At 41.4% G+C, this 144,179-nt stretch overlaps 3 protein-coding genes across 3 annotated transcripts; all 3 read right to left on the bottom strand.

The window, feature by feature from the left end:
* Nucleotides 1–30,612: 30,612 nt before the first annotated feature.
* Nucleotides 30,613–87,764, bottom strand: LOC133964810 (eukaryotic translation initiation factor 3 subunit H). Its single transcript, XM_062399052.1, has 8 exons — nt 87,609–87,764; nt 77,385–77,541; nt 56,714–56,881; nt 51,027–51,126; nt 44,064–44,213; nt 36,759–36,879; nt 31,352–31,484; nt 30,613–30,951 (listed from the first exon to the last, which is right to left on the bottom strand). The coding sequence occupies exons 1-8, from the start codon at nt 87,708–87,710 to the stop codon at nt 30,857–30,859; spliced, it is 1,026 nt and encodes a 341-aa protein (XP_062255036.1). The 5' UTR covers nt 87,711–87,764; the 3' UTR covers nt 30,613–30,856.
* A 1,067-nt stretch (nt 87,765–88,831) lies between these two features.
* LOC133964859 (double-strand-break repair protein rad21 homolog A-like) lies at nt 88,832–96,419 on the bottom strand. Its single transcript, XM_062399146.1, has 14 exons — nt 96,276–96,419; nt 94,873–95,059; nt 94,397–94,526; nt 94,086–94,185; nt 93,781–93,887; nt 93,457–93,654; nt 93,203–93,328; nt 92,834–92,959; nt 91,704–91,927; nt 91,086–91,239; nt 90,849–90,994; nt 90,343–90,516; nt 90,077–90,160; nt 88,832–89,794 (listed from the first exon to the last, which is right to left on the bottom strand). The coding sequence occupies exons 2-14, from the start codon at nt 95,014–95,016 to the stop codon at nt 89,603–89,605; spliced, it is 1,905 nt and encodes a 634-aa protein (XP_062255130.1). The 5' UTR covers nt 95,017–95,059; nt 96,276–96,419; the 3' UTR covers nt 88,832–89,602.
* A 3,007-nt stretch (nt 96,420–99,426) lies between these two features.
* LOC133964616 (exostosin-1b-like) lies at nt 99,427–140,204 on the bottom strand. The gene is made up of 11 exons (XM_062398794.1): nt 138,309–140,204; nt 113,442–113,535; nt 110,667–110,774; nt 109,639–109,758; nt 107,684–107,816; nt 107,236–107,354; nt 106,552–106,647; nt 104,948–105,037; nt 103,927–104,087; nt 103,646–103,817; nt 99,427–102,275 (listed from the first exon to the last, which is right to left on the bottom strand). Exons 1-11 carry the CDS (start codon nt 139,244–139,246, stop codon nt 102,090–102,092), a joined length of 2,217 nt encoding a protein of 738 aa, XP_062254778.1. The 5' UTR covers nt 139,247–140,204; the 3' UTR covers nt 99,427–102,089.
* Between the last annotated feature and the right edge of the window lie 3,975 nt (nt 140,205–144,179).

Here is a 144,179-nt window from a genome sequence, read left to right as displayed (position 1 = left end):
ACACTTTTGCTACAGCGGGTTCATATTTGTTGCTATATTGTGGAAAAATGCAAATTAATGCAAAACAGAACTAGAACCATGTGCAAAGTTTTTAATGGAAAAAAACTAAGGTTTCCAGTTTGACATTATACTGACAAGTATTCAAGTGCTGTGGTATAAAAAAATAAAAGGAGTGAAACTATGCTGCCTGTGAAACTTCCCTTAGGACAGAAGTGCATTGCTGGAAAAGAATCAGCAAAACATATATTTAATGAATGTGTTGACTCACAGATGCAGTTAGAAAATCACTGAGCTTCTTGTTAATGTCCGCAGTAGGAATCTTCTACATTCTACTGACTTCCACTCTATCATTTTACGTTTAATTCACTATGTATTTCCTTCACTCTCGGCTTTGTGATGTGTAAGAGTCTTGAGATCCATTGAGAAGACTGAGGGAGTCTTCTGCACTTCTCTTCCTGTGAAATAGAATTGAAGGCTTGTGAGAGAAATTGCATCACTTCCATTCAATGTAAGACAATTTAGCTATCAAGACTCCTACCAGCTGGGAAAAAGGAGGCAAGAATATTTAAACAGGTGGAATAAATCTCAAAGAATGTTCAAAACAGGCCTTTTGTCACACTTAATGATTCTCAGGTCCAACAGATTCAATGAATAATTGAAGGAAGCTCAAGAGAATTCGCGTCTCACAGTGGCTGAAAAGTTTTTTTTTACATGAAAACCATTCGACGGCATGATTCATCAGCGTGTCAAAACCTCTCGTAATGTGTCTGTGGGCTGAACGGAACCTGCCCACAGAATGTGCAACAGACTTGACCCAGCTAGACTGTATACATTTTATTTCTGTCTACTGTATTTAGTTGCACAGATATATAAAGACAGTAACCTGAACCTGAACCAGTAATCTTGTCTGAGTTTCCACCATATTTCCAACATACTTTTATTATTGATTCTTATAGACTGTAAGTCTAAAATGATCAAGAAGTAAATTAAGTTTCAAGGATTTTTCAAGATTAAAAAGCTTGATGTCATCACAGATTTGAATAAAGGTCTTTCATGACTGGAGAAAGAAATATTTGTTAACAAATTAGGTCGCAAAAAAGGTTTAGGTAATACATATACAAGTTACACTGCCTGGGATACACTTGTGTTTTGTATGTCTGGCATTTATCGAGCTGGACTGTGGGAATAAAAAATGCAGCAGAGCAGCAAAGTTGGTGATGAGTGGCTGTGTTTTCTGTCAGAGGACAGTAAGAGTGGATGGAAAAAATACGACTATTATGCCAGTGTTTTTGAGCAGACAAATGGAAACATAGGCCTGCTCAAAATCAACCCTGGCACAATTTTCATGTTTTGAAAAAAAAAACATGTTTCCATCCCTCTACTTTATTTGGACTTCATGTTTTTGCTCTAAAATGGCCTAAATGAAACAACTGAAAAGTATCATATGAGATTGGTTCCCATATGAAAGTCCTTCTGGATCAAGGAGCATTTGACCTTGTGTAACTGTTTATTTTGTATCATAACAGAGAAAGACTTTCTGATTTATGAGCTGAAATTACTAAAACAAGTAATTAGTATCACAGGCTTGTTCTGAAGAGCACATAGAATGTATAATTTACATCTAAGAGTTGCTTGTGTTTAAATGTACGGGTTGTGCAGTAGAATGACTTGCCCTCTCTTGAAATCCCTTTGACTGACTCTCCAGACTCTGGGGAAAAAAAGAAAAGATTGACGGCGTCTCAGCTAAGCTGTGAACAGCCAACAAGACAACAAATATGCCTCACTCTCTTAAAAGCTTGTTTACGACATGGAATGAAAAGGACCTTTAAATACTTCAGATTCAGAAAATACTTCCACTGATTCGCAAACTGTCAGTGTGATGAAAGCAGAGCACTATAAGATACACGTTAACAATTTTCATGACAAGGGTGTTTGCCCAGAGGCGGGTGTTACCGGGTGTGACAGCGGCATGTGTGTGTGTGTGTGTGTGTGTGTGTGTGTGTGTGTGCGTGCACACGTGTGTATGTGTGTGTGTGAGAGAGAAAAAGAGAGAGAGAGCGAGAGATAGATAGAGAGCTTGTGTGTGTGTGTGATTGTGTGTGTGTGTGATTGTGTGTGTGTGTGTGTGTGTGTGTGTGTGTGTGCGCGCCCGTCCACACGTGTGTGTGTGTGTGTGTGCCTGCTTGTGTGTGCATCTTTTTCCCATGTAGAAAGGAAAATCCCCAGGTTTAGGTTAAGGTTAGGCGAGTAGTGGTTCACAACATCAATCATCACATTTTAAGGGTAAGACATGTTTTAAGGTTAAATTGGGGTTTGGGATAAGATTAAAGTCAAGGTTAAGGGTAAGTATTTCTATGCTTAAGGTAACAGAGTAAGTCTCCAGGAGATCAATGTAAGTGAACGTTATGTCCTCTCTCTCTTTCTCTCGCTCTGTGTGTGTGTGTGTTTGTGTTTGAGTGTGTGTTACTTGTCACTTGTCTGAGCTATTGAGTCAGTCTTTATGGTCTGCTGTGATGCCACACTGACCTTCACTGAGCTTGCTGGGAAACTGTGCAAACAGCTCGAGGCAACAGTCATTAGGATACACACAGATTACAATGTCTTCGATGCCATTAGACTGTTTGTCTTCTGGCCCCAGAAGGACGGGGACTCAACCTGAGGAACATTAAACTAAAAGGCTCCACAAAAATATATTTGAAATGTTGTGGTTAAATTCTTTGTCAATTTTAGGCCCTGTTAGCTTCTCGTAATAAATAATGGCATTATTAGTTCATTAATATTTCATCTTTCTGTATTTGTGAGTTTGCTTGTGCTCTCACCGGTTTGAAGTGGATGAGTCTGAATTGGAAAAGCTAATACCCCAAATTTGTTATTACAGATGTGTACAGTTGTGTGGCTGTTTGTTTATGTTACCATGTTTTGGACTTGAACTTTGACTGTTACATGCTAACTCAAATATGTATATTTCATTTTAAGGTGCATGGACTTTGAGAAAATTGAAAATATATTCTCAAATTATGATGGGTCTACTTAGTTGAAATTATTCAAGTGGGCAATCAAATTAATTTGATCTTTTTTTCATTTGGTAAATCCTTAAACAGCTGTGTTCTGTCCCCGGTTGAGTTCACATAGTACGTATATGAGATGCATAAATCTGCTTTTGGTCCAGAGTGAGAGCTCTGTTTTCTTTGTTAGGATCTGCAAACTAACTGAAAGGGGTTGTGATTGACGGGTTGACCTCCAGTGATGTGGCTGCTGCAGATTGACTGATCTAGAGGCCGGTCTATTTAACCAATGGGTTTTCAGGTGAGTGGGATGAGGTTGTCTCTCTCATTTGCAGTTGGCTGTGATACTGAGGCTTGTTGCTCCTCAGCCTCCGACCTTTGTGAAACGTATGTTTAAGGACATATGAGATCCTATAGCCTTTGCTAGTGTGACACTGTGCTCTCCTTGTTTGTTCAGCCTACAAAGTTAGGGTCAGCAAAGCCGTTTTCAGACATGAACTCCAGAGAATTTTGGACACAATTGGGTCTGTGCTTTCTGCAGAGTTTGTTTTTCACACATGAGCAAAGCAGCAGGAGCTCCTGTGCTCAAACACGTTCACAGAGATCTGCAGAGATCACCTGTTTTGGTTTACAGCACATCGACACAGCGTCTTCTCTTATAGCCAAAGACTTTGTCTGCATCTTCTTCATTTACGGCACCGCTTTTTCATCCTGATATATTTATATATTTTTTTTTATTTCTGTCACGTATTAGAGACGTCACCGGCAAACCCACTCGGCCGCTGTGAATCCTGCTGAAGATCTCCAGCTGTGTTTTTGAATTAGTTCATTTCGAGCATCATCCGAAGAATGTCCGGGGATTATCTGGAGTTCAGTCTTAGACAGAATTATTCTTGAGAAGATCTGGTTTCATGTTTTCGGCTTTGACCTTTGAAGTTACGGCCTCACTGACGCTCACTGTGTAGAGTAATAAATCAAATGTTCAGCTTTCATCTTTGCCCTCCACTTCTTGTCCTTATGTTGTGCCCTAATACCCCTCAACCACGATGTAACAGCTGGTGCTGGATAACTCCTGTCTCTCTGCAGGACAGTGTGCTAATTATATATCGAAAGATTGGGAGGACACTCAGGCTTGATGAACTGACACACTGAGAGGGGATGAAAAGAGCCACCTGAGGACAGTTGAATCGGAGGCTGCGAGAGAGAATGAGAGAGGGGCAGAAAGAGAAAGAGGCGGCAGGTGGAAGAAGCAGCGAAAAAACTAAAAAACAGCCACAGTGAAGATTATTGTAAGAAAGGAAAATGGAAGAACAAAAACAGAATGACATAACAAACAGAGAAATGGCAGTAATGACCGATCCACAGGAAGAAAAAGATGGAAGGTGTTACAATGAGATTCTACACATTGATGATGTGGTCACTTGTGGCTTCAGACGAGTATTCCCAGGGCACGTTGAAATATACAACACTCAATTGTCGGGGGGGGGGGGGGGGGGGTGTGAAGGTATAGTTGTGGAAAATAGCCATTCAAAACCTAAGGGGGAATGTTCGCTGTTACCTTGGAAACCAGTTTTGGTCTGTGGCGTCAGTTTGCTCTGTGTTGCCAACCTGAAATATCCCCCTGTGAGAGGAGGGGGATATTACGAGCTGATGGTGGAGAGGATCAGAGAAAAACTTTTTCCATCAATTCTGGATTTTCTTACCTTTTTCGAATGTCGATTCAACTCAGAAAAAGTCTGCATGGGATACATGTATTTTTCCAGGTCCTTGGATAAACTACAGCAGGGGTTGTCAACCTTTTTTACTTCAAGGCCCACCTTTTCATACATGTAGTGTTCCAGGGTCCATTAACACATATAGCCCTAATAATTTTTGGATAATTGATTCTTGTCTTTGTTATATCTTTATTGTATTAAATATAAACAACAAAGCCACTCCCTGCTTTACAGACAAAATACAATGAATACATAAAAAACTAACAGGTTCTTTATAAACAATATGGATGTTACGGATGCCAAGAAAAAACTATTTCTCTGCCCAGAGGGTTTTATTTATACAAATTGTATAAAAATAAATGTTACAGACAACGTCCTATATTCATATGAACTATAAGTATATGATGAAGTCAAAACCCACAGGTTAACAGTTCATGGAACAAGGTTCAACATGCTGAAGGAGTAAATCTATAAGAATGGAGTCTTGCCTATTAACACAACAAGAACTAATAATTCGATATTAGGCACTTGAACTTTCTTCTCAGACACCAGAAGGTCCACTCCGGGTGGGAGGGGGGAAAGGCCCACTCTGAGGGTTGCTCTGTCTGTTTCGGGTCTTGGTCCTGGTTGTACGCACAATGGAGAATCCTGATTCACACAGGGATGTAGTTGTGAATGGGAGAAGGAATATCGCAGCTCTTAATGCTAGTCATTGGTACTCCTTTGAAACCATGATCCAGAAAGAGCCCAGGTCCAGTTTGTCCCACTCCAACTTTAAGATGCTGACTGCTGCAACTTCCAGGAACTGGGATTCCAATTTTGTGGGCAAGGGAATGTAATTGCAGCAGGGTCCATAGAAAATGAATCAAAAATCCACATATTTCCTTCTCTGGGCTCCTCAGAGAAGAATTCCTCAAATTTCTCTGTCAGCTCTGAGAGGTGTTGAGGGACTGAATCGATTATGTTGACATGTGGGGAGTTACCCAATATTTCACTCACAAGGAGAAACATGTCCCACCTCTCCTCCTGGGCCCTCTTTGTCCAAAGCGCAACTGTTCTCCTGACAGCGTTGGACTTTGTCAGCAACCAAAAATATGTTGCTATTTTTCCTTGGAGTGAGAGGTTCAGCTGGTTCAGTTGTGAAAAGATGTCACAGAGGTATGGCAAGTTTAGCCTGGAACATCAGATCTGTGAAATAATGTGCGAGTGGGGGTGTTTCCTCTGTGACCAGTCCTCTTGAAAGCCATCTCACCTCACTGTGATACAGCAGCTGGACATGATCTACATCCATGCGCTCACACAGCCAAGAAAAACATCTGGAGTTCACAGTATTATTTTTCATGAAGTTGATGGTTTTCACAACCACATCCATCGCTTCATGGAACTCTGGTGATGTATTTAATGCAATGCTTTCACAATGAAAACAGTGAGTCCATTTAGCCCCAAGGTCCCCGTTCAATTATTTGCCTGATTACCAGTGATGATGCTACACCATCACTAAGTATCCCAACACAGTTCATCCATTCCAGACCATTCTCAACAAAGTTCTCATCCAGTCAGCGGAAATGTCCCCGAGCCCTAGTTCGTGTTGGTAGCTCTCAACAGAAAAGCATGTCTTCACCAGCAGTAATGCAACAAGACTGATATCGCTGGACTCCTCTAGGTGTAAAGAAGGTTCACTGTGTGGGACTATGTGCAGCTTCTTCACGGCTGCCTCCCCTATCATCTCGTGGCACATATCCACAGCGGCAGGCAAAACCAATTCGTCTGCTATCGTGAAGGCTTTCTTACTCTGAGCCACACGTCTCCGAACAAGTAGCTGGCCTTCAACGCACATTTTGAGTTTAAAGTTGAAGAGAGAAGATATCTGTTCTATGTTTGTAGCCCATTTTCTTTTCTTTTGAAGTAGTAGACTGGCTTCCAAGCAAGGGTTGGGTGTCTTGTCTCAAGATGCCACTTTAGTTTGGAAGGCTTCAAAGTCTCATTTCAAAGTGTCAAGCCACACTCCACAAACTGGGCTCTGGGCTTTCCATCGTCACCTCCTTTGACAAAGCAACATTTAATGCGGTGGATTAGTAGCGTTGCCCTCGTTCCTTTTCCACTTTAGGAATTTTTCCATTACTCCACAGTACAGTCCAGCGTTTAGCATTAGCTCACCTGTCAACAGGGCGTCTCAAACTGATGACGTATGCGGCCCCGCAGCCCTCTAGTATCAAATTGAAAACATTTCAATTTCCACTAGAGGGTGCTCAAAAACGTTGGGCCTGATGATTACAGGTTTGTTAACTGCCCTCTAAAGTAGCAGACATTCAATATATGAAAAAATAACACAATTCAAGTAAATCCTTAAAACTCGTGCAGATATCACTCTTCATCATGTGAAGAGTGATAAAGAAAATTCTGTTTGACTTTAATGTCTTTACTGCAGATAAACAAGGTAGGATGAACACAAAGTTTTCTACCTTTTCTCTGAACCATAGAACTCTGCACACAACATCCAGCGTGCAAACACAAATCACTGACAGTATATTGTAGAACTGTTTGATGAGGACTCACAAAGGACAAGGACAAATTCTCAAGTAGCTCTGGAGCTTTAACACAGAACAAGAGAACAGAACATTCCAAACAGCAAGGTTTAGAACAGGCTGTATTAATACATTAATAATAATAATAATAATAATAATAATACATTTTATTTATAAGGCGCCTTTCAAGATACTCAAGGTCGCCGTACAACAGTTCAACAATACAGTTAATTAAAATTTTTAAAATGCACAAAGCAGAGCAGCAGTAATACATCACATAAACTCATATCTCTCAGTATAAAGTGTATATTTCTACTTCTTTTTGAATTAGCGTTACATGCACAATTGTTCACAAAAACACACAGGAGAAGACTTGTTCAGAATGTGACAGCTGTTTCTCTGCTCCGTTTTCAGGTCCCTTCAATAGTTGTAGAGGCAACTAGTTAATTTTCTTTACCTATATTTCTGTTTACAAAATGGATCAGAAGTGGATGGTGCTGTTGTGTGCTTTTCTTCTCCTCCCTGCTGAGGCCCTGGCGGAAGATTACCACTCTCTTTACAGCCGGCACAGTTCAGGTAGTGTAGGTTCTGTGCTTCATCTCACAGGGAGGGTGAAACCAGAGAGATACATTTATTTTATCCTGTCTTCGGTTCTGGCATGCAAACCTGATTTTCATGCATGAGCCGCAGGGTGTTTCATAAAGGACAGCAGTCACAATAGGTCAAACCAATCCATCTGTCATAAATCAGACCCTTTATAAAAAGCTCTGATATGAAGCTTCTAATGATTACAGTCATTTGACGGCACAAAATGTCAGAGTTGATGAGTCAAACTTTGTTTTCAAACTTTGGGAACTGGCCAACGGAATCCAGCCAAATACTTTCTAAGCCAAACAGATGGAAGACGTACTTCACAAACCCAGTTTAATTAGAATGTGCACATCATTTTGATATGCTTTGATTCTGGTTTCATTTCCCTGTTGCTAATGGCTTTAGACCTTTGTGTAAATATCAGATTTTGCCATCGTGAGTCCACTGGAGACACTTTTGGCAGAGCTTTTGAACTTTTGATCTAAGAGGGGAAAGGTGCCTTTAATCTTGATGCAACTGTGCTCGGCGAGTCTCGTCCCTGGAGCTCCTGGTGAGAGCGGTGAACGACTGAGCGGCGGTAAAGCCAGTGTCATCAGTGCAGAACCGGGGCTCACTGATTCCTGGTCTTATAATACTCAGCGCTGCAAGGCCTCAGCTGTGCTAGTGTTCCCCTCTCATCTTGTCCATCTGTGTCTGGGACCGCGGCGGCACTCCAGTCCTCTACCTTGCCCTCTCTCCATCCCCCTCTTCTCCCTTCATCACTAGAGTCAAGCCTTAAATAAAGAGTCCAGATTCAGAGTGGTTTATTTGGCATGTATTTTGAGCATGTTTAGTGGAGGCATGCAAGAGTGCACAACATTATTGGGTCTGCACATTCTGTTTTGTGCGTGAACTAACTCACGTAAAAGAAAAGATTTTTTATAACGATGAGAATCAATCACAAGAATCATGGACCCAAAACCCCTTTTCGGGGTGTCACTAAAATTTCAAAGCATCATCAGTAAGCCATTGTGTTGCTCCAGAGGCCTTTAGTCGAGGCTATAGCAGGTTATCAGTGGAGATTTTGAGCTTTGGCTGAGCTAGCAAGTGAGAAAAATGTTAGTGCGAGAGGATTATGACACAGACGCACTGATATGGCTTATTGCAAAAGAGAAAAAAGAAAAGGTAAAGCTCTAAAACTCAGATAAAGGAGAATAGTTAACTTCGATACTCTCAAGACATATTTAGGGCCCGAGCACCGAAATCGGTGGGAGGCCCTATTGAATTTGTAATTACCTCTTTCAATCGCTTGTGAGCAAATTAAGCGGTGATTTACTTTTGAAATCAAAGACATTTAATACTTTGATTTGGGCGACAGTGAACGAGTGAAACTATAACAAAAACGAAGAAATCCTTCCTGCCTTTCCACCCACACATCACTCACTCCCACACGACACACTTCTACAGATCAAATATTCATACAGCTAGTTCTAATATTTGATTGGCTTGAACACCACCCTGTCTCCTATTCAAATTTCAAATCTCCTCGTCTGTAACTGGAGCATGATTCAAGAACATACATCTTTTTTATAACTGAAACCGACTCCTGCCTCATTAGTATGTGGAGACATGGCTCACATTTGAAGTGCTCACCACTGCTCGTTAAGCTTTCATTAATTACTCACCTGCAAGGCTTGTTCTGAATATGACCCATGTGGCGAGCACAGAGCAATGGAATCCTTTTCACTGTATCTCCCTTCATAGATCTCCAGCCTGCCTCTCCAAAACATTGTTTTTCATTATGTATTTTTTATTATTAGTGATCCAATATCTTATTTACGATAATAAAAGAAATAGTTTTGCATATAATACAATTATCTGCATGGAAACGAGGTGTAAACTAGCAGAGAGTTGCATTGAGGAGCATCATGGCTGGTGAAATGTCACGGAAGAAATAAATGCTATGGCCACAAAATAATAACGATATAATAAGTCATAGGAGCTGGTTATTAAGTCCTTGTAACAAGATATTGCTACACGTAATTAAGTCGTGGGAATGAGATAACTAACTGACAACCATGAATTATCATCTTGGTCCCATGTGTTATTATTTCATAGTCATGTTATATTGTTTTTTTTCCCAAATGTCACCAGACGGTCTCCATACCTTCATAAAGAGAATCTGGGCAGCTGCTACCTCCATGTCACCAGGAAAGGTCGGTGTAGTCCATGAGTAGTGATAATTACTTGTTAGCTTCGTTAATAGCGAGATAGGCCGCCTACACTTCTCTAATATCATCAATCAATCATATTTTATTTATAATGCCCATATTCAAAAATATTAAATTTCCTCAAAGTGATTAACAAAGTGTAATATCCTCCGAGAAAAAAAAAAGAAAAAAAAAGGACTTTACTTTTACAGGAGTAAAAATGAAGAACCGCAGAAGAGAAATAAATATTGTGTGTAACAGAGCACTTGAACAAAATAACAATATTGACCACATTCATGAGAAAAAGACAGCGTCTAGCATGAATGGAGGTGTATCAATGTTTCAGGTTTTTTATACAAAGGACAATGTCTGACAGAGATGAAAAGCAACGACAACAGTATTGACGGAACAATCCAGGTGTAATCATAATCCACGATAAACTGCCACCACAATCCATGATCCACAATGTGATGCTGGATCGAGTACTTCATAACTTCAAGGGAAATAATGAGTGTTTACATTTAGCTCCTCCGCCGGCATTTAATCAATGGAGGCAAACCTTCACTGGTCTGTCTGTGTCGCGGCCCGCATGGTGTCTGACCAGACAGCTGCAGTGTCATGCTCAGCAGTCGTGTGTCAGGTTCCTCGACCCTTACAGCTGAACCACAGCTACTCCCAGCTGGGGAGGGAGCTGAGCAGCATCATGTTGACTGACATGTAAATGGCAGGGTGTCTGTTGCAATATATATATTTTTTTAGGTTTATGGAAATACAATAATGATTGAATGCTTTTCAAGGATTAGATATTTCGCACTGTTTATTCTTTTGGATCATTAAATAGAAAAGTTCATTTATTTTAATTGACAAGCTTTGTGTATATTGAAGTTACATTTATTTTTAATTATTCATCAGCGTTTATAAGACTTTCCATTCTAGATTTCTACCATTAGAAATTACATTGAAAAAGAAGATGATGACCTGTAGCACAGTTCTGATAGAGCACATCTGCTATCAAATGGTGCATATATTCACGATGGCCTGTGGTGTGATGGGGCCCATGTGACATCTTTTAATGGGTCCAGAGTCCCTGGCGGCGGCCCTTGCTCACATTATTCCAGTCAGTGTGATTGCTGAATAACTTTTCCAATGTCCTAGGTAATAACATTCAATGAATCAAGCTCTGTAATGAGAAAACTGGCTTCATGTCTCTCTAACATTTGCCTTCAAGGTGATCAATATGGTGCTCGGTGTGTTTGCAGAAAGTAAACTCGGCCCAACGCAGCCAAAAGCAAATAATGTACCTGAACCAACACTTCAGCTCTTTATTAAAAATGAATGAGAAATATTTTAATAATAACTTAAATGTGCTTATTTGGATTCAGTCTGTACCATTAGGACCAGGCTAATAACCGCTTGGATGCTGAGTCCAGAACTGTGATGAACCAGATTATCATAAACACATTACTTAGTATGAGTGTGAAGTACTTCATAATTTGTTTGTAGATACGAACCAATTTAACCCTGTTGATTTATTAAATAATGTTGCACAGCTAAAGGTTGATATTATAAATTATGTGTAAATCGATTGCTGTGAAATATGTAAGAGGTGAGATCGAACAGCTCCAAAACTTTTCCTGTTTGGCGTTAATGGAGCAGGACACAGAATTCTCTTTCAACATCATGTGGAGCCACTAAAGTCGGGTCTATGGCAACGACCCAGACTCTTAACAGCAGCCTTCACAGTGCAGGAGCCGCATCCTCCAGCACCAAGGACGCCCTTTAGCTCGGAGGCATGAACAAGAGCACGCTCAGCGATTTCTTTGACATTGCACAGTTAGATGGAAGGTGACCAGGTGACTGCTTTGAAACAGATCGCAGCCAAATAAAAAAATCAGGTTTGGTTTTTGTTTGTTATTGACTTAGTCTCTCAACCCTTTGATTATCGGGCATAAATACAATAAAGAACATTTTGCTAAGTGGGTGAAAGGGAAAACGGTTTGCTTCCCCATTGCCAGGAAATAAATATACCTTTCATTTCTTCTGTTTGAAATCCTGTTTGATTTCTCAATGACTTCAAACAGGGTAAATATACTGTAGAAAGCAGCATGGAGGCCAGTGACTGTGTTATTGTGCTCACTTCTTCTATAATCCTTTACTTAAGTCTCTTCAAACTCAGCGCTGACTAAACAATGTCCAAGGTTTGCCCTAGAGGAGACAGACGGCAGGTCTCCCATTACTGATGGAGGCAACAAGCTTTCATCGCCTGATGTGCGTCGAGCATGTCCATCATGATGTCATGTTTCCCTCACCACTGATCAGAGCTGGAGCTGATAGATGACGACTGCAGGCTCCCAGTCAGACAGAGAGCCAGGAGTGATCGCAGATGGTTTCCCACAGATGAAAGAGGCCAGATGTTAATGGTTTCCATGTCCAGCGTGAAAAGGGGCTGGAGAGGAACTGAGAGCCGTGACGTAGCTGCTACAGACAACTGTTCACCAAAGAGAGGTTGATTATGTCAATTAGTTCTGCATGGGTCCTCTTTTGCAAACCCGCCCCCGCCTGCACCTACAAACGTTCTGCACCGGACCCAACCAGTTACATGCAATTATCTCAAAGTCAAATCCAGACTCGCCCGGACCCGTAACACATGACCCATCATGACTTAACAAACATGCTGCATACACAGTCACTGACCATTTAAATCAATGGAGTTATGGCCTCCTTGTTCTCCTGTTTTGCTGGATGAGCTGTATTTTCGGAGTAACAATAAAAACAAATCCTTGCAGCTGATCAGTTTTATAAAAGCTGATTCAAACAATCACTGCACAATCGTTTTAAGATTTCTCTTGAAAAAAAAAAAAAAGTTGCCTGCCTTTTTATTTTTACCCATGCTCGTTCCTGTGAAATGTTCCTTTGCATACCCGTTACACAACTTTTTTGTTGGTTACTCATGGTCACCTGTTGTTACTCGAGTCTACAAACTACGGTGTGTGATGCAAGCCATTTGGATTTTATAGATATTTATATAAAATCACCAAACACTTTCCTCAAAGGAAGGGGAAACTGAGGCTGCAGACACGTGGAACTGTTCGCGGATTCATTAACACCATTGACATCTGAGCTCTCTTCTCTTCATCTGACAATAGCTGGCTGCAGCAGTGATGTATCTGAAGAATATACTCTGCTACTAAACCATTATATATTCCTTTTCCTTCCCGGGTCATGTGGATAGACAGTGGGTGCGGGCGGGGGACGATCATTATACTCAAAGTAATGAAGGGATCCGTGTTAATGTCCTTTTGTTGAAGCGTTACATTTTACCTCTTCCTCCTCCGGGACTCTATTCAGGCCCATCAATGAGACTGGTAATTTCTTTTCCACATCCTAATTGTCTTTCTTTTTGTATGCTTTTATCAGAGGCATACAGTCTCTGTTGCTTGAGTGCATTTTTGCCAGTGGCATAAGGTCTATTACGTGTTGCTCATGGCATTTTAATGCATCATTTGTGGGAGTTATGCACAGAGTGATGCGTTCAAATGAGGTGATTTCAGTCTGTCTGCCGTTGCAAGGTAATCCCAGATGTCCCTCAGATAGCTGATAGATGTTCAGAGTAAACTATCAACACCAGGACTAAATAAAGGTTGTTTCAGACATGCTTGGTGGGATCCAGCCAGCTGAGGGATTTCCAGGGATTAGCGCTCTGTAATGGCTGCTGCTGCCTGTGTCGTCCGCTGCTCCTCTTTAGTGTGCAAGGCCTATGTTTATCATCAGTACCATCATTATTCTGAGTAATCACCTGGGTACTCCATTTTTATGTTGGCTAGTAAAAGCTCAAATGGGATAATATCTGGTTATTGAGGAGGGCGCGCGTAATAATGTCGCCTGATCATCGAGCGGTGCAAACTAAGTGCGAGCAGTGGCAATGATATCCTACAATATATTAGCCCCGCTCTAACAGCCAATTGGAGGAGAGAGCACCAAATCTAATGTGCCTTAAACAAACATTTGCTTTGTCTCATTCCTGAAGCTCCCCCGCACAGCAGCAGAGTGAGACGGACATTAGATTGATAAATGAGGCCCAGATGTTGATTTAACACTGTGGGCAAACAATTGATAATTCATACACTCTGCTTTCATACAGAATCCTGCACACGTAGTTCCTCTTGGCACATCACAGTGCCCGCAGCAACAGCATTTAAGATGTGATGGGCAAATCCCACTGCATCTTTAGTAAAAATGATATATCTCAATCGGCAAATATGTCAGGAAAATTCAACATGAGCTCTTAAATTATAATAAATAATGACTTTAGTGATCTTAAACATTATTGATGGTCTACACGTGCACGGTTTAATGGTTCTCATCCCTCGTCATAGCCTCTTTGGTTGCGTTCCGCAGCATCGTGATCAGTTTGATTTAGTGCAGGGTGTATGTATGAATCAGATATCTGAGCGGCCATGGGAGACTAAAATAATGAACTGACTTCAGCATCAATTAGCAACAACCATGAGGCAGTCAGTGATAATGCTTAGCAATGCATTCTGAAAAGTCAGCCAAACTAATGGAACTGAGCTCGGGGGTTGGAGTCAGTGTGTGTGTGTGTGTGCGTGTGCGTGTGCTTGTGAGCGTGTGCGTGTGGGTGTGCGTGTGTGTATGTGTGGGTGAAATTGAGACAATAAAAATATTAATCCTGAAAGGAGTTTCATCTGAGTGAGTCCTGAATCTCAAAGCAGAACTGCAAAGTAGCATTTCCCCCTCTCTGTAATCGGTCCTGTGACCTGATGGATTTCCCGGGCAGGTGAGTGACACTTAAAGAAAACTTCCTCGGCGAACTAACAGCGACTGCCATTGTCGCGTCAAAGCTAAGAAGCATGTAATGAAATTCATGGTGTGTCTGCGAGGTTTGTGCCGACGAGGGAATGAGCAGCAGCAGATGAAAAGCTTTCTGCCTCTGACCCTGCAGCAGCCTTCAAGGTGAGCCGCAGTGACTTGTGCACGTTCTTTGTCCAAGTGATAATTGCTCATTTTCGAAATGTTGATAGACTGTGTTGAACTTCGCCTGCTTGTTATAATTACTCAGCTCTGAATGAGGATGATGCCTGTAGGACGGATCCGGGGTTTTGTAGCTTCGCTGTCGGGGCTTTTTGTTTTTCGAGATAACACATCGGAATTTTAAAAAGGGACTCGATCATTACATTACATGTCATTTAGCTGACGCTTTTATCCAAAGCGACTTACATTTTTAGAACACTCATCATTTTATGAGGGGCCATCTAGGGGATCAGTATCTTGCCAAGGACACTTAGGCATGCAGATGGGATAGAGTGGGATTCAAACCGGCAACCTTCTTGTTGCAGAGCACCCGCTCTATCCCCTAGGCCACACTCTCCCCATCAAGTCATGACCCCTCGGTGTTTATATGTGCGCTTCACATTTGTCCTGCCCTTCTCCTTTTGGAAACATTAACTAAACAATAAATACCACAAAGTGTTTAACATTATAAAAAAAAGATACTCCGGATTCAGCTTACATTTGCACTGGAGCCTTTCCCAACCGCAAACATTAGTAACTGAGATCAGGCAACAGTGAATTTTCAAGGCAGTTAATATTCAGACTTTCAGCTACATCTTCCTGTGAGTTTCAATTTAGGCAGATTTTTGGGGGGGGAGATTTGATGTTTAAAAGATTTTTCAAACACCGGGGAAATCTGATCAGAAAGTATATCAGTGCAGTAAATCATTTCGTGAAAAGATGAAAACCCCCCGAATCCTTTTCCAATCTTGCTCCTTTTCAGAAGACCATTCCAGACACAATAAACTTACTTTCTGATGGGAGAATCACATCCATTTTATTTCCCCATGCTGCCGCTGCACCGTTACCAGCAAAAGTTATTTTCTCCTTCGGCTCTAAACTACTTCTGTTCAATATAATATCCAATTAACTAACTCTCAGCCTCCTCTGTGTGGTCTCCGATCCCTCAGCACTTAATGAAGAGACTGTGCCTACAGGCAGACTGCATTGTTGGCTCTCTGGCTCCGATGTTGACTAAGATTAATCAGTGCATTTGTTTGTGCACCAGTGCAGAGATGCTTTGCAACTACAGGAGCGGGAGCAAAAGTCCATCTGCTTCATGGAGCGGCCGGCTGTGGAGGAGCTGGGACAGTGACCAGGACCTGTTCACTCTCCCGGCTGTGGAGGAGCTGGGACAGTGACCAGGACCTGTTCACTCTCCCGGCTGTGGAGGAGCTGGGACAGTGACCAGGACCTGTTCACTGGGAGCCGGCCTCACAACAACGCAGTCAGAGCAGTACGGCCTGAGAACAAAGGTCAGGCTCTACCACAGCAATGTCCAACCCGATCACCTTCAGGGCTCCGAATGCTGGAGCCAAGTATAATGTGAAAATATGGACATGAAAGATCTCGAGACTGAAGGGCAAGGCTGCGTCCATTCTACTACATTTCCGTCTTAAAACAGCCTTTTCAAACTAAAACAATCTCTGTCCACACAAGCGTTTTAATCCCTGTTAATGCTAACACGCTTGAAAGAGCAGATCATGTGGCCGCTCATGTGCACTGGACAGACTCGTTCTGCTGGACACGGAATTGTAGCAGATTGCTCGAATCAAAGTCTGCTCCCACACATGTAAGCAGTTATATTATTGTAGAAATCTGAAATCAACTGCACACCAGCTGTTAGCAAAGACAACCTGGTCTGAAACACTTGTGTTCGATTGCGTTCTACGCTGGTAGACAAGCCTGACTAATCGTTTTGCGTCGTGACTAAACCCAATCAGTTACTGTCAGAGTGTTCGTCATCGTTTTCAAACATCTCCGTTTCTCCCTGTCCAGACAAAAATGCAGCCCCAGAATTTTTGAACTAAAACATGATCTGCAGCGTTTCTGAACTGCGTCTTGTTACGTTTTACGTCAAAAACCTAGAAGTGTAGATGAAGCCAAACTGTGGTGCTAGAGGGGGGCCCTGGCCTGTCCTCAGAATGGACCAGACCACATACCGAAAAATTGCATTAAGATGAACACCGTCTGGAAAACAACATGGCGGCAAACTGTGACAACTGAACTGAAACAGTTGGGTGTAGAACAAGGAGAGGTAGCCCCACGTAGACCAGGTTAGGTCCCAGATGGAGGCAGATCCTCGATGCCTTTATGCCCCTAAAGGGCCGAGGAGGATTAAGAAGGCCTCATAACATCCTGACTACTCAGTGGCAGGGGGGGTTAGCGGTGGGTGTGTGTGAGTGTGACCCCTTTATCAGGGAACAGCACTGCGGCAGACTGCCACAGCACCAATCACACAGCCGTCTGGCAGTAAAAGAATAGACTAAAGCCCGGGCTGGATTCACTCAGCCAGCCAAATGACAGCCCGGTGGAGAGGAAATAACTGCTTTCAGATCAGTATCACTCATATCAGTCGATAAACACTATGGGTTTTCACCTGCTCCTAGGCCATCAAATTCTCCACCGCACAATAAAGGGACCTTTGAGTTGCTCGGCTCAAGATGGGCTTTTTTTGTTGACTGTTGGCAAACAACAAAGTTAAAGAAAAACTAATCATAACCGACCACGATGCCCGGTGACCGGCGAAGTTAAATCTCTCCGTCAGATTGCACGATACTGTCAAAGCAGCACAAATAAGCAAGGTGGCTGACAAGGAGCTACATCTGCTCCTCAGATTAAATGCTACAGACCATAATAAGACGTTGGAACAGTAGATATTTACATCGTGAACACTTGATTTAACTAATATTTTAGGATGCGGCCCCATTGATTGCCACAATTATTTAATTTTCTATCTCATTGACTCCTCACTGCATAACCTTTACATGAGCGAGGACCATTTATCAGCGCGATCAAAGAAGCAGTTGAGCCATCAAATGCAATCAGAAGCCAATGGTGACCGAGATCTTTAGAGAAGCTTGGTGGTGGATATTGTCACCTTCGGACGGAGCAGGGTTTCAACTGTCAGTCTTTCTGCCATGAGAGAGTGGGAGAGATGGTAAATGTCCAACTTTCCCTCTCATGAAGTCTACTTGTTGCTGATGCATTTTGACTTCACCTTCGCCCAGGAAGTTATGACCCTGACCGTATCCTGCTGGTTCCACTGGGAGCAAGATTACTCGGAAAGCTACGACAGATTTCCAGGAAACACGGGGGATGTGTGATGTGTGGGTGAGAGAAGAACTCAATTCATTTTGGTGCATGTCTATTTCTTCAATCGTTGTGAGATGGTGGTATTTTTCAATCTTCTCCTCGATGTCTCTGAAAAGTATTTTCGGAGCTTGATGAAAAAAGGTCACGTGTGTTAAGGGGACTGATATTTAGGAATCTGTGCAATTTGCTTGATAAAAATCCAGATTTTGTGAATTTAAATGTGGTTTCATAAGTGGACTGTTGAGCCTTGAGCATTCCTGAATGGCTCTGCAGTTTGTGTGCAAGCTTTATCAATTTGTACTGAAAAGGTCACAAGAAATAAAAAAAAAAATCTTAGTAGGTTGACTATGCAGGAAAATAGCAAGGGAAGGGAACAGTGACCTCGTAGCAAACAGGCTCAAACATGTAAGTATTCTTCTGCTATTGGACATTTTCATTATGTAGGATTGCACAGAAACCGACCATCAATCTTCTCAGTTGATGTTCAGTCTAAGCTGCCATCTTTTTCCCTCTGGTTCCTGTCCGGAGTGATTTAAAGTCAGAGATCATCGGCCTTCGGGTCAGGGCCAGTGTTGGCGCAGGACTAACTGGTGAAGGACACATGTCAAAATGTGATGAGTATTGACCCACGGAGCAGCTAATTCTCACCATCACACTCAACCCGTGAAGCTCTCTGCGGGGTTTCTTTCAGAAAAGACCTTGTCCATTTCCCCTCTTCAAAGGGAGACACCAGGAGCACATCCTGCTCCTCAAAGCACAATGGTGCAATTTAGTCTGTATTATTTTGGTTCTATAATTTCCCCCAAGCTATTGAACCCTTAACATTGTCATTCCTTGCATATACCTTACACTTGAAAATCGCATGTGTCCTGCTTAATTCCATTAAAGTACAAAGGACACTCTTTTCAATGAAAAAACCTGCAGCATTTCATGTATATTAATGCAGTGACCTGTTCTCTACACTTTCCTCTCCTCTGTTTCTTTAAAGAATGTCTTTGACTGTTGGTTTTAATAACTAAAGGCTTTAAAGGATATTCTTCATCAACCGCACCAATTATCTGTCTGTGGGTTTATACAAGGTCATAATATATCATTTAAATGATCGCATGGTGGTAAATGGGATGTGAATAATGGCGCACGTGCACCGAGGCATATTTTGCTAAAATGTTACACAGGATGTGGACAAGCAGGGATTTCATACACCCTCAGTGGACAGTGGTACCTGTTCATACACCTCAACGAGGAACCCAGTTGCATTGAGCCTGAACCTTTCTGGGCACAGACCATATCAAATCAGGCCTGTGCAGCAGAACCAATTCCTTCTAAATTGGGTGAAAGATTCAGAAATGTCTTTTTAGTGAGTATATGGATCGGGTGCTGGGCCGAATGCAGTGAGAACAGCCTACAAACAGCACCTCCGCACAGGTATTAGAGGTCCTGGAGTAGGAAAAAATAAAAAAGAAGATGAAAAGAAATGACCAATCTCAGCTCTGAAATTGTCTGAGAATTTATTCTAGCCGGGCATAACGTAAGCGATGTGGAAAATGCTGACACTTTGAGAAAATTTACAACTGCTCGGCCTTGGCCCGCGCCTCTTCAGCTGAGGGTTCAGGAGAGCATCAACCTGATTTTCTCTAAATCACTTACCTGCTGGCCATCACGCCCTTACAAAAGCCTGTTACGGCGGCTATAAGCTTACCCTCTATCACACTCCCGCAATAACGGGCAGGCAGCTGCATCCAAGTGCTGCAGCATCACTCTGCAGATGGCTCGGGAGAAAACTGAATTCAAATATTGTAGAAGGGGGGTAAAATGTGCCGTCCTGGATGTTCACCACCGCTGCCACCCGCTTTGTTTACCGATGCACGCACGATCAGCTCTGTTGCTGGTCGGGGTCTGACCATGAGATTCAGTGAGGCACCCATGTGTGTGTGTGTGTGTGTGTGCGTGTGTGTGTGTCCTGTGGGTTTGATTTACACAGCACATGTCATGCACTGTGTTATGTGTGGTTCAGGTCACAGGTGGAGGAAGCGAGGCAGTGTGCCAAAATAATGTGATTGAATGTCAGTGGGTTTAGCTGCTTCCCTCAAAGGAAATAAACGGAGACCAAGTGACAGGCATCAGGTCTCAGGCATCAACATTTGCATTGCATCGACAAAATGCATAAAAATAATGCTGAAAACTGCAAAAAACTAATCTAGAAAATATTTTTTTTAATTCACTCAATGTTTGTGTTTGCATTTTGCCGGCTGGGAGACGATGTTTGTGGTTGATAAAAGGTCAGTGGCGGCTGCTGTGAGCCTCTCAGACGGTATTAAACAGTGTGAGACACATATTTAGAAAAACAGTTCAGTTAGCAAAAAAGTCATTTTCCTTAAATCCTGGTGCATTCAAAATGTTTAAAGATGCACTAATCTTGCTGCACATAGAGCAGAGATCTGAAAACTGATGTGGTTACATGGTGATGCTCGTGGATTAAACTCTACCCCGGTTCGATTGGAGTCAAAAACAGATAAGAGGCTGAGGGAGAGAAATGAAGAAATCAACATAAGGATGGGGAGGTGGTGGACGGGGGCTTAACTGTGCACAATGGAGCAGTGATTAGAATGAAACTCACACCTCTTCATTGCAAAATTATAAAAGATCGCAGAATGATGTGGTATTTCCCGAAAGGCCGTCACACTGATGGAGCAGTTTTATTACCGCTCTGAATCAAGGATCATCATTGACACTTTCCTCTTGGAGTCGATCACAGAGGAATCAGGCATAAAACGTGGCTGCCTTGTTCGATCATTAAACCCCTAATAACCATCGACTGGATAATGTGGACGGCTTTGTCACACAAACACAGAAGCGTAGAGTCTCTTACTCATTAAGAAGATCTGAACTTGAGGAGACTGTGTGAATATCGAGGCTATCCAGCAGGAGCTTCGCATCTAAAACCCTGTGTCTCCACATGTCTATTGATTCATCCACTGTATGAGCGTTAATAGTCTAAAATAATAGCGATGATGCCTGGGAAGGTGCGTCAGTAAATATATCTGCACTGAAAACCTCCCATTTAGAGTTCTAACTAGTGCTTTCTGATAATAATCACAAACTCAAATCAATGAATGTGGTTTCACAGACTGGACGGTCAATAGAAGGCTCGATGAAAAGTCTTTCATAAGATGTGTCTTAGGAAAATGATTTACTAATTTCAGGTAAAAACTAATTCTCCATAAAGAAGTTGAAAAGGTGTGTTCGTCAAGGTCGAGCATCCACGTCTGCATGGAGGTGACCTCAGGGAGCTGTGTCAGAGATGGACCCAGAGGAGTTGGCTGAAGAAAGTAAAAGAAGCGGTGGAAGCATCTTGGGGCTTAATGTGTCCGAAGAGCAGAATGGATGGCAAGTTGTGGTCAAGAGATTATGTCCCAGTGGAAGAAGAAAGTAAAGACACCAGTAGGTTGCGGTGGCTGTGCGGGGGAGGCTCTGTGTGGGTGGCTTTAGATTGCAGAATATTGAATTGGGTCAGAGCCAAATTAACAATAAGGAAGAGAGAATAAAAAATTAAAATAAATAAAGAGGAGGCACAGAAGGAAATAAACAAAACACCGACCCATATTATCTGATGCACAGCTCCAATATAAAAACAGTTTATTAGTCCCGCTGGTACAGGGGATGGCTGTGAAACACACAGGCTGCGGGGGGGGGGGGGCTTCAGGCGAGGCTGTGTTAATGTTGACGTGTGACAAAGAAATATTCAGTTGCACATCAGTCATTCTAAGGACACAGGCTGAGACCACGGCATCGAGTGCATGATTGAACGTCAGAGGCGAAGGGTGCTATCAGCATTTCTCTTTGAGATTCGGTGCTGGGAGATAAGGCGCGCTTTAATTGTTGATCTGCCTATTGTGGGTCACACGCGTCCCATCAATCACTGGATCCAAGCCAAACTGGCGTCTTCCAGCCTTTAAGGAACAGAGGCAAGCTGATCATGAATTAGAATAAATTACCCTGGGTGGCATTTTCTCATTTTCTTTATTAGAGGGGGAAATGTGATAAGCCAGCAAAAAAAAGAGAAGAAAATAGGGCAGATTCGGAAATTCAAGGTTTCGATAAAAGATAACTATGCCTCTGGTGCTGCGAAAGCAACAAGCTCTCGACGTAGCGTTTGGGTGGGAGAGTGAAGGTCAAAAACTGCAGAGAAGATCAGTTACCTAAAGTGTGCTCTTTAAAGAGTTAGTACATTTGTCCAATAGTGTTACAGCTGGGTACTGATGTTGGAACCCTGTTGACTGTGTTCTGCACAGGAACCAGGTCAATAGTGCAGAGTCTCTAAACCCTGGGGAACTGAATCCATGACATCGACTCGTATGTACAGGTGCTTTACAGGTGCTGGGAGCTCCAATTTTTTGACTTCAGAGAAAGAACGACAAGCTGCTTCCCCCCCGGCTTCCTCTTTATGCTAATCTGAGATAGCAGACTCCTGACTTTACTTCCACAGTTACTGTACAGACATGAAAGTGGTTCAAAACCTTTCAATAATCTCTGAATGTTCCTCAAATGTCAATCTACTGAAATACACGTGACAACAAGGGCATGGGCTGGCAGCAGTGATGGAATTTAGACGAAGCAAATATACACATACTGTGGATCAAGGCCTGCACCATGAAGCAGGTTCAACTTGACCAGAGAATCTTTTTGTTATTTAGCCATCACTTAGCCTAACGTTGGTCGTCCTGGATAATCTGTAGGTCGAAGCTGGTGGTGAAGTGGCTCTGGCTTAACTCTGGGTTTCCCTTCGTTGTTACAAACAGTGATGTGGAGGAATCATAGCACTCAGCAGAGCATGATCCTCCAACAAGGCCCTGCAGCACACTTGTGAAACCATACTTAAATTCACTGGATCCACATTTATCCTTTGAATCTGCAACAAATGGCATGAACTCGTAAATACCAGTCCCTTAAACATGTTCGATTTTTACTCCTCAATGTTATTCTCTGAAAAATCTGCAAAAAGTATGTTTCACAACCAATAACACATCTTTCCACCAAGTAAGTGGAAATCTGTTTTTAGCTCTAATATCGCTTAAACATATGATATATGAAAAACCTGCAGATAAATTCAGCTGTAGAATCATCCCACAATGTGAGATGTAGACAACATGACCACGCTACACAAGAAATCATTTTCAATTAAAAAAAGGTCAGCCTCAAGATAGACTGCAAATAAACACAAGAAAATTTAATTGAGTTCTCTTATTTTAGCTTTTTTTGTCTGTTGATGAACCGAAATATCAATCTCAATAATCATGTGAAATATTAAAGAGCGTGTGGACGATGTTTCTAATAAAGGGTTTTTATTCAAGAGGGTTTATTTTTTTATTTTTAATCATCGTCACATTCTCCTCATGTTGTTTTGAGCTGCAGTGAAAGAGTAAGAAAGTAAAAGCATTAACACTGTCATGAAAATCTGTCACAATCAAAGAATCTGTGTTCACTTAAAGTGAAGCCAAGACATTTATTATGTATTTATTTTCTCCCTCAGTTCGACACGTGGTAAATGTGAAACAACAAAACAATTAAATTCATTTTTAAAAATATCACTTGTAACTTTACTGTATACTCCTTTGTCCCTAGCAGGATCCTGTAGAATGATGGTGTGGTTTCCAGGTGATCTGATTGGTCAGTACCCGGCTGTTGACAGGTTTGATCCGTTTCTTCGGATTTAAGAGCTGCGGCTTAGGTTGCCAAGTTGATTTACCTGTGTAACAAGTGAACCAGCTCCATTCACAGAAAACCCAGAGATAAACCCATAAGCTGTTGAGTATATAAAGATGGACGACGTGTCTCCACTTCCTCCCGTGTGAAAAAAATAAGGCTCAAATCTCCCAGATAAGCCCATCTGGAGCCAGAGTTTGTGCAGTAGGGATCGTGGTCCTGCCCATACAAGTGTTCAGTGTTAGAGGATTACCTAAAATGTCAGAAACCATCTTTGAAAATAAATATATTTATCTAACGCGTACTTTGACGTTTTAGTTTGGTCCGTGTCCCTTCCACAAACATGGCAGAGGCAGGGTTAATAACCAATAATGCAGCCAGCCAACAGGGGGCGATCAAGATGATTCTGCATCACTTGTCTTTCAATCACAAACAAATCACTATTACACTAAAGCCAGTTACAGTTACTTATCCATCTCCACCAGCAAAAACAAGACAACGCTAAAAACACAATTTAGTATTTGCGACACAGACGAGGTATAAAAATCTGAGCACCAAGAGCAAACGCTTAAAATCCCAGGAGAAGATTACAGGCAACACGTGACTGATCTTCAGACGGAGGACATCCAGCGCATTTGTCTTTGTGGCTCGTGGATGAGTTAAGACATTAGTGATGGAGGCGGATCCCCACAATGCATTGAGCCTCGCCTGAAGCCCACGGATGCATGTGACAGACAGGGTATCACGCTCCCAAACCCTCCTTGAAAGGCTTCGGCTGCTGCTGTTGTGGGGATTAAACCAACCTCATAATGGCCTGTGGGATTTGTGCCACTGCCGGATGACAGCCGTCGAATTGGGTGGCAGGGAGAGAGGAATTGCAACTTTAACACAATGCTCCATCTATACAGTTGCCAATCACGGAGCACATCTATTGACCACGGGGGAAAGAGAGAGATAAGGCAAATATAGAGCTGCTTCAATGACAGGTAGAGCGTTGCTATGTGGAGAAATGTATTCACGCCACGGTTGCGTTGGATTTAAGTGTATAATCCCATAAATGCTAAATTCCCTAACCAAACCCACACCTCATCCTACAACCGCATCTGCCTTCCTTTCTGCTCTTGTTTTGGGGATTTGTAAGATTATTTTTCCGCGGGAACTACTTTACATCCTCAACAGCTACTCCATACAGGATCCACAGTTGCCATGGCAATATCTGCGGCAGGGGAGGGAGAGGGAGGGAGAGAGAGAGAGAGAGAGAGAGCAGAAAAGAAAAAAAGGAAAATGGCATTCAGAGTTGACAGGGAAATAACTGGTTTCATTATATTCAGCCAGCTGATTCTCTCTATCACCAGTGACAGGGCGACGGGCGGCTCGCTGAGAGAGCTTTGTGTTTGTGTGCTAATAAATTACTGCTGGGGTCAGGGCTGTGCGGGCCGCACTCACTGATTAAATGAGACCAAACTTATATCCCTCTGACATCTCTCAGCCTCCTTCTCAGGAATCTGAAGGTGCAGAGACAAATCCCATAATCCTAATTAAGTATTTCCTCCTATTGCAGTGAACAAAACGCCTTGCTGTTTACACAGCTAAAGCCCTCATTCGGTTCCCATGCTGAGTTCAAACACGTAGTTTAGGGTAATCTGTGCAAATGCTGAGGAGAAACGTGACATCACCGAATGATATTTAAAAAAAACAAAAAAACGAAGTAACTGCGAAAGCAAATGATATCACTTTTGAGGAAGAGGTGGAAAGTTTCACCGCAAGTATTGCGTCAGCTGGCCAGCGACTCCACTGCTCTGCCGTTAGTGGGTAGAAACTGCTCTCGTATTTGAACATGTCATTCTCATTTTCACTGACTCACAGTCGTCTCATGGTCAATTGAGCAGGACAGTGTGGGAGACAGCTGCTGCTGCTGTGGTAGTGGTGGGATCCTGTGCCTCTTTCTTCCAACCAGTTTAACATTTCAAAACAAGCTGCACGACGAGGCCGAGTCGCAGAGTGGGACCAGGACACGAAGTGAACATGTGGGTCACATCTCACCCTCTCTGCTGCATGTTATTACAACACACTCGAGATGACAAGAATAACTCATCTAATATCAATAACACTTACTGTGACCACAACACTTTACTTTAACATCCTATTTATCAGCAGAGCAGAATATGAATAATTACTAAATGTATTGAGCACTAAAATTAACTGTAAGCAGGTGTAATATTGTAATATGTTCGATCACTCCAACATGTTTTGTTCAGTGTTTCTTCACTTAGATGTTGAAACTTCACTTTAACATGTATCTAATGAGGCAGGGAAGTTTCACTTTGCCCTGATCAAATTACAGATTTGGTGACATTACTACTGATATGAGGATATGTGGCTGTATTCTGTAAAAAGATCAATTTCATCATACCTTATTTTTATACTTGTTAAAAGAATATCCTCATTGTTTGTCCAACCATGGACGATTTAGAGTCTCCAGTTAACCTAAACCCGTCTGCATTTCTTTGGACTGTGGGAGGAAACTGGAGAAAACCTATACAGCCACGGGGAGAAGAGGGGATTTCAACTGGGAACCTTTTTTCAGCGAAGGTGCAAAATAAATGTATCATTAAAAATGATTACAGCTAAGTAACAGTGTTATCAATGAGTAAGAGTCAATGCAAATTCTTCATCGAAGTTATAACATGTCTATATATCTGCACTATAGTGTGTGTGAAACCATCCCCTGTTCCTTTACTGGTAAGAAAGCCATGGAGCTGACTTTTAATATGAGAAACCATCTGATTTGTCTCCTTATACGAGCTTGTGTTTCACTCGTAAAAAAGGCTGCACTTCATTATCTTTAAATCCGCTTGCATCACTTCCCAGTAACGTCATGATTTATGCGACTGGAGTCATGCGGAGGCAAAGCACCAGTTGGACTCCCGTGCCCCTCCACTCCATTGCCCTTGAGGCCTGCTGTGACTGCATGATTCAGGCCACACCGCCTTCCGCCCCAATCAAAACATTGTCACTTTAAATACAAGCCGAACCTCAGTCAGCGTGTTTACACTCTGCAGGGGCGTCGCGCGGCGCTCGCAGCTACTGTCGGGGGCCGAGGGAAGTTTTGTGATTCCTCGCACAGCCTCTGGATTAGGGACCAGGGAGGCTGTGCCCCCGTCAGCCCTCAAGGGCAACGTCGTCCTGCAGAGCGGCTGCAGAATGACTAATAACACCGATTCACCTTAAGCAGAAGCCGCTGCTGGAAAAGCTAATCAATAGCTGCTCGGGGGACAGGCCTCCCATCATAGGACACATCAATCACGTGCTCAGGTGCGCCTGTCAGAGGAGCAGATATCTCAACAAATATCAACTAGGCCCTCTGTGCTCAATTAATATTCCCCCGCCTTAGCAGCGTGTCGGGGAAACATGTTATGATTCGAGGGAGAAATCATTTTCCGGCTCGAGTGTCGCCATTCTAATAAACGTTAATCATGTCGTCTGACTTGTAATTATTGTTAATGACATTGTGCTGATGACAAGCAGGAGCGCGACAAGTTATTAGTCCACTCGGCGACGTTGACGACAAGTTAAATAACATCGTCCTCTGAATGAGACGATGCCGTCAAACCGCAGGTCGAGGGACGGCGGAGGGGACGATAGAGCCGCACTGTAATTATTATCAAACATTGAGTCGCACAATGGCAGCTTGGTTTTTGAATCGAGCAAGGGGGGGGGGGGCATCATTCAGCCCCTCCTGTTGTTAGGTGGAGTGGACGATGTTGACAAGCTTCACTAATGAGCTGCGACTCACTGCGACCTGGGAAGGTAATTCTCAGATGTGTGATACTCTGCAGAGGATCAGCAGAAGAGCTCCCGGGTACTTGTGAGGCATTTAGCCGTCACTGTTATGCAGGAGGATTCCAGCTGTGGGGGGGAGACTAATTCCTGGCTGCTCATGTTTTGGCACAGTTTGCTGAGGATGAAGGGCACAGGATGACAATTATTAATAAGAGGTTATTGTGTCATGACATTTCTATCAGTTCATTTTCATTTTAAATCCACTACGTTTTCGGCTCACTCACGCAGCTCCTTATTTCCACCAGGGATTGGGTGACTCAACTTTTCGAAATCCAAATTATTTTCTTTCTATTTAGCAACACCTGTAGATCACGGCTGTAAAACATGTAGAAATCATCTTCAAGCTTTTCCAATAAAAGCGATGATTGAATATATGTTATTGTAATGGCTTGATAAAGTAATCAGACCTTTTCACTTTGTTGATTAAATCTTAAATGAAAAAAAAAAGAATATTCCGATCAGTCGATAGTCATTTGCCCAATATAACAAAGCGTAAATACTTTAATTTGATATCATTCCGAATGTATAAAATATCAGTTGCTACACATCTCTACAAAGTTTACACACCTAGATCTGACCACTTGATCCAGAGACGTTATGTGGAGGAAAAGCCCATGAAGACTTTCCGGCAGATCCTCATGAGCCCCATCAGATTGGACGGGAAGTGTCTGTGAACTGTCGTCTTCGTGTCTCTTCACAGACACTCAGGGGTTTAAATCTGGGCTTTGGTTGGACCACTCAAGGACAGACAGAGACTTGGCCTGAAGCCTCTCTAACATTGTCCCAGCTTTATACGCTTTGGATCATTGCTGTCCTGGGAGGGGAACTGTCAGCCCAGGCTACAGACAAAACCTTTTAAGGATCATTCCTGCAATAACAACACTGCAGCGTGCATTAAAGCAAAAAACAGACAACTATTGATTAGGAGAAGAAATTACTAATTTAATAACACGTTTACTTATCTGATATCTATGATTGATTTGTACTTGGTAGCACATTTCTCGAACAAACCATTGTTCTCGTCGACTGCAAACCCCTCGTGTTTCAGGCAAGTGCAGAGCTGAATTGGTGCGATTTGGACAAATGATCAATCGTTCAATATTAATATATATTTCTAAACTCGCTCTATAGCAGTCAGTGGGGACCGAGCCGTGTGAACATCCTCAGATAAACTACAGCAGTGGTCGGCAACTGTTCATTCAGGTCGAAATCGCTGGCAGACCATTCAGATAATTTTATCATTTTCATTTTACCAGAACAGACTAACACAGACAGTCTGTTCTTATATAACTGACACGTGAGCAATGATAAGGCAAATTCTAAAGTAAAATCTTCACTGCAGATAAACCAGGTTGAAGGCAAAGTTTTCAAACTTCACCATAGACTGTTTAGAAAAAGCTCTGCACACAACGTCCATCACACAAAAAAAAAGTGACAGAATATTGTAGAACTTTTTGAGGAGAACCCACTAAAGATGAGAAGTAATTCTGAAGTGGCTCCAGAGCATCAACACGGACCAAGAGAGCAGCTCATTCCAGACAGGCAGGTCGAGAGCGAGCACGGAGTTCCAACTAAATAACTAAAAAACAAATCCCTTAACGTGTTGTTTATCGGACTGAATTAAATAATATATGTTAGGAGATGTCTAAATAGCAGACCCCATGTTTTATTAATATATTCACCCACAATGCATTCGACAACAGTATTGACACTGCGTATATTAATCTGGTTAAATAAACTGAATGAATTAGAGTAATGAAGCTGTGCAAAACCATGCATGAAGTATTGAGATGTTGACAGCAGAGGAATAAAGCAGAGGAATAATTTAGAGGTACAGTGATGTCCTGAAGGCAGTGGAGGAATTGTGATTCCTGTGCTGTGCTTCAATATGCTCATTGATTTCCTTATTTCTTGACAAAAAAGAACCCAAATCCCTCCTGACTTCCATTATTATTGAATCAATGCTAATTATACAGCCTGCTCAGGCTGATACTGTCCTGCTGACAAAACAGCAAATAAAATCTGAACGTCAGGACTCTCTTGTTAACAGATTGATAAATAACAAGTTAAGAAGATGCTTGATAATCTTATCTTTAAGTGAATTCTTATAAGGGCTCGGAATTCAATGCCTTCATTATGTATAGGCCTGATGATCTCTGGATTTTGTCCTATATCATGCCTTACATTCCTCATCATCTGGGCAGCTTTGATTTATAGATTTATATGAATAAACATCACCAAGATGCAATTGGTTCCTCTGTTGGTACATTTCTCAAAGGTTGTTAAATAATTTATAGGATTTTGGCAATTACAGACACAAGGAATGCCAACCCACGCAGATGACAGCTTCTCTCTGTCTATTATCCAGCACACCTGGAGATCCGTCTTCAAATGTTTGTCTAGAAAACTCAATTCTTTGTTTCATGCCAAATCTTTCTACTGGGACTTTACTTTTGCATCCTAAAAACAAACAGGTGCCAATTGCTACCTGCGTGCAAGATAGACAGATACAAATGCAATTAAAAGTCTGTTTAGTGCAGCGAGACAGTGGAGGCAGTCACATAGCTGGCATATGACTCAACGCCTAACTTCACTGATACTTCTGTTGCCGATATGTTTACAAAGAAATCATTGTTCCCTCTATGTGAACAAATCCACTGATAATAGGTCACTAGTGTTATTCTAGTGTATAACTATATTATAACATGTGTAAGATCTATTTTAGAATTATTATTACAAACACATTATAACAAATACAACAAGTCAATTTGGTGAGTAAACCAAAGAATGTCAGGGCCCACAGCGTCGGGCTGCAGTTACCATCGAAACCATAGTACTGTTTATTTGCAAAAAAATACAAGAAACCTGAGCGATATAGAGACGAAAGTCTTTTATTCAATTCAAAATCAAGTGATGTTCAAAGATAAGTTTGTATCCAAGATGTAGTTAGGCATAAAAACAAAGAATAAATCCTTAGAAAACAAACAGAGCAGTGTTCCTCCGGTTGTTGCAGACGTGGTTTTGCATCTCTATTATCTTTCCTTTCTTCCTTTACTACCTCCCTCCACTGTGCACTTGCTTCTCCCCCTCTTGCAGTTTCCTCCCCCCTGTCGTCTCTTCTAGTTGTGGCCTTGGAGAGCCTCTGCCATGAACAGCTTCCCGAGGTTCTGGGAGGTGAATTCCTTGACGTTCTGGCAGTAGTTGTTAATTTGCCCTGTTGGAAAATAGCCACGTGAATCCATGAACCCACACACAAACACACCCACAGAAATATACGACAAATGCAGACAAACAGGTGGAGGCGGGAGAGATTGGGGGGGGGGGAACATCAAATAAGTGGGGAATTGAGTGAACGGAAGGATCAGAACGTTGTCAGAAGGGGGAGGAGAGTTAAACAGCGCAAAGCAGCAGGGAACAGGGCGGTCGACTTGGAGATTGAGTCGATAAACTTCAAATTAATGTAATTTCAAGATAATGGCATAGATAATTACAAAACAGAACCTGCGCTCCTGTGAGGAGTGCAGAGGCGTCTGATGGAGTTTGGAGGAAGGGGGGATTCTTTGGTGGATATGATGAGTTCTGTCTGTGTGTGGAAGTTGTGTGTTTGTGCGTACCTGCAATAAGCAGAGTGTCCATGCGTGGTGGAGCCTGGGGAGGCTTGAACATTTTGGTGATGTCCTCCTCAGGCAGCGGGGGCTCGCCTCTGGTCTGTCGCTGGACGTTCTCCTGCTGCCGCCTCTGGACGTACTGGGGGGGGGGAGAGACGAGCACAGGAAGAGAGGTGGCGTTAGTGGAGGGGGGCACAGGAGGCAAGAGAAAAACAAACATTAATGGCATCAAGAGAAGGGTTGTGGAATGAGAATGGATGGTAAAAGAAAATGTTCAGAGAGAGCCAAGAGGAAAAATGGGCGCATGGAGGCAAGAAAAAACATGATGAGAATCTGAAGGGAAAAGAAAGGGTGAAGCTGACAGCGGGAAGGTGAGGAGTAGGAGTAAACGTGAGTAAAGAGGTATGAAGTAAGAGAAATGGGAAAAAGAAAAGGCAATGTACATTGCAGGAGAGAAAAACAGTTAGAATGATGCAGAGTGGCAGTGAATAGTACAAAGAAGAAAAAAGGAAAAGAAAGGAGAGAGACAATGGCAACAGTAACAAGAACGAAGTGAGATGTACAGGAACCATTGATGATGATGATATGATAGAGAGAGAAAGAGGGGTTGTAAGTGTTGACAGGGATGGAGTGATTGGTGGAGGACTGATAGTCGGTAAATCAGTGAGGTGCCAGGTCTCTGGAGAACCTAAAAGCCTTGTTAATTTGGCAAGATGGAGGAGAGAATGACTCGGAGCGGCGGAGGGGGGAGGAGGAGGAAAACTGGCGTGGGAGCACCTTTAGTACTTTGAAGCAAACATCCCACATTGCATCTGTACGGGTGACTAACGCTGACAGAAACATGTGAACATTTTTTAAATATTTGTTCTAATGAATCATTACTCCTCCATCCAGGGTGTTCTTTTCCTGCCGATGCATCAAAGCATGACTGCGCATATTCAAAATACTGATGTATAACTGAAAGCACTTTGTAGATACACACAGCAGTTTTCATTGGGCACCTTAAATGAAGAAATATAGGCGCAAACCCCCCAGAACATGAAATAAATAATAAACTCAAATCAAGTACAAATATAAAACATATGCTGCTTTTTCCCCAGTTACTCTTTACACTCTACTCAGGCTCATGTCAAGTTGGATGGAGACTGAGGGAACAGCAGCGTTAAAGTCCTGCCACAAGGTCTGAGTCTGATTGAGGGCTAGACTCCTGCTTAGTTTCAGCTTTATGTTTGAAGTTGTTGTCTTGATGGAAAATAATCCTGTCCAGATCATCGTCACAGTTCTCTCGCACTGCAGCGGGATTTCTTACATTCACAGGCTTTCCACGGCCCGTTTCACAGCATGTTTCTGGGACCACCAGGCTCCATGCAGGGGCTGCTGGGTTCCTGGTACTGTGCTCTGTTTGACTTTATTGTTTTTGCTAACAACTCCCATTTTGTTATCTAGTCTAGAGGACTACTGTGTTCTGAGGAACTGATAAACGAGCTGGGATCAGAGTCAGGCGAGCGTGTGTAAAACGTGTACTCAGTGTGGGTACAACGTGTTCTCAGACTAATTAGGTAGAGTAGGGTCTTGTTTTATTGCTACACGTGTCAGCCACTTTGTGAATTCTGGAGGAGGAAAAAAAAAATATATATATATATGGTAATCTGTACCGTATGTGCAAAAAAGTATGCTGTGAAATGACCATTACATTTTTTGAATTTGATTCACAGGGGGTAACTGATTAGTGAGAACATGATTTTCTGTCTGTCCATCTGTCCTGGGGCACAATACTGAACCTCAAACTGCCCCTGAGGGATGTGCCGGCCGTGTACGGATGATGTGTGATAGGAACAAGTGGTATCAACATATGTGGGGTCATTATAAACGCGAATGATGTCACTTGGCTGTTGGCTCTTTGCCTATGTAACAACAGTCTGAGTTCATTTCTGGGAGGTCATTAGCTGGTGCTTGAGGTTCATCCAGTGCATCTCAGGAACACTGCTACTCAGACATATGACAGTGTTGGGTTTATTCTTTACTTTAGCACCTCTAGTGTTGGTGTTCTTCCTAGATAGTGCAGGTATTTTTAGAAAGGTCCAGCTAGGGTTTTCCACAAGCCTTTAGTGCAATCCTCCAAGTTTACTCTTGGGCCTGGGCACTTGAAGGCACATTATCAGCTCGGTGTTGAAGGGTTATAACTCCTAGCTGGTGTTCCAGTGGGTGTTTGGAGTCAGAGAGTAGGTACTGGTCAGTGTGTGTGGGTTTTCAGTCCAAGAAGACAAGACATCCTGACATCCTGTGATGTGAAATTGATGTTTCTGCCGTAAATGATTTTGAGTTCCTTTAAGGTTAGCACTTCCTGGGTTTTAATTTTGACCCAAGCATCATCCACATATTTAAACCAGTGGCTTGGTGCTGTTCCTCTGTAGGAGGTATTGGCTTTGCGTTCTTAGTTATTTCATGTAGAGGTTTGCACAGTGGGAGATACTAGTAAGTCTATGATGAAGTCATGTTTTTGTCGATAAAGCCCCCTGCTGAACTGGAAAAGCCGTCACAGCCACACCCGAAACATGAAAGATACAATCATGAAACTTTACAATGTGGTTGGGATCAAAATGAATTTGAAGACAGGTGCCGTCTGACCCATCAATACTGAGTAGTCATGGTCTTTTACAATTCTTCATTCTTTATACTGTAAGTGCATCAGGTTGCTGATTGTACTGTAGCCCATTGAGATCAACCAATCTGTTCCATCTGTCCTTGAGTCTTCTTTAAGATTGTGTAGATTTTATTTATTGGTAAGGTTGGGATACGTTTTACTCTGGCTTGTTTTGGATCAGGTCCAAAGCGAACACCTTTATGTCAGACCATTAAACCTTAATACTCTTTGTTTCTGCTTCCCTCATGCCTTTTGGCACCCTAGCATTTGTGATGTGTGAGCTAGAGGAGTTCGACAACCATAAATTGTAGCCATAATTTGCAATATCCTTAATGTCTTTATTTTCTTGTTTTATATGAAATCTGAAAAATACATGATAACGTCCCATAGCTGAATCATATAATTGTACCATTAACTATGAATCATGGCTCCTGGGCTCATAAGATTATCACATTGCTCCGTACCTAATCTCCTGCTAAGTCTTTCTTGCTTAGATAATGAATAAGTAAAGGGTAGCGACACATCAATTACAGGGAACTAAGATCACATATTGTGCCAGGGAACTTGCTATTTACCAAATTGAGAGAGCTGTAAATGAAAAATGGAGTCGCCCCAGCACTCCGCGATTTTTCCAACTTTCTATGAGGACTCATACGGTTCCTTGGTCTGGGAAGCAGCAGGGTCAATAGCACAAGATTAGACGGAGCAGGAACTGTAGATGTCTGAAAGGTGCAATAGAGGCTCACTCTGCTTTTCTCTGGGTGCACTGTTTGTTCGGTGTAGATTATAGTGTGAAACAAGGGGAAAAGTAGGCACCATTAAAGGGTCTGCGCTATATTGTGTATGACATGAGTGTGTGTATGTGTGCGTGTGTCGGGGTTAAGGCTGGGGGGGATGATGAGAAGGTCGGTAGTGGAGGATGATGGATCATGAGGGCTTCAGTGTGGGTGATTGGCCTGCTGGTGGGTGTTTCTTTGCAGCCCAGGTTGTGAACGTCTTGTGTACCTACAGGGACAACCTGTGGTTGCAGAGGTATGTTTGTTATGAGTGTATTTAATGTGTGTGAACTTGCTGTTGGCCGGGATGATGACGAGGATTCAGCCCGGACCAACATCAATGCTTCAGGTGTTTCCTAATTTCCACTGGATGAGAATAACAACAGAATAATGTTCGAACGTGCATGCGAGGTGTCACATTGTGCCTCGTTACTTCCATTTTCCTGTTTGTTACTCTGTGCATGCAAGAGAGGCTGGATGTTTACAATGCATCAGGCCGTGGTTGGAGTTGCAGATGGTTCGTGGCCAACTCTTCATCTTGGAGTGATTATGTTTCTATGCTCTGGTGTTTTTGCTGCTTCTGGCTCAGTTTGTGCTTGTAGGAGGTGAATGTGTCTCGAGTCTTCGCACGCGCGCGCACACACACGCGCACGCACACGCACACACACAATCTGTGTCTTCCAATGTGCTGCAGCTTTCAAATAAAGTCTGGTGTTGTGATGCGTCTGGCTGGTACAGATAATATTTATATTTTTTTTAAAGTTTAACCAACTGATGAAAATAGAAGAAACTCAATTTATGAACACCAGCTTAATGTTTATTTGTATCATCTGCTCCTTTGTGCAAAAAGTATAAGGAGATGACCTTGACCTTGACCAAGGCTCTTGACGCATGATCTAATCGACCTCTGCACTACATTTTCTATATAGAAGGATAAACAAATGACATGTAGGTAACCCCCATGGTGATAAAAAATGAATATTTCCTGACAGGAAAAGTAATGCAACACGTGGAGGCGAGGGGTGTTGAACTTCGAGTGATGCTGATCTGCAATGGGCACGTGTCAGCAGTTGCAGTGAGGTGGAGGCTGATAACACTATGACAGATATTTGAAGGTTAACATTAGTCATTCTCGTCTCATTAGTGTCTGCTCAAAACAGAAGAAAAGTACTTTTACAAACGTCTGTGCTGGAAGTTAGCAGTACTCGTGGTGGTGGTGGACATTTTCTGTTTGAAATGAATAGTTCGATTATAAAAAAGGATCAGGCAACATTTGTGCGACTGTATTTTCTGGCAGTTCTTCTATAATCAGTGCTTTTTATGGTATATTAATTAAGCAAGTTAAAAGCCAGCCTGCTGCCCAGATTAGTGGTCTCCAGAGAGATCCGATTCACAGAGCGGAAACCTGAAGCTCCACAATTGAACCAAACCAGACTGAATATAAATTGGACCCTGCCTAATTTGGTTCCTTATGTCCAGTTTATTTGTTATTCAAATCACAATCATTTGCATTCGTAATGGTCATTTGATCATCTAAAATGTTGTGCGTTACTGACTGATGCATTTCCTGTCTTCAGATGACAGAGTGAGATATCTATGGAATATCCACATTCATCAATGTGAGTATACATTGTTTTAACAGACACAATAAATGTTTATATATCGTTACACTTTGCTGTTTTCTTTAGATACCCCTGCGGATTTTAAGTTGGTGCCTGGTGGGGGAGGTGTGTGTATATGAGTGGGTGTGAGAGTGTGTGTGTGTGTGTGTGTGTGTGTGTGTGTGCGCGGGCACGCTGCTTGGTGCTTCTTGCCTACTGGTATTACGGCTACAACTAGTTGGGTCCATGTCTGAGAGAAATATAACTGCTGTTTTCCTGCCGAGTTTGTGGCTGTGTGTGCCTTGGCTGCTGCTGCTTCTTGCTGACTGTGTGTGTAGATGGTGTGTGCGCATTGGTGAGTGTGTGTTTGTGTGTGAATGCGTTAGAGTTACCTGGTGTTTCTGCTGCTGTTGCTTACTCAGGTTGCGGCTGTAGGTGTTAAATTTGACAATGTCTTGGCTCATGTCATCGACTCTGTCCATCAGAAGCTGAAGGCTCTTCTCCAAGTGATTGCTAGAAAGAAAAATGTCAGTATGTCATTCGCACATTTTTGTACAGCCATCAGCAGGTGTCATCAGCAATGACGTACATCATTTTTATTCACCCTCGTTCCTGGACATCCCGATACCACACACACTAATAACCTCCACCCAGAAGATTATAGTTTTAGCTCTGTGTGTTGGTTGGTTTGTTTGCGGGGGGGGGGGGCTGAGATACCAAGAAAGCTTAGTGCCATGTGTACATACAAAAGCCTGTGGTCAGACGTTGCAGTCTAAGAATGCTGCATCCACATTGGATGGGACTGAACATGCAGTGTCTGCCATCTAGTGAGACCGAATCTACCAGTTCACCATCTTCCAGTGTGGCTCTTATGTGTCCTGACAGAGATCCGACATGAAATCTTTCTCCTGGGGTTTGACTGTACTCAGACCCCTGGACCATTCCCCTTGTCCCTGTGCTATGTCTATGCTCAAGTCCCTCATACCCCCCCCATACACACACACAACTCAACACTGCTGTGCTGACAATGCTGACAACATCCTCTTCTCTCTCGTCCCATGAGCCCTGTTTTTAACAGAATATCTCACTACTGCCTTAACTTCAACCTTGGCCAGGCTGCAGTGCTCTACTTCAAGTCTTTTTCCTCTTCTACTTTCCTCTGTGGAATTACATGATATTGTCTTATTTATGAATGTGTGCGTGCAACACAATGCAGCACGTAACTATGGGAAAACCGATTCTGACTTGTTTATTTAAATGACAATTGTACCCGCAAGGAATGCCAGCCCTGTGTATGTTAGGACTGTGTGTGCACTCGCTCTGACAGAACTGTTTTGTGTGTGTTTTATTGTCTCTGTGATTATGTGGAGGCAGAGTGGAGAGAGGTTTGGGTGATTTCAGTTACTGTCCTCTCTGCTGTGAGATTTTTCAATTACCAATTTCATAAAATCAATATTTCTCTCTCGCTCCCCTGGCTCCTCACACGCTCCATCTTCTGTTGGAACAAAAACACATCTTGTTGAGACTTTTAAAAAAAACTGTCACGGTCTTCACAGCTGTTACCTTGAAACTATTGATTGGGAATCCCTTTCTTTGTGGTGTATTAATACAAAGGATAACCACCTCTTTGGTATATCTGAGAAACTAGATCCAATGAACCCAGAATTGAACTCTTACTCAAATATACCTTTTTAATCTGTGCAGGTTTCCTTTGTTGCCAATTTTTGTATCTAACAATTCTAAGGCTACTTTTCCGACATAACAAACATGACTTTAGTTAAATTGCTTCGCTCTGTCACAGTAGCTCTATAGACTTCATCTCGCAACAGAATCCTGAGTCAATTATAACAATGAGTAAACAACTTTGTACAGGCTCTAGGGGTGGCACAATAATAAAAAAGTAATGTTTGAACAATAAACTCATAAAACTTACTACAATATAGTTATGAATTCAGTATATTTGGTGCTACGAAGGTGAATTTGAAAGTTAAGTTAAAGGGGAATTGTTGTGGTATCATATTATACACAAACTGCAACATGAGTGACAGACGAAATCAATTTATAATCTAACATCAAACGTCTGTTAGTTCTGACTTCTGCACTTTGTGTGGTGTACATTTATAATATATGCAACATAAATCATTAGAGCAGGATCCTTGAAAACATCTGTCAGTTATTTACAGATGGGTTATTATTAGTCATCCGTCTGTATACATCAAGTCATTTATCTTGTGTTTTATTTTATTATCGGGTTCATACTATCTTTTGCAGTACATTGTGATTTTGAAGGGCTTGTGTATGAGTCCTTGCCACATGGTAATAAAAGGTTATATGAATCCATTTGACCTCTATCTCATATTTTGAGCTACCATAATTGAATTGAGAATGCAATGTTGATTGAAGAATACAATATTTAGAAATTCTTCATCCACTTCATCACAAATTTGTGTGTGATAAACACACTTCAAAGGGGTTAAGTATTTCCCTAACAGTGAAAGATGGGACTACCAGTTACACCTGGTTGAAAAAAAAAATAGATACTGAATAATCTATTCCAGACTGCACAGTGTCCGACGATCAACTCCTCAGAGTTTAATTATTCAGAGGGGTCAGTGAACCTTCAGATCAATCCTGAATTAGAAATCAAAGTCTATCGAGGGAGTTCCTACGATCACCAATTCCATTTCAACGCTGGGTTCAATGGTTGCCCATACTTTATGTGTGCTTGGCCCGACATGCTCATATTCACAGAGGACAGTAGAGGACAACTTCTAAATCGGTATTGATGTGCAAGCAAAAATAGGCCGGCATTCAGTAAATTGAAAGTTCAGAGGGGAGTTGTTCAACAAAGCTGCCAAGGAAGTGACTTCCCTTCTTACAATGACTGTTTTCAGTGATGGAGCCTTTTTCACTGATGGACTGAGGCCCAACACAGACCAACTTCTTCAGCAGTGTAAGGTTTTAAAGACATTGAAAATCGAACATTGTCCCAGCACTGGTGTACACTATTGTCTTGGCAAAATATAAAATTAATTATTCATAAAACACATTATATTTTTATACTACATTTTCACACATATTCATATCATATAAATTTGATGCGACTGAATAGCCCAGAGCACAGTTGTAACTATTCCATTAAGGAAAATAATCATCATAGACAGGAATATTATGCCCGGTGATCAAAAGCACCGTCTCACTGAATACATTTTGTCTGTCAGGGGTCATTTTTCCCGAGAGTATATTATTCACAGTATCATTTCTGTCACCACCTCCTTTGTGACCCTTTTTTACGGTTATTTCTCCTCTCTTCTTCCCTCTTGTCTCATTCCCTCTCTCGCTGCAGCCGGAGTAAAGTCTGTTCTCTGTGCCTGCTCTTGATCAACTTCTCCCTTATTGAATATATCATATCTGTACAGAGCATGAAGCTATGTTTACATATCTTTCTATTTTCGTACATTTCAGTACAGACAGCCAGTTTCTAATAGTTTGACTATTTATTTGTAGATATACAGCACAACAATGAGTAATTATGAGGTTTTGTGAATAATTTACAGTTGACTATGAGGAGAACTGTGAAGATGGTTAGAGACTACAGGTGCTCCGATTGATTGGCCACTGGTTGTCATTCCCTCTAATTAGTTTGATCAGCGGTCTCTATAAACACCTATCAGATGAGGCAAAACCAACAGCTGTCACTTAGGAAATGCAACTCTCAACAGAGATGAGATGGAATCGAGATGCTCACTCATTTATTTATTTTCGGTAAATACTTTTGTATTTTAACCTTTTTGTTTTATTCCAGGAACTGATGGTGGAACTAGAGAGCGAGTGAGGCATCTCTCTTCTCATCTCTGTTGAGTTGCACATACGCAGCGATTTATTGATTCCACAGAAAAGTTAAGCTCAAGTTAAGCAGCTGTTGACCAGTCAATAATACACTTTTGCCAATGAATTTGATACTTTCCCATTCCTTGATTTTATACAATGTTGATTAAGTTAAATAAATGCTATATGATACAAAAAAAGGCTTTCAAATGAGACAACCTGACTAGCACATGAAGCACGCTGTGTGATCACCATTTGCTTTTCTGTGATGCGTGATTTTGCTCGTTTAAACTTCATAAAGTTTGTGAAACGCTGACTACAACTAATTCTTAACGAGTCCTTGTGAGTGCTCAGTAGTGTTATGGTAGGTTCAAACGTAACGCATTTCATCTTTGCAAACGGCTTGAGAAAATTAAAGTGCGTGTCGCGTAATCGGATTATAAGTGGTTACTTACATCACCCAAAACAGGAACATAGACCCAGTGATTGGTGATCGGCCGCAAACATCCTGAACGGATCACCCATAAAAACCATGTAAGATTGGCCTACACTAAAAGCGCTTTGTGATGGCACTTATATTGTCTACTGTGTAACAAAGAGCCATTTCAAGCCTGTTTGGGGGTAAGAGCTACGTAAATGAATTTCCATTCGTGCAATCCATCACCACGATCAACATCATCATCTGTGGTAAGAACAACCCTGTTTGCCAGAGTGAAACTGCATTCACTCAGCCTGAGACATAGATGACATTGACAAATGGGGCTGCAGATTGGAAAATGAGACAAAAGGGAAAAAAAACATTAAATAAAACCCATTATCGTTTACTTTGTGAAGGAGTGGAAATGAGGAGAAAAGGGTGGGGCTGTCAGCAGAAGATGTAGAGAGACGGACGCTACAATCCAACACGAGGACAGAGCTGCGTAGCAATCTGACAACTTCAGGAAACAATTTCATCTTGCCAGACATCCCATCGGCAGTCATCCCGACAAACCTACGGGGAGGGCTGGGCTGCCTCTTCTCCATTTCGCGTCATTTCTGATGCTTTGTTTGAACCTCTGAGTGGTCGTCTTCAAAATGGAGCGATATGAAAGAAAAGCGAGGCATTCTCCTTCAGTCTATTTGACAATTTGTACGAAAAAGGACTGCGGGTGCGAAGCTTGGCTGGCCACGTGTCTGCCTTCTACAGAGCTGTGGAACAATTCATTTACTTGATGGCTTACTTGTGTTAAAGGACACAGACGATGAGAATCAACAACTCCTGATGGGTTCCGCTGCAGTGTACAACTAAGCGCGGTGCATTTTGTGTGCTAACAGAGTGTGAATCAGCACTGCGAGTCGTTATTGTGCTAATTTCTCCCACCTGCCCCTGGGAGGCTTTTTGATTAGCAGCTTCACAGCTGTTGCTCCACTTGCAGCGGTTTATCTCCATAAATGATTGCTGATAAATTCTCCCGAGACTGATGCTGAGGCCTCTGGGATCTAAAAGCAAGACTTAAAGAGGCTGTGAGAGGATATGGTGGGGTGATGCTTGCTCATATTGCGCTCATTAGTAATGGAAGACAAAGTTTGATGGCAGGTCCTGCTTTCGGAGAGCTTTAGGAATAAATATGCTTTGACATTTATATGTGGCATTTACTGTACCTTTTTTTTTAGACTGTATATCTCAATCAAACATCCAATAGTGACCTAGAGGCACAACAGTGAGCTCCAGAAATCAATAAGTTGTCTCAAATGAAAAGGAACTCAAACTCAACTGTGTGCAGATTTGAGCCAAGCAATAAATACCTGTTAGTTTGGTTTAACTATATTGTGCATTTGACAGGTATTACCATGCATTAAAACACCCCCTCTGTGGTACACCTCAGAGAATGGGTACATGAATTATCATGAATTCATGCACTAACCTCTTAAAAATATTAACATGATTATACATTCTTCCATTTGTGACCTGCTACAATAACATCCTATGATCAAGCCATCATTTTGATGTTTGCTTTTTTATTGAGCGTGTTTATGTGTTCATGATAGCCCGCAGGTAAAAGGACAAACCCACAAATTGATCAGTGACAGAATATAGCCCACAATTTTTGCTGACATCCAAGAACTGTAGGGATCATTTTAACATGTGCTTCTCTCGACTTTACGGTTATACATGACTGGCCCCTCAACTTAAGTGGTGGAATGAAAAATGTGTTGTTAATGATGTAATTGTGACTTGACATGAATAAGGTGCTAGCTACTTAGGACCTCATCATGTTTGTGGCTCCTCAACTAAATCTACATGACACACACGGGAGTCCAGGTACTGTGTTCTCCCACCAACCTGGTACTGCTGTCTCAGGTGGTTGAAATACGGTTTATAGAATAAGGCTGGTTTTATTTTTATACTTTTTATTATTATCAACAAATCCCATGAAAAGACCAAAACCAACAGAGAATTTATTCTGCTAATAAGTCAGCATTTGTGCAGCCTTATATAGCTTATGCCTATGTACCATATAACTCCTCAGATAACTATAAAAAACAGATAAAAGAACCATAACGCTGCACTGGGTGACATGTTTTCTTCATTACAACAAACAGAGTGTGTAGTTTATGTTACTCAGCCCGATGTGTTCTCTCCTCAGAGTACTTCAGCTTATAGGACATCGCTGGTCCATCAAATCAGAACCCGTCTGCATGCGAATTGTCAGCTGAGTGTTCGATTTATGGATCTGATCTGGGCTGTTTTCATTGTAATGAAGGAACATGTAAATCACTAAACTTATGCAGTTATTTTATTTGTATTTAATAGGTGTGAGCGCTGGCGATTAAACAATTCTTATTCAGATAAATTAACTTTCGCATTTGTCTTTTCATGTGATTTGCGTGAGGACAACAAAAAGATAAAACAGCCTTCCTAATAAGTATTTGGAAACAGCAGTGAAGCCATGTATGGTGGGCAACAGGAAGCAAGAATACATCTATAGACCTCGTATTATTTCCTCCAATCTTGTACAGTTTGGAACAGAGCAGAAGACACGGATTAATGCCCAGGAGTTCTCTAATGTCAATTCAATTTAATTTAGAAGTAGCTTTAACTCATGTCTGTGAAAGCAGCCTGTAGGTTTTAAGCGATACCATGATGCACTTGAAGAAAACTTTTAAGATACTTTCAAGAACTTACTGCATTCTTCTGTAGCTATGAATTCACAATTCTATTGGTATACCAAGAGCAAATGAATCATATTAATGTGACACTTTGCTTGGTGTCAGATTGTTGGGGGAGGGGGTTATAACTTCCATCAATAACCTCTATTTCCTGGATGTGACTGTAGAATGATTTTGCACAGAGACTGATGACACTGATAATTTTTTCATGTTGGATCTTGCGCCTACAAACACCATGAGGCAGAAGGTTTAATCATTAACTTGAAAAAGCTTTCTCCAATCAGAATCTAATAAACTTCAATAAAACATTAGATTTTTGCATGATTTTCAAAGGAGCATTGAAACAAAAAAAAATTATATGGAATTAACGTCTATGCGTACAAACAAAATCGAGAGAGAACCAAATCCCCCCGAGCATCCAAAGCAGTGATATGTTAGATCCCCTACGTGTTCCCCGCAATGTCAAGTAAGATTAGAAAAATTTACAGGCCGGATTGAAGGTCAGAGGCTTTTACAGAGGACAGATGTTGATAAACGCACACAATTCCCCACAAGCCCATGCAGAAGCACCTTGTAAATGTTGATCCCTTGAGGAAAACCTGTGTGGAATTGTTAATCCTGATGTCAAATGTGCCTATATTCTCTCCATGTTTTTTTTTACAACCGGAGAGTCTAGCCTTAGGCCCTCATGGTAAATGGCTGCGTGTGTTAAGTCTGACCTGCTTGAGAGGTTGAGCAGTTCGTGCTTGTCTGCAACCGTGGACTTTTCCTCGAGCTCCCACAACATTACATTGATGAGGTGGGAATTCTTGATGATGATGGGTACCTCCTCGAACATATGCTCGAAGCCGATGTTGGCCTTCTTCAAGCTGGAGAGTGAGGGACAGGAAAGAGGAGAAGGTGGTCAGAATTCACAGCAATTTATGACACAATAACCATCACACTGGGGATGTAGACATGTTGTTTGAGCCACTTCCAATGAGACTGAACGCATTGGAAGTGGCTCAAACATTGGAAGTTTTTGCTTCCAGGATCTTCTGCTTCCAACATTGAAACATTGGAAGCAGAAGATCCTCAGTGGCTGTGTTGATTAAGTTTATAAAACTTAAAATAACAAAAGTAATACAAATATCTCAGGATGAAAAAGCAGACACATAGAAAGAACAGACAAAGATATCAAGAGGGTATCACAAAAAGTGATATCTGTTAGGGCTGAACGATTAATTGCATTTGCGATAAAATCGCGATTTGATAAAACGCGATTTTCTAATCGCAGCGTGCGCGATTAAAACGTGCGAAAGAGAGTAGGGCTCTGGGCTGCTGTCCTCACCCGCAGCAAGAGTGCCGCGGGACCACAAAACTCCTCTGATCCAGAAGATAGCGAAGCAAGCCTGCATCCCCTACAGGGTTCTAAAGTCTTTGGCCGACGTGACTCACAGATCAAGCTCATGCTGCTGCTGACCGCGGTGCGGGCGGCGGACCTGAAAATCACTCCGCGGAAAAGCAAGCCGTGCTCCGGGGCGGCGGGGCTCCAGAGCCCCCCGGTCACATACATGCACATCTGCGAGACTGAGGTGTTCAGCACGGGGGTTTTCCTGCTGAGGCCCGGCGCCTCCGTACCGCTGCACGACCACCCGGACATGAACAGGAATCTACGTGCTGCTGATCCGCAAGCTGCCCTTCCAGCGCATCCAGCTGGCCCGCCGCATCCGCGGACACAGAGCTTAAACTGCTTCTGCTCCACTGACTATAACAAAGCCGCTTTCCAACACTTATCAAAATTAATTCAATGTGGAAGTAATCCAAGTATTCAGAATACGTTACTCAAATTGGTTGGGCATGTATTCTGTAACGGAATACGTTTTCAAACTTCCCAACACTGGAAATGTTACTGACTTGGGAGCAGTAAGACACCTACAATAAAAAAAGAAAGTGCAATCCTTGTGTTTATACTTAAAATGACTTAAATGCACACTGATTTGTTTTTCTTGTTGCTTGTTCATTATGTTTTTTTTGGGAGAAAAAAATCGCATATTAAATCGCAATCGCAATTTTGGGGGAAACAAATCGCAATTAGATTATTTCCCCAAATCGTTCAGCCCTAATATCTGTAGCAGAATACACAAATTGTAGTGTCATTGTTAATGCATCCAACTGGAGAATCTCTCTTTAGGTGAGAAATGCAAACTCCAGAGAAAAACCCAGCCCCGCTGTATGTACATACTGGCGTTAATGTCTGAAAACAACAATAGTGTAACGGCGTAATGAGAAAACCATTTGTGTTTATGCATTGAGATTAAATTTGTGAAATCAGTGGGGATTGTTAGTCAGTAACAAACAAAACTCATTCCAATTAAAACCCAGTTCGTAGCCGATTCATGACCAATCTGAATATTTTTTTAGTAAACAGTGAGTGGGTGAGGTCAACAGCTTCTCTACTCTGGCAGTTGTTTCTCATTACAACACAAGTATTTCGCTGTTGCCACTAATGTTGTACTTTGAGGTAAACTGAGTCTCGGCCGTCTAAAAGAAAACATGAATCATAACGTTATGCATATTGCATTTGATATCGAAGAATGGTGCGATACGATAGGATGTGCATATCGCTTACCCCAAGCCATGTTCGACTCAGTAGCATAAATTACATTTTTTATGGGCCGTGCTGATAAGTGTGCAGAGCGCTGAGCGTCTTTAACCACCTCTTCTTGTTCCTCAGGATCTTAAAGCTGCATCTCTCTCTGCCTGGCCTTTTCTCTGACATGGGCTTGTTAACACAAAATGGAACTTCAAACTTTGCTTAATGTCTCACATAAATCCGATAGCATTGACTGACTGCCTTGGTTCAGTCTGTCACTTGTGCACAGTGCATGAGCTACAAACTAATATCTGTATATGTCTAATGCTTGTTCGGCGTGCTGTGCTCGTTTTGGGATCAATACGCCTGCTGCATTAATCCACCATGTGCACTGTACCAGGAACAGATGTTTATACCGTGCTTGCCTGTGTGATAAATAGCGTTGTGGAGCATCATTTGATTCTGCCACGGTAATTTTGATAAATGCGGTTTTGTATTCAGAGTAGAGCATCACATTGGGCAAACTTTAAGATGAGACTTAAAGGCAACGGAAGTGGACAACCCTGCCTCAGGCTCTGAGTGGGGAGGACAATAATCAGTATGGATAACAGCAGTCTATAAGAAAAATCTATAATGTTATGAATACTGTTTGTTGTACATATTGGCACAATTATCCATCTGGAGTGCTTTAAAACATTTCCTACATATGACCTTTTCAAATACCCACAGAGTGATATAAAAAGGTGTCTATGAGGAAATGGAAGGACAGCACACTGCAGGCAGGACAAATTACTCAACCCTACTGGACGTAGCACACACTTAATGCCATGCTCTTTCCAAGTCGGTCCCCGCTGGACAAAGTCAAAGGTTGACTCCGCAGGCTGACTAATTTGACACTTTAGATTGTGTGCTGAAGTGGAGTCTATTGACCACTGCATCCATAGTCCAGCAGACTTGGAAAGCAGTTCAAAGGGATTGGTCTATTCAGCACTCATCTGTCCCTGCCTTTCATTTCAAAAAGGTGCACAATATATGCAAGCTTACGTAACATCAAATACACCGACATGAAAGGGACTGCTTTTAGCAAACACTGTTGTGTGGGAAAAAATTTAACACTTTTGAACTTTTGCTTCTTTGGTAAAAAGGACACATTACTGATATTCAGATTTCCAGTCTCTCTGAAAAGAAGCAGATAGACAAGATAGTTGTTATGGGGTGATATTAGGGCTGCAACAACGAATCAATAAAATCGATAAAAATCGATTACTAAAAGCGTTGCCAACGATTTAAGTCATCGATTCGTTGAGTCGCGCGATTAATACGTCACTCGTATGCGCAGAACTGTTTACTGACGCCGGCAGGTACATGCTTCATGCGCACCCACAGTGAGCCTACAAGCGCTTTAGTGTTTGCGACCACTGCTTTTAATTTTGGACATAAAAGATGGCGGAGGGGGTTCGACCGAAATCATCCAAAGTGTGGGAGCACTTCACACTGCATAAAACTAAAAAGTGTGTTTGTTGCAATCTTTGCAAAAGCGAAATGGCGTGGCACGGAAGCACCACGGTAATGATGCAACACCTCAAAAGAAAACATGTCGGAGTCATCCATGACGAGGAAGGGGGCTCGACAGCAGGGTAAGTCAATACAAAAGCTCACATTTATTCCGTTTTCAAGTAAGAACATGCAACATCTACTCTCTCTCGTTTGGTGTGTTAATGTATTCGTTATCCAGTGTGTGTGCGCGCGCTCCCAGATAGCGCACCGATCCGTAGCTCCGCCTCGCGCAGTCGCTCAGACAGACACAGTGAAAGCAGAGAGCGTTCTCGTGGAGCAGCCTCTCAGTGACCGACTGCTTGTGTGTGTCTGTGTGTGTGTGTGTCTGTTACTTTATTTTATTTTTTTAAAGCACTTACAGCTTAATCTGTAAATTACTAAAAACGATCTTACTTACATAATAAACTTACATACTACATTTTACTTAAACCTCCATGAGTGTAAATAAATAAAATAAATAAATCATTATTATAAAAATGTGTATTGTCTGTAATTGATCTTTGGGTTACTTACTGGCCTCAACATAACAGTATTAATAACTAAAACAATGAGGCATATTCATTTTATTTGTTTTACAAACTTAATAATATTAACTTTGTCATTGCAGAAAAAAACAACCAACAATGAGTGGCTTCCTGATTGGAAGAACATCATGTACACCACAGCAAGCATCTGTCTTGACAGATAGCGTCCTTAACATGCTAGTCACTGACATGAGGCCTCTGTCAATGGTTGAAGATGACGGCTTCAGGACGATGATTCACACCTTCTATCCTGGTTACACTCTTCCCTCAAGGACCCATTTCACTAGGCTTATGGAGAGAAAATATGAGCAGACAATCAATGCAGTGAAGACTGCTTTGAACAACGGCAACAACAGCAAATTTGCTCTCACCACTGATGTTTGGACAAGTGTAGCCATTGAGGCCTACCTCGGTGTTACTTGTCACTACATCACAGACGATTGGGAAATGAAGTCAATCTGCCTCACTACCATGCCACTGCAGGACAGACATACTGGATCCAACATCGCCGAATGGTTGGAAGAAGTTGTAGCCAGGTTTGAAATCCCTCCTAGCAACATCATTGCCGTAGTCCATGATAATGGTGCCAATGTTGTGGCTGCGGCACGCATCCTGGAGGAGAAGAATGGGTGGTCCTCTGTGCGTTGCACTGGTCATACCTTGCAACTTGTGATCAATGCTGCGTTAAAGCATCCGAGCATTGAAAAGGCTGTTGGGGCTGCAAGATGTCTCGTGGAACATTTTTAAAAAAGTGAGCTAGCCAGCGGTAAGCTACGAGCAAAACAACAACAGATGGCCACACCTGAGCACAGCCTTGTTCAAGATGTAAGCACAAGATGGAACAGCACCTTTTATATGGTCAGTCGACTGATTGAGCAAAGATGGCCTGTAACAGCAACACTGTCTGACATCTCTGTCACACAGAAAGGAAAACGGTACCTTGATTTGAAACCAGAACAGTGGATCCTGCTAGAAGAACTTTTAAAAGCCCTAAAGCCTTTTGAATGTGCCACTGTGTTCATGAGTGCAGAGAAATACACTACAATATCTGTAATACCTCCACTTGTGAAGGGGCTATTGAAGTCCACCGAGAGTGCTGCCTACGAGTCGGGCCCGTTGCAGGCTTTTCAAGTCACTGCTACCAATCAGCTCCAGGAGCGATGGAAAAGGGAGACTACCTTTTCAGACACAGCAGCAAACACAGTGATTCTTGCACCAGCATTTGACCCAAGGTTTAGGAAACTGAAGTTTCTTTCCCCTGAAGAAATCCTTTGTGTTCAAAACAAAGTGCAAAGACTGGCGCTTGGAGAGATGGAGAGGAATTTGCAGCAGCCCGACACTTCCTCCGATACAGCTTCTGCATCAACAACTCCTACCACACTACTTGATTCACTCCTTGGTTCCAGCAGTGAAGAAGGGGATGGATCAAGCGGAGATGATGATGTCAACACAAAAGTACGGGAAGAAGTTCTCAGATACTTTGAAGAAAAGAAACTTTCAAAGGAAGAAAACCCATTGCAGTGGTGGAAAAACAACATGGACAAATATCCGATAATGGCCAGGCTAGCCAAGTCCTACTTGTGTATCCCTGGCACCTCAACACCATCAGAGCGGCTGTTCTCTGCCGCAGGCAACATAGCTTCAAAGAAGAGAGCCAGCCTTAGCCAGGAGCATGTAGACATGCTTACATTTTTGCATTGCAATGCAAAGTTCATGCCTAAAACGGTTAACTGAACAGTGAGTTTGTGTGTTGGTTAGAGCACCAAGCAAGACCGTGTTAATGTCAATGTTAATGTTAATGTTCGAACAAATACAGTGTGGACAGATTGGTTGTTTGCATTTTTCTTTATTTTTTATAATTTATTTATTGTTCTAACAGAAAACCTCAGTTTGTTCACTTTATAAAAGAAAGTAGCCTTTTCATTTTTTGTATTTATATATACATATAAAAATGTATATCATACACTGCATTTTATTTTGTGTTCCATTTTATTATTATTTAATATGACTTAATAGCTCAGGGACGTTGAAGCAATAACCTGTTATTTTTTCACTTTTCACTTCATTCTACTGTGAATTTATGTTCTGTTTTTATGTTCAGAAAGTAATGTTCAGTTTTTTAATAAAGATGCGGCAATTACAAATGTTTCTATTTTTATCCGATTCATCGATTAATCGAAAAAATAATCGACCGATTAATCGATTATTAAAATAATCGTTAGTTGCAGCCCTAGGTGATATTGCCCTTTCCTTACCTGAGCTGCCCTCTTTCAATCATGGACTTATTCGGAACACTGATAGCTACAGATTGGGGCCATAATAAATCATGGGGACTAATGAAAAGCTGCAGAAATCAGAAGGATTCTGACTCTGGGCCAAACACACTAGGTCAATAACAGAGTGGTTCGTAATAAAGACATACAGGTGGAGAAATACAGAGGAAATGGGGAAGTGAAATAAAACTGATGCAGATCTTAAGGCTCCCTTCTCCCCGCAAATACTTCTTTTTATTGGATACAAAATATGTCAGAATTTTCATTTGGCAAACGCAATTTGCCAAATGTATGTTCAACATACATTTGGCAATGGGTCTGGGTTTTTTTTATCATGCGTGTTTTTATGCCTGCGCTAGCTTGTGCAGTTGGACTTCCCTGAACAGCCTGGAAAATAGTTCCCCTCATAACATTCATTTTTAGCTGCAATTTAAAAGCAATTACACTAAGCCTTGGGGTCAGAAAAAGCGTAAACATTGTACATTTTGTTTGACGGGCAAGGACGAGCTGAAAAATCATCAGCATCCATCTCAGACTGCAGCCACATGTGAATGCACAAGTCTGCATTTGCATCCATTGAATAAGCAGAGTCAAAATATCCCCCCCAATAAATATTCATGTGAGTAGTATGAGCCGCTGCGTTAATACATACGCTCAAATTATGAGAGCATCTGCGCTTCAGTGTGAATGTGATCGTAAAACTCATCCACATAGTGTCGCATGTGTGCGCGTGCTACTTGATGAGCTACTCACCCCTCAGGTGTAAAATCTTTCTCTTTGCAGATCTCCATCAGTTTTGGGGTGAGCCTGTAAGCCTTGAGGGACAGGGAGCCTTGAGCCGTCTTTATGGGGTCTAGAATGAGAGGAGAGAAAAATGAGTTCATCAAATTATTTGAAACTGACTTTTAATCCGAATCTTTTAATTCAAAAACAACAACAAGCCATAAGTTCAATGTGAACATCTATGGTTGTCTGCCAAATGACATGTAATGTAATGTAAGGCAAAATGAAAATGTATTAACTGATTTAGAATGCATACGTCCTTATTAAAAGCACTCATATGTTGCTTATTGTCAATTTCATATTTTCAAGCAATTTACAAATTAAAAAGACGCAGGCAAGAGAGGAACTACAATCAAATAATTTTTCAGATCTTGCATTTGATGGATTTCTTATTTAACCATAATAATTATCCATTTTAAGGATGGAAGACATTCATTTCTGCACATGGTAACACATCTGAGCTGGAAAGAATGGAGTGGAGGACCAACTGGTCTGTGTGATGCCAAACAGCTCTCTCTTTTTTTTTTAAATCTATTCACTGATTTTGAGAGACTCGAGTTAAGTAGAAGAGGACAAAGGATAACACATGTACTTGGCCAATAAAATAATTTATAATAATTACGGAGAATTGATAGCCAATTCCTATTGAGACTGCTTGGTTTTAGTTACATTTGATTGAGACAACCCTCCTACATCTGTAAGAAGCCTGATGAGTAAAACATGATCTGGCCTGAGCTCCTAAGAGTCTCTTTAAACCATCTCAGATATATATGAGGAATTAAATTAAATAAGAAATTTATTCCAAAATGATCAGATCCTGTGCAGCAAAGGGTTAATAATTGATGTTGTTTTACATCTGAAGGAAACTCAAATTTTTTCATTCACTTTTAGAAGCTGTGATTGATTTGCTTTAAAAAAAAATGACATTAGCTTAGATAATCAAACGATCAATCGAATATTCAGTGCCATGTTATTTACAAACAGGAGTATGGAATCACCCAAGCAGAAATTGAATGAGAAATAGTTGATTTTGAGACATCCTTCAGGAGGAGAATGGGTGCTGCCATAGAGCTGCTTAAACCTAAAATACTAAAAGATGTTACCTCCAGTTTTCACTTGACTGTCTTTTGCAGCAGATGACGGATCTGCCCAGTTATGTACTCATTGCTGAGTTTGATGTGTCACTATTGGTTCCTCATCGTGCAGGACAATGCGGGGCCTTATGTGTGTGAACAGTTCATGGATGCCATTGACTGACCCTCATGTTCCCCAGCTCTGAATCCGAGAACGTCTGGTGTATCTGTCGCAACCAAGTAGTGCCATAGACTTTCAAGGAGCTCACAGATGCCTTGATCCAGGTCTGGAAAGTGATCCCCCAGGACACCATCCGCCGTCTCATTGGGATCATGCCCAGACAATGTTGGGACTGCATACAGGCCAGTGGTGGCCATGCACACTATTGAACAACCTTAAGAGTTGTAATGTGAAGTTGGAACAGCTTGTAATTTCAAATTTTCACTGTGATTTTGAATCCATTATTTTGTTCTCAATGAATTTACATGTACATCAGTGAAGATTTAGAACATGAATATTGTGTTCATTGAGATCCTATGTGTGATTAAAGTGTTCCCTTAATTTTCTTGAGTAGTGTAATTCAGTATGACCCACAAAAGATAAAAATTGAAATGGCTCCTGATGGGAAAAATCTCCTCCCCAATGTTAACACTGTGCCTCTAATGCGGTCTGTGCTTTAGGGGCTATACATGTTCCTGAATTGAAGGTGCATTGAGCTGTTTGCAGGTCAGCACTTTGTCCATCCCTCTTCACCTCCGGAAAGAAAACTGTTGTCATGGTAAAGATATTAAACCAATTGGTTTAACAACGTGCTCGTATTTTAAGCTTTCACTGGACGGATGCCATTAACTTGCCAGTTGGCCATCATTTTGATTAATGCGCTGGCATAAAATGACCAGTGAGCTAATGATGAAGAAAACAAAAAAAGAAATCAATTTTCTTTCCCGTTGACTTTAAACAGAGATAATGTAAATTCCTTTGAGGTGCTTTGATCCATTAAGCGCTACATTATTGATTGACATTAACAGGAGACCTCGTTTTGAATGAGAAAGGGCAGAGTGAGTAACTGCCCGAGTGGCCTGCAGGACTAGATCAGAGGGGTTCATATGTTGGTTGGTTAAAATGTATCTTTGTCTTTCATGGATTTGTATCAGAGAACATGACCACTCTGAAATGATTTGGGGGAAAGAATAGAGACAGAGCAGCAGACGTATGAATTAAATTATTTTTTCGAAATTACAACTGCAGTTGTGAGTCGATAACACATCGTGGCTCATGATTTCAGAAATGAACTTATTTTTGTTTGCCTTCCACATAGAACACAGCAGGAGATCTAAAACATATAAGTGAGCAGTGGCACCTTGGTAGAGCATGCATGAGGCAAGATTTGTCTTATAAAGTTTGCGCAAAATAAATTCAGCAACTCTTTTTGATGCCTTAAACATGTATGACACCTCTTTTTCATCCAGATGTATCCGTATACTTCCCCAAGTGTCCATAGCGTTGTAGAATTGCAACACACTCATTCGCTCGCTGTGAGTTTTCCAGACATTCACTTGCTGTATTCTTACACAAGCTCATTTGGACAAAACTACACTCCTTTTGAATTTTTTATTACAAGTGAAGGCTGCCACCAGTTCTCTGTCATGTTTGGAAGGGGAGGGTGAGGTGAGGGGCATTCATCTGCAGAATGCTACTTCACCACTAGATGTCACTGAATTCTACACACTGCAACTTTAAAGCCAGCAGAGCTCTCTCGGTGGCCAGGAACAAATGTCTTTCGTTGTACAACCTGTACACTGCACAGATAGAGGTCCTTTCTGTGCAGTGTACTACTGTCTATGATCCAAATGACAAGTGAGTGTGGTAATGAATTATCATTTACGTTGACACCAAGGAGTTAAAAGCACACCGCTTTATAGTGACAGGTTTTCATTTGCTGTCATTTGAAAGAAAGCACCATCTGGGATGGCAGTTACTTTGCAGCAATTAATAGAAGCTCTTAAAGGCTTTTAGTGGGAAGCAGGCACGCAGCTTCCATAAGTGCCATGTAAGTTGCTAGCAGCAACCTTGTTAGTCCCGTCTATATTCCCCTCGTCACTGCTTCCTGTGCTGCTGGCCTCGGGAGGGTGGCAGGCAGACATAGGCTCTGCAACGTACTGTGGCATTTTACTAGGTTACTTTACAAAGATTAACTAGGATGGAATACCTCTTTGTGGTGTTTGACGAGAACATATGCCCTACTGCCCCCTCACCAGCCATGAACCCTGCTGCCCTGTTTTTACACAGGTTCCTGTATTCGATCTCTACAAAAATAATATATCTTCTATATTCTTCAAGCATTTCAGCCCACTTGAAATGTACTTGATGTCATTCGAATGTATCTGTCAAAGTAAATCAAAACCAACCATGAGGATAAAACATTGTTTGATTTAGATGAAATTGTTTGTTTAGACATTTTGTGGTTACATCAACTAATAGTTTCCTACATCTGTCAGACTGATTTATTGCTCAGACTCTGAATGTGAACCAGGGTAGAATATCTTAACACTGCTCAGAAACAGGCCAATTCTTGGATCCACATTGAATAAAGAGACTGTTTACTCGATTTGATTGTCTAATTATTGCTGAAACCTAAATGAATATAAAATTATAAACTGTTATAATCGACTCAATGTGGCTGCGGATCTGCTCTGTGCATTATTATTCCTTTAACCGTTGTCAAGGCACATTTTGTATTTAGATAAGTTTAATGAAAGAATGACAAGTATAGATAGAGAATATTATTACAACATGTGTTTCTGTGTGGTTTACACTTTGTAATACTGAGACAAAGGGGAGAGTGTGGCCTAGGGGATAGAGTGGGTGTTCTGCAACAAGAGGGTTGCTGGTTCGAATCCCACTCTTTCCCATCTGCATGCCTAAGTGTCTTTGGCAAAGATACTGAACCCCTAAAATGGCCCATCATATATGTTGAGTGTACTTAAAATGTAAGTCACAAAAGCATCAGCTAAATGACATGTAATGTAATGTGACATAATCAAATGTGTATTCGCTGGAGATTCCTGTGTCCTCGGCTGAGACAAATGGTTTTCACAACCATACTACTGTCTGCAACAGATACAGTATAGGTATCTGTTGCAGACAACAGTGGTCTGCGAGAAACAGACTTGGAGACTGAGCAGAGGCCTGATGTAATTCTGTTGTGAGACTTCAAAGGGGTCCTCATTCAGATTGAAGGTGACCAAATCTAAGCCTGAAGACAACACGCATTCTGCCTCTGTGAAAGGAGGGGCTTATTTTAGTATGTAGCAAATGTGATTTCATTGTTCAAGGGCCATTGACTCGACTCTGATAAAGTGACGAGAGTGCTTTGTCCCCTAGCCGCAGCTAGGTAAGAATTGTATTATCCCCAAGATAATTGTTTGCTGTGTTATGTATTAAAAATCAAATTACACCGTCAATAAAAGGTTTCCTGGTAGTGAAAGCAAGAGATTGGCAACAACTGAAACCAACACGGCTGGACCTGTATTAGTTACTCAAACACACTTAATGAGCATGGGCTTACGGTTAATTTGACCACTGACTTTATTTAGCTTTCACCGTTAAACCATTTCAACTACTTTAACAGTTCCAGAATCTATTTTGAATGCGTTCTTATACAGTAGTGGCACTTTATTTATTTCAATTAAAATTATTATGGCTCTGCACTGGCAACAGCTGTGCCAGACATCTTGTTTTTATGTCGTCTGTACATCCATCCGTTCATTTGTCCTTTATCTCAGGAACACCTGGTTGCAATTTCTGACGAACAAATTACAATTTGCTCATCAAAGGTCATAGTGACCTCACAACATTTTTTCCTCATGATATTGTAATCTGCATATGACAGAATTTGACAAATGTCAAACTGGATACAATTATCAAGTGATGTTTATTTAATATCCAAAAGGTCAAATGTCAACTTCGCTGTGACATCACTGTGTTATGCAATAACTTGATCAATTTGATTTGTGCTAAAACTTAAAGATTTGACTTTTTATCCAAAATCTAACATTTGTTCCAACGTTGGGAGACATTTCGTATTGGACCTGTAATGACCTGTTTCAGATTCAAAATATACTGTCAGCATGACCTATTGCATGCCCTTTTGCCCTTAATGGAGGACATGAGCTAGCAAATCCCTCCTGAGCAGACAATCGTGACACCAGAGCTGTAACCAGCAGCTGTGGAGGCACCACAGATGAGTGAGCATTGTCAAGTGCTCAACTGTTGCACATTCAAACTTTATTTTGGTAAAAATTATAGCCAAACTGCAATTTGACTGGTTGGTGGAGACATAACTACAATGAATTCTAGTTTGATACGTATCCGATTGCAGTCCATCGAAGATTAGTAGAATCCTGTTGTTTTTTACTTTAATCTGATACCACAGGTACAACCCAGCCATTTTGAGGCTAATATCTTGTGTGGTCAACGCCTCTTTACTCAAGTTGGTTGTAAAACGGTAGATAGTGAGATACCTGAAAAGAAATTTATAAACAAAGCAAAGACTTTACACAGTCTTCTGTAGGGGTACTCACCATAAATAAGAACAACCGACTCCTCGATGGCGTGCTGGTAGCTGAACTGGGAGTCGAGCAGCGCCCGGCTGACAAAGGAGCCATAGTAGGTGGACTGGTACCAGCCCACATGCAGATGGTCAATATTGACGTGACGCAGTGAACGCATCATCTCCATCTGGTACTGGACTACAGGCAGAGAGAGAAGGGTGGGAATGGAGAGAGGGACGTTGTCGGGGACAGAGAGAAAGAAAAAATTTAATTTAGAATGAACATAGAAATTAGATTAACTTTTTGGGATCTGCAACTATCTGGTCTCCATCTGGAGCTGGACATGGTGCACGAGCCGAGGGAGGGAGGATGTGACAAACATGAGAAATGGCGAAAAAGAGCAGGGATGTCAAGATAAATTAATTGAAACTGAGAAAAACAAAGGCTTCATCTTCTGTTACCAAGTGGTTGTGGTGGAGATTTCTAAAACAAACATCAACTGGGATGACAAGTCACCCTTTCGTTCTTTGTGAGAAAATACATCCTGGTAGGGCGACAACAGCTGGACAGATACACACACAGGTTTCTGCTACTGGAGAGAAGGCCAGATAGATTGCGAGCACAGCCTTTTCATTACACCAGACACATCCTAAGGACGCTCTGCCAGAAATACAAACTACCTGCCTTGTTGGCTGTAAGTAATAACCGAAAGCAAGCGAGCTAAACAGCATCTCCATGCAGGCTAGCTGAGGGAGGTTGATAAATCAGGGTGTTATTGGGCAGCTGTGGCCCCCAAGACCCCAGACTGTAGAGCACATCCTTCTCCTGCTGGGGCTGTTAGAGACAACAAACCGAATAGGTGGAGAAGAGGTTGAGTGGAATGCAGATGGGGTAAAAAGAGGGACAGTTCAGGGAGGGAAAGGGGAACAAATAATTAAGGAGAGAAACAGTGGAGAAGTGGAAAATTACAAAGAAGAGAGAAGAGAAACTACATTTTTGAAATTATGGGTCATTTTAACAAGGGCAAAATGTCTCTTGGAATATTTCTAATTACCTGAATTCAACCCCTGGTGTTGATGTTATGTAAAACAGGGTATGACTTCATTCAAAATATATGAACATGTGCTTTGGTCACTTTGACATTTGACCTGACAATTATTCCTCACAAAACTATTCAGAGCTGCCATTGTGGCAGTTTGCAGATTAAGTCTGAAACATTTAAGAATCTTTCTCCATCTATCTGGACAACAAGCACACACACAAAAATCGCAAAGGTCTGCCCACAAATTCTGCAGGTGTGTGCCATGAAAAGGAGGGCAACGCTAAGGTGCCTTTTTCTGCCGACAATAAAATCTCATTGAATTTGTGAACATCTGGCTTGGAGCACTGGATGGGGGCAGACAGGCGGAATGGGCTTATTCACAACCTGTCCTGCAGGGATGGACTGTATGTACCAATCTGCCCTTTTAATCTAGCCTTCAACTTAGTGACTGACATGGTCAGTGAGACAAAAGTAAGCAAAGCAGATGAATGGAAGAACTACAGAAGGGAGGAGGATAGGAATGAAGGAGAGGAAGATAGGGGTGCATGAGGGTGTGAGAGAGACTGCAAACTGTGTAGCAATTCTGATATAAACCACAGGAGGAGGATGTGTAAAGGTGGTGTCTGGCACTGTTTGCGTTTCATCGCCATAGTAGCACACCCACAGGACAAATATGTGTTTAGTAGCATCTATTTTACAGAGAAAATTTGCTGGTGGGGTTAGGAGCTTCTTCTTTGACGGTGGTGACTAATGAGAAGCATGTTCTAACCAAAACGTGTGGGAGAGACAAGTAGCGGAAGAAGCAAAAGGGAGATTGTGAGGAAAGAGACGAGTGTTGGTGACAGACAGAGCGAGTCTGTCGGGGAGTTGCTCTGCCCAGAGGCTGGCTAGCAGCTGACTCTAAGACAAACAGAGCTCAATGAAGAAGGAAGGCATTCTCCCACCCAACTACTAACTACTGTATCAGTCTCTGCACTTCTCTGCCATTAGTAAGGGGGCTCACCTCTCATGCGCCACTGATGCGTATACCTGCCCCTCTACCCTATCATTAGTGGGCAAATTGTGCACAAAGTGATCCGTCTCTAAAGTGAACACTGAAGGCTGGAGGATTGACAAGAGGCAGGGAAACCAATCAGCCATTTCGCGTCTTCTTGCTGTGCACAAATATTCTCCTATTTGTTATTTTTTGTTATTATTATGTGTAAAATAGCTTTATGCTTATGGATGGGTCGGTGGATGGCTTGATTCCATTGTGATATGTTTTATTAAATTAAGTCAAATCACAAACTACTAACTAGGGCTGCTCGATTATGGAAAAAATCATAATCACGATTATTTTGGACAATATCGCAATGATGATTATTCAAACGATTATTAATATGTGCCCTTATTCTGAAGTCTATGCTTTATTTTTTAAATGACTGTGACTGGAAGTACCAGTCAGTTCAGGTTCCGGTAAATGTCCCCATCTGCCCCCCCTCTACAGGCACACAGAAAGAGAGAGAAAGAGAGGGGTGGGGGATGGGGGATGGCTATGAGGACCACCATCATTTACCCCCGAACCCCTACATTGAACGGGTTACATACAACAACAAGCGGAAATCACGGGCTGACCAGCGCAGAGAAATGTGGGTCTGGTGTGAGCAGCCCGGCGGCTGCACGCTGCAGAATGAACGCTGTGCGGCAGCTACATTGTGTGGTGCTGCTCCTTGTCGGATTCCTTGAATCCGAAGTGTTCCCATACAAGATCACTTTTTCTGTCCTTTTTGTCGATCGAACGGGCCTGCCCCCCCTCTGCCATTTTCCACTCGTGCTGTTGTTTTTAAATACTGCCGGTCCCCACACACACACACAACTCGCCTCCTTCACTTTACAGCTGCTTGAGATTGAGTGCCAGTCAGCTAGCTGCGTTGAATGCTTTGGTAGAAGGACTGAATTGCGCATGCTCTTCTCTTTTCGAAAAAAATTCCAAACGATTTCTTCAACTCGTTTGAGTATCTTTGCACCCAGTAATCGAAATCACGATTAAATTTCGATTAATCAGGCAGCTCTAATACCAACAAAATACCCCCAGTTTGACAGGCGGGTCTGTGACCAGCGCTTCGCGGCTGCAGGACCGGATGGCTGCTTGTCTGTGCTGGTTTACCTCTGTCCTCCAACTGGCTGGGCTCAGAACACCCAGTCACTGGCTTACCTCCATCCCCCCTCCCCCCTGCAAGTAATGTTTAAAATGTATGTGCTTATGTGCTGAGGTGTTTTTTTCCTGTTCCCACACTGTACTCCTCTAGGAGCATAGTCTGGGGGTTGTTTTTCTCTTCTCCCTCCCCTCATGTTATGCTGTAATCTTTCAACCTTCTTTCGATTTCGTTGCCTCTGTACTTGTACTCTGTGTAATGACAATACATTTGAATCCAATCCAATCCGTTAACATGCCAATCATTCATTAAGTGACAATAAAAACTCAGTCACTTGCTCTGATCTACTACCAACCTCCAGATCCCCAATGCATTTAGGAAAACTAAATATAACCTGAATTCAAAGTGATTGGCTCTTTGTCGGATGTTTAAAGTTTGGATTCACAGTGGATGCAGTGTTTTCAAAGTAGTCAACAAATTCTTCTCAGTGTCCTTGACTTCTTTGCAACTGGTTTCATTCAGAATCTCCAGTGTAAGAGTCTAAAACGGGAAACGTTGTTGATCTGTAGGAAGATCAAGCAATTATTTCTGTGCTGAGAATTTAAAAAGCACAGGGATGGATACAAAGAAATTATAAAAACATGGGATTCCACAGTGTTTTCCCCAAGGCTCGTAGGTCAACTGAGCAGCTGCAAGCCACAGATAGACCGAGACCCTGCGGAGTATTCACACACAGTGATGGAACACCTTGTTATTTTTCCTCGGTTTACTCTGTTAAGAACATAATACCTCAGGAGAAGCATGGTTGTGGCATCACCAAGCTATATGGGTGCTTCTCAGTAGAAGGGAAAAGGAGACAGACTTAAACCTTCGGCACGACAATGATCCAAATTGTAGAGCCAAGACAATGCTGGAGTGGCTACGGGACAAGTCAGACTGGCCTTCAGTAGCCCAGAATTAAACACAGAACATCTGTGCAGAGACGGCAGCTCACACATGCTTCCATCCAATCTGCTGGAGCTTTGGAGGATCTGCCTGGAAAAATCCAGGTGAACAAAGCTTGTAGAGACTTAACCCAAGAAGACTCAGCTGTAATTAAAGCCAAGGGGACTAAGAATAAATAATGCTGAATAAAGGGTACTCATTAGTAAATGGTTAGATTTTTTGTTGTTGCTAAAAACATATTTTTCATGTGATGTTTTGGAATATTTGATGTAAAATGGCAATTTTGTTCATTTACAATTAATATCTACAACAAAGTTTAGCAGAAAAGTCAAGAGGATTAAACACTTTCTGAAGCTGCTTTATAAACCAAAAAAATCATAATACTGCTGCAAATACATAATACTGCTGCAAAGTGATTTTTATAATACATTTTAAATCCAGTAGTCTCTGATATACAATTTAAAATGGGTGCCCTTTTCAAATAATCTAGGACCAAATAAGTGGACAAAAAAACATGTGAACATTACATGCTAATTTTCCTTATATGAATCAACGTCTACAAGAACATGAGATATATGAAAATAACAGAAAAGGACTGGATGTTTTCAGAAAGCACATCTGACTTTGCTTTTTGGATGACACTCCTTTCAACACTCAAGCAGACCAAAAAACCTACAAACTGCAACATGCCATTCCCATGTCAAATAATTATGACCACGGAGTGATGTAAATGCCACCTTTGTTTTAAAAAACCCACCGCAACAAGACAAAAACTGACCCCCAGTACACTAACATGGTTAAGCCTCTGGAGATCTAGAGAACCTGTTACAAGAACATGTTACAAGGTACGTTTTGTATCAACATTAAAGTATTTTTGAGATATAAAAATTATTATTAATAATTTTTTACATTTGAAGAGGTATTCCGGGAAAAATATGTTTTATCCTCAATATTTTGTTACCTTGGCTTTTGACCAATCACCAACTGGAGATACCCTCCCAAGTAAGTTTGGTGGAAATTAGTTGATACATTGTTTAGTTACTTTTTACACACACACAAAACATTATCCTGCTTGCGCCGCTATGCTGACGCGCAGGATAATAATGTTTTTACGTTATTTCGACTACCACTTGGATGGAGGCGATGAATGTTATGAATGTGGGCGCTACCACTGATCCACGAAAATGAACCAAATGGCTTTTAGGTCGTAGCTGGTGGGGCCAGTGGACATGTTGTGTAATCAGTGTGTGCCTGAACACTGTGTTACGCCAACTACCGTGTCAACCCTAATGTTGATCTGAACCTCAGGCTGATATGTGAAGGTTAGGGAGCAGGAGCATAGCAGGTATTTGATTCTCATTCTCTATCCCTTTCTAAAACTATGTTAGCAGCCACTGTGGATCACAGACCTGTTTCAGGAGAGCCCTCACATGATAATACAAAACAAATATCTTGGAAAACTATAGCTAGTCCTTGCATGGCCAGCTAGTTTAGAAGCTATACATCTGTCTATATTCTCTGTCCGAAACAGGAAAAACCCTTCTTGCTCCCCACTGTAGTATAAGTAAGACAGCTGGTGATACTTTGTGGATGGAGCGGCAGCATTAGCCAGAGAATAGCCAATTTAACAATATCATCAAGGCATAGAGGGGAAGCATGCGCCACTGTTTGCTTTTCCTCACTCATTTCTACTGCCCTGACGCCTCTCCTATCAATCAATCTAGGTCCCGAGGCCAGACAGGGAATGAGTCTGCCCATTCCCTTTGCACTGCTCGATTGTGTGTGCGGTGTGTTGGTGTGTGTGCATGTGAGACAGACAGCGAGAGAGAGGGAGGGAGGGAGAGGGGGAAAAGGAGTGTGTACGTAAGACAGAGAAAATGAAAGTGTGTTTAACGGCGTATCTGTGAAATCATGAGTTCAGCGAGGGAAACAGAAAGCGAGGAAGGAAACAGGACATGATGGTAAGTGAGAGCAGAAACTGTGGGATAGCAAGAATATGTTTTTCTAGGTGAGCAGGTGGGTAGGCATAAATGAGTGGAAAACACACTGAAATAGTACAAACTGGGAAATGGGAAGCCTAAGGATACCATGTGCTGCATGCTGTTTGAATCGCTCATGTGTTTGTTTGTGTGGGCATATATATATATCAATACAGCTGTGAGGGCCAATTTTGGTCCAATGCCATCATTGTGGGGGATAAACAAAAATAAAATAAAATTGGCTTTTTGATTGGTAAGATTACATTTTAGGGTTACAATTGTAATTAGGTTAGGCATTTAGTTATGATGATTGGGGTAAGGGGCCAGGGAATGCAATATGTCAAGGAGTGTCCTCACAACTATAGAGACACGCGCTTGTGTGCGTGTGGAGATATTTATCAGCTAGTAGCTAAACTTTACACCTTCGGCAGTAATGTTAAGAATCATAATCTACAAGGCGATTCCGGTGTGTGCTCGTGTGACTTTATGTGCGAGTGTGTGTCTTTGCAGTGAATCAGACAGATAGTCCATACTCTAATACTCAATGACACAAGAGGTGAACTGCATCAGACCTTGCATGCTGCTACAGGCCACAACATCTCAGTAAAGGCAGTGAGATGTGGGCGAGCCTGTCTCTGTGTGTGTGTGTGAGAATGCACATAGCGGTGTGTCACAACATATTCTAATCACCTACCCGACAGGCTGATGGGGCCTTGCCTGAATAACTGTTGTGGTTACACACACACATAGGAATAAAATTGGTTGTTATATGATTTATAAGAGAGTGAAAAATAATTATTTTATTATAAGTCAAGAGACGAGTTTGCTTTCTGACGAAGTATAGAAACATTTTTTCTTTTTGATGACCCATCAATATCGTCTCGGAGTTGAAAATAAAAACAGAAAACAGTCCTTTCGGATGATTGATGCAACTGCTATGTTGGCTGGATTGCTAATTCCTCATATTCTGCCCGAGGTGCTTAGTGGTGGCAACAAAGAATGCTCATCTTTGCGTTTCATATATACGTCAGAGGCAAAAGGAAAGAAGACACGCGTTTATGTGATTTACAATTTAGAGACACCTTATTCTGCCAGTGTTTTGCTCTGTGAAGAAGTATTTTGTTCCACACCTACATATTTGTTTCATCTTCTGAATGGACTTGGAACAAATCTAATTTAGTGAGTCTACACTTACAAACAATTCATGTAACAAACTTTTACTTCACGCTCAATTCTGACATTCATTAACTTTATCAAAAAAAACTCAGAGCTGTTTTGTAATGTAAAAGAGAGAGTCAGTTTTCTTTAAAATCCTCTGTGACACTTTTGTTAAGCATTGTTTAAATGCACTTGGTTTGACTTAACCTCACTTGCTGCAAAACACTACATCTGCTATTGTTTACTGCGGTGTAGAAAGTGGATCTCTCTGTTTGAAGGCCTCGGGACAACCTGTCTGTTCTGCCTTGTTGCTCTACTGCTGCGTTCCTGTTTACCCTTCCTCTCTTAACCATGCTTCTCCTCTGGATTCCCTAAATAAAAACAGATAATACATGCTGACTTTTTCTCCTCCTCAGAGTCTGTTCACCACAATACAAGACATTGGTATTGTGTAGAGTCCTGAGAACTTGCAAACCAAGTGTTCATTGATGCCCTGAGCATTTTGGGTCAATACAATTTATTATTGAGGGAAAGCTCAGTCGTCGTAGATTGAAATGTAATCAAGCTAGAAAGTAATACGATATTTTCAAAATGAATAGAGAGAAAATATAGCTGCAAGCATCAAAGATCCAGGTCCAAGCAGTTAATGGAGAGCACATAAATGAAATGCGTGGATTCGAAACACAGATATTTGTTTATCCAGTAAACTTTACTCATCGACTGTGCCACTAAGGAGACATGGTAGCTATGATATAACTGGGATATTTTGTTCAATTCTTACAAAAAGGGCATTTGCAGTCAAATGTTAGAGATAACATTTTATCACAAATTACAATTCCTGTATATTGTCAAAAACATGGTAATCAAGCATTTGGTGAACTAGAAAATGCTGTGTATGCTGTACATTATGAATAACAATAAGATATTGAATGTCAGAGCGCACTTTTAAAATATCTGGTAACCATTTGAAACTAGTATCCAAATTAGTTTAGGTAACATTTGAATGAAGAATTGTGGAGATAAATATGTTAATTGATTTAGCATGGTTTAAAAACATAATTTAGCTGACTCTGGGTCTGTCAGACATACAGGCGATTCATTTTGATTTGTACAGACTTTTCAAAATTCCTGGAAAAAAATTTTTTTCACATTCTTCGAAATGATGCCAAATTACACCAGATCGAAAGAAGAACCTCTGACGAGTTAGTTTGAATTTTACAGAGCAGAGGACCATTGAATTAAATAAGGAGACACAGGGTGAAGGCAGAAAATGATAGTTATTCTCAAGGATATTAAAGATATATCATCTCATGCACAGGTCTGTACCGTGCACCCTGGAAGTGAGACGTTGTAAAGTGTGAGCCACTGAGGCTAAATTTGACATTTTCAGAATGTATGGATCTATTCCCTCATCCTTCCTCACCACCCATGTGTAACTGAGATTTAGCCTGATAGCACCAGCGAAAACACAGTTTCCTCCATGAAAAACACCAATCACGGCTCTTAATTAGTCCCACTGGCACAATAACATATGTCAATTAGGCTTTGAGCTATATGACATTGCCCTTGAGTGAACTAACAGGAGCTTCCTACATACACCTCGGACTAATTTCTTAAAGAAAACAAAACAATTTTCACTTCCAATAAACAGGACAGACACAAACATGCAGGTACAGGGCTGACTAAACTGCTTTTATTAAGCAGGCTGGTGGCTTCCAGCACCATTTACTGCAGCCGAAAATAAAGAGAAGCCAAGATTTAAAAGAAAAGATGAAAAATAACCACATAAAAACTCTAACTAAACCACTTCCCCCCAAACAACTAAGAAAACTAAATGAGCACCAGAATATTGAAGCAACCATGTTGAGAGGCACTTTCATTAAAGGTGCAAAACAGTGATTACCAGCCAGGGAATGTAACCCAGGGGTCACATGAAAATATTTTAAATATCTCAACAATTTGAAAAAGATGAAAATTACAATATCAATAAAAAAAATACAGTGAGATGTCTCACCCTTAGCTCATGTAACTTCTGGAGTCTGAAGAATTGCAATAACAAGCTAAAGAATAGAACATTTTGACTTTGCCTAGATGAATCAATACCTTTCCAAAAAAATGTAATATTAATGAAGAGAATAATGACATGATCTTATACAATTTCAGTAGTTGAAAAGTAGTTAAGTAGAGTTTTGATTGAGTGAAACAAATGTTAAGCGAAAGTTTCCTGTCAAAAAAAGACTCACATTATATTTTTCATTTAAAAAATCGTCTTTGTTTAAAGCCAACTTTAAATTTGACTATGAATCAGCATTAAGAAAAGTTATTTAATTTCTAGAGCTAATCACCTTGCTCAGTAAGAATACTGCTTACTTGTCTCACTCCCTTTCCCATTTCACATATGCCTCACAGAGCACATGGCCCTACAGACCTGCGGCATCTTGGGTACTTCTGTCAAAGACATTAGGTTCAGTCACATTCTTTGCTTCCCTTCCTCTAAAGAGAAAGGAGGACAAACACTTTCTTTCCAAGCATTGTCAAGGTCAGCAGCTGCTGATGTGAGAGAGCAGATAGCTCGTCCTCCTGTCACGCAGTTTCGTCCGTCCACACGTTCATCTGTCGGAGGGAGGGAGCAGTGATGAATGTGCGAGTTGTCGGGAAGTAAATGGTGGTATCGAGTTGTGGTCTAGTCCGGGGTGTCAGGAGAGACACCGGGCTAATTTTCAGCAGCGAGGCTATAATGGGATGTGTGTGCCTATTTGTGAGTACGTCAGTGTGTTTGTGCGAGTGCACCCACTATGATCCATGTTCCACCTGGCACAGTGGATTAGGTGCAATTAATCTTAGTTAAGCAAGCCCCGCAGAGGGCTGCCTCCCTAAAACGTGCGTGCACATACAAACAGACACTAGGCCACAACCAGGCACACAAACACCCTCAGTGATGCATGGGAGAGGGTGAGAGCGTAGGGGAGCAGCTGCTTTGTGTGCTTAACACACTGACGAGTTCACCATATGCACATTTGACAGCACCGCTTGTCACAGGGCTTTGTTTGTACAGTGGGAATAGGGAGATGATGTGGAGGAGGAACTGATGAGCCTGTTTGTTTTAAATCCTAGTTTGGGGCAAGGAATTCTCACTTGATCTCCTTGTCAGCGCTCATTTAACAACCCCTAAGCTAGCAACAGGTACAAAGTGTTTGAGTGTGCATGTATCGTTATGAAGGCATACCACACATCTGCTGTCCTTAATATGTATCAGCTATACATATTTCTTTTTCAATTATGACTCAATATAAAAGTCTGTATGGAAATGATACATTTCATAAATGAGACTTGTATGAAACACTGCAACTTAAAAGTCTTTCATCAAAAACAAATCCGAGCCTAAATCTATCTAAATCCTTCTCTTTATCCTGTCATCTCCGTGCTGGGGACAACAAGTGTAGCAGCTACAACCTGTGCATGTATTCACAGGTGTAGTTCCCACAGAGGAGCAATTAATTGCAGCGGCATCACCTACATCATTTGTTTAATCCGTATGCCACATGGCCTCACCTATGTAAAAAAAAAAAAAATACTACAACTGTCAGAATCACATGAGTAAACGTTGGACCATAGGTGATTAATACAAACCTAACGGAGCAGCAAGTGGGAGGGAAACATTCAGGCATTCAGGTTCCTGCAAGCAAATGTTCTGTTCTTTTTTCTGCATAAATAATGTTAGATATGTAACAGTTGAATCATTGCTTGGTTTTTTATTTCTTCACCATCGAGATTACCTAGGTCTGACGGGTTTTGCCAGATGTAACTCAAAACTATCAAACAAGGCACCGAGTCAAGAAAGCTTCATAAAAATAACCAGTAACTCACATACAACCTCAGCACCAGCCTACGGGTTTGTGTTGAGAAAGATGAGCATGTTAACATTCCCCGAGGTCAGACCCGAACGCAGCCTGGTGACCGTCAGTCCAGCCGCCGAAAAAACTCCCTCTGAGGGAACAGACGTCCCCGTGAGACACAGGTATCTCCATGCTAACTTCCCTAGCGGCTCGGGTGTTTGCGCTCCCCTCGTACGTGTCAGACCTAGTCTCCCCCAGTCTCTGGGATAGCTTCGCAGTATTGGCAGTGAACCAAGTCATTTTTAACTCAAAATGGTCCCACTCTACACTTCGCCATGACCTCTTCATGTTTACTTTGGAAAATGGAAATACACGGTAACTCGCAGCCAGTCGCAGGTAACTGAGTAGGCCTGTGATCTTTTATCAAACACTGCCCCCCGTGGTCAAATGCGTAATTAGCGAATTTCCTCGAGGAATTTCTTAATGATCAATTAATCGATCGTCGATTAATTATGCCCATCCCTACAAGTGACGATTGTTTCTATACTTTTCTCTAACTTTTTCTCGCCATTACTTCTTGCTTGTCATCTTGCTCCATCTTTTCCCAGTTCTCTCCTTCCTTCTGCCCTAAATGTCAATCTTTGCTCGGTTTCTCAAATTGTTCCCTCATAGGTATCCCTTTTTTTCCATCAACCCCTCATTCCTCCCTTTCTTGCCAACCTCCATTTCTCTCATCCTTGTCACATCCTTCTCACGTTTTTATCTTTTAACCCTCCTCTTGCTCCCTTCAGCCCACCTGGATTAGCAACAGCCCAGAGTGATGCATTTTGACCCTACCTCCGCACACACAAAATTTTATGTGGGGCTGAATCGTGATGAGACAAAGGAGCGGATGAATAAAACAGTGGAACTGATGGCAGTGGTGACGGCACCCAGGGGACCCACACTCTTGATTTATAACTCCGGGTGAAAATTCAAAAGCAGATACAGCTCCAGCTCGCTGCTAACAGCCAGTCTCAGATCTACACTACAGGGGGAGAGACAGAAAGCAGAGATAAAAAGATAGAGAGGGGGGGAAGGAGGAAAGGTGAGAGACTGGGGACATTGAGCCAAAAGAGAGCGAATAAGAATATTTAAGCGCTCAGGAAAGGTGCCCCTCATAATCCTAATACATTACGGTGACCATAATATATTTAATGTATATATATTTCCCTTAAAAGGTGGGATACCAAGTGATTTCTAATTAGCCTCACTGAGGGAGAGCACTGAAAAACGGAGGGAATCAATTTCCCATTTAGGGCAGGGTAGTGATCTATTGAAGGTCTAACCCCGAGAAAGACCTGATCAGAATGGATTAGAAACAACTTTTTAGAAAACATGCACGCACGCACGCATGCAGGCCATGCTGCATACTGAATAGTGTATTTACTGGGAGGAGTGGAAAGATCATGGCAGAGGTATTTTTAATACCCCTGACTTCAATTAACCCACCGTGAAGCACACGACAATTAAAGCTCCCAAAACCGAGGACTAACCTTGCAGACCCTACTGGAGGGAACCGCTGATGTAATTGGCCTTAATTAGTTCTGTTTGTATTTTCTCTTCCAATTCTTTGGCTTGCTTTAAGCAGATTAAGATTTATTTTAAAATGTTGTTTCACAAGCCTCCCCTCCAACGAAAAATGTTCAGCTTGATCTTGACAGATAATTCTCTAGCAATACAATCTAGGGAAGGAGTATAGATTCACTCTTGGATAAAAGGTGTGCATTACTCAAGCCATAGGATGTAGGTTATTAAAACAATTATTAAAAGCAAACACGTCTTTAAATATTGAAACAAACATTGTTTCAAACCCAACACTGATGAACACGTCCACACACTGAAACTCGACAGGGGCATGGGAAGTAGGTTTGCTCACGGTCAAATAAAGTGCACTCTTTCTTTGAAGCCATTTGAAATCTTATTTCTTGGTTATCACAATGAGCAAGGTAGCTTAATTATAAATAATGAAAAATGGGAGCCAACCGATGACTTAAAGAAAAATCATTTGTATTATAATTTAGTAAATGTATTCTCCAGTTGTAAAGGGACTTTTCTACTGTCTGTTTTCACAATGAAAGGTCACGCTTGAATTATCTTAAAAGCAGACCTCAAATAACAATAGGTGGTGATGTAACAATAATTAATGTATTTTTTCATTAAAATTAGTGGGGACTTAAACAATTTTCTGTGGTGCGTCAGTCCACCCTCACAATGGCCCCAAGTACTTAAATGAATAGATCAGTACAAGCACCAGTTTGAATTATTGATACAAATGGTATTTCGCCTCAATTGGGTGTAATTTTGTGTTAAAGGCTTGAGGGGGTTGTTTCACTTATTACTGTCTAATGTTTTGGTTTGACTACACAGACCCATTGCTTTTCAGAAAATAAATTAGGTAATTGAGGCTTAATGTGTTAATTGCACCAAAGCAGAGCTCATTTTAAAAAAGAAAGTGTAATGTATCCAAAGTTTTCAAAAAAGGACATTGATATGGGTTTTATGATATGTAGACCCTAAGGCAGGCTTGCCCTCAGTATACGACAAAAAACTCTGGTCAGGCTCTTAAGAGCAAAGTGCTGCAAACTAATGAAAAAAATTCACAATCACAAAATGTATGGCCAACAAAAAGGAGAAGCATTCGGGGGGGGGGGGACTCGCATTGCAGTGGATTTATTATACTTTCGAGTCATTTGGCAGCCAGAGGCACGGGAGGTACAGACCTTTTGGTATTGACTTGTCAGAGCAGGACAAGCAAACGTGTAACTAATAACATTAAAGACTGCTTGGATCCATTTAGTTTCCAGTGCACCATACCAATGGGCCAGCACGCGCAATTGCGATGCCTAGAAATGGAATAGAGCCATGATTAATGTTATTAGTTACACTTGTGGTTGACAAGTTTAAATGTCTGCTTTTAGAAAGGTGTGTTGTTTATAGAGAGTGAGTAAAGAATGGACTGCCTCCAAGTGAACGACAAACGGTTCAGTCATGACTTTTAGGGCAAAACCCAACAACCAAAATATATCCTTTTAAGCCGACATATATCATAATTAAGAATGAGGATTAAAAAAAACAACCTAAGAAATAACAGAGACTTTCTTGAAGTAAATGCAGTGATTTCTTCTCCCTCCAAGTTGTTAAATAAGCTCATTAGGAGCAACTTTGCCATGTTCTCCTGCCGAGGTTGTATGATATTGTTTGGAAACAAAATATACCATCAGTAATTCAGATCAATGTAAAAGTTTACAACAAATGTACAGCTATAACACTAACCTAAGGTCTAATCAGTCAAGACATGTTAAAACTCTTGCATATGCATGTGGGGCCTTTAGATGGCGTCGTTTCAAGGGATTTAGATAGTTTCAGATTATAGTTTCAGAAAATGTGTTTACAGGTTAACACATTTTAGAGAATTGTTTAAATGACAGCTATTTTATAGGGACTTGCTCTGGGCTTTCCTTTTGGAGTTTTAATCCTTGCCGCCAGTTTTCCCATTGTACGGATGCATTATTTTTATTTCACTGCTCAATCATATTCACATCATCTGAAGTTGTGAGGCTAATTGGTTTGCTGAGCATAAGCAACTAATAACTGAAAAGAGGGTGCCAATCAGCAGAAATCAACCTCGTTAAGGACCACAAGTTGTTTATACACCAAGAAAATCTTTCCGTGCTCTTTTTAATTAAGTGTCTTGTTAGGATTGGAGTAGCAACAACCTGTTATATGTTGTTGTGTCAGATGTCCAAAATAAATGGTCATTGGCTAAGAAAAGGCTGTTGTGTGTTGTCTGAGGTGCCCGGCTGAAATCAAAACATGTCTGATTACTGAATCAGGACACATCAGAAAACAAGCTCCCTTAAAATTTGTTTGCCAGCCAGTTTGACAACTGTTCCCATCCTCTGGGCCAAGCCGAAGCGTAACATGAGCCCAGACAAGGGAACTGGCAGCCCTGCCACCTGTGCTGGGCAGAGAGCTTGTAGCTTGGCATGGGGCTGTGGGACCGCCAGAAGGAATACAATACAAATACTTCTTAGAGGGGGAAAAAAAAAACAATAATAAATATACATACGTTTTTTATTAGTTTGTATGTATGAGGTCAAGAACACATTAGCAAACTTGCATGAGAAATATATATATATGGGGGGGGGGGGGGGGGCAAAGTAATAACTCCAAATACAGGTTATCTTCGGCTGTCATTGATGGACTGCTCTCGTCACAAAAAGATTACACAAAACCTTCCGTGGCTATTTAAAGACATCATTTTCAGGAAATGAATGCTTCATTTCCAGGGCATAATTACTAACAGGACGTTGGTTGGGTACTCGCATCATTTGTCTATCCAACAGTATATTGCTTAATAAATCCTCAAATCGTTGTGCCAGGGACGGAGGGAGGATTTGATAGTGGAGTGGAAAGATCAAGAGTATTAGCGAGGTGAAAAGTGAAACTGGCTTTTTTTCAGGGCTCTGGGGCAAGGAAACAGCCAGGCCAGAGTCATGGGTTCCATGCATAGCTCCACTTAGTATTAATTTGGGTCTGTTCATACCAGTTTGGACTTTACAGATTTCCCCAGCTCTGTCAGTAATTTACTCCTCATCTCTGTGTCTATCATTCCCGCTGAGCACTGCCAGCTGAACCGAATCGAGCCAAACCGAGTGGCGCCCCTCCATCTCTATCGTCTAAGTTTACAAATTCTGTTGTTTTTACCCAGTATACACAATGTCCGATCAAACTCTTTGTGTGTGATTGCGAGAGACTAGCTGAATTCTGAATGAATGCGCAGCTGTGAAGAAATATATGACGCCTCTAAGAAAAGAATGGATCATTATGTGATCTTTGATTGATATTGCAGCGCCATTTCGTACAAATCTAAGTTTAAATTGTAGCAGGTAAGAGATGTCAGCAAAGTCTGTGGTGAGAGAGTGAGAGAGAGAGAGCGAGAGTGAGAGAACATATCAGTAGAGCTACCTTTCCCCTAGGTTCTGGGACTATCATAAAGAAGCTACACAATTTATTTATAGTAATCAACCGCTGAAAGGGATGAATTTGGCAAACATGACGTTGTTTCCACTTGACAAAAATTTTTTGGGGAAGCGGAGGCAGCCGCCGCTCGATTCTCTGTGCAGAAAAAGCCCTGTAAAAGACGGGATTGTGAAAAGTAGTAAAGGAAAGATCCAACGCCAGTGATTGCTGAGGAGGAAGAAGGGACATTGTGGGCAAGAAGGGCAGAGGCATGAGAGGGGGAACAGAAGAAAATACAAAAAAAGAGCAGGCTAATTTGGTTCTATACCTTCAGGATACCTCCTCCTGCTCCTGAACAACAGTGACATGGGTTGGATGTTAAGCATACTTCCCAAAATTGGTAGTGAGCAGCATGTAGTTGATGTAATCCCAGGAAAATGAATCCTGATGTACAAGTCTGAATTTGACTTAAACAATTAAATGAAATGTGGCTAACTAATTGAAATTCAAACATTGAGACTGTTTATGTTCACCTGCTTTTGAAGCTCGATCTACCAAAAAGCAAATAACAAGTGACACAGAAATAGCTTAGTGAGTCACTGCAGAAAGGATAATTAACCCTTTGACTTCTTTTCTTTTTTTTTTTTACACTATAGTGCACTGTATCCAATGAAAAATATCATTGAAGCCACTTACTTTACTTAAATCCTTTCTGTGTTGCTGGATCTTGGGCAGTGAACTCTAAGCATTGTGCATTCCATGAGTATGAGCATGTCAGAGAGGAGACGCAGGCCACAGTTTGGGTTTCTCATGATGGCAGATTTTGAGTTAAAAAAAAAAAAAAAAAACGTGGACGGGTGCAATGCGAAGACCCACACGCCATCAAATATACACAGACTATGTTGACACCGAGGTTGGCAAGAGCCAGGGTCCACCACGTGCACCAGCACAGAGAGACGCCGCAGAGTTAGGTGTTGAGTATATTTGACAGTACACACAAAGTTTAGCGATGAAACTACTGCTTGATTTAGCTTTAAGCATCATTGAAAAACCTTATGAAAATAGCTTTTATACAACTAATAAACACAAAATATAAATGCACCCGGTACAGCACATACCTTCTCCAAGGCCAAACAGCTTAGACTTAAATCAAGCTGCACCGAAAATTGCACACAATGATGGATATCGGTCCTCGAAAGAGTTTTTTTTTTTTTTTCACATCAAGATTCATGAATTTCTCCCTGGGAAATTGGTAGAAATGTCGAGAGAAAAAAACTATCTCACAAAGCTTAAGCGAAAGGAAAAAAACTCCTGGATCCAGATTTGTGCGGATCCATGCCAATATTTAATAGGGTTCTTTCTTGGCCCGTGTCCCATCCTTCCACCAAGTTTTGTAGAACACAGTCCAGTACTTTTTGCTTACAAAGAAACAAGCAAATTACTCTGAAATGTCTAATGTAAACTTTTTCTGCCACAGTCCTTAATCTTTCTGTAAAGGTTTGTTTTTTTGCTGATACCACAACAATAGAAGAGGCCCAAAGCACATTATCAAAATGCAACTTGTGTGCCTCTATTGCACAAAATGTGGAAAGAATCACTACCTGCAGCTCTACACATCTCTCCAAACAGTTTGTCAATGAGAGCATGTCAGCACATGGGCAATAGCGGTGATGGGGTTCAGCAAAGGCTTTTTTCCCCTCTTATTTTAATTGGAGTCTACAGTGCGCACTTGATTACTTCCTTTGTCACATTACTCATGTTGTTCACTTGTGCTGCCATGGACTGTCCTGCAAGTACAGCTCCACACTGGCATCTGTTGATGGAAGAGCAGCATAGCACAGGCGTGCACACACACACATAGCTTTACTTCATGTCAATCACACACCTACGCACACCCACAAAACCCCACACACTCACACAGCTGCCTGATCCTGTCCATCTCTCCTTCAGAGGTATAGATTGGAGGAGTAATACAGATCTGAGGGGCCTGTAGCCGGCTTTCAGGTTAAAAAACACATGACAACACTGGTCCAGCTAAACACAGCAGAGAGACAGATAAACACATTGACTAAACGTGTGCAGGGTGCCTAATTAGAGAACAGAATACAAACTGCTCCGTGGACTCTTTCTAGAACTAAATCTCCAGCTTTATCTCTGGGGTGTAATGATTAGCTGATATGCATCAGGAAGTCAATACAATAGTCAGAGATCCGGCTATGGTGACAGAAAAGAAATTCAGATCCAACCAAAACCAGAGAGAGATTTATTAAAAATTGATACAAATGCCAAAAATATATATTTTAGCCAAATTACCTCCTGTTGAGGAAGTAATTGTTTGAGGCAATAAGCTGTTTTATTGTCTGTGTGGCATTGTTTACGCAGATGACACTGACCCTGCTATTGCCAGTCTGCTGTGTTTCACTGGAGACTATTCATTTATCACTTCCCATTGCTTGTCCATACTGATTTTGGCAATGTATTGGAGGCATCCCGTTTTTAGCCCATGAATTAAATTAGAAGTGATCAACTGAGCGGAGAAATATGACCTTCATTACTTCTGTTGGGTTCTAGATATTTGGAAGATTTTCAATATCTGAGATTAAGTTCACAGATCCTCCACAGAGACATGATTGTTTCAAAGTCACACCAAACTCTGTTGCTCTGTGTACTAGGGATGGGCTTTCTATTAAATAGTCTTCATCGATCGTCGGGAGAATTAATGACGAATTTTCGATTAATCATTCATATTTTCAAGTAAAAATTCACTATTTATAGGCTATATTAAAATGAAGTGAAAAAACAAAGCGCGTTTCCTCATTGAGATCTTTATTACAAGATGAACAAAATATTCGCTACCGTAACCTTCAGCAGCGGAGTCGACAGCTAGAAGCCGGTGCTACTACACACAATTGACACTCTTTTTTTTTCCTCCAAAATAATATAATAATGTAAAAAACATCATGTTAAACAACAACTTAACCACATCTATATAATACTTAGGTCTGACAGGTTTTGCCAGATGTAACTCAAAACTATCAAACAAGGCACCGAGTCGAGAAAGCTTCATAAAAATAACCAGTAACTCACAGAAAATTTCAGCACCAGCCTACGGGTTTGTGTTGAGAAAGATGAGCATGTTAACATTCCCCGAGGTCAGACCCGAACGCAGCCTGGTGACCGTCAGTCCAACCGCCGAAAAAAACTCGCTCTGACGGGACTGACGCCCCCGTGATACACAGGTAGCTCCTTGCTAACTGGACTAGCCTGGCCGCGGCTCTGGTTTTTGCGGTAACTCGCAGCCAGTCGCAGGTAACTGAGTAGGCCTGTGGCGGGTTTTTTTTCAAACACTGCCCCCCGTGGCCAAATGGTGTAGACGAGAGAGAAGAGAAGAGGTGGTCGAGCTGGTCAGCTGTGTGCGTAGGCAGACAATTCAGGCTCAAGTATGAAAACAAAACAACCAAATGTATAGGAACAGGATAAATTTATCATGTTTTGCCTGCATGAAACTTTTACTTGGAGTACCGCACTTTCTATTGCGGTGAGTTAGCGGATGAGATCATGAGTGCAGCATAAACACACTGAACAGAGACGAGCATTCTGCAGTTCACTGAGTTGTCAATTTTGTACTGTTACGTCCTTGATCTGAAATCATTTTGACACCAAACAACACTCACAACATGAATGACTACCAGCATGTTTCAAATTGGAATTTGGGTTTGTAGAGACAGATAACGTGATGTCTGTCAGCTTCAGGAGCTCGATCTAAAGCCCTGTTGAGAGGAATTTGGTTGTAGCTGTTGGAATTTTTCAAAGTGCTCCTCACTGAAGGCCTTGTTAACTTAAAGAGAGTGACAGATAGAAAATCCAGCACATCAAGAGTCAACCACACAACAAGCCATGAAACACACACAAACAGAGTCAACTGAGCCTGCCACTAACGAACTTTAGCCATAACTGGCACTTGTAGTCGTCTCTCGTAGAATTCTCGACAGTTGCTCGTTAGCAGTGGAACATGATTTTCTCCTTTTCCATTTGCCTTCACATCTTCTCACCTTTTCATCGTGGAAATTCTACTGGGTGATTCCCTTCTCAACCAGTGTCTTTCGATTTTTCATATGTTACAGCTTATGACAATGGTGCTTTCACACATATTTAAGGATAAGACGACAAATGATATTAATCTTCTGACACCCTGGCAGCTAAATTAAACGATTAACTCAAGGCACTCGTGTCTGATAAATACCAGATAAATGCCAACAGTGCATAACAATCTCTTATAACCACATAAGAAGAGAGAGTTAGAAGAGTAAGAAGAGCCACTGACTTCTCGTAGCAGAATGCTGGGCATTAATTACGGTATAATAGATCTGTGGATAATCATCACTTTTCCCCACAATTGCCTGAATAACTTAATGTTGCTGCCGTCTTGTTTGCCTATGCACTCTCCATGACTGGACTGTTAGAACGCGGACATGTCAACGTCTAAAGCTAAATGAGCTAATGTTAGGTAACGACTCTACTTTGAGCCCCAAGTTCTACTGTAGTGAGTGGGAAAAGCATGTTAACTCAACATAAATGAAAGTATAGAGTGCTCTCATTTACCTTCATCGAAGTCTGCATCATCCTCAGTGTGCTGGGGGAAGGGGAAGCAGTTTGTGATCTCCAGCCGGTCTTCGACGACCAGGCCCAGCAGGACACCCTGGACCACCTCGCTCCCTTGGCCCTCTTCCTGGTAGTGCTTGATAATCTTTAGCACAACCTGTGAAAACAAACATGAGGATGAAGTATCAAACTACTGCAAAAGAACAGAGGTGTAGAGGGAGGACGTGTTCATCCTTCTTCAAATGACCATTTCATTTCCAGAACCTGAGCTGATTTATCCATTTTCCCCATTGTTTGTGCATTTTGTTTTTACAGAATTTATTTTAATTGTTTTTTGTCACGATTTGATTTATGTTGTTCAATTCAAGGGGATTGCTGCTCCAAATATCAATTTTTGCTCATTTAGTTTTTTAGGGTTTGGTTGATGTTTCTTTAAAAGATGCATTAATTTTTCCTTCCCTCCGCAAGCAGATCTGCAGTTTTCCTTTGTTTGTATATATGCCGGCTAGGGCTGTCAAAATATATGCGAATGATTCATTTCTATTTTTTAACAAATTAACGCATGCGCAGAATGACCTGCTCCATGTATCCATACCCGCCCCACTCACTCACTCAGAGTGACACACGCAGTGAGATCGGAGCTCGTTCACGTTAAGCAGACGGTCAGTGACTTTGTAGAAAAAACGTGAAATACAGAGTTTCTCTGGTCACAGCTGCTTAGTGATCAGCGCCGCTGTGTCATGATCAGAGCAGAAGTTGGAACTCGTTCTTTTTAAGTGTGAACTGATTCAACACTGCTTCTGCAGATGGGCTCAGATTCAGATTTCCCACTTAATTGTGTAAAGGTTTGGTTGTTTGTTGGATTTAAAAAAATAAAAAGAGGTTTTATTCAACAATCCAATATTTGCTTTAAAAAAAAGAGCAAGGTCAAGATGCTCCAATTGTCTAATTAACATCATCCTATGTTTGCTCAGAGGCATAGTAAAGAGACGGACACATTTAATTATGGTAGGATATGTTTGTTTGATTTTTCAATCTTAACTTTCATAAGGAGTAGTCATCAATAAAAGAAAAATTGAATACGCCTTGTCATAAATTTCTGTTCCCACAACAATATACAGAGAAAATGGTAATTTTTCGACATTTAGGAATGGTGATTAATCACAGCTACCCTGTGATTAATCTGATTAAAATTGTAATAGTTTGATAGCCCTAATGCTGACAGACAGATATTCAAATCAATTTGCACTGTAATAACTCAAAACAAGCAAACACACAAAAATATTGAAAATGTATATGAAAACTAACATATAACCCATACAGTACATACACATCAGACCCTTTGCTTTGGGGCTTGAAATTAAGGTCAGGTCCCTTCCATTTTTCTGGATTAACATTGAGATGCCTTTACTGGGGTCAGCCTGTAGAAGGGAGCCATGGGTTTTAGTGGCCTGACCCTGACTTGGCTAGATTTATACTTATCAAAATCATACTTCAATGGTTAATGGAAATTAGCCATTTCAGAGTCATGAATTGAGGATGTGGGGTGCCACAGGGTAGCATACGTGGCCCGTTATTTTTTCCTATGTGTATTAACACCCTAAAAGCCACTGCCTCATGCCATCTTTTTTATATTGTGTTAAGTTTTTTAATGGTCGCATATAAAAGGTAAAACCGTCAAGAACATTTTTAGTGAGGAACTTATAAAATGTAAGTGCATGACTATCAGATTTGAGATAATAAAAAACTGAAGCCATTTTTTGTTCTCAAACAAAATTAGCAAGGTCATCAGATTTTATAGTCCATGGTAGAGGCATCCATTTAACTGTGAAAGACAATGTATATTACCTTGGCTGCACATTAGACAGGTCCTTGTCAAGTGAAATAATGGCTTTAAAAGCCCTTACTAAGATAAATCAAAGAATCAAGTCTCTAGTCGGAAAACATACTTTTCTGAACATCACAATCCTTAGCGGGCAATCTAGTTGAAAGTATTTTTTAAAGCACACTGCCATCTCCTGGCATCCTAGATCTATATCGCAATACTTCAAAACATATCACAAAAGGTTTAAAATAAATCGGTATGGGTTAAATTAAAAAGGTCCATGCATGGGCATATCTTGAACCTTAACATTCGACTAAAATCAATTCATTCATCCAACATATTTAGAGAATACATCTCAAGTATGAGATAATGGTTTAAATTATTTTGACCTCGACTGAGCACTTTATTATGCCTCTTTCTTACGGAGACAACCGCAACCGCAACAACAAATAACAAAAACCCTATAAATAATAAATATTTCTTAAAATGCCAAACATTTCAAGACCTTGATGTCACCATTTAGTTCAAGTTTTTCATCCCTGCAGCTACAGAACAGTGACATGCAGATCGTGCGGTTGTGGGGTTCATGTTATAGATGAATTCGATTTGCAGATGTCAAAGAAATACTGCTGCGCTGTTGTAGTGGAAACAAGTACATTTTCCCAAGAAATTACTGCTTGATTTTTGTCTATGTGAAGTCTTTATATGTGATGAATCTTGCCATGTTCAGCCCACCCCGAGCAGGGTCCCTGACTCCACTCTGGAACCCTATTATAGTTGAACTCCCTCTACACTTTATTTGAAATAATAAAAACACATTTTTGGAGAGACCTTAGAAGACAGACATTAAAGACCTCTGTATGCATCTCCGAGTCCATTACGGACGGATGGATCGCACGGACACTTTTTCATTAAGTTCTCCAGTGCTGAAAACAATTCGGCGCCAGAACAGTAGGTGGCGCAACAGAAGACGAGCTTAGAGAAGCTTACCTCATGAGTTTTCAAAAGAAGTCCACGTTCATTATTTCCCTCCTACCGGCTTTCCTCACACACAGTGTACGATGGCATCTAAATAATATAAAGTGACACCCAGCGGGTCAAAATGCTGATGTTATCGTTTCTTAGCGCAGCGGCTCCCCACGATTCCACGGAAGCAGCTAGCTTCCCCCCAGCTTCTACACACAGTCAGCAGGGACTCCTGATACTAACTACTACCAAGTATTTGCCTCTAACCTGACGGTCTTTGAGAATTAATGTCATGATAGCCGTGGAATTAAAGTCGTGACAGCAGGTTTTTGGGGAGTTACCACTGCAGTAAGCATGGTGGCTAGGACGCTACCGCCGTTATGAAAGTTCTATATAACCGTATGTGATCAAACACACATGCGTCAGGGCTCTAACCAGCCACCGTCAGCCAGACAACTCCACTGGCTTAACACACTTGTCATATTAATCGTAGAATTGTAGTTGTGTTTGAGTTTATTGTGATATAGGAAATAAAACAGGAGGTTTGAAGTCCGGAAATTATGTCGTTAGCGGACCAATCACAGCCAAGGGCTATCCGTAGGCTCTCCGCCATGCCGACGTGTAGTTAGAAAAATCAGAGCTGCACGTGGAGCCCGGTAAGGGCGTTCCACGGCGAAAAAGGCGGTCCTATATGTCTGTGTCCATAAAAACGGAGAAGCATACATAGGCCTTAAGACATTAATTCATCTGCAAGGGAGAGGCCCATGTCTCTCTTTGTCTACTCTGTTCAGTGAGAGGCAGAGATGGAGCCACAATTCCTTAAACAGACTGAGGTATTTCAATTTGTGACAGAGAAATGCTCCTTTCAGACATTCACAGAAACCCTGAACTTTTCTGAAAACTAGACTAGACCCAGAGGAGATGCATGTCTGAGCGCAGAACATTAAATGGACTAAAGTATACATGTCAGAATTTTTTTTATTACATTATTGGAAATCTGTGCTTACATCAGCAAGCCAGGTCAGCTAAAATCACAATTCCAAAAGGAATGTTCTGCACCTTGAGCAATACAATTCTTTTTGTTTCGATTTGTACTGTGTTTTTATTGATTTTTTAAATCAATCACAATTTATGGCAATAATCAATGTTTTCATCATCAGCTTTTGTCCTGGAGTCCACCTTCTGATTAAGAGTAACAAAGATTGAACAATGAGGTTTTAATTAAGTGTTTAACCCTAAAGACACCATCAAAGCCAAATGTATGGTAGAACAGTTCAAATTGATTGTACAAGTGTACCTAATAAAGGGGACAAATTATGCCCTTACACAAAAAGGTGATTCAAATTTCCGTTTGATGCACATGTTAGTTGGCCTGAAAATATACCACATCACTACAATTTATTAAAAATCAAATCTAAAGTGCACAATAAATCCTCATCCAGGATGCTATACCCATTACTGGTCCCCAAGGTCTTATAGAATACTACAGAAAATGGCCATAATCTGCAATTTTAGGAGAAAACTTTGGGAAAGTTACTCAGCCAAACACTGTCTATGGTTGAGGTAAATTGAATGGTAAGCAGCACCTGTCGGCTCTGACAATGGTCCATCACTGATCCTTGGTGCAGACAAGTAGTTAGTATTCATCACAGCCATTTACACAGGAGGAGGAGGAGGTGAAGCAATGAAATGTTAAGAAAAATGCTCCCCTCACATGGTGGGAGGGTATATTTGGACTTGTCCTCTAATATCCCACATTGTCCTGCCTCAGCTGGACAAAGTGTCCATGCATCACTGTACTCATTACATTTTTAATGCCAGATAAAAATGGGCCAAAAGGACAAGCATCCAAATGATTGAAGACCTGGTTTAAACTGTAACGCTGCGTCACCAAGGACGGCACCTAAGGGCTATGGCTTATTTACACTCAAACACCGAGTACGTACACATAGACAGACACACACACAAACACCGACCCATCATGAAACGCACTGAAAAATGAGAGCAGCCAAAGCAAAGAGTGCAGAAAAAGGCAAAGCATCTAAATGAACAGGAACAGGACAAGAAGCTGAAAGCATAGTGTGGAGGGGAAGAGCATAAATCATGCTGATAACAGTGTGAGCAGGTCACAGCCAGAGGCATTAATAATACACACATACACACACATACATGCAGGATCAGGGTGGCAGTCCTAGAGCCATACTGGCAACAAAACACCCGTCACCACCATGAGGGAGCCCTTACTGGTCTCACAAGCCCACGCACACACACGTCTTGGGAGATGATTTATTTCAATAGAGTGCTACACCTGTCATGCAACAAGTAAAAGAGCTAGGGGCAGGAGAAGGGAGACGATAGTGGGTGGAGTGGGGAGAAAAACAAATCTCATTCTCTGCCTGCCAGCCTTGGCTTCTCTGACTGAGAGGGGAGGAAGGTATGGACGATAGGTCGGGGGAGGTTGATAGAGATGGGGGGGAGAGGGCCGGGGAGTGTAAGAGTGAGAAGACGGTGGACCAAGTGGTAAGAAAGGATCACGGAGGCAAGGCAGGAGTAAAAATATGTGAGCGAGAAACCAGAAGGATAAAGGTAATGATGACAAAGATAGCATGAGGGGGAACCTGGCGAGGGCAAGGAGAGCGATGGATGAACAAATGACGGCCAAGGAGACCGAGGGGGAAAGAGGGCCATGGTGGAAGACCTCCGGATCGGCAGCGCAATCGCTTTACAAAGCCCACTGCCCCCCCCCCCTTTTGCTCCTTTTTCTCCTGCAAATATCTTTTCAGGTCCCCTATCAGTGAGTGCAGATAGCAGCAGACACACAATGCTCTCAGCTATCTGACTCTTGGCAATCTGTTCATCACACACTTAAGTAGCATCCATGTGGAAAAGGAGGAGTTGAGTGATGGACAATTGGCTAAAAACAACCCCGGGAAGGTCAGATAAATAAAACTAATTTCAAGCGAGGCTTTGAGAAAACTCCTGAATCCAGAGAAACGGAAGAGGTGCTAAAGAAAGGGAGGGGAGGAAGGAACAAGGTTTCAGTGGATTTGTCGCGCTGGCTTGCTGATGTTGAGAAAATGACAGCAGGTATTGTAAGCCAGGTCTGGAAAACTTCAGGATTGTCCAAACAATTTTGATGAGTTCTCTCACACACGCACAACTTACATTAATTTCCTTGAGTCTTAACCATAACTACTACTTGCCTAACCCCAACCTTTATAATATATATATATATATATATATATATATATATATATATATATAAAAAAAAAAGAATAACAAATAATGGAGCTTGGTATTTATCCCAATACAGTGCCCATAGTAAGATTGTGTTAAGGGCCCCTGTGACATGAGTAATACTTTGACAACAGAGCCCCACCCACACAACTGTATTGATCTAGCTACCCAGCTAGCCCAGAGAGCTCACCTCCTATGGAGAGGCCCAAGATTGATGTGTGGACAGCGCATTATAAATCAACAAGGTTAAAATTGAATTGTGCAAAATCAATTGCGGTCCAAATCCCGAGTTGCCTCCCTTTAATTCTCATCATAAATCTTCGCTCACACTAAAGTGCTCACATTCCTGCCACAACAGGGCTTCAGCTATGAGAAAATACCGCAAGAGAGACAATCCTGTAATTACTTATTTTTGCGTCACTGGTGTGTAGATGACTCTGCGCTCGGTGTGGGCTGTTTTGTATGAAGACGGAGAGAACGCTTCGGTGTGGTGGCATATGTTATCTGTCGGGCCGCACCATGGATGAAGACCAATCAATTCCCACTTTATCTGCCATCTTGCGTCTGTTGGCCTGATTAGATCTTTCTCAAATATGTTTGACATGGCGTGTGAGGAAGTCCAAGACTGAGGAATGATAGTCGGGGGCCCGGACTACAACCATTGGATCGAAACCGCCTTCAAATCAAGGAGGGATTCAATGCAGCATATACAGCATTTGTTTTTTTCCTTTGTGATCTTAAATAGACCAGCCTCACTGTTTACTACTCAGGCTGCTATAGCATCAGAGCTGTACAAGGCTGCGGCTTCACATTAAAAGGAAACATAGGAGGACTTTTATTGTGAAGCCATCACAGCATGCAAAAAACGAAAGAATGATCTCTAACAGCCAGGTAACCAGCATTAGTGTTAACTGCTGTTGTGTGGAATCGTGTGACATGAAATCAGTTATTTTTTACCTAGTTTAACACAAGTTCGTGTAATTGCGCTATAAATACACACTTGTTTCTCTTCTGCTCAGGGAAAAGTAGTATCTAACCACACTTGCTGATAACAATAGTAAACTATAAATCAACCAGGACATACATTTTAAGAATTCTAACATTAAATTACAGCAGTGACATCCATTTTTTAGGTTCTATATTTGAAGTCATAGAAGAACCATAGTAATGTGTAACTGTAGTGGACAGATGGAGCATATGTTTCTACACTGGGTAGTAAGTTATCTCTGGTCTGTGTGTGTCTGTTACAGATCCACTGTGACATATAACGTAGTGTGAAGACCTTCCTGACGAGCCCGGGCTTAAGAACTAGAGACAAGTGGAAAATCCTCAGGGGAAAGAAGGGACTATTCTGCCACGGTGTTTTACTCATTCATGTATTCACTAAAAAAAAACAAAGAACATGTCTGCCACTGGCAGGAAATGTTAAAAGTGATTTTGACATATTTCCCGCCTTTTTTCTGCCCCCGAGCTTTAATGTCAAACTTGTGCTGCAAAACGCACCCTGACTTCTCCTTGATTCACAGCATGTGACTAAGACCTGGGTCTGACGTTCATCAGAATGAATCGAGTCTTCTTCAAAAGTACAGGTATGATCTCAGTGGGTGTTTAATGGAGCCCTAGGGTGTAGAGCACTTTGCTCCCCTGGCAATGTCAACCACTGAAACCTCCTTCAAAAGCAAGGAAACCATCCAATTTTACTACACAGCAGTGGTCATGCCCACTGTAGGCAACCCCCCGGCTACACCTCTGACAGACGGGTCATGACGCAACACAGCAGCAACTGCTGCATATTAATGCATTCAGGTGAAGCGTGTTTCATAACCCAACCTCAAAGAGACACTTCTCCTTCAATGCGACGAGTCCAAATGAGGTTGTACACTACAGAGCTCTGAACTGGTAATTCAACAACTGCGATTAAGTGTTTGGTTTCATAAGACTGAGAAAATGAATTAAGAAAATCTCATTAAGAGGGCTAAATAATACACACTTAGGTGAAAATTTAGATTTGAAATTAGGGCTCTAGACTCTAGGGCAGCTTTAATGAGCAAGATAAAAGGAGGGCGGCAGCTGGCAAGTTTAAGTCCTGCTACTGTGTTCAGGAACATCAGGCAAATGAGCGGCTTTGTGTCCAGAGCTGTTAAGGGCAGGGGGGGAGAAATTAAGTGCATGGCAGTGAAGCAAGTTTGTCCTCTGCTGTTTATACAGGGGTACTACAGAAGAGTACCTGTTACGGTATCAGTTTCACATGTGATAAAATAGGCTTGTGACAGGCAGTAGTGCCACCAAGTCAAAAGGCATGGAAATAAGACTGTTATTGTTAAATCATTTTCATCAATAGCAATATAACAATGGTTCAATTAATGTTTATATTGCGTATGCATTGTTTAAGCCCAGTAAGCTTAGTTGAACCTCTGATTTGCGTATCGTTTTGATGTAAATCGAGTTGTTATCATTCTATGCTCATGAAGAAAGAATAATAATGGGATATTTATGATGTTATTAATCTACTAATATGACTTTATCTTGATAGAATTTTCAGCCACATTGTCCAGATCATCACGAGAACCTATACATCGGTTCCAAGTCAATACCAAAAGGTCTAAAAACATCATGGTGCTCTTTTTTACAGTAACGGAGGTACCCAACAATACGGACTTGAACTTGAGTGTGCAGCTTTTGCCACTGTTTTTTTGTATAATGTTAAGAGCCCTATCTTTTTATTGATTAGTTGAAGGTTACATAGCCACTGTGTTTTGTATGTTGAAATATTTGAAGAAAAGGGGTGCATACTAAAGTAGGTGGGATTTATTGTTTTGGTTTTTGTTGTGGTATCTAATTGGGAACTGGATGTAGAGATATCTTCGGTCTCAGACATCTCTTCATCCAGCCCTTACCCACTCCCAGTATGTTTAATTGGCTTAGGAACATAAATAAAAACAGCATACTGGAGAAGAAATTGGTTTGAAATGTAATCTGGCTGTTGGTATAGATATATTCTCTAAGAGAAAAACCTGACTGAGCTAAGATTTTTCCTGTATTTAAAAGTCAAATCCAAATTAACTTAATGAAAGGCCAACGAAAATAGCAGAGCCCAACAGCGCACTGATAAGCTGCTATGCAGTGTGAGAGCAATACCAAGTGGGGAACATGTACATCAGCTATTTGTTTTATATTTTATATCTACCACAAACACCTTTGAATTCATACCAGTAACACGTTAAGAAAAATACTGTTTTCATACAGGGACGGTGTATCCGACCAGTCCAATCATTGACAATTCTATCCATTCATTAACCCAAAACCGCCTAGGAAATATTGTCAACCACTGTGTCAGAAGATACATCTTCTCACATATAGAGCTCTGCATGTTCCAGCCGCTGCTTACATCACTGACCTGCTCCAAGGTGATCTCGGTGCCTAAAAGTTTACATTCAGGACTTTCTATTGACGCCTTTAAAAACCAACTGAAGCCTAAATTGTTAATCACCTGCAGTATTGCGTTTAATTCCATGTGTTCCTACAAACTTTCTGATGTTTAGTTGTTATTCATTGCATTTGGTTTAGTGCATTTCTACTCTCTATTGTCTATTTACCTATCAGAAGCACTTGAAACGTGCTCCATTAAATAAACTTCCTCGTTACTAAAGTGAGATATGTTTCTTATTGCAGATGCAGGAGTTATTCAAAAGGCTTAACTCAGATGGATACTTGTCAAGAGACACAGAAAATATGTAGCATGTATTTAAGAAAACACCAACTTAGCTTTAGATTTAGTTTCCGCTGTTTGGAAATTGAAACCTTCAGACAACGACTACAAATGTCCCTGTAACGATTACAGGGACAATGGACTGTAACCACTGAGGCTCCATTGTCTCCTGATGCTCTCTCAGGTTCTGCATTTAGGATTACACGCCGCCATAGCTAAAAAGCAGCTAGCTTGAGTTAGGTTGTTGTTAGCCTCTCAGGTAGTGTAGAGGGTTTAAACCCACGAATATTAGCTATTTATACAGAGTACGATACATTTAGCATTAGGTAGGTTAATCTACAATACAACCCTTGACGTTATCTGACCGCCATGATGATGCTCACATATTAGCTCCCACCCACAGATGCTAACAGTTGGAGCCGGTTTCCCCCCTCACAGCCGCTACTAAACTTCAACACAAAGCTCCCAGCCGCCGCGGTACACTTACCAGCCCCTCGATCTGGATCTGTTTGACCGGAGAGTCCAGGGTGCCGCTGGTGGTGGCCACTGCGGCGGTGGGTACAGGAGTTGTCTCTTTACGTGCAGCCATTTCTTAACACGCGTTAGAAGGAAGGACAGTATTCACTGGCGGACTCTTCCGGTATCTATGCGTTCGCTCTTTTCCTGCTCGTGCTGAAACAAGTTCACGGGAGCAGGATTTCAAGATTTCATAAACTTTAATTTAACATCTGACTGAGGAACACGAGAGACAGATGCTGCATTTTGTGAAGAGACCCCGGATGTTTTTATATCATGATTGAATTCATTACATGTTATCAGTTTTACATTCGTTATTTGTTTCAATAATAGTTGGATCCTATTGAGGCAAATGAAGAGTGATTTTTACATGTTAGCGCAAGAAGAGGCTGGACCTCCATGTTATAAAGGTATACGCAATGAAACTGAAGATGACATTTATTTGATTTACCGAGCATCACAAGTGCATCCAGTAATTTCAGTGCAGTTTTCACAGACGTGCTATTTATAATTTCGCCTACGTTCATCCCCACGAGCATCTGTTGCGTATTTGTACGGCTGCGCTCCAGAGAAATAAAGCTTTATATTCTGTTTAATTTGAAAGGCTTCTTCTTAACAAAGATTATAATCTAATCCAAAGAGACATTATTCCAAAAACGTAACATTTTTAATTATCACAGTCTTGGGCTCCTCCTCTGCTTTGCTTGTCTTCATCATCAGGGCATCTTTTTTTTCAGCCCAATTTTAGCTTCACCATCTCTATTCCCTTGACAGCTACTTGTTTAACTTCTCTTCCAGATCGATGAAGCCGTTGCTGGTAATTAGCATTTCTTATCCAGGTCTTAATTTCTCACTTAATGTTCAGGTATTTTAAATATGTAAAAGAAGATGAGTCAATTTCTTCGTTTTTCCCATATAAAATAATACAAAAATTCAGAAAAAAATGAAGACAGAAACCAGGGCACGTTGTAGCACTGACGAGCCTGAGGGGGCCATTTTGCCACGCCCATTTCAAATTACTCCAGAATACAATTACCTTGTGGGGCTTTGCATTTCCTGCAAACTTTGGTAAGAATTGAGCCTGTCTAGGCCCTGAAAAGGCCAAAAGGGGAAATACAAATCCTACGAAATACAATAGGGCCCCTCACCGTAAGTGCTCGGGCCCTAATAATAAAAATATCCAGTTTTACCAAGTACTTAAAACAGTTTATTTGAAATCTTTACAGATGTATCACAACTAGTAGTTACCATAAGACTAAAAAGGTGGGATACTGAACTTAACTGTAACAAGTACATTACCTAGTTACATGATGCAAAAAGGTGAAGAAGCATAAAAAAGGTAAAAAAAAAAAATCCAAAGAACTGAATTCATAAAACTGCCTGAATTATACATCTGAGACATTATGCAATGCCAGGTAAGATTGACTGATTTCTTTTGACATTTTAACCTTTTTGTTTATCATGAAAGAACAAGTGCAACAAGGAGGCGGTGGAAGAGGCTACACTTTGGAGCAATAAAACAGTACCTTTCCAGAACATGTAGAGTCAATGAGGGACTTAATGTGAAAATACAGGGCTCTTTATCTAAAATCTCAACATTATAGGGTGACGGGGGCAATAGTACAAAACTGAATGGAATGAGCAGACAATGGAGATTTAACTTACAAAACATAATGAAACGAAGCTTGCAAATCGTTGACTAAAAAAAGGTTGCTTTATAAATATAATTGTTAAACACTCTTCCTCACTTTGTTTTACCCGAATGAATACTGCATGATTCCATCTGTAGTACAGTAAAATCGTATTTACTTTTTTTAAGTTTCCAACCCGTTCCCCGCTACTCCCGCCCCTTCTCCAGAAACAAATTGGGCTGACAGGAAAACAAAATAAAAAGGGCCAAAAACTTGAGTAATTAAAAATGTATATCTGATGCAAGCAGAGTGTTTTTTTCTGTTCTTCCAATGTCTAAATAAGGTGGAATCTTGGTCCAGCGGTGGCGATGATGTCGCTGTAGGGCTCTGTCTGGGTGACCTCGATGGCTTGCTGCTTCTTAAGGACAAGGAAACTGTAAAACTTGGCCGCTGCCTGCTTCTTGTTGTTGTTCCGGCACAATTCGAGCAGGCTGACTGAGTCTGCTCCAGTCTTGGCCATGACACGCTGTGGAGAAAGAGGAACAAGGTATCAGTCCGTGTCCTTTAGGTTGAGCTGTGATGACTAATGTAACAAACAGGTGATGCTCCTCTTTAACTTTACTTTCATCAAGAGAGGGAAAATAATAGTTCTCTAGGAAGTAGAGCTACTCAATTCCTTTTTAATTTTAACATATATAGAAAATATATTCTAAACATGGCAAACTACAAACAACCTACCAACTAATCTTTTAACAATTTTGTCTACTTTTAATTGGTTGTCATAATTTGAGCCCAGTAAGTTTTGTACCTGGAGACCGTGCAGCATCTGTTGGGTTCTCTTGTTCCATCTCTTCTCCTCCTGATCCTGGTCTCCTGTCTGACCATCCTCATCCTGCGGAACACAGACACAGTCATCAGCATCAATTGGCTCATACAGTTTCTTTCTTATTATTGCAATTTCTGCAGTAGCACTTTGGGCAGCTTTTGAACAAAACGACAAAATCACTTTTACTTGACTACTAACATCAACAATGCTTCCACTGGGTCAGAGACAGTGGTTCATTTTCCTCTCACCTCTTCTTCATCGCTATCATCCTTCTTGTCTTTGCTTTTCTCGCCAATTAGGTCGAGCTCAGGGACAAGCTGGGTGAGGCTGAGTGTCTCCTCTGGGGGCAGGTCCACCTGAGGCATCTCTAGCCTCTGAGACAAGACTGAGCGGTCAACCTGTTGCTGCTCCAATGGAGCCATCTGAAAGAGAGGAAGCAGGGTGGAGGTCAGGAAGAAGCCGAGACTAAGACTGAAGTGATTAAGTTTGGCTGTTGAGCAACAAACCTTTACTGCGTTTGTAAATTGAAAATAAATAAATACTGATGTAATATACCCCGACATTCAATAACATAATAGTTATGAAACCCCACTTAAAAATCATTATGTATGAAGACTTAGACCAGATCAAAATTGGGGACCTACTTTTTTCATTTAATGGCTCTGCATGTAAATTAATCATTCAGAACCTTTAATCAGCGCCTTTGAATCTTAATACTGAAATATACAGGAAAACCCAGTTGACTTTTACTCACTGCGAGGGGGCTTTCTTTGTCAAGGGTCTTGCGCTTGACACCGCGGGGGGTAGAGGGAGGAGGCATGGCTGTCTCATCCAGGGTGGTTCTGCTGCCCTCCATCGCAGAGGCTGCCAGCATGCTGGGCTCCTCAATGATAGTCTGGTCTGTGAGAGAGATTGATATGTATGAGGGTGTCTCACTTAAAAACATCTGCAATCTCTCGATTCTCCACTCATCTCCTCCAGCAACACTTACCGATGACATCTCTGTGTTGACTCATGATCTCCTCCCTAGGCAACTCAGGGTTCTCCAGCTCTTTGAGGAACTCATCCAGGCTGTCGGCTTCTCCGCCCTTCCTCCTCTTCCTCATCTCGTCTGGCACCAGAGGCGTCAGGCAGCGTGTGAACATCTGTCATCAGAGATTTAACCATTAAAACTTGGAGCAAAACAGTGGTACAAGAACAGTGTAGGCACTGTTAAGGAAGACCGATGCAGGACAAAGGGAAAGTCTGCTAAATTATACTTCAACACATTATCTATTCCGGAGGGGGAACATGGTTGTGCGTGATGTGGATAAGAGAGAAAGAGAAAAAAACTTTCGGTTCCTTCACTGTTCTCATTTTAAAATCTCACACCCTGAACAGAATGCCAATGAAAGATATAATATTGTAAACATCCTCTCTCCCCCTGCTTTAATCAGCCTTCAGTCTGACCAACACGGAGAGGAAGACCTCAGGTGTAGCTTGCTTTTTACTCATATTGTAAATTTCAGGCAGCTTGCCGTTTTGGTATGTTCTCCAACAGGAGTAGACCCAGAGTACTTTCCATAAATACATGCATATTTATACTTAATACAAGCTTTTTGTTATTTACCTTGAGCAACCTTGCATTCCACAGGGGTTGAGCAGGCAGAGAGAAGAGCTTCTCGACTCCTCCGGTCTCTTTCCACATCATGAGCTTCTTCGTGGGAGGGGCGAGGTCCAGGGTGGTGACAATGTCCGAGTAGTCGGACAGCTGGGCCCTGATGGTCTTACTGTCCAGCTCTTTCACACTGTCCACAATCAGCTTCCTCTTACGCTTTGCCTTAGTCTCTTTCACTGCAAACAAGAAAATAAAAAGTACCTCATGACATGCTTCACCTTTAAAACATGAGTCAACCAATTATCAATTCCAATATTCAGCATTTTTACAATTACTGGAATCATCCTTTTCTTTAAGTTCAGGTTGCTGATACAATCAACTCATGGTTTAGAAGCACCAAGCTCTGCAGTGTCGAGCATCATCCAAGCCACAGCACAATCCTGTTGGTTACAGGTCCCCAGCAATAGCCCATTAACACTGAATGCTAGAGTGTACACAGAGGATTTCATTTGACGGAGCTACTCCAGGGAGCGAGCAAAGCTGCGCGTTAAAAGTTGAGGCAGCAGAGGTGTAACAGATATAATCCTCTTTGCTGAGGTGGCAAAAACACCTCATTTTTTGGGAAAAGGTTCATTTGTTGATTCAAAACACTGAGCAAGAGCAGCTCGAGAAGACTGAGCTTGGCTAAAGTAACCATCAGATCTGAATAATAAGTGAACAACTGTGGAATAAAATTTTTATTCTATTCAAATAAAATCAATTTCCTTGTAAATGTCACTGCTGTTCCAATTGTTAAAAGGAATAACACATTGTGTTAAATTTGAGGATTCAACAACAGTATACGATTACTTTGGAGGATGGACAATGTGGTGCTACTGATGAATCCATCTCTCTGTGTAAGGGCCGTTTTTCCCAATACAGGGAATCCTTGTCTTAAGCATTCATTGTGAACATTGACATGTTCCTAGGTATTATTTCTTAAAGGAATTCATGGTTCATTGTGTGTCAACTAAAATAAGGTTTTTGCAATAAGGTAGTTAAAAAATGACATCCTACAGGAAAGAATAAACACGGAATTTAATGCTAACATATATGAGAATAAATGGGTTTATAAACAGCCTCTTAAGATGAGCGAGTCTTACCAGTAATGTCGATGGGCTCCAGGGCAAAGGCCTCCTCCTCATTATGAACCAGAGTCGTCTGTTCCGTCTGATCAGCCACTGCTGGCAGTGGTTCGACTGGGCCGGAGTCTGGGCTGTCTGGACCCGCTACACACAAAAAAATTGCATTTCCTCTTAAACAAGCAGGTCTTGACACAATGTGCACACAACTTATACTAGTACGTGACAATGCCGGTTTCCTAGGTGATCTCTGCAACATTTATACATGAAAATGTATTTTAGCTATAAACAGTGACTAGATATTAAAGGAGAAATATGTGAAACCAAAAAACCTTCATAGTTTTTTGGTTAATTTCCCTTGCAATATGGCAAATGACTTTGTTTACTTACGAGACTGGAGGTTGTCAAAGTCATCCTCGTCATCTCCGTGATCTGGAGGCATCAGGACACTCTCTGTGATAGCTGGAGGATCATCAAAAATGCCGCCTCCATCTTCAGAACTGAGCAGCTTATCAACTGGGAAAAAACAGAGAGGATTAACATGACAATCATCCTTTTGTTACATTTTTTTATTATATCTCACACTTCTTATAGAACAGTCCAATACAGTAAATGAGATTATTGAAATAAGTCAAACTGCTCACCTAACATTCCCCCATCAGTGTTGCCCAGGGAGCCGTCCCCAAAGTCATCATACTCCATGTGGTTGGACTTGTCGGGGAGATTAGCTGGGCCAGGCTCAGCCTCCAGCAAAAGGTTGGAGGCTGTGGCTCCGTGCATGATGTCCTCCTCAAATGTGCTGGCCTCGCGCATCATTTCTCGGTCGTCCATACCGAAGTCAGCTGAAGAGTGGAAAAGGTTGTTATTGTAAAACATCTATAGGATGATTTATTATCTGAGAGAACATATTTACTCAATTGTGTATAGTGGAAGGGTATTAAAGTATGTATCAGTAACCAGTGTCCTACCGAAGTCATTGTCTTGCAGGAGACTGAGGTTTCCGACATCTTCTCTCATGGTGATCTCTTCTACTCTGCTCTGGTTCAGGGTGAACTGCTGTGCCACATCTATGTCACTGTTTGAAACAACAGAAGAAGAAGAAAAGACAATGGAGATGAGAAACACTGGGTGAGTGAATGACAAAACCTAAAACACACAGGTACTAGTGATAGAAGAAAAATCTGTCACCATACAGACTCACCCTTCATTTCAAGTTTTTGGCTCAACTATTTGACAAAAATTAAGAAATCTGAATAAAATGTTGCAAACTTACTCCAGATCTGGAAGTGGCTGGTCAAAGTCATGGAACTCCTCAGGTAAGGTGATAGCATTGTAAGCTGCCTCTCTGTTTTCCTCAGGAAGATCCACCACACCTGAAATCAAAGCAAAGTCATAACTTTATAACACACAACTGATGATTGTAACAACAGGATTGTCTGCCTCGAGCAATAGCAACACATCTGTTCAATGCAACAGCAAAACACTTTTTTGTTCAGGAAAACAAATCGCTACTTCAAGAAAAGAAAATCGTTTTTCTTATCAAGAAAGGTCAAAGAACAAAATTGTCTCAACATTTTATCTTACCTGGCCTGAAAGCCATTTTAATCTTGATGAAGGCTTCATTACAGTCAGCGAGCAGGTACTTGGCCTTCCTGTGGTAGATTCTCACGACCCCAAGGAGCAGATGGCCTGATGTACGCAGCGCCATCTTTACCTAAAGAAAATAGCCACAGAAAAAGAGAATAAATAAACAACAGACCATTGTTCAAAGAGTGTAAAAACTAGTCTGAACTGTTACCAGTGCATGAAGTACAGCAATCAGTGACACTGGAAATAAACCAGTCTATGTAGACATAAGTACAACTGATGCTTTGACATGAAGCAAAGACAAACTCTGTGGTAATATTTCATAGAAAACACAAACATCCACTGCTTTGACTTATTGGAAGTTATTAAGAAAGACAAGACAGGCAGCAGTAAGAATTCAGGATCAGAACGAGGCTGAAGTGCACAAAGTGATCACATGACCCGCAGCAGAATCTGCAGCATTGTCTTGTTACCTTGGGACAGATGATGCTCTCCACACTGCTCTCCAGGTTGCATTCAAACACATGGGCCTTGGTCAGCTTCTTGTCCCAATGGGCCGCTAGCCAGATCTTGGCCAGCGGCCCCCGCTTGCTGAGGACAAAGTGGGCGTAGAACATGGCCCCGGTTGCCCTGGCTCACTCACGCTGCGGTAAGGTTTACCTGGAAAACACAATTTGTTCATGTATGAGAAGAGGCCACTCGGAAAAGCTCAGGACACAGAGAAAAAAAATACAAAACACAAACTAGCAGCTCTGAGTTAATGCTGATTTCAGCTAACTTCAGAAGCACACAGCTCTCAGGGAGTGCATTGCAGTGTGGTGGTTGATATAAATCACACTAGTGTACATTATAAACGCTTTGCAAGGTTAATGATTTCTTTTACACTACTCGTTGTGAAATACACCAAATATCTGTCTTTTAGGCCACACGAGAAAGAACAAACTGGCTTTGTAAAGATATGGATCTATTTATTATCTTAAATCGTGTCAGACGAAATAGTTTGAATTGTTGAAATCTTCCATTTTAAGCAACTATTACCTTTAGCTATCTTTAGGGTTTGCTATGTCTCCTGTTAATACTAATTCATAATGTCGCAATGATTATGTTGGCGGCTTTAGGGCTAGCATAAAGCTAACTGTAACAGTCAAATCGATGCGGTTCCCTCCAAGCGGGTTTGTCTCTGTTGTTATACACCGTTTAAGTACATTTAATCGTCCCTCATTGTAAAATAACAAAACAGAGCAGTAAACGTGGGAGAATTAGATTTCAATACAATCAAAACAAGCGCCGACTTCATTCAAGTTCCGCCTGTCTCCCAGTCAGGGAGGCAAAACATTGGTAATGCACATGTCTCCCCACGGCAACAGACGCGTTCCCGAATAGCACACAGATGACTCTTAACTAGCACAAACTAATAAATAAGAAATGTATGGGTAAGACGCGGGAGTTTACACGATAACCTCAGAGTACAGTCTGAGCGCCAAAAGGGTGATCAACACCAGTAAATAGTCGGCGCCATCAACTGGGTCAACTAAATTAGCCGCCAGCTAACTACAAAAGGAGCAATGAAATCGTGTGCTGCGCTGGAAATGAACCAAATTCCGTCCTGGCCGATGAATTAGAGCTTTTCTAAAATCAACAGAGAAGACTGCACCTCTTTCGCGGAAATACAGAAAGTACCGCACGCTGGAGAAAGTCGCGAATGAAAAGCATCTCCCACTTTTTTCAATCTACCAGCACAACAGTGTCGTTAGCTGGCGGCTAAAGGCTCCGTGTCCAGGGAAGGCCGCGGCGAATAAACACAGACGCGCGCGTAGATTCTCCCCCGACCCCGCACCGGAGAGCGTGCGGAGGTTCCCGCTGCAGACTCACTCACCCACAGTTCGCCTTTCTCTGTGCAACTCCAACTATGATGTTATTTCTCCCAGCGAATTCTCCCTTGTTGTACTCATTAAAAGAGCCAAGATGGCGCCACTCGCCTTCCTCCCGCTCACCGCTGTCCTTTTAAAATCGGCAGGATGTTTACAGTCAAAAATGGCGGAGGAGGAGTCTGCTGACAGACAGCCCGCTGTGCGCACCAGGCACAGATAGGGGGCGCTGTGGCACAGTGCGTACCTGACAGACAACAGGAAGGATGGGGACCATGGAACTATAATAAATCAATAGATCAATATATTATTATTAGTATTAATATTATTATTAGAAGTAGTACTAGTATCAAAATAAGTAGTAGTAGTATTGTAGAATAGATCAAAATATGCTCCAATTGACTTTAAAATAATTCATTCTGAGACCTTAAATACAAAGGGACAGGCATATTCTCACCAACAAACGACTATATTATATTAATTTCAATATTAATAAAACAATAATTATTATTATTACTATCAGTAAGTAGGAAATAACAATATTGTTGCTGTTGTTGTTTTATACACTGATACTGTGATTAATCCTATATACTTATTTGTACAATTTTATCTATCATCTATCGTATTTGTAAAGTATTCTTTAACATTGTTAAGAAAACAGTTTATTATTATTATTATTATTATTGTAATTATTATTATTATTATTATTATTATTATTATTATTATCAACCCAGCCCTGATGTTACACACATTCTGTATATTAAGAGAAAGGAGCTTGAATTAAATTGTTGTCTCCCACTATTTTTGCCTTTCATAGATTTTGCCATTAGCAAGAAAAGAAAGAAAAGACTAAATTGGCTGCGTTCCATCCGGGGATCTCAGCTGCAGGTGCCCCATGTCATACTGGTGAAAGTAAGTGGAACAGAGCCATTACTAACATAATTAGGTGTGCTCTCTGCCATGAAAGTCAAAATGTCTGCTATGATAGAGGCTCTGTAATGACTAATCACCTTGTTGTTGTTGTTGTTGTTGTTGTTGTTCATATAACGGATGAAGGAATCAATCACTTAAGGTACATTTAGAGAAAATTGTAGTGGGACAAACTTAATCTGTAGCAAAAATGTGTACAGGAGAAAGAAGCACTCTGCAGCCCAGAGAAAAAAATTAAATCAATGCTTTGAAGTAAATCCTGTGTGTGTTCAGGGAACTGGAGATCCACACAGACTACAAAACCAATTTCCAAACAGTATATTAGATAGTGAGATGAGGATGAACATGCCTGACAGAGAGACTGACTCATCTACAATCAAATTGCAAAAATTGGTATGCAGTAAAGCGGATTTGTCTCATGGGCCACAGCATCTGTTGCGGTGGAAGCGCTGCCAGCTGAGCATGTTTAGGGTTTACCAGCAGCAGGGCTCCACGTCACTGTAGTGAGCTGGATTGTTGATAACTGAGGGACGTCATGTTTTCGTGATATGCAATGAACGTTAAACATCATGATGACTAAATGTATTTAACTTTTGGCAGATATGCTCCAAAATCAATCAGATCTTTGCTTTCACACACAAATCATCATCGCACCAACCGTCTCATTTAGAGATTAACAAGATATTGATCTAGGCCAAATAAATAAAGAATCAAAACGCTAACAGATACGAGGGAGAAAACAATGAATTAAAATGGTGTTAAATTAAAAATTGGATGGAATTTTTCAGTGTGTCGCATCACTGATTGAAGTGAATATTAAATCAAGCCCTTTTTTGTGTGGACCTCTAATGCTTTGTGCAGCGTGAAGAGATACTGCTGTGCGACTCATCACAACACAAAGCTGCAGAGCCACGTCTGGATGGTGACACAGAATTTGGGCTCGATTCTTTTTAAATGAGATCAGTTGAACAAGGATAGCAGATTGCTGCTTTCTGTTATCCTGTGTGACAGATGCAGCCAAACGGCTTCAGAGGAAACAGCCTCTCTCTCTGTCTTTGCTTTCCCCACTTACAAGGTGTGAGTCACAAAGCCTGAACGTCTGATTATCTCCACATAGCGAAACACAAGTATATTATTATCTTCACAGCTGTATGAAGTGAAACGTCTTGTTCTATGTTTTCACTGAAGCATTCTTGCACACACACATACACACACACACACAAACACCCACAGGAGATTTGGACTAAATGTGGAGAGATTTGTATCCAGGCAAATGCTGATTGAAGAATTAGATTCTTTTAATCCAGTGGAATTAATTGTTTCTGGCTAATAGTGTCATAATGTGTCTAATCTGAATGTATTTAATTATGTGGCAACTGGGAGCTCCCCTCCCCTCCCTGCCACACTCTTCTGTAACATATCTGTTTTACGAAATGCTCCAAATTGAATTGCAAATTACCACAGCAGAACATGTGATGACAATAATCATCATGATAATCATCATGTGTTCGGTCGCAATCGAGTTAACTCAAAGCAGCAGAAACCACCATGATGACATCATTTTCCCATCATGTCCTGATACCAGGACTGCAACTGTCTCAGACTCTACAGAAAACTAAATTAAGGAAAGAAGAAAATATAGCTGAGTGTATCCCTGCCTGATATTTAATGTTGTTATAGAGAATCACAAACTTCCATCAACTCATCTGGATCTCCTGTTTTTATATTGCTGTTTCGGTACACAGAGCTAAAAGAGTGGATGGGTTCTCAGTGTAACTGTAACTGGAGCATCTCTCCTGCTCAGGCACGGGTCCAGCTCTTTCACCTTTCTGCTTTGAGTTTCGTCGAAGCTATCGCTCTCGTAGCTGTTGCTCCAGCTGAGTTGGCAGCTCTCATGGACCATGGGATCATCCTGACAGATTTGTGTAAACACAGCAGCTCTCTGGCAGAGGATGAGGTTCACACGCGCACATGGAGGAAGCTCAAGATACTTAGTCCCAATGTCCGGCTGTGGGCGCAATGCAGAATAATAACACGCAAAATAGGTTTGGGAAAACTGAAAATGGGTTGTTATGGCAAAACGGGCGGGGGGGGGGGGGTAACAGGTGTAACAGGGGAAAAAAACTGTGTTGTTTCTTTGCTTTTAGGGTGTATATGAAAAGTCTAAACTTTAATTGGAAGTTCAGAAGACAATTCAAAACAAAGAATAATACAACCGAAACCACAGAGTCAATTTATATCAAACATTTTATTTGTTGTATTTTGTTGTTTTATAAAATTCTTTTACAAAAAGTTGCCCCCCACACTCTATCCTTCCATGTTCCATCTCTATGAAGTTATATCTGCAGAGGAGAATGAAAGGAAGCAGGCAGCAATTCAGCTGAGACACAACACTGCCCGATAAATACTGTGTGTGTGTGTGTGTGTTTGTTTGTGAGAGAATTGCACTATGGGTGCATTACATGTATTACTACACTTGTGACAACCAGGTAGAGGAGGCTATCGTGCCCTCGCAAGTATACTAATACAAGGCAGTGCGTGTGTCAGTACGAGTCTAAAGAGACCTTGAAAGATGTTCCAGAACAGAAAAGGCCGGAATGTCAGAATCACGTACCGTGTTACACAACACCAGTAAGGGAGCTGTTGCATGGCACTGGCTATTCATGAGGAAAACAGAAATATGTACAACTGTAATGAAATGGGGGACCTGTTTGTTGCACAAGGCAGATGGGGGAAAACAACTCATGTATCGACTGTATTTCTTGTGAAGGCACATCAATATGTAACCCCCTGCCCTCTGAAACACAAGGGAAGGGAAAAGAAGAAAAGATGTAGAAAATGTCTCTTTAAACATTGCACCATGTTCATTTCTGAAATGTGATTTTCTTTACTTTAATATTCAGTTGTCTTGATAGCGCTGGAATACTGTGATTGTTAATTTGCTGTCTAACTGGACATTCTCCACAGTGAAAAACACCATGCAGCACTATTCTCTGCTGATTTCTCCGTCCTCTCCACTTCCCCTCACACACTTTCTTAAACAGAAAATACTTTATTGAACCAAATAAATATGGTAATGCATGGCATTCCTCATATTAGATGAAAAAGAAATTATACAAACAACCACAAATGATCCAATGGCACATATTAGGGGTCTTTGAAGGATTGGGGAGTTCACCAAAATGATTGTTTCAATGCTGAGGCAGCTGAAGGAGGATTCCGAGCACGTGTGGTTGGATTTCTTGATTTCACATAGAAACGCTGCTGGTTTCAAAAGGAAAGAGGAACTTTAACTTGCACAATGTTTTGAAAACACGAGTGCACATTGAAGCTTCATCAAATTACATTAACATTTTCCATTTAGCCTATTGATCCATCTGCAAAAAAACTATTTCATGTGCCACTGACACTTGAACCTCAACGAAGATTTGCAGCGATTGAGATGTGTGAGAAGACTAACATGAAAAAGATTAACGTTTATGGAACATATTTCTTAACATACAGGTTTTACATATTGGTTTTTGAAAGTGGCCATGCACATTAGCACACGGTTACTGAAAGGCTTCCAATTCCATGTATTTATGTTAAGGAAACACCACAAACAATAACACTTACTTAATAAAGCTGTTCTCCCCAAAGGTGCAGTATCTCAAGTGTTAAAGAATTCCTCGCCATCTCCATATTTGCTTTTAACAAGTGGGTCAAATAAAAATGTTTACTTATGATGCCAACTGTTGGTCTGAAACCTCAAATGCCGTTTGTTGCTCCTCCATGAAAACAGTTTAAGCTTGTGTCAAGTACTTGTCACTGGACAAATTGAAATTGGTTCTATGAGAGGAATAATAATGTCACATAAATATCCCTTACTGAACAAATCCTACACGATCCAGTCCCTGGATTTTAGAGTGGTTTGGGTTTCAAAAAAATCAACTTGAAAGCTCAGCCTCCCTTAACCAAGGTTCTGCATTTACAAAGGAAAATTGATTTCAGAATGGCACAATGACAATTTAGTTTGTTCAATTGAATAAAAAGAAACATTTATTACAATCCAGTAAATAAAAACAAGAATTTACCACAAGATCCATAATTTCATCGTTTGTAAAGAAAATCACAAACCATTGAATCAAAAACAAAACAGAGAGCAGCAAGCAGCAAGGTCAAGGTGCTTGTCCTGCACCGTCTCTCAGACGCATTCCAACACCATTAGATAAACTCGAGGCACTACAAATATCAGATCATTGACGGTTGATGGGTTTTTCATTCCTCCTTTTACTCGCCCTGCTATTGGTTTTTATTAAGACAATACAGAGAGTAGTGCTGGCCATTCATTCACTGTATACAAAAAATAGTAAAACACAATCCAAAATAGTGTTATCCTCTTCATAGTCAGTATCATCAATAATATTCATCAAAAACGTTCAGGAACCTGTGCATAGTGTACAGAGCAGAACAGACAGTCTGGTTCAGTGGGATGGAGTTTGGAGTAGTTGGCCACCGTTGGGACACAGAAGCTGCAAAGTTGTCATTTACAACTCCATGAATTTGACCACTTCAGTTCATAGTCAAACACTTTAAAAGTCCTCAGGTGTCTTCGGCTGTTGGTAGCCATAGTGAATATAGTGGGACCAGTGAGCTCAGCTGTCCACCAACACAAGAGACAAGGTGGATCAGAGAATACACGGAGGAACCTTTACAGACGTACAGAGGAGTAAAAAGGATGTGCTGTTCTCCTCTTGTGTTGGAGTTTATTTTCCACCCCCCCTTCTACCCAGTCCCATTTGCATCTCCATTGATCCTTCCATGAGAATCATGGAACTGCTTTGCATTTCTCCAAGTGTCCGCCCCCTCGCTCTCTCGTTCTAGTGTCCAGTGAGCGGGGGGGCTCCGGAGTGTTATAGCCTCTCGATATCCCTGTACTTCTTCCGCAGTATGGACACCTGGTCTTTGAACAGGACTGGGTCCAGCCTCATTTGAGAATGGACCAGGGGCATGGTGCCAAACCAGTTGGCAAACTTGTTCATGCACGTCTGACGCTGGGCAAAGTGGTCCGGGTCAGCCCAGCGAGACGCCCGGGAGCTCTGGGGTTGGTAAAGAATGGGGGGGGTGTTGAAGGGGAGAGGGGGGTGAAAAAACAGGAGAGGAAAGAAAAAGAGTGAAGAAGAAAGAAAGATGGGTGCAAGGAGGAACAATGGTAGAGGGAATGAAAGAGACAAACAAATTTAATAATGCACCAATTATTCTGACCTTTCAGAGCCTGTTGTAATTATTCATGAGTTTTTTTTTTTTATTAAAATGCCATATTGCAATAACCACATTTCAATTCAAAGCTACAAATGATTTTTTTCCCCCTAACGGCTAAAACTGTTTAAGTTGAAGTGGTATGATGTGTCTAAAGGGCATTAGCCTACAAAATAAGGAAAAAACTGGTTTCTGTTAAATACTCAGCCTCTATGTGAAAAACTAATTATGAGATAATGTGGGCCCTCAAAGTTTAAAGGCCACCAGCCTTAAAGGGATAGTTCACCCAGAAATGAAAATTCACTTATCATCTCCTCACCCCCATGCCGATGGGGGGCTGGGTGGAGTGTTTGAGTCCACAAAACACTTTTAGAGTTTCAGGGGTAAACAATGTAGCAGCTGAATCCGATACAATTGAAGACATTAGAGGCTAATCTATCAGACTTAATAGAACAGAAAAAACATTATATGCCTCCATACTGCTCTCGTGGTGACATCCAAGTGTCCGCAAGCCCCGACATTTCAATTAGACTCGAAACAAGGTCATTTACACTGCGTTTTAAGTCTAAAAGATCACTTCCGGAATTTGCTAAACTAGCAGAACGTTGGATGATATCAGTAGACCTTTATGCTAAAAACTTTGTGTAAACGACACCGTTTCCAATTTGAATGTCGGGGCTTGCAGACACTTGTATGACACAAATAAATAATAAGTTATGTGCTGCTCCATTAAGAGTTACTATTTTCCGTTCCATCTTTAGGCTTAAAACTAGAATTACTCTATTCCTGTGCCAACCACCCAAACTGCAGTTTGTATTCATGTCAGTCCAGATTCCTCTGTTATATGAAGCCAACACTTTGAGACAAATTAGCCCACCAAGACCGGGTAGGAGATCAGAGTGCTTCTGTTTGGCGCCTGAGGTCTTAATGGGTTAAAGTATGAAGAAACATAACTTTTCTCATGATAGTCTTATGAATGCATGAACTATACCAGGGTTTGTGAGGTCACAGTAACCTTGGCCTTTGACCCCAAAATCAAATCAGCTCATCCTTAAGTGCAAGTGAATGTTGTTTGCCAAATATGAAGAAATTCCCTCAAGGCATTCTTGAGTTATCACATTTTCAAGAGAAAGGGACAGATGGACAGACGGACTCTTGCCACCTTTGAGGCAGAGTAATGCATCACTTTTACAGCGTTTTTCTGGCTCACCTGTCCCATCATGGTCTCCTTGTACTGTTTCTTCTGAGTGACCTTGATGGGTGGTAGCTTAGAGACTGACGACACCAGAAAATTCATCAGAATGTCCTCGCAGTTGGACATCTGGTCGACCATGGCCTTCAGACTGACTGGAAGGTAAGTGGTGTACAGGTGGTGGTAGTATCTGAGGGAGAAAGTGAGAGGGAATTGTTTTAGTGTCGGAATGAATGAATCAGAGAAAGGATGACAGCAGCTACAACGGAATAAAGTACAACATAGAAGTAGATCAGTACTTGTGATAGATGGCAGCCCCAGTCAACACCATGGAGTAGTCATTGGTCCATTTGGAGGTGTAGCCCCACCGCTCCTTGTTGCTGTCCCAGAAGTGGCTGCGGGCTGGGTAACCTACGATGCGGTCCGGGAAACTCTGCCACACTGTGAAGGCAAAGTCCACCTGAACCAGGATGAGAGAGAAACCAGCAAATAGAGAGAGACACAGAGGGAGGGAAAACATTAGGACAAAGAAATCAAGAACAGATAATTCCAAGAAACTGTGTCTAAAAGACATTTAACAATGAATAAGGGCTTTTTTCACAGCAGATATTAAGACATGTTATATTAGGAAAGGGAACAGTTTTTGTTGATAATATTAACAATGGCTCTGTTCAGGTCAAATGATCCCGAAAAGACATGTGCTACTGTTCCTGCGCCGCGAGCGTGCAACAGTGAGTCAGCATGCAACATTCCAGGACCCTGAAAGACAAGCAGCTAAATGGAATTTAGCTGCTATTCATTTTATTATTTACACCTGTGCCAAATTGGACCTGAAACAAAAAACGTCTGTAGCCTATGAACGCAAACTGTCATATGACTTTCAGCTAAGGCAACATAGGTTTACTGTATGTGTTTGTGTTTATATGCTTGTTGTGTGCACACACAGACACGTGATATGTTTCTCTACTTGCAACACCATGACTGTGATTATTTTTCCCTCCTGTTCCTGTTCTGCTCTAATTTTGGAAAATGTACGCTGTCGCTCTCTCACAGCAGCAGTTACAGTATGTTACATGTGTGTAATGTTTAAAAAGCAGTAAATAGTGAGGTTGTCAGTTTCATTATCTATAACTAATGTGATAAATACAATTGTTAATCTGCACAAGAAATTAAAACAAGTGAACATTCATCTACTTACAGTAATCAATTTGACCCAGACAGAGGCGATTATTTTACGCTGTATTAGCAAGACCTTGTGCAACATGTCCTCTAGATTACACATTGCTGTAAATGTTTGCACTAATTATTGGGCGGTCTGACCTCTGTGGTGGAGAGCACCGTGTCCTCATCCAGACTGAGCACAGCGTCAGTGGGGATGGTGTCGTAGGGCAGAAAACGACTGCTGATCACCTGGTGAGAAACAGAGTCACTGGGTTCAAAAACGGGAGGGAACAGTTTCACCAGGCAAACCATGAGTGGGTAAACAGAACCCATATAAACACAAGCCAGGTGCGTCTGTATGACACGCAGCGCTACCAGTTTCTTCATGTCTGTTTGTGCCCCAGAGTCATTTCATCCTGCAGCGTTGACAGCGAATTCAGCCAAATATAAAAGCTGACATTACACAAAATGACAGCACACTGCAGCACTTCATTGATGATTTAAAACCAAAGATAGGAATCTACAAGCAGCAGAGTGTGTTAAGCTCCCTGATGAGCCCTGCAGCCTGTGCCTTTTGGCATGTATCTCTGCAAAAATAACTGGGTAAAAAAAGTGCAAAGGAGGTGGTTTCCAATTTTTTAAATATCTGCCCACAAAACTGAATGCTAGTTTCAATTAAAATACAGCATGTGTGTGCTTCCATCCGTGACTGAAGCAATCTTGGCATCTAATTTGGCATTCAACCTACAACACCTGTGTTAATAACATAAACACTAACAACAGTGTAACAAGTAACATGAACTCTTGATGAAAATGCATGTGACCAAGTTAGTGTTGTAAGACCTGCCAAGCCCCTGTAATATATACTTCACGACAGTTATATATTTTTCTCATGTACTATATCCTACAATCAATACAATCAGACAGTAAAGCTACAATATTGGAGCCTCTGGGGGCCACGGACAATATTTGGAGGCCTCTGGCGTAGACAGCGGATATTCAGCTCTCGCTCTCCACACACTGTTTACAGAGATACTTTTTGTACGCTTTTTAGGTCCAGACATTATGGCTAATCTCCATTGACAACCATGTGCATATAAATGCAGACAAATAAAATAAACTACAGCCAATGCCTTTTGGTCTGGCCTGTTTTGCTCTCCACATGGACCTTTTTCTTTGAATGCTTAAATGTGATTGGTCAAACTAGAAACCAGAAGGCTTCCGGCCGTGAACCGTTGTCCCTTGCCTACAGATTCTGCAGGTTCACATGTACAATCTGTGAATAGAGAAAATAAATTGACTGTAGCTTTGTCTAATGGACATACCTTCATCCTCATTGTAACAATTCTTTAACATTAAGCCTGGAAGATTGTGGGTTTAAATGTATAACCTATGAAATGTATTAAATTAAGTGTTTCTGCAAGTAGCACCAGAAATATCCAAAGTCATAACATGAAATCTCAACTCCAAGAAACATGGACCCGCAGATGGGACATGAAAGAATTTGATTCATGTGGTTTTGGCACTGATCCTGTGATTTGAGTCCAAGTCTCAGAATACTCTGCTGCCAAATTGGAGAGAAAATAAAAAATACTGGTTGTTCAAGCCACTTTGAGCTGTGCCAGATTCAGCAGGACACTCTTAAGAATGTTTGGTTGTCTGCCATTTCACATTTTACACCTCAAGCTGAATTCAATCGCAGGCTTTCAGAACTGAACGTTCAACATTGCCCACGGAGAGAAACATCTGGAGAAGGCGTTTACCTTGGTTTCCCCTTCTATGACAATGACAGGGACTGAGGTGGCAGGCCAGCGGTACTTGGCGGGAAGAGGTTTATCACAATTCCACAGAACTATCACCTGCACAAAAGGAAAACAGACCAAACTTAGACATTATTTGGAATTCAACACCCCAAAGAAAATCATGTTAAAATACAAGTTAAATGTTAGACAATCCTGTCTCGCATGTACAGATTAACAATCAACATATTTTTCAATTTGAGGTCTATTTTATATCTATCCATACTTTGTGTGAAAGGCAACGACTTCCTGATGTTTCTCTGCAGATCTATTTTAAGAACTGTCACACCACCTACAATTACCTGACAGCAAAAAACTGTATAACTATAAATGCAACTGTCCCAAATAACAAGTAAAATATAATTAAATCAAAAAATGACAGGTATTACTGTTCAGATTAAAATGAATGCTCTATAAATTGAGGGCTCATTGTTAAAAGACTAACTGTGATAGTCTTTTAACAATGTTGTTTTGTGGTTGTGTTTCTGTTGTATGGCTTTTGTAGTTTTTTACTTTTGCATTCATGTTTAACGTTAATGCGTTTGAGACTTCTGGAACATCTCGTCCACCGTATAAGTTGAATGTAACATTTGCAAACATCAGGTGTGAGGTAGGTAATGTAGAGTTATGTGTTGCCTTTTTGATTACCTGAGCACAGTACTGGGATTTGGCCACGGCCACAAGCAGCTTCATGACTGGCTGAGACTGGGAGACCAGTGGGGTCACCAAATGGATGATCGCTGTAAACTTGGGGTTCGGCTTGATACCTGGAAAAGGTTGGTAAGACATGACAACATTTAAACCAGATGATGACCAGTCAACAACAAGTCATATATCTTTCCAATTAACAACACACAAATACATCATTGCAACATGGCAGGTCTTATTGGTGAGCTTTCCCAAGACAAATCCTGAATTAATAAAGATATATTGCACAACTTGTGTCGATGTCACTGATTCACATGTTAGTTTACAAATATGCTACAGCTGCTACACACCAGCTGTTCCTATGCAGAATGAGTCCATCAAAACTCAGGGTGAGCATTAATTTGGTTATTTGTGTACTGCGCAGCATATGCATGAAGAATTAACTGACCCAGCTTAGCGTAATAGAAAGGGAAGTCTCCCAGGTGTGTAGAGTACTGCGGGAGGGTGAAGAGGCCTCCAGGCAGGCTGTTCCACATCAGGTTGCTCCTGGAGGTTTGCTGCAGGACCCGGTCCTGGATGATCTGGAGAAAAATGGAAGCAGCTGAGATTTAAACTAATGTTTTGTGGGACATTTTTCAATTGACAAATCAAATGCTCACATTACTTTTCGTTCATTGAATAAAGGATCACAAGTCGCAGGTATTTATATGAAAGGAAGAAGCTGCACGACTGGGGTCTGTTGTCAGTAAGATGAGTCAGAAAACAGCTTTGTTGCAGAATGTTGGAAGATCTTTTACACTTCATTTAAAACTAAACAATTAGGCCAGTGTTATATGTTATTTGGAAACTGAGTCCGGACAAGTATCCCCTGGCACTTCTCAAATTATCATCAGAAATAATGAGTCCCTTTAGATAATAAATGATCCGACAGATGTTTCCATTACAGTGTCACATGATCTCATAATCAACTAATTCCTCTCCTATACTCAGTTCTCTATGCACTGTTTTCTTGGCACACATTTATATCACCTACCATTCAGTACTACTTACAGTAACAAACTAACTTTGCCAAACTTAAAATTGACATATTTACACATTCTCCAGCAGGGCCGAAACACTAGTATAATGAATAATAGCTCTAAATGCTTTATTTTTCCACACTATAGTAAAAAATTACTCAAAATATAACTTAACAGTAACATAAGATCAGTCATTTTTGCTTAATAAACTGTGCTGGCACAAACTTTTCCATTATTCTAAACCAAATTTACATCCCAGTATCTTATACAGTGTGACAGCAGGTTTTGCAGGCCCACAGCATCACCTGCCTCCCTTTCCACCAAAGCTCTAAGATAGTCAAACAGTGAGATGAAACCATAATAAAATATTAAGCAGTCTCAGGAGCTGCAGAGTAAAGCCTGCCTGCTTTCTGAAGGAAGCCGTGCTGATGAATTGATGCTTGAGCTGCACCAGAGCGTTAAAACATTCAGGATCCCTTGCTAATGGTATCTTACTACTGGAGAATATTTGAAGCCAAAACCCTGATGTGCTGTACTAAGGCATGTCTCGGAACAACAGGGTTAAGACACGAAAGAGTGTAAACAGATCGAAGATCAGCTTCTTGGGGCTGTAACTTTACCCTGCTGACAGAGAACTCCAAGCTCTGCCCTCTAGCAGCCTGACCTGCTACCTCCTGGGACGAGGCTCTTGTAACACTATCTGTGGACAACAACCTGCTAACTGCAGTCAGCCATAAGGCTTACGGTAAATCTAACACAACTATTAATCAGCAGTAATTTCCCAGTTTATAGCATCCAATAATACAATACAAGCAAAAGCTGATACATTAATTTTGCCTACAAGCCTGTCAGGTAGATTACTTACCATGGTTAACACATCCATTACTGTTGAAATTAGGAGAAGATAATGATAGAGGCAGGTCAATTTGCAGACACTCCATGTTGTGAGCATGATACCTGCAGCTAGCCAACCTAACACACCCTCTGCCAGACTCTCTGTCTTGCCCCCCCCTTCTAATCTTTGCTTGTTTGTAATACCAGCTCAAGAGCAGTTTGATAGACTGGTCCTCCACGGGAGGAGCACAGATAAATGGACTCTGACAGGAACAAATTACTGACATGATTGATGGCCAAGCCAGCCTCAAAGAACATGACAGCAGTGTTTAACGATACACATCATCCCTCTTGGTTTTCTGTCATGTCTGGAGCAGCTGCATTGTGGGTATGAAGCCTGCAAGAACACTTACAGTCTGTAAATGTAAGATGCCAGTAAATGTCAATATCTAGGATAAGTGACTGGGGGATAAATTGATAAAAAGGGCAATCTTTATATTTTAAAGCATTTTATGCCTTCCTTTTAAAGCATTACAAAGCATGTGTTTACCTCCAGTGTTGTCAGCACTATCTTCTCCAAAGAGTTGAAGTAAGCCTCCCATAGGAACTGGGTCTGCTGTCTCAGGGACAGGATCTTATCCTGATGGATGGAGCGCACTGTAGAGGGGACCTGGGACAGAGGTGAGCACATGTTAATATACGAGAAGACAAACAGAAAACAGTGTGCTAAAGAAGATACTAAAACCTAAAGAATTTAGTCAGGAGAACAACTGCGAGATTTACCTCAATAAATACAAAGAGTTACTCTCAGCTGTCAAACGGGAAGTTGCGCATACAAACACGTCATTAAATACAAGAGTGACACATCTATAATTACACTGTACAAGCTGAACACCTGCACACTAGTGCTGTATGAACCATTTATAAGACCAGAGAATAAAACAATGACTATGTTTAGATGGCAACCAATATTCCCACTATTGACCTGACATTCTTTCAGTTAGGGTGTTTACGTGAGTCGCTAATTGAGTATTCCATTCATACTCCAGGTACAGAGCACAGTCTGATTATGACTCACATCATCATTGAGTCCACCATGTCTTACATCAGATGTTCCCAAGGCCTTTTTGAAAAAAATCACTGTGGCGATGCTTATCCAAACTCTTTATAATATCCATTTCCCTTAAATGTAGCATAACCACAGTTTCCCCATCAACCCCAATATGTGATTTATTCATAGCGCAAGCCAACCTGTGCACAGGGCATGCGTTGTCAAGCAGTTGGTAACTGTCAACAGTAGGGCGATGTTACAAAGGCAGTGAAAACTATGTTAGGAAATTATATTCCGATTAAGATGCATACATGTCTACACAATGCAACTACGATGGGAGTACTGCACATTTCTTACTATAACTATTGTTTATTCCAAGTTTGACCTGATTCAGGTAAAGGTAATCATTCTGTGATCCAAACAATTTGACATGCTCAAAAAATGAAAGCACTAGCAATGTAATAGTTGTTTACAGATTGATTTTTGTGTGAACAACTTCAGTTGTGAACGAAATAAGCAGTGTTTACCTGTAATAGCAGCCTTTCATCCCCCATCACAGCTGCCGTGTTCCAGTCGATGATCTCGGAGAAGGGAAGTTCCCAGCCGTTACTTAGCATCACAGGCACACATGCTGCCTGTAAGAGTAACACACAACACAGTACACAATATACACTCTTGGTTAATGAGATGAATTGTTGAACACAAGTTGTTTTTGTGGCACCTGTAATTATCCTGACATCCAAGGTATGGAAATAATGCAAACCTACAGCGACAAGACATTATGCATGAATAAGTAAAAAGGTATTAAATCTGTGGTGTGGAAACGATGAAGAACAGCCATGTCAGTGTCATATCTCCTGTTACATTAAAATATTCAAATTCAGAAGGCATTACCCCTTTCTGTGGTATAATCTCCATTTAATATTAAGATAAAATGAGCAAATGAGAAAACTGACAAATAAAAGGCTTATGCTCTGCCAACCCTGCCATCACTGTACAAGGTCCATTTCTCAAGCAATCAAATCAGCCAATATAACCAAGAGGGGAAACATCTTCCCACACATTTCCAATAACTACAGAATCATCCCAGCACCACGATGACTACCTTAAAAGCGACGAGGCACTGTGCTTTCATAAAATGACCATTATGTTCAGTGGAAAAGGAGATAAATGTACTTGTAAATTAAATCCCTTTTTCTGAGAGATTAATAAAATAGTATTGAAGTGTGCGTCCACATTTGCATGTGTGTGTCCTTTTCTAACCAGTCATTCATTTTTTTTCCCGGGCCTGTAAATTTGGGTGTGCGTGTGTGTGCGTGTGTGTGCGTGCGTGTGTGTGCGTGCGTGCGTCCATAAGAGTTGGATAGCACATGCAGCTTCCTGCCAGGAGTGAGGAGCCTTATAATCTGATAAGCGAGTACTATTCAGTGATTGGTCTTATGCAAAAGCACGTCCAGGCGCTGCTGCAGCACATGTTTAATCTCCTTGGTGTCATTAGCAAAGGCTACAATCTGCTGGACCTATCACCACACAACATAAAACACAACCACATTGGAAGACTGCAACAACAGATTTTGACAATTATCAAGCATTGGGTGTTTGGTGGAGCAGTAATTTGTAAAAAGCATGGACAAGCCATTGGCTGCTTAAAATTGAATGCTTGTCTATTTTGGGTGCTATGGTAGAGGTGCCTGGAGTGCCAAAAAAAAGATTTGTGTTGTATTTTTAGGGGCTCCCTTTGAGCTTATGTTGTGATGTCTTGGCGTTACGCACCGGAAATTGAGAAACCTGCTGTTGCACATTGTTCCCAAGATGTAAAAAAAAAAAATAACCACACAAATGTTCATGGCTTTTTACAAGCCAACACCTTCAATGTACGTCACAACGCCAGAAAATGTGCAATGTCATCATCTAGACATTCACCCACATGTCATGTTTCCATCACTGCATGTCAGAGACAGTTAAAAAAAACAGCTCTACTGCAGATTAATTTGACCCAGGAGTGATGCTGATTGTATCCATTGCTGAAAAAAGCCCCAACATCTGGCTGTTGGTGTAAATGTTTTTTTTTTAACCAGTGGATAAGGGGCTTTATATAACCCCTCTTCCAAAACCTAGCTCCCACTTAAATCCTGTGACCGTCTCTGACCTGGCCTGTTGGAATACTTCACTGAACCAGTGTAACTAATACAGCTAAGTAGCCTTCAACTTCCCCAAATTCCCCAATTTGTGCCCGGCCTCTTCAACTTTTGTGCTCCCCAGTGTAAGGCTGTGTTTGTATAGAGGCACCATAACCTCCAGGCAGTGGTCAAGCCCTGCACTCCAGCCAACCTCTGCATGCTACTACCAAGTAAAGCTGCACCTCCTCCAGCGTCCACCTGGTAATCAGTCTCACTGTCTCACCATGTGTCGCTTCTTTCTCCTCTGTGGTGTAATTATTTTCCCATTACACCCAATATAGAATCACTTCTCATTTTCTATTATAAGCTCAAAAGTGATCAAAAGAAAATCTTTTTAAATATCTTGCTTCCCTCACACGGTACATCAACACCTTAACTTGGGTTTCTTTTGATTATTTGTGGATGTAAATAATGCTTATTTTTATTCCCAGGAAATATAAAAAATAGCTTATTACCTGAAATTCAAATCATTCCACCATATGTTTTTAATTAAATGCATATTTTACCTACTGCTACCCTAAGTGTGTGAAAGTAAAAGGCATTTAAAAACCCTGAGGCAAAACTGGTTATTAATATAAATGTAGGTATGTATGCTTTAAATATAACAGTTGTCTTGGCTTAGTTCACTAAAACGAGAAGGCTGACGTGCTGAGTACCACTGGGAATTAGGGACACTTGATGAAGACTAGATGAAATGAAGAAAGAGTCAATGGAAGTTGTATGTGCAGCCAAGCATTTACTATACACTGAAGTTATAATTCAAATCAGTATGATTGAGGAGGGGGGGGAAGGAGTAGAAGAAGTGGGTGAAGAAGAAGGATGAAAAACGAAAAGATGGCAAAGGCAGCATGAAGACACAGAGTCAGAAGCAGCTGAAGTAACATGAGCTGCACAACCACAGAATGACTGGCAGTCGGTGAAGGAGTGAGTGGGAGGAAAGTCTGTACGTCACCGTTTCCACACAAAACCACTGATTAACAGCTTTACAGTTTTGTTTCTTCTGGAGGAATCAAACACTGCATGCATCCTCTGAAATACCAGAGTACACCTACTCTACGTGATTCACATTTAATCACCACTCTGCTGGCAATAATGAGCAACATCTGTATTTGTGTCACTGACCTGCAAAGCCTCTAAGAAGCGAAAGGAACCCAGCCGTCGTCCTCGAGGTACCAGGCAGAACGTGGAGTTGTACAGCATCTCTCTGTAGTCGTACCTGCAGGAAGATGGCAAAGAGGAGGAAACATCAGGAAACAATTCATTCAACAAATTAAACAACACAATCTGAACGCAGATGCAGGACAGTGAGAGAAATCGCTGAAAAACTGATAAAAGACACACGTTTCTTCTATTGTTTTTTTCTTTACAAAGTACATCTAACATCTCATAATAAAATGTTGACTCTTGGAACGCAGCTCATATCAGGCCCCGTCTCTGAAAATGTCTTCAAATAAAACACCTCTTTCGAAAAATGGAATATTTCAAAAGCACAAATACCTTCAGGAACAAAAACCCATACTTTCATTTGAACTCATTTTGAAACCCCTCGCCCTCCGACCTGCAAATCTCAACATCTCTCGCTTCTTCCCCGCTCCCTCCATCCAATCTAAGCCTCCGTCAGCACTTGCTTGGATTAAGGAGCTGCTTGGAATTCCTTTAGTGTCAATATGTTATGTGCAAAGGAGCGAGTGTGAGTCAGAGAGTGTCTGTTTGTGTGTTGCTTGCTCATTAGAATGGGTTTTATGAGACCGGACTGTATGTGTATGTGTGTGTGCATATTTAATTTCTAAGTGTATCCTGAGTAAACAAGCAATCCTGTACACTTAGCTTCCAAAATTGTGTGTTTAAGACAAGGTGTTGTCACATTTGCATGAGAATGCAAATATGGATGTAAAGGAGAGTGATTATTTGTGTACTCAGGGTGATGTGCGTGCCTGTAGCTATTTGCCTGCCCTCTCCTTGATTGTATGTGTGTGTACAGTTTTATTGTGCCTCAGGCTGCACAGTCTCTCTCAGTGTCAGTGTAACAGTAAATTGCTCCATGACTGAAGACCTGATGCCTCAACAGATCCACCCACACCTCTGTGGATCACTGCACAGCCAAGACACAAGTCAAATTTATGTCATGTACAAGCAGCAATAGGAGTGCAGCAGAACAGGAATGCTCTCTCGCCTCGTAGCTATATTTTTTTAAGTTGTGTAACCAATATCTAAAAATGGAGTCTGAGCAAAAATAGTGTCTTTTTTTATATTGATGTAATTCTTAAGTCTAAAGGAGATTCAGCTTTACCTCATTTGCAAGAATACTGCAGACACAACTAAATTAGCCAATTAAATTCACATTTACAGAGCAATTTACATAAAACAACAACTAAGTTTCCTTATACACAATAGATCAGGTTGACACAGATGAATTGTTACATCCAACAGCTGCTAAAATCAAACATGAACTACATAGCTGCCCTCTCTAGAGCCCGACTGAAAATGATTTTTGGAAGCAGTTGCGGATTTTTGTGAGTGAAAAAATAATGGAAAAGTTCCTAAAATGTTGTTATCAAACCCTTGAGACAAAGTAATGTAATTGAGGTTCGATCTTTTACAATTAAACAATAATCTCTATAATAAATAGCTAAATAAAAATAAACAAGCAAACAAATATTAATAGAACTACATATAGAAGAGACTTATACAGAAAATATTTGTTCCCCTTTTATGTAAACATTAATGCACATCTCTGCATTATTACATTATGACAGTTAATACATTGACATTTTAGCAAATATGAATGCCAATACAGATTTTTGGGTAAAAGGCTCATTTCAGTAATTTTGATCTGCCAACTGATAAAGTGGTCAAGCTCTAACATTTTGCACATATTGCCCATTAAATGTTCTATATTTAAGTCTGCTGGGTAAAATATGCTAATGTAAACTTGCCAGATGTCAAGCTTACGATTTCAGAATCAATATGCAAGCATCAACACCACTCTTTACTTAACGCAGAAACCAAGGCATTAAGACCTCAAATGCTTTTGACGTCATAGGTATTAAACTTAGTGCAGGAATTCATGATCAGATTGAGTGGAGCATTGATGACACTTCAAAACTCCATTTGTTAACATCAAAATATCACTGTGTGATAAAGAGAATAAAAGGGGAACACAAAATCATTAATGAAAGCATGGAAATTGAGTTACACTACACTGGTGGTTGAGGTTATAAGCAATGCATGTACAGTACAACCCAATACAAGTAAATTGATTTGATCCCATTAGAATTATCACTATCGTAACTAATATGCTCAATAAATTCTCAGTGGACATAAGTCTGATTCATCTTTTTTGAGGAAAAATTTAGTTTGGAAGATTTGGCTTGACATTCGTCTTCCAGTGGAGGTCATTGTCCCGTGTTACCATTAAACACACATAACCAAACACAAAGTCTTGGTCTCACTAAAGTGTTAATACTGAGCACTTACAGTACTATCACATGGGAGTCAGAAATCACTGCAATGTAGAATTTACTTTGGCGCTTATGTAATATCTATCTGCATAATCCCACTTTAGAGCACACATTCCTTTTACAATTACAGCCACTAGAGTGGTGTTAGAGAAGATTAACAGCCACAAAAAAGCATGAAAGCTACATTTAAGCTTGATTCCATCCATAGGACAGCACTAAAATATACACAGTGATCCATTATCCACATGGCACATAGAAGTTAATACTATAGGATTTGTCATCTACACTACGAAACAATGGTTTAATTCATCCGGCCTCCTTTACAATCATTAAACATGACAAAGAAACAATCCAGCCAGAGGCACATAACTGACCATTTTTTGCAGGCTTATAAAAACAGAAGCATGCATCTGTATCTGGGCCTGGCAGTCTAAATCGCACATCCATTACATTTCCTGTGAAAACTCAGAAAAGACCAGATGTTCCTCTCCCTGCATACCTCCATTCTTCCAGATGGCTGCCTGTGGGAGGATCACTTTCACAGTATGCTACCGCATGTCAGCAGAGATGTTAAGTAGGAGTGCTCAAAAAACATCTTCTTCATACACCAGTTCCTGTATTGCTGTGTTGTTTTCTGAGCAATACATATAGGTGTTCAATTCATTGGCCTCACTTCGCGAGGAAAAAAAGGATTGCTGTCACCGAGCACTTACTCATACCCTGTATCTTGCCCAAATGTCCGCAATTGACTATACATGACTTGAGGTAAATCCTTCCTTGTCCTATATTTGCAGTGCTGCAACATGCAGATGGCTGGTGGTGAGCAATGCAGTCGCTTAGTAACAGATTGGATATCGGAAAATCACACTCTTAAAGTAATGAGCCCGAGTTATTATTTTTTGCTATATTCCTATTATGATGTAATGGAAGTGCTAAAATAAAAGCTGTCATAAAACAGAGATTTGCAATTAAGGCTATAATTAAAACTACTAGAATTATATGGGGATAAACTGTCTTATATTCTATAAAAACTCTAATGTAATTGCATCATTCATTAAAAAAAATGGACATAAAAAAATGTGCCATCACCAAATGATAAAATTAAATATTTGTTGATATTTAACTTGTTTGAAATTATTTGCACAGATATTGTCCAGGTGTAATAATGTGTACTGCCGAGTTCAGCCAAGGAGAATTCATGTGGTGAACTAGAACTCGTTCAATGGGGATTTAACCTTGACAGCCTGTTCAATCAGACTCACCACACTGTTGACGTTTTCTGACCAGTTTGTTGCCCTTGGTATTTTTTGGGGCTAGAAATGCAGTTGTTTCATGTGACCACTCTGGTTTTTGTGGTGACTGTAAGTAGTAGGTATAATGTTAAAGAAATTACCTAAAAAAGTAGTTCCAAAAATTCTACAGTGTTTTATCATTGCTCAGAAAGGTGTGAATACTTGTAAATATCACCACAGAAAGCAAGAGAATCCTTTACGATGCACTCTTTACATTGTTTAAGTAAGTGGGTAAGTGTAGATTGACATGGCCAGATCACTGTCAGTTGAAGAACCCATTAGATCAAACATACAACTTTTGATACAGGGTTAAACACCGACTCGTAGAGGTTTTAGGAACTTCACTGTCACAGGAAATGACCAAGAAGTAAAAGTGATGTGTGGCTGACTCGCTGTGACATCTTGTTGGCTATACATTATAATTTCAACAATCATGTGGAATGTGTAGTCAATTTTCATGAAATTCAAACTCTTCCCTGCATCTACAGAAGGAGAAATGTAAAGTGTTCTAATGCAGCTTCATGACTTCATCACTCTAACTCAGATCAATAATGAAACAGTCTATTCCTGAACATGGTTCAGTTTTACAAGGTATTTTGTTGGAACAAAGAGCTCGGTGCCAGCAGTAAAAAAGGACCTTTAGTTTGAAGGTGTGGGAGATTGACTGTCATGCCATCTTTATATAAACCTTTTCATTCGTGGATTTGATCCAATGTCATTTATTAATATTGCAAAAAAGGATTGCAGTCTGAGTCACAAAAAGAGAAAAGAATAACAGGAAGTGTGCTGGATCGAGAAAAAACATCAACCAGTCTCCTAGCAACAAGAATAGATGGAGTGGAAGAGAAATGCATGGCTCATTCTGTCAAGTGCCCGAGGAGCCTCAGAAGAACAGCCAAAGAGTTGTCTCCCATAATCTGTGCAAGAGACCACACACATTTCTAACATAACAACTCAGAGAGAAGACCGCAATCAAAGGAGGCATTGCTTTGGCTGATCTGTGACGAGCTGAATTGCTCATGTGGGTTCCCCCCAGATTGTCGTCTGTCCCGGGAAAGTGTGTTAACCAGGATCTCTCTCCTTTAATTTAAGAAATTAGCAGTTCATAAACAACACACCACAGTACGGGATGATTTAATTTGTATGACTCTTGAAGAAATAATTCTCTGAGTAAATGATGCAGGCTCAGTTGGAGCAACATGATAAAAGGGGTTGGTATATTTGCCACAGGCCTATAGAACAAGGACTATGGCCCCGATAATGCAATCCTTATCCACTCATTTGTTTTTTTTTCCGTCTTCAAACACCAGGTCCTGGTCATGATCAGTAGAGCTGAATTTAGAAGTTATTCAGAAAATGTATTGCCAACTACTTTGATAATTTATAAAAAATGTATTTTTTTAATATTACTCCCGTTTCCAGTCAAAAAACAGCCAAAACCCCTGAACCCCTATTTCAACTGAAGGTCTCAAATTTTCTGCTGCTTCAGATTTGTTTTACAATGTAAATGGGGGGGAAATGGACACCTTCTATTGGGCTTTGGGGAAACATGGTAGACATCTTTATCAATTTGTAGACATTTTTAATGATGAATCAAGAGCTTAAGTAGAGTATTAAGCCCACGCTAAATGCAACTTTAACAAGCTTGCACCATTGTGCAAGCTTCAGGAGAGTAAATCCTCTCCTGAAGAAACCCACCCTGGACCCGTCTGAAGTAAATAACTACAGACCTGTCTCTCTCCTTCCCTTTGTTTCCAAAATTCTTGAGCGTGCTATCTTTAATCAACTTTCCTCCTATCTTAACCACAATAATCTTCTTGACCCTCACCAGTCTGGTTTCAAGGCAGGTCACTCAACTGAGACTGCCCTCCTTGCTGTCTCTCAGCAGCTTCACACTGCTAGAGCAGCCTCTCTCTCCTCTGTCCTCATCCTTCTAGACCTCTCTGCTGCATTCGACACAGTGAACCACCAGATCCTTATTTCCTCCCTTCAGGACCTCGGTGTCTCAGGCTCTGCTCTCTCCCTGCTCTCTTCCTACCTCAATGAACGCACTTATAGGGTAACTTGGAGAGGGTCTGTGTCTGAACCTTGTTCTCTCACTACTGGGGTCCCTCAAGGTTCTGTCCTAGGTCCTCTCCTCTTCTCCTTGTACACCAACTCCCTCGGCTCTGTCATTCACTCACATGGCTTTTCCTACCATAGCTATGCTGATGACACCCAACTAATCCTGTCTTTTCCCCGATCAGAAACACAGGTAGCAGCACGAATCACTGCCTGTCTGACCGACATCTCTCAGTGGATGTCTCAACACCACCTGAAGATTAACCTTGACAAAACTGAACTTCTTTTCCTTCCAGGGAAAGACTCTCCCATCCACGACCTGACTATTAACTTTGACAACTCTGTGTTAACCCCCACTCCGACGGCTAGGAACCTGGGTGTAACACTCGACAGCCAACTCTCCCTTACTGCCAACATTTCTGCAACAACACGGTCCTGTAGATTCATGCTGTACAACATCAGGAGAATACGCCCCCTTCTCACTCAGAAGGCGGTGCAGGTTCTGGTCCAGGCTTTGATCATCTCACGTCTAGATTACTGTAACTCGCTCCTGGCAGGTCTACCTGCTACTGCCATCCGACCTTTGCAGCTCATCCAGAATGCAGCAGCTCGACTGGTTTTTAACCAACCTAAATTCACTCACACTACTCCTCTCCTCCGCTCCCTTCACTGGTTACCAGTGGCTGCTCGCATCCGGTTCAAAACACTAGTACTTGCGTACCATGCTGTGAACGGATCCGGTCCAGTCTACATCCAGGACATGGTCAAACGCTACACCCCACCCCGTTCACTCCGCTCTGCTTCGGCCAATCAGCTCGTTGCTCCCTCACTGCGAGCTAAACAATCATCAAAAACACGACTGTTTTCCGTCCTGGCTCCTAAATGGTGGAATGAGCTCCCCATTGACATCCGGACATCAGAAAGTCTACACATCTTCCGCCGAAAACTAAAAACATACCTCTTCCGACTTTACCTTGAATAAATAAAAAAAAAAAAAAAAAAAAAAAAAAAAACACTAACAACTTTTTGAAACTAACACTTTACTAGCACTTAAATGGCACTTACTTATAGCACTTTGTGGTTTTGCCTTATTTGAAGAAATTGTATTTTCTTGATTCTTGTCGTCCTTGGTATGTACCCTCGGGTTTGAATGCACTTATTGTAAGTCGCTTTGGATAAAAGCGTCAGCTAAATGAAATGTAATGTAATGTAATGTAATTGTGACGATAAACAAAGCTGTGTTAAAGTTCATTCAAACAAATGGGTGAAAGCATGCCTTCCCTCTTAGGAAGCTTTACTATTTCCTACATTCCTGTATCGCATGCACCTTCACTGTGCCTTGATTGACAGAAAGCAAGTCCACATAGGGCCCGAAGCAATTCATATGCGTTCAAATTTGTGCTGTGATATTCTTGCCAGAATAATCAATGAAGAAGTAAAATAATTTACAGGCGTAACTCTTTCAAATACATTGGCTGCAGTTCATTGTGTAGCAATCAATCATCTTGGTCAGTAGGAGAGTCCACAACAAGAAAGGACTCTCTAAACTGAACTTCAGAGGGAAAGTGAGTGCAGCTCCACTACTATCCAACTCTTTCACCCCACTCCCATCCTGTACTGACTTCATATCTAATTTTCTGCTTCCTCTTTTCTGTCACACTTGTGCAAAGTTGATGGGCAGTTGGCTGAGCCGCGACTGAAATCAAGCCAGAGGAATTTCAGCCTGAAAGCCACCAAGGAAAAGTGAGTGTCATCAAATGAGAAAGGGAAGAAAGAAAAAAAAAAAAAACAGTGGTTGACAACCGCACGCTACATCCGAGCTCCCCACAGCCAGCGCCACCCAGGGCAAGAATGTCACACACAACATTAACACACACATAAAGCCTCAGTTTGATCTCAATACACATCCGAACTACTTCAATAGTTCTAGACACAGCCAGACTCAGCTGCTTTGTTCCCCCTGACAGGACTGCACACCAAGACATAGATTTGTACGATGCATAGTGACATGCACAGGAGGATACAAACAAATACACTCTCTTTGTGGAAAACTTACATCAGAACAGCAAATAAACAGACACATTCACTGCGTATTCAGGCACGGGAGATGTCATGTCACGACTGTTCTCATCTCCACAAGGGGATCAAACGGCTGTCTATAACATGGGGTTAATGAGCAACCCCCCCATTCTTGTGTTACATGGGGTTAATTAGCCATCAGAGATAGATATTACCAAGTGGTCTGGCCTCTGTTATAGGGAGAGTGTACTATACTTCGGTAGAAAGCCATCCCTAAGGAATCTGGAAACATTAGACATCAGCAGTGGTGTTATTGAGCGTGTAGGGATCTGGGAACACCAATCATATGGGAGCCCCCCCAGCACATACACACACAGAATGCTTGAGTGTGTGTGTGTGTGTGTGTGTGTGTGTGTGTGTGTGTGTGTGTGTGTGTGTGTGTGTGTGTGTGTGTGTGTGTGTGTGTGGTGTTTGGATTCAAATTACACTAATGGCTATTCCAGCAATGTCATACAAGCAAAAATCAAGAGTTTTAAGAGATGAGGACATATAATTTAGTAGAACTGAAGAGCATGACACTGACTTGCCTAAATTAGTTATGGAGCTTAAAATACTCCAATGGCCTCCGGATGGCAACATTTGAGATTAATGGGCGACACTGGCATGAATCATGGTAAAGTACTATCTTGTACCTAATAGCATAGTTAATCTTAGTGGTTTACCTGTGACCATGATAGATGAGCAACTTTTTTTGACCCGCACTGGACCTGGCTAATGTTACCCAGAGCGGGGATGGGGACATGATACTGGTCCAAAAAAGGAGATGGCAACAATACTATATGATAATGATAGTGCATCATATTAAGGATTCTGCAAAATACATTTGTTTTCACAACTAATTTAACATGATAGTGAAAGTTAATTGTTAATTTTCCAAAAGTCTAATAAAATCTGTATTACTGCTAAGAGGGTTTAAGGATATAAAGGTCTGTGCTCCAGCATAAGTCAATAGAGCAAAGATGAATTTAGTAATTGAAAAACAAACCCTACACTGATTTCCTCAAGGCACCTTGAGCTCAACCATCTTCCCTCTCGTTAACGGGTTCAAAGACAGGTTTATAAAACATTTACAGAGACACAGAGGGGAGGTCTCGAGCTGTATGTGACCCCAGGTTAATTAACCTAATTACTATGCTTTGAATCCTCCATCACTCTTCTTTTCTTCCTCTCGCTTCTCAGTCTGAACACATCTTAAGGCTGTCTCAGTGGTAGAGTCCAAAAGCAGGAACCTTTCATCTCTGCAAATATCCCCTCCTCAAAATGGAGCCATACACACCCTGGAGTTACTTCCACTGAGCTGAACAGGCAGTAACCAAAACATGCACACTTATTAACATCCGTCCAAAATGTGTTATTAACAGAGCTGCTGATTTTCACAGACTCCCTTTGGAGTTTAAATTAAGTTTTGCTCTATTCTCTTATCAGCCATCCATCAGCTTGATGAGATTGGTGAAGGATGCTTTGAAGGGCTCTCTGGGTACAATAAACCAGAGCAAGGGAGTATTGCAGATAATGAAATGACTGTTCTTAGTGGAAAAGCCATTAGTGCTAGAATGTCAGTTCTGACTTGTGAAGTCAGACTGCATAAAGATGTCAAGAATGGCCAGATGGGGTCAAATTATATGACTTCAGTGACCACAAAGGGACTCGCCCTCTTTGCCAATAGCTGAAAGCAGCCATATTTTAGAACACACTGAGTAATATAGCCCAATCCTTCAGTTGTCTAGATTGCTAATTATTCAACTATATCTCACATTTTTAATCATTCTGAATACAAGTAGGTCACCAATTAACATGTTTACGCCTAAGGCCGACAGACTTACAGATCAATTAGTATAGCTATCAAGCACAACCATGATCCTGGCTAATGACTAACTTAAGGCAAGAATTAATATTCACATTACAAATTGGGCTGTGTGTCTCCCATCTGAAATAAGGGGTGGAAGTTGAGCAGATTGTTGGATCCCAGAGATCGAAAGAATGCTGTCCAACAGCCTGTAGCTGACTGCTGCTGGAGATTGAGCTTAGATGCTGCTGCAGTGGTTGCTTGGCAAGAGAGATACGTCCAGGTCAGGAATCTCCCTGTGCCTGAGCCAAGCAGGGAAGAATGGAGGAAGAGATAGAAGGACGTGACAAGGGAAACAGTGATGCAGAAAAGGGATTGATTGAATGACAGCGAGGTAGAGGGTGAGGTAGAGGGAAACAGGAGTGATGAATGGATGGGAACTGATTGAAGGCTTGGGGTTAGGGAAGGAGGAAGATGGAAAGTGGTGAATGGTGGGATGTGAGGAAACAGCAGAATAACAAAGGCAAAGAAGATTGAAACATGGAACAGATGAAGACAGGCGGAAATTTAATCAACGAAAAGAAACAATGAAAATGTATGAAATAAAATGCATCCACAGGCATAACTTTCTACCTGGGTGCGCTCTGTGAATGCGTTCTCAGCATGTGATAAGCTTTTTCAAACATCAGTTTGTGTTCTGTTTTTATCAGGGTGAAAACACTGTAGACTCTCAGACAGCCTCCTCCCATTAATGGCAAAGCAGCCGTGACAACAGGCAGAAAAGGGGTCTTTTATCATGTTTATCTTGGTTCACAATATGGGCTGTTATCAACCAAGTTTGCCATCAGTTCTCCATCAAATGGACCTGTGGGCTGTGTCTGATCAGATCCAATATCCACCATGCTGACAGAGGGATTTAGATAAATCTTGACTTCCGAGGCTTAGGAGAAGTCTGCTTGAAAGCATGTTGTGTTTTTTGTATGTGTGGGTTTATTTTAGGATAGTATCTGATGGGTAATGAGACAGACGAACTTCAAGTCTATGTAAGCAAGTCTGTTTTTCTAAGGACATCTGAGCTAGCCATATGCAACTGTTTCAGGGGAGAAGGGAAGACAGATTGAGTGGTTAGGGGAGGGAGTTTAAACAGTTTGTGTTGTCGTCTTGTTTGAACTATTTTAATGCCAATAGACTTTCCACAGGGTTTCCCCCAGCACTATCTTGTTAAGGCGGCCGCCTTAACAAGACTAGGGCCCCGCCTTGACTACCAATGTATTGAAAAAAAAAAAAAAAAAGTTGAAAAAAAAAAAAAAAAATGGCATTGATAATACTCAGGTAATACTGTTTACAACATTAGTCGTGCCAATAAAGTTTTTTGAGTGTAATTGAGACGGCGACATCTGGTGGTTGAATATATTGTTGCATAGTCTATCATAGTCACCTGTCAATCTACCGCCAGTGACGTGCGGTGAGGTTAGTGAGTGGGTAGGAACTGAGTTCTGAAAGCCAGATTTCTCTAAACCTATATATTGTTAAATCAAAAACAATAAACAACAAACAGGCACGCACGGCCGATTTCAAATAAGTTCCTCCCTTTCTTTCTTTCTTTCTCTCTCACTCACTCACTCACACACACAGACGGGACGTATATGAAATGTCACGACGGTGACTTCAGGTTTGCCCGTAGCCTACTGTAGTTTGGTCTAAATGATTAAACATCGCATCCATCGACTTAACGGACCCATCCCTCACACCGAGGGCAGAATAAACGTAAGGCAACAAGTCAAACCTTCGCCGATTCAAACTACCGGTACTACTTCTATTCAACTTAAAAATAAAAGACAGCATTCATCATTATGTAGGACTACAGCATAACTGATGGCAACTCCACTCCATAAACTTTCTTAATAGATATAGTACCAGTAGCATATGCCCCATGGACCTGTCCAGCATCAGAATGTAACCATTTATCCACATTGCAGAGCTTAGGTTTGTCCGTCAGTAACAATGAAAACACAACTGCTCAATTGAATATAAAATGCAGAATGGATTGCACTCGGTATCAATTCATCCAACTTTATTATTAAATAAACCCCCAAAAAGTTTCTGACTCACCAATCTGACTCCCTGGCTGTAGAAATAAGCAATACGATAGTAATCCAGTGACAGTCTGACTGACAGCACAGCTAGCTAGCATCCTTCCGTTCATGTAGGCTACCTGTCCGTTTGAAATGCTCGAACATTGTTTGTCCCTGTTGCTGCTGTACACCGTCCAAGGCTGGCGCAGGCCTTTCTCTTGCTATTCATTCTGTTCCTTTTTAAATTATAATCCAATTTGTTAAAATTCCTCCAGTCTGAAATATCTGCGGGCACGGACACGGCAGCTGCAATGTTGACTTAAAAATCCGCTGGGGTAACGCGACGTGAATGAGCATAGCCAACGTAATGACGTTGGCCTAAAGGCCAATGTATGCTTCTCCGTTTTGACGGACACGGACAGATAGGACCGCCTTCTCCAACGTGGAACGCCCTCTCCGTGCCTCTCCGCGGCTCCTCGGAGAGCTTTTCGTGCAGCTCTCCTTTTTCTAACTACACGTCGAAATGGCGGAGAGCCCACGGATAGCCCTTGGCTGTGATTGGTCCGCTAACGCCAGCATTTCCGAATGGAAACTTCCTGTTCCATTAGATTAGATTAGATTAGATTTCTTTATTTATCCACACAATGGGGAAATTCACTTGTTACAGCAGTAATAGAAAAACAGAATTAAAGTAACAGTGTCGAAGCACTGTAAAAAAAAAGTACACTTCTAAAACTACACATAATAGGAGTATGAAAACAAACAACCTGCAAAAACAGACACTGTACAAAAAGCAGGTGCTGGGGATAAAGTGGAATGATGTTAAGTGTTATTGTAATGAAAATAGAAAAATATGAAACAGTAGTGACCATGATACAGAAAATAATTAAAAATAATTAGAAAGTAAGTGACCATAATATAAATAATACTACAAGATAGCATACTGGAAATATGAATATTGCAATGTAACCATTTTAAGTGATAACCATTTTAAGTGACCTACATCACAATAAACCAAAATCACAACTACGACTCTATAATTAATGTGACAAGTGTGTTAAGCCAGCGGCGTTGTCCGGCTGACGGTGGCTGGTTAGAGCACTTACGGCACGTGTGTACGGTCACATACTGTTATAACGAACTTTCATAACGTGGCTAGCGGGCTAACCACCATGCTAACTGCGGTGGGAACAGCGAAAAAACCCGCCGACTTTAATCCCACGGCTCATGACACTCTTTCTCAAACACCGTCAGGTTAGAAGCAAACACTTTAGATCGATACTAACTAACGGTAGTAGTTAGTATCGGGTGTCCCTGCTGACTGTGTGTGGAAGCTGGGGGGAAGCTAGCTGCCTCCATGTAGCTTCAAGCTGTTGCAGCTGTTGAATTAGCAACGCAGTTTGGAAACAAGACCGGGGAACCGCTGCGTTAAGACACGATAACATAAGCATTATGACCCGCTGGGTGTCACTTTATTCAGCAAAAACTGTCGCGTCATCAACATCCTTTTTCTGTTAGCTGCCATCGTTCACTGTGTGTGAGGAGCCGGGAGGACGTAAATAAACCAGCGTGGACTTCTTCTATATACCTCATGAGGTAGGCTTCTCTAAGCTCGACTTCAGTTGCGCCATCTACTGTTCTGGCGGTGAATTGTTTTCACAACAAAAAGGCTCGTAGAACTATATATCAAAAAGGGTCCGTCCTCTCCATCCGTCCGTCAGTCCGCAACGGACTCGGAGTAGCATACATTGGCCTTAAGCTGCGTAAATGTCTAGTAATATCTCGATTTTAATTGGTCCATGAATGATATGTAACGTAAAGGCTTATGTGGCATACCATTTACGTAAAAAAGGCACAAAGAATGATGCTTATTTGCGTACATGTTAAATCATACAGAATCAGGTGCGCATGCGCGAAAACTTTTTTTTTCTTGCCGTCCACAATGAATAGGCGGTTAATTTGAACGGAATCCGACATCACAAACTGTCATCTTCCGAGGCAGCTTGATTTTTATTAAAAACCGGCTTAAACCCTATTTTGTAGTGTCTGCATGTTTTCCACAACATTTGTACCTACTGTTGTTTATTTATATTGAAATAAACAGTTGTTTATTTCATTCATGCGTACTGGCATCTTTGAGCAAAATACCCCCAAAAATTTTCGCCGCGCCGCTACGCGCCGCGCCAACAGCACCGCCACCTGCTTACCACCTTGACTGAGACATTTACTGGGGGAAACACTGCTTTCCATTATAAGACTGTGACCTTGAGTGCTTGACAGTTATAACAGAGATCACCATAGGAATAATGCAAAAACAAAACATCCATTGGGGCTGGGATGAGGATGAGGGCTGAGTTTGTTTGGACAGTGCAGAGGTGGTGATTGCTCTTCAGGCGTCGGCATAGATTATTTCAACTGTCCCTATTCGATATCACACAACAGTGTGCTACAAGTCAAGCTATATTTCCCTCCTAAGTTTAAAACTGATTGAGAAAAGAAGAACTGTGGACCTTCAGACCCCACTGAAACCATATTAAAGGGCAGTAACTGACCAGCATTGGAAAAGTAAGCAAGGCCTACCTACATAATATAATAAAAATTCACTTGCCTTTATTGAAATATCTTTCACGAAAGCTTCTTTACGCCACACATTCTCTTAAATGAAAGCCAGAATTTTGGGACATTTTCATATTTAAAAACAGGTTAATGGAATTTAATCTGGGTTTTTTACGGGATTAAATTAAAGTTAATTAAAAGTACTTTATAAAAAAGTAACAGTGGGCTCACTACAGCAGAAAATACATAATCCGTTCAGAAAGTGAAAGTAGTCCAAAGAAAAGTATTTTTGGAAAGAAATATGCAATTATATTACTGATTATTAATAATATTATTTAAACTATACAATTTTGCAAATTTACCTTCATTAAATTAGAGACGTGCTTTTTCAGCTTAAATATCTAAAACCAAAATGGATGGATTGATACAGTTGAGTGAGAGCGAAAGTAGTCTCAGATTTTTGGGCCCCAACTGTGCCACTACAATAAAGTGAGGAATTTGTTATTTTGGTGAATCAAATCTTGAAAATTACCACATGAAAAAGAGAGAAAATTGAGCTCATTCAACCTGCTGATGAATACCAACCTCAAAAAACTCAGGGAAAAGAAAGTCATTGAGTGCAGATCCAGTTTGAAGCAATGAGAAGTGTGGCTTCATTCCGCTGCTGAGAGAGTAAATTAGTGTCTCGCCAAGTTGAGCCGCCAAAAACGAAGTGTAAACACAGTCTTTTAGCTCTCAAGAGGGAAAAGATGATTACCTCACAATTACAAGACCACGGAAGAGAGAGAAGCCCCATTGCTTCGGTGACAGAAAGAGAGATTACAGGGTGGCGGCTGTACTAATGATGATGGGGAAAAGCAGAAATACTGCAGTTTATCCCAGAGGATAGACAAAATTGCGACAACAAACAGAAATCTGCACTTGGCTAACACGTTGGCGATGCTCTTCAAAATGAAAGATGAAGAGGGGCGACTTTGTTCATTGCATGACCTGCTGCTGAGCTTTAAGACACAAACATCCACAGAGGCGTTCAACAGGTTTCTGTTTCAGTAAAGCAGCACTGAGATGCACATTGGCCAGTGAATGTCAGAAACACGTTTGTTCTACAGTGATGAGTACTCATTCCAGCCAGTGAATACTACCAGGCCTGACACATTTAAACAAGTTGATTAAATACACGTTTGACTTGTATGACATATGCATGACCGACATTATCTTTGTACCATGGATTCTCTCATAGAGGCTTAATTTGAAAGGACGGCTACCTTTGCAATATACCATTGCCTACCACCTCTCAGTTTTTAAGCCATCTACTAAATCCTCACATGCTAATGTGATGACTGTGGGGGAGGGCGAACTAATCCCACACTGATACAATGATACACCACACACACAGACCTGCACATAAACTGGCTATCAGGGCTGCCAAAGAATACCCTACTGCATGCACAAGCTCTGGTGAGCATTACACTGTATTCAATCTAAAGGCCATTTCGTGCTTTGTGTGTCTGCATTGGTCGGTTTGTTGTAACTTTTGTCATCAGTCCAAGTCCATGAGCAGCCCGAAAATTTGAAACTGCCGAAACTGCAACAGCGCTGGGTGCACATGGAAGTAAATGTGACAATGCTTGTTTTGAGAACCATGTGTGTACTATTTTTTTCCGATCCAATCTGTTCAATTGGATGACCTCCATGGACAGCCCAAATTTGTTTTATACACTTTTCAAAAGGGAGCTCTTAATTGTGTCAGGAGGCTGACACAGACCTGTTATCTATGAGAATGTGTAGAACATATCTTCATACGCTTCAGTCCTACTGTAGAACAAAGTCCTACTGTAGAACAAAAAACATGCCATTGAAGGGCAAATAAAACCATGACTTGGCCTTAAGGCTGCTGCAATTCTTCAAGACAAAATATATCCTCTTTACACATAAATAACAAGCAATTATTTTAGAAAGTTTCTATTATTCTAAATCCAATCTGCCATTCCTAATTAGACAACTGGTACCCCCAGTCAGCCAGTACAATGTATTTAGGTGGGGAAGCCCAACAAATACTAAAACACTCCACAAGTTAACCTGATTGCAGACCCTCTGAGGGAACTGAATTCCTCTGTATCTTCACAGACAACTGGCCAAGAACAAAGCGTTATCATCTGTTAATGACTACCACTGCCAGCAGCTTCGGGCAGGTAATTAGTTTGAACAGCAGGAAAGATCAAAGACAACACTTCCTGTTTTGCCCTCTGGCTGTGACCTAAAAAGAGAAAGTCAGAGATGTCACCAGGTGAGAGAAGGAAAAAAACCTCTATGAAGCTTCACCAAGAGGCAGAACAAAATCATCGTACCATTGAGAAGTTAGAATCACAGAAAGTGGTTAATAAACCAGACAGTTGCTTGGAGTCTTTGTTAATGTTTATCATTTTGGCCATCAAGTCCCTCTAATATAACTGCTGTCTTGACATATTTCATGACATTATTATTGTGGGTCTAACTTAATCTGTTAAGGACTGTGACAAAGAAAATGCCACCATTTCAAGGAAGAGTTAATACTATCACATAATAAGGATTATCATCATGGGCTGGAACTTCTCTTCCTTTTACAGGGCTGGCTGAAGCCCTTATCAGACAGAGTAGAGTCCAAAGAGGACAGTGAGAGATAGCACATCTGTGTGTGCCAGATTTATCTGATGTTTCGAGTCATTACCCAGCCAGGCCCCCAACATGGTGGCTTGTAATTTTCGATGCTGCCAAGTGTGGTTACATTAACACAGCACAACATCTTTCCACATGGTGATGATGATATGATGCCAAAGAACCTTTGAAATACAAGGAAAATAACATTGATGTGGACCAACTCTTCATGAAATTGAAGTCAGCGTTTCCCTACAAATATTAAAAACCAAAATAGTATTCAAAAACACTTTTGAACGCCCAGTAACCTCTGTTCCTAAAATAATACATAAAATATTAAAAACATTTTGTAGCACAGAGTCAAGAGTCACAGACACTGAAAAATGTCTGTGGGCCTGGCAGGCCTACTCACTACAGTGACTGAAGGATTAAAACCCCATAGGATTTGGATGGCCTTGGTTTTAGAGTGCTGCTTAATTCTGCATGTAGCTCTCAGAACGTATTTCATTGTACATGAGGGATAATTGCGAATGCCCCCGTCATGCCGAGCAAGCACCTTATCTGAGTTTTTGAAAGGACCGTAAACATGCCACATGGGTCACGCAAACATTGGCTTGCTGAAACTAAACTCAGGTCCAAAAAGTTACGTTGTTGTCCCAAGATGATCCACCAGTGATAATTTAGATGAATTTGTCAGAGAAAGCAAAATCAAATACTGATATTAAATCTACTTTGTCATCGCTTAGCTTTATCCCACTCTGTGTCACTAAAGGCCTTTCAGATTTAGTCCAAATATATTGTTAAACTTTCAACCATTTCTGAACATCTTCACCCTCTCTGATGAATGTTTCTTAAGTGGCACCCCTATATCTGTCTAGCAGCAACGAAATGATATTAGCTATTACACAATGACAGAAAAGCTCTTCCTGGAATGGACCACACTCTGTGCCTGGCACATGGACAACCCGTTCCATATTCCACTCTGTCAGCATTCCAACTGGAATACATCACCTGCATAAGGCTGCCCAGGACGACACATACATCATCCTGTCAGGAAAACAGCCCAGATAGGGAGGGAGCATGGTAAACATGTGGCACTGCCCTCTGTCCTAAACAACTAGCCTCCAATGAGAGTGAGAGTGTAACTAAAAACCCATTCAGGCAAATGAAGCATATTTAAATTTTAATCTGAGTGCGTGTGAAAGAGGCAACAGAACCACTGCAACCATTCCAGCATATGCTCCAACAGGCTTTTTCCTTTACAAATATTTACGAAGCAGCATCCTCTGTCAAATTTCATCAGACACGTGTAAACTGAAACTGGGTAAAAACAGCAGAATTTGTAAACTTAGACAATATACGTAGAGGCCTGGGAGACAGCAGTGCACATTTGGTTTGGCTCCATTTGGTTGACAGTGAGCAGCATGAATGACAGAAACAGAGAGAGGAGATGCTAATTTCTTACAGAGCTCTAAACAAAACTGTAAAAACCTTTTTATAGTACAAACAAGAAAATACCTCAAATTAACACTGTCGTTTATTGGAGCCCTTTGTGGCTCCCTGGGTGTCTGCCAGGGGTCTGGTACCAGCCCCCCTGTCTGAGGGCTCAAGACTAAGATGACTATTCATGTTTCTAGATTTTAACTCTGTAAACTCTCAAGAGCAGAACTCAAGGTAAAGTGGAGCTAGCGGATTCAAAGCTCCCTGTAGTTATTAATGAGTGATGAGACGTGAGCACTAATGGTACTAACCTCGACCTCTCTTTTTATAAATCCTGGTAGTGAAAAATGAGATGACATCACTTGAGAGGATTGAACCCTTTTGGGAAAGCAGACAAAGAAATTGTATACTATATATGGCAAATATCCATAGTGTATTCTCTAGTAAGAGCAACAATAAAAAGGCGACAGAAGATATTCTGCACAGGTCATCAGTTTGACTCAAACACATAATGTTGGAAGTAAACAGGATGATCTGAAACTCTGTAGGTCAGCATGCATGTATCTTTGCACCAGGAAGTCAGTTAACCTTTTTGCATCACATGACACTATTGTGAAAAATTACAATACCAGCCATGGGATATCATGTTGGTTTTGTTATCCGCTTACCTACATTTGTTTCTCTAGCTATCACTTACAATGGGCCCTCTAAATATGAGCAGTCTGTAATCCCCGGGCTCTGTAGGAAAATGGGCATCATCCATTTAGTTAAGCACCCCACCCCCTTAACCCAAGACCACCAGCCATTAGGAGCCACCGGGTAAATAAATCCCCTTTTACACAGAAGTCAAAAGCCAGAAGATATATACGCACACCCTGTCGTTGACGTAGATCAAATACTTTTAAACAAAAACTGCACAAAACATTTCATATTCACATACAAACAAGCTACACAGTAAAAAATCTGCAGGGCGATTTGTGTTGGAGACAAGAGGAGAGCTTGGTGCGTCACAGTGACACACATTTACCGTTCTATGGTCTATCATCAGTATGAAAAATCAGCACACAAAGATAAGAGACATGTTTCCAATCACAGCATTCAGAGGAGCTCATCTCCCCTCATTGTTATCAGGGGCCGATTGTTCAAGCATATTCTCAGTGGGACGTTTTTCAGCCTCAGAAGCAAGACACGGGAAAAATCATCAGATCACACTGGATTCATTTTACAACATAATTCAACATCACTGTGTGTAAAATTAGCAAGGTGGGTGAAAATGATTGTTTGTGTGATGGCGACGCCATATCCTTGAGACACAGCTTGTTTGAATTTGATTCCTATATATAGCTTATAAACATGTAAGAGAACGCAAATTTAATAAGCCTTCGGGAGAACTGAGTGACAGTGAGCACCAGTCGAATAATGAAGATCAAGTTGAGAGACTAATGAAACTGCTGGTGAGCCTTCTTGAACCACTTTGCTGTTTAGGTATTTGTAGGCCTGTTGCTTGCTAAATTACCTGTACTTCACTCATAGATAAACTGGCATAGCATAATACACCATATTAGGGCTCCTTGATTATGGAAAAAATCATAATAAAGATTATTTTGGACAATATCGGAATCACGATTATTCAAACAATTATTATGTGCCCTTATTCTGAAGTCTATGCTTATTCTTTAAATGGCTCTAACCAGAAGTGTCACTCACTTCCGGATCAGGTAAACACAGATGACGGCTGCGTGTCTTATTCATCTGGGAAAACAGGATATCGGTGCCCGGTTATTCAAACCTTTATTGATGGCAACCCCATAATCGAAATCACGATTAAAATACGATTTATCGAGCAGCCCTAAACAATATCCTCTTTTTAAAACGGCCCATAACAACGGCATTAAAAGAAAAAGATGACTTTAGCACAATGTCATCATCTGAATTCAGAAAGACGAAACCAAAATAAACAGTCCAGAGGAAACACACTGCTATGTGGCCCTCAAAGGTGAGTTATGCTTGTGTGTGTAGTTATGCTTGTGTGTGTTGTGCTTGGGTGTTGTTGAGACTACATGTATGTGATCTGTGGCTCTGTCATGCCAATGGAGCCATTGTTTCCGTCCTCAAAAATGTGTCCACCTACACGCCAGTGCTTTAGGGACAAAAGCAAAATATACTTTGAGGATATTTTTAAGTAATAGTAGACAAGTTTTTATTGTATTGTGCCATTGGTGTATGGATAAATGCTTATCATTTGGCATTGTTGGTGTCATACATTTGCCTGGCTAGAGGCAGTAAAAACAAAAGAAAAGGAAAGGATTATACATTCAGAAGAAAAAATGTGCTCAGAACAAGTATACCATGCCTGTTTAAATCAAAAATCCAACTACTGATCCCATGAGTTGAAATAGTTGACATGACAGGGGAAAAAAGCATTTATGGTTAATATGCAGTAACTCAGATCGATGATCCTCTCCCAATGATTATCGCTTTCCCCAAGCTCTTCAAAGCCTGCATCAAGTTGGCTAGCAGCCCTCATCCAGGGGCTTTGGCCAATATTGAGGATTAAAACCCTGCCAGCCTATAAATACACCTAGCAGACTAACGTCAGCACCCAGCTAGATATTGCACTCACCTCTCACTGCTGGACGGCTGGCATGTGTTATTCTGCTCCTCACATGCTTTTAATTTGTCCCTCCGTCTTTCAGTTTCTCAGACTCTCACTGTTAGTTCTTTTAGTGTTTCTGTTTCCCCCTCCATCTCCCTCTCACAGTCTCTCACTCTTCTGTGACTCTCAATTTATCCCCCCTCATATTCTCTTGCTTGGCAGGGCCTCTTAATTTGAAACAAGCTGTGAGAAGCCTTTCAGTTTGAGGTTAAAATTACATCTGACCTGCCTCCTGCTGTATCTTTTGTTCTCTCCTCTGGCTGTTTTACAGGCTCATACACGGTGGCTGAGAACAGATGTACAAAGGACAGAGTGCGGTGAAGAGGGAAGCAGAGAGTTGACTCTTCCTACTGGCTCCAGTCAGCAGGGACGTGATAGGTAAACACAAGCCAAACAGAGATTATATAACTCAGGATTTTTACTCCTTGAAAATCTAGCCCAGCAAAAACATGATATGAATGATCAGGTAGACAAATGAGACTGATTAATAAAGCCTTATGGCCAAACATTCCTTTAGTGAGCCCCTGCTATCTCCACACTCAAAAAGGAACTACATAAAGATATGAGCAGTGAAAAACTAGTTAAATTGTGGATTATTTTGTTTTTCAACCAACAAACTAAAGTCAGAGAGTGTAGGATGCGAAGTTCTGTACAGATGTAATACAACTTTCACTTCAAGGCAACAAATGTCCAAACACTGTACATCAAAATACCCATATGCATACCAAGCAAACATCTGGAGCCTAAATTCTCAACTATTACACAAAAATGACAAGGCCATTACATGGTAATTATAGCGAGAGGCTGCATTCAGTCTGTCACAACTTCCTTGTTGTCAGTGGGAGAGGATAAGAGGGATTTGTTGCACAAAGGACCACAGAAGCACATCCAGGCACAGAAACTATTACTTCCACCCAGTTAGACAACAGACTGTACTGTCTGACCCATAGGGCTGTGTAACAAGGGCCCAACTCCGTCCAATCAAAAAGCCAACCTGCTTAGAGAAATCACTACAATTCAAAGATATATCAGTTCAAACAGACGTCTTTCTAGATCTGTGCTTGACATGAAATGATGCTCTATGGAATAATGAATAAATCTGGCACAACAACAGCTGTAAAAATACATCCCTTTAAAAAAAATGTGGCTAATGTCTCAACCTAAGTGTAAATATGTCCAACTGACAAATTGCTGCATAATCCAGGAAGGTAGTTACAACAGCTCAGCTCAGTTAATATTTTCCCAATCTGCAACATGCTACAAGCAGCTTACTATAGCTTGTCTGTTGTTACAGCCCAGTACAAGTCACAGACACTTCTCATTTGGAAAGTGGAATCATGACCAAAAAACAAATATTGATCTCCTTGGCAACTGCCTTCCTTGACTACTGTCCCACCCACATCTTTGGCCCCTTCAAGTCTCACTCGCTTGGAACGCCATGTTCAGCTGGTTGCCAGGCCAGAGATAAAGAGTGAGTCTGTGTTTGATTACCAGTTGAAAATGATTCAGCTTTTGGGCACTGATGCATCAGTCTTGTAAGAACTAATGTTAAACATTGGGATTTCCCCCCAAAAAACGACAACCACCGCTGAACTTGCACTCCAAACAGTCTCAAATAAACGTAAATGGCAATGTTGTGGGATCTATGTACAAAAGGGGCTTTAGATAAGAGAGACTGTCTTATAGAATTTGTCTATATTGTCTACTTGGAACGTTAATGTAATAGATGCTTCTCACTTGTTAAGTATTTACTGAATATTGTGGCTCTACCATCACACCTCCTAGGAGAAGAGGGTAAATTTGTATATAATTTAACAGGAATTCTACAGCTGACTGGGGTTCAAGCCAAAGCATGTTGACGGATAGTGGTGTGGCTTACTGAGGATGTTCTTACTCAAAGCCACTGAACAATCTGTGGCTGTGCAAGGAAGTTAAGCTGGCAAGGGCTAGTGAGGCACCTAAACCCTTTTTTTCTGCCCAATGCTACTTAATGACAGGAGGATTCATTTTCCCTTCATGTGATGGCTCTGATGCCACCCATCTCACAGTGTGAAATCATTCCTTGGCAGCACATAGCATTTCGTCAGCTGGCAGAAAGAACCGAGAAAGCTCATGTCTTAAGATTGGATGGAGAACGTTATTTGCTTAATCCAATGAATGAACCATCTAAGCTGATTCTTACCTGCACAGGCGAACACAAACATGAGAGGATTTACACTTAGCAAACATCAAACATCAGACACTGTGACATAAAACACAACAAAATAAGCTACTGATTTAAGGTTAATGAAGAAGAAGTCTCATCATCTCTGTAAGGCTCCATTTTCTATAGTTTTGCATGGCACACAACTACAGAGATATCAAGCCAAACATCGTCATTAACAGTTTTACTTCATCAATAATCCAAGCAAAATAAATCCTTTGTCTTACTTTTTGCCATTACTTTGCCTCAATTTACTTAAAGCGCATACAGATGCGCTTAATGTGGTGCAGTTAATGTGGACAAGGATCGTTTCTGAAATGAAGCTATTACATTGGTCTGATGTGTCTTAAGTGAGGATGTACATGTTACAGCCAGGTGTCGTAATTGACCCAATGACTTAATAATAAGAAATTGGTTGGTCACACTAACTGAACAACAGACAACATCATTGGGGATCAATCAATGCAGGTCCCCAAATAACGGAGAGGTCACACAGGACACGGGTTGTGGCCAGGGCATTCCTGGCTGATGCTGTCGGGTTTGTCTGGGAAATGACTGTGCAAACAGGGGCCAGAGTGGCTTCCCCTTACTGGCACCAGCGCTTTGTCCCTGTTAATCCACTCCAAAGAGCCACAGTCAAACACCCAGCGCCATACAGTCACCAGTAACAACACAGCACAGTCTGGGGTGACATGAAATGATCCCACTGGCAAAAGCAGGGAGACAGACGCCAGTTTGCTCATCAGATTTGGGCACAGAAAACAGTAGGGCTGGGTGACGGTCACAGAGCAATTTCTTGAGGCGATGCCTTCAGCAGGGATGAGTTTCAGAGACGGTATCACAGGGCATTATAGAACTATTCAGCAAGGTTAGATTGTAGCAAACATGTTCATTAATCATACATTTCTGCCAGCGATTATCATAACTCATAATGAACAAATAAGCAGAAGGCTGGAAATGTCAAGAGCGAAATTCACCGGTGAATAGCAGGATTTATAGGCGGATGGAGATACCAATTGAATTACATTAATACAGTAACTCTAAGGGATGACATTTGCGAAAATCAACTTAACTGAGCCTCGTGATGTTTGTTTGGTAAATAAGGTCATATGATATGGAAACTCATTTAAAGTAACAAATCACTTAAGTTAATTTAAGTCGTTTGGTTTCGAGTAAAACAATAGTGCAATATAAATTCAGCTCAAACATGGCAAACTGTCATCTTGACCTCGGGTCATGTTGCATTTAGAAATACTCTCATCACACTTCAAAGGGTCTGGGATCCAGAATGATTCGTTATGTATCAACATCCCAGACTTAAGTCTCTAGATCCCATCAACAGATAAGAAAGAAACAACCAATGGGAACAATACTGATAAAGCCACAATCTGATGTCAATAGAGAGTATTCATTGTAATATATGTGGGTTGTTGAGATATTACCACAATCAAATCCCTCCAAATTCAATATACTAATGAGTGATTGATTATGTTACTGACGACCACCACGAAATCTAGGAAGAAACAGGAAATGCCTATTTATGATAGGGTTGGATAAGAGTGGATTTAGATGCTGACACAAATCAGGACAAGATGAAAAGAAAAAAACAGAGATTATGGCCTTCAAAATCAGTCGTGAAACCAATATCCCACACAGCTACTGTGTGCTGTATAAATCAAGAAGATCTGAATGACAGCCTTACTGTGAAGTTAACCATTGAGATTGAATAGCTGGTAGTGTACTCACTTGTCGTATTCTGCGTTGTCTTTATCACAGCGTGCATCCTTGTGCTTCTGCCAGTCTTTTCCATGTTTACATGTTGTGAGGAGGACCACATCCTCGGAGTTATGAACATGATATAAAGCGTTCCTAGTGTCTGAGCCTATTCCAGTTAGGTACCTCTTCCCCTTAAAAACAAGCACGTACTTCCTGTACGGGGGAATGGCATTATGTTTTAAGTAGCCTCTTTGCCCTCCTGTCCTGGGGTGGTCTTTGGAGAAAAGAGGAATGGAAACGTCAAAGTAAGGCCGAAAGTTCTCTGTGCTGATGCTGGCCTTAGCCAACATGGCAAGGCCGATGTCAAAGCCAAGGTCTTCCGTGTAGTCTGGCCAGGTGCCGGAGTATAAGTTGAAGATGATGTGATTCTTGCCTCCATTCCAGAGTGGAAGGCTCTGGATTTTTGCTCTCAGGTTGTGCAAGTACTGGGGTGAAAGCTGGTCCCGGTCCAGTGTGTCCAGACTCAGGACAAACAGGCATGCCTGTCCCGGGTCAGGTGTATAGAACCTGGACCCTTCAATAGAGGACAGGATGTTCTGATAACTCTCCGATATCTTTTCCCCTTTCTGCTGGGGGTGCACATAAACTTTGAAGCCATTCCTCTGACACAAGGAGAAATCAAAGCAGGACTCCATTCTGCAGCGTTTCCCAGAGTAAACGCCAGAGTTCGCGTCCCTCTTCTGCCTGGGAGACATGTGCTCATTGCGACCATCGCTCCAGTCTTGCTCCCAGGAGCTGAAATGCTGCAGGTACCCCGGGAAGCGACGCCACCGAGCCCCGGGGTGATAACCGGCGAGGCTGCGGTCATCACGCCTGGACAGCGGGACTTGTATCCCTCCGAAACAGAACAACAGGATAAGACACGCACCGGCGGAGAACAGAATTAAGTACCGTTTTTTGGCCTGCATGTGTCCTACGATCTGAGATAAGATGTCCGGCGATAAATCCAAGTCGTCCCCAAGTTTTGTTTTCACCACCTCTTGCGGGAACGCTCCGCCATCTTCCCCCGGGCTGCAAGGGATGTGCGCTCACGTCTCCCACCTCCTGCTTCAGATGCCTTTCACAAGTCCGGGAGCTGGTCCAACGCATGTGGGCGATTTGTAATGATCATCCGCCTCGTCTCTTCGTCGGTGGTTGTGTCGATCAACTGACAACAGGTTATCCGGTGCACCCGACCCTCTTCAATCTGCGCATCTAAAGTGGCCACCTACTTTCCTTTTGTGTAAACAGATACCTTTACTTTGCCCTAGACAAACAGTCGATGATTTAAACCCAGAGAATGGCTGACCAGCTAACCGGGGCCACACGGGAAACTATCAACGCCACACAAAATGAGCACAAACTTGAGGTTGTTAAGCAGCAGACTTGTTGCCTGGACTATTAACTATTGTCCCTGCTGAGAATAAGCAAACAGAGGGCACCGGAGTCCCAAACATCCAACACCCCGTCTCTAACGTTATCAGAATGATTTAACAGAACGTATCGCAGGGTACAAGTAGCACTTGAAGTTTAAAGCTAAATCTGGGAAGCCAATTTCTATAGCCGGCGGTCTAGCTAGCTAGCAGGCTAACTACCTGGCTAGTTTGTGAAAACATCCCCTGTTAGCTTGTTAGCTAAGCGGTCGCATCAAAGTAGATTTATCGCTGGTTGGAGGTAGAGACAGCCGGGCGTCCTCTCCTCTCCGTCCGCGACCATGTCTTCTCAGTCCCCCACGACGTGTCCTCCGCTCCCCCGACGAGCTCCGTGGTTCTCCCCGGGCGTGTAGGTGTTCAGGCAGCGGCTCACACTGGTCACACGGGCAGAGAGGAGCTGTGGCGACTGGAGCAGGCGGTGCGGCGTCTCCACCGGGACGACTGATGATGGTGAAGTGACGTCCGCACACGGTGCACGGTGCGTTGTCATTGGCTCCCGTTACGTCCGAGGCGGGCGGGGCTTCCCGTGCACCCATTCAAATCAAGGCAGAGGAACGAGAGCGTCTCTACACTGATTTAGATATTTTTGTTGTTTACCACAAACCACAGTTTGATTCCACAGAGTGGGAGCTGAGAGACATTTGCCATCGATTAGAGTCGAGCGGGGAAAGACCAGAAACAATTTCAATGCAGTCAAATTAAAAACCCAATTTATCCTAAATAGCTTGTTCTGCTTTTGATCATTGGATCTGATTAGCCGATTTGATTAGCCGATAGCATCTGCCCAGTTATGTAAACCGTAGATGGAGAATTTCTCTTTATCTTTGAGGCCTGCTCATGGATTTTGACTTGAAGGTCCACTGATATAGATCAGTGGTTCTCAAACCACGGGGGCCTGTCGACACTGCCAGGGGTCCGTGAAACTTTCCAAGTCCTTCCTATTATTCTTTCACTGAGGAATATTTTCTGTCTTGTATGAAGAACCTCTGTAAAAGATAACTGAACTCCGAAACAAATAAAATCGGTCATCTGAAGCTCATCAGTGTAATGGGACATCCCTCTAGGACTACAACATATTATTTTAATGTTGCTTGTGAGGTTAAAAAATAATAATTACATAAATATAGTCCCCTAAGTCACAATTATTAAATCCACATAGTAGTGACTTTTATTTCCCCCTACACCAAACTTGTCTCATAAGATACCACTAACTTTAATATGTCTGATTTCTCTGGGAGAAATACCTATTTCACAATGTTAAAGAAAGTAAAGAGTGTAAGATCCACCCCCTGATCTGGATCCTTGACCCATATCTCATCCACTAAGTTTTGTGGTTATCCGTGAAGTAGTTTTTGCGTAATCCTGCTAAGCAACAACATTATATAGATGAAACATAACCAGTTTTGGTTGTGGTAAAAAAAAATCCCTTAGACACTTTAACAGACTGCAACTTCAAGGACTGTTATTGTGTTTCTTCATATATTGAGTAGGTTTAGTCCCTCAAGGCCAAGGTCTTTGGCAAGAACCGAAATCCAAATAGCCCTGTCACTCCAAATCTCACACTATTGACTTAGGCTTTTTGTCTTGCTCATTAATCAATATTCAAGTAATAGTGGTTTATTGTTTTGTCAGTTTAATTTAAAAACAGGCTTCTATTAGCAGTTCCGCTGCGGATCATTGGATAGTGACCTCGGCACACGACTGGTGGACTGGTTTCTGTTCAGGTCTCGGTCTTGTCAAGTGACTCTGCAATTTGATAAAACACTGGATCTTAATGCTGCTCTGATGTCGAAGATGACCTCTGACCTCTCTTTTTTGGGGGAGAAATTAATCATTTACAATCTCAACAAAAATGGACTACAATAGAACATAAGTTTAGATTATAAAAAAGAGCCTGCATCGGTGAATGTGGACCAGCAGGACAACGGCACTGCAGTGCATTAGACAGGTCTTTTCTGGCATTTGGAAAAGCCATGATGTGTTTTCACAGCTGCTCTGCTCTGAAAGACGAGAAGTGATTTTGCAGAAGCGGGGAAAGAGCAAGGAGGAATGTGAAGCTGCGTTCCTCAGGAGCTGTGGACCAGCTATCTGCACAGTTCCCCATGGACCACTGATCAAAGGCAGGGAGGGGTACGATGGCCACCTCCTCATTCTCTGTACCTCCTCCCTTCCCCCTTTGTCTCTCTTCTTTCTGTCTCTGTCGCCAAACACTCCTGCCTTTTCCATTTCTCTCTCTATCATCCCCTCTGCTGCTCGCTGGCATGCTTTCCATCCCTTCTCTCTTTCATCCCTTTAACTGATTTACGAGGGAGGGTGTCGCTGGTGACTGATGTGCATAGATTTATGTTCCTCAGCTTTTGCCACTCTTCGCTGAGGAGATGTGCTTTGTCTACATGTCACTGCATTTTAATTCAGGCTCTTTAAAGTGGTCAATCCGAGCTGTTACAGCCCCTCGCTCAACATTTGGAATTGCATTTTTGTACTTCCAGTGTATTTGGATGCCTCGCTTCAAAACCAATATAATGACAAAGTCGGGGCAAATCAAACAAAATTGCAGACAATTGGATTCCAGGGGAAAAGACCTTTATCTTAAAAAAACATCCTGTGGGGCTCTGCTTTTCTCTTGTTATTAACTGCAGCTTAATGAGAACGTGGAAATGCCGTCTCCCTGCTGGTGCATTGTGTTTGCTGAGCTGAGCACTGGCCAGATTTAGAGCAGCAGGGTGACTGAGCCAGAGCCGCACTCCCACTGTGTAATACACACAACCGTGCCAGTTTCTAATTTGGATGTACCCAGGTCAGCAGAGTTTTCCCAGCCAGCCAGCCGGCAAGTCAGCCCGCCAAGCCACTAAATAACCAAATGGTGATTTATTATTTCCTCCTCAGTACATTTTTGGGTCACTTATCTGTTCGATAAGAACTTGAATTCAACTCAGATTTGTCACCGCAAGTATAGAAATATGAAATGTGTAGTATATACGCCAGAGAAATGCCATGAGCGGTATGTGCAATACTCTCAGTTCACAGTACATTACACCATGTCTGTTATATTTATCTATTCATCAGTATGTGCAATTACATCCATTATGTGCGTTATTTCTCATGCCTGTTTACATCTTATGTATCTATTTATTCAATTCCTGTCATTTCAGTCATTTCCGTGCAATACCCTAATGTCTGTTTACACTTGAAATACAAATAACAAGTATTTATTTCATGACAGATTAAATCGACGTTGTATTCTAAATTACAGTTGTGAGCTGCATGCAACAAAATTATACTCTGCACTTGTTTTGTTTGATCTGAATGGCAATAAAGGGAATCTTGAATCTTGATATGTTGCATATGCGCAGCAAACAGTCATTTGTGGGAGTGTAAATACTTTGTGTGTGTCTCTTTCATGCAGAGCACAGCCTTGGATGTGATCATTTAACGTCCCCTGGTGACTGAGGCCGACAGCCTTGGTGCGGAGCCTCATCCATATGTGTTGGTGCTAAAATGCACAAATCACAATCAGGACAAACGGTGAAATGAAGGTTTCATGTGTCAGTGTCGCGATGCAGAAAGGGGGTTTACCTGGAGGGCTACTTGATCTACTGTGCATCATCCAGCTACTGTATCCTCGAGAGGGAACAATTCATGTTGATTGATATTTTCAAAGAAGCACACTCCAATAGCCCCTCAATTGCTTTCTATCATCCCTGCGAGTTATGTGAGAAGATTGGTATTACTTTCATGGCTTTGTGTTATATATGAAGCTGGAACCTGCTTCTTATTGCAAGTTCACCATAAAAACAGGAAAAAAGGGGAAACAAACAGTCTGGCTCTGTTCAATAGCAACAACTCTACAGCTCACTAGTCTGTGGTTCGCTTAGTTTGGCATAAAAGAACATTACCGAGAGGTAGACCTACAAGTAGAATATTAGGTCCATGTATAAGGAATACATTCTGATATTTTATCCTTTTGATAAATTCAGATTCTGCTTATTATGTCACTTCCACAATAAACATTACAAAATACATAGAACTGATAGGCTGCACTCCACAGATCGGTGTGCTGGTCACATGTCAGGGACAACAGAAGACACCTTAAGACAAATTATCCATGCAACATAATTAAATTATAAGAAACAAGAGAGCAGTGTTGTGCAGACAGTCAGTAGACATATTGTGTAAATACATTGGTGACATTGTTCTTCTGTTCCTCTAGTAACAAGGAACTTCTTGTGATAATTAGTGTTTGGGCTTTTTCTGGAGGAGGTGCATGTGTGAACACGAATGTCCGAGTGGGACGCTCCACAGTTTCTGCAGACTTTCTTCACCGGGCCTCAGTAATGTCTGTAGAAATCCAGTAGAAATCAATGTGAGAAAAGGGATTCAATGCAAGTGTGTGGGGTGAGTGATAACGCTTTCAACACACCACAGACAC

This window comes from Platichthys flesus, chromosome 11 (genome assembly GCF_949316205.1).
Source record: "Platichthys flesus chromosome 11, fPlaFle2.1, whole genome shotgun sequence".
Lineage (NCBI taxonomy): Eukaryota > Metazoa > Chordata > Actinopteri > Pleuronectiformes > Pleuronectidae > Platichthys > Platichthys flesus.
Note: the sequence above shows the minus strand (reverse complement) of the source record. Positions and strands in the feature narration are given on the sequence as shown.

Coding starts and splice junctions, on each gene's coding strand:
- LOC133964810 (XM_062399052.1), bottom strand. CDS start 87,710: ATGGCTGCACGTAAAGAGACAACTCCTGTACCCACCGCCGCAGTGGCC. Junction 77,542..87,608: donor AGATCCAGATCGAGGGGCTG/GTAAGTGTACCG, acceptor TTGTTTTCACAG/GTTGTGCTAAAGATTATCAA. Junction 56,882..77,384: donor TGATGCAGACTTCGATGAAG/GTAAATGAGAGC, acceptor CTCTGCCTGTAG/TCCAGTACCAGATGGAGATG.
- LOC133964859 (XM_062399146.1), bottom strand. CDS start 95,016: ATGTTCTACGCCCACTTTGTCCTCAGCAAGCGGGGGCCGCTGGCCAAG. Junction 90,995..91,085: donor TCAACACAGAGATGTCATCG/GTAAGTGTTGCT, acceptor TCTCTCTCACAG/ACCAGACTATCATTGAGGAG. Junction 90,517..90,848: donor ACAAAGAAAGCCCCCTCGCA/GTGAGTAAAAGT, acceptor CCTCTCTTTCAG/ATGGCTCCATTGGAGCAGCA.
- LOC133964616 (XM_062398794.1), bottom strand. CDS start 139,246: ATGCAGGCCAAAAAACGGTACTTAATTCTGTTCTCCGCCGGTGCGTGT. Junction 106,648..107,235: donor AATCCCAGTACTGTGCTCAG/GTAATCAAAAAG, acceptor CCTTTTGTGCAG/GTGATAGTTCTGTGGAATTG. Junction 103,818..103,926: donor GGGGCTGCCATCTATCACAA/GTACTGATCTAC, acceptor TTTCTCCCTCAG/ATACTACCACCACCTGTACA.